The 116,328-nt window shown below is 38.8% G+C and overlaps 10 protein-coding genes across 13 annotated transcripts in view; 5 read left to right on the forward strand and 5 right to left on the reverse strand.

The window, feature by feature from the left end:
- slc7a9 (solute carrier family 7 member 9) overlaps nt 1-11,812 on the reverse strand; it is a 12,838-nt gene extending 1,026 nt beyond the window's left edge. Inside the window, exons 1-13 of one of the 2 annotated variants that reach the window (XM_034678858.1) lie at nt 11,679-11,812; nt 10,448-10,573; nt 8,969-9,116; nt 6,686-6,928; nt 4,745-4,870; nt 4,525-4,624; nt 3,848-3,892; nt 3,584-3,707; nt 3,228-3,331; nt 2,929-3,025; nt 1,344-1,493; nt 863-1,037; nt 1-748 (exon numbers count right to left, since the gene is read on the reverse strand). The exon at nt 1-748 is cut by the window's left edge and continues 1,026 nt beyond it. In XM_034678858.1, coding sequence (XP_034534749.1) covers nt 687-748; nt 863-1,037; nt 1,344-1,493; nt 2,929-3,025; nt 3,228-3,331; nt 3,584-3,707; nt 3,848-3,892; nt 4,525-4,624; nt 4,745-4,870; nt 6,686-6,928; nt 8,969-9,116; nt 10,448-10,564 — 1,491 coding nt within the window. In that variant the 5' untranslated portion in view covers nt 10,565-10,573; nt 11,679-11,812 and the 3' untranslated portion in view covers nt 1-686. The remainder of the gene's footprint in view (nt 749-862; nt 1,038-1,343; nt 1,494-2,928; nt 3,026-3,227; nt 3,332-3,583; nt 3,708-3,847; nt 3,893-4,524; nt 4,625-4,744; nt 4,871-6,685; nt 6,929-8,968; nt 9,117-10,447; nt 10,574-11,678) is intronic. The other variant, XM_034678852.1, reaches the window with a different exon arrangement.
- A 5,372-nt stretch (nt 11,813-17,184) lies between these two features.
- nudt19 (nudix (nucleoside diphosphate linked moiety X)-type motif 19) lies at nt 17,185-23,464 on the forward strand. Its single transcript, XM_034680980.1, has 3 exons — nt 17,185-18,066; nt 21,514-21,721; nt 22,391-23,464. Exons 1-3 carry the CDS (start codon nt 17,305-17,307, stop codon nt 22,606-22,608), a joined length of 1,188 nt encoding a protein of 395 aa, XP_034536871.1. The 5' UTR covers nt 17,185-17,304; the 3' UTR covers nt 22,609-23,464.
- Nucleotides 23,465-28,211: 4,747 nt separating this feature from the next.
- On the reverse strand, nt 28,212-30,567 carry LOC117810328 (regulator of G-protein signaling 9-binding protein). The gene has a single exon (XM_034680101.1). It carries the CDS (start codon nt 29,931-29,933, stop codon nt 29,193-29,195), a length of 741 nt encoding a protein of 246 aa, XP_034535992.1. The 5' UTR covers nt 29,934-30,567; the 3' UTR covers nt 28,212-29,192.
- Nucleotides 30,568-45,997: 15,430 nt separating this feature from the next.
- On the forward strand, nt 45,998-57,293 carry zdhhc7 (zinc finger DHHC-type palmitoyltransferase 7). Its single transcript, XM_034680102.1, has 8 exons — nt 45,998-46,175; nt 47,415-47,516; nt 50,956-51,306; nt 52,064-52,188; nt 52,361-52,457; nt 53,408-53,489; nt 54,142-54,272; nt 54,511-57,293. Exons 3-8 carry the CDS (start codon nt 50,962-50,964, stop codon nt 54,691-54,693), a joined length of 963 nt encoding a protein of 320 aa, XP_034535993.1. The 5' UTR covers nt 45,998-46,175; nt 47,415-47,516; nt 50,956-50,961; the 3' UTR covers nt 54,694-57,293.
- Nucleotides 57,294-60,195: 2,902 nt separating this feature from the next.
- On the forward strand, nt 60,196-68,452 carry terfa (telomeric repeat binding factor a). 2 transcript variants are annotated; one of them, XM_034680559.1, is made up of 13 exons: nt 60,196-60,400; nt 61,012-61,107; nt 62,370-62,500; nt 62,624-62,710; nt 63,323-63,463; nt 63,745-63,869; nt 65,461-65,922; nt 66,343-66,432; nt 66,887-66,997; nt 67,106-67,243; nt 67,597-67,679; nt 67,766-67,812; nt 68,116-68,452. In XM_034680559.1, the coding sequence occupies exons 1-13, from the start codon at nt 60,226-60,228 to the stop codon at nt 68,272-68,274; spliced, it is 1,845 nt and encodes a 614-aa protein (XP_034536450.1). In that variant the 5' UTR covers nt 60,196-60,225; the 3' UTR covers nt 68,275-68,452. The 2 variants fall into 2 exon arrangements, with proteins under 2 accessions (XP_034536450.1, XP_034536449.1); XM_034680558.1 differs by having other exon boundaries at nt 60,197-60,400; nt 67,763-67,812.
- Nucleotides 68,452-71,314, reverse strand: nip7 (NIP7 nucleolar pre-rRNA processing protein). Its single transcript, XM_034680560.1, has 5 exons — nt 71,146-71,314; nt 70,944-71,030; nt 69,744-69,882; nt 69,197-69,337; nt 68,452-68,939 (listed from the first exon to the last, which is right to left on the reverse strand). The coding sequence occupies exons 1-5, from the start codon at nt 71,199-71,201 to the stop codon at nt 68,820-68,822; spliced, it is 543 nt and encodes a 180-aa protein (XP_034536451.1). The 5' UTR covers nt 71,202-71,314; the 3' UTR covers nt 68,452-68,819.
- LOC117810639 (CDC42 small effector protein 2-like) lies at nt 71,249-78,905 on the forward strand. The gene is made up of 5 exons (XM_034680561.1): nt 71,249-71,409; nt 73,984-74,220; nt 74,814-74,912; nt 74,999-75,077; nt 76,542-78,905. The coding sequence occupies exons 2-4, from the start codon at nt 74,167-74,169 to the stop codon at nt 75,071-75,073; spliced, it is 228 nt and encodes a 75-aa protein (XP_034536452.1). The 5' UTR covers nt 71,249-71,409; nt 73,984-74,166; the 3' UTR covers nt 75,074-75,077; nt 76,542-78,905.
- Nucleotides 78,906-80,467: 1,562 nt separating this feature from the next.
- irf1a (interferon regulatory factor 1a) lies at nt 80,468-87,429 on the reverse strand. Of its 2 annotated transcripts, none has more exons than XM_034680570.1 (8): nt 87,148-87,429; nt 86,264-86,406; nt 86,072-86,171; nt 82,507-82,686; nt 82,267-82,428; nt 82,130-82,182; nt 81,608-81,698; nt 80,468-81,037 (listed from the first exon to the last, which is right to left on the reverse strand). In XM_034680570.1, the coding sequence occupies exons 2-8, from the start codon at nt 86,357-86,359 to the stop codon at nt 80,919-80,921; spliced, it is 801 nt and encodes a 266-aa protein (XP_034536461.1). In that variant the 5' UTR covers nt 86,360-86,406; nt 87,148-87,429; the 3' UTR covers nt 80,468-80,918. The 2 variants fall into 2 exon arrangements, with proteins under 2 accessions (XP_034536461.1, XP_034536460.1); XM_034680569.1 differs by having other exon boundaries at nt 86,842-87,429.
- A 3,134-nt stretch (nt 87,430-90,563) lies between these two features.
- LOC117810956 lies at nt 90,564-95,281 on the reverse strand. The gene is made up of 10 exons (XM_034680971.1): nt 95,123-95,281; nt 94,957-95,027; nt 94,758-94,866; nt 94,391-94,539; nt 94,146-94,288; nt 93,816-93,972; nt 92,672-92,765; nt 92,507-92,585; nt 91,898-91,968; nt 90,564-91,805 (listed from the first exon to the last, which is right to left on the reverse strand). Exons 1-10 carry the CDS (start codon nt 95,173-95,175, stop codon nt 90,881-90,883), a joined length of 1,851 nt encoding a protein of 616 aa, XP_034536862.1. The 5' UTR covers nt 95,176-95,281; the 3' UTR covers nt 90,564-90,880.
- A 2,195-nt stretch (nt 95,282-97,476) lies between these two features.
- On the forward strand, nt 97,477-101,981 carry ddias (DNA damage-induced apoptosis suppressor). The gene is made up of 5 exons (XM_034680757.1): nt 97,477-97,843; nt 98,881-99,042; nt 99,193-99,301; nt 99,604-99,911; nt 100,149-101,981. The coding sequence occupies exons 1-5, from the start codon at nt 97,722-97,724 to the stop codon at nt 101,848-101,850; spliced, it is 2,403 nt and encodes an 800-aa protein (XP_034536648.1). The 5' UTR covers nt 97,477-97,721; the 3' UTR covers nt 101,851-101,981.
- Nucleotides 101,982-116,328: the final 14,347 nt, after the last annotated feature.

Here is a 116,328-nt window from a genome sequence, read left to right on the forward strand (position 1 = left end):
AGACTAACAGTATATTTTTTAATGTGCAAATATCTGTACATAAGCACGTTTCAATGTTTCCGTTTACAACCTCAGGGGTAACATGATTAAAACATTTTCCATAATGTTATGCGTTATGTTTCTGCCAGCATATAACATGTTTACAATTTCCCTTTGCTCACATATAGATTCATGCATGTCTAAGTTCTTGGACACTTCATCCCTTGATCTTTGGACCAAATAACTTGCACATAAACTACAGAAGAAAAGTTTGAACATGTTTGCTTAATGCTTTTCATAACTTCTGTGATAATCATAAAAAAGTGATCTCTAAGTAAAATCCTGCCTAACATTCTGTTATTTTGAGTGATTAAGTTCTTGTTATGGAGAACACAGCATGAGATCATGCTCATTTGTGTGTCTTAATGCATCATTTTTATATAGACATTCTATTTACAGCAGCATTGCCTGTTTTTTTATTTTTACCTGTAACACTCACATAACACATTATTTCAATCTACTTCTGTACAAAGGTTCATGTAAACCTTTAAAAATATACAGTACAGCAGACAGAGGTGAGCCTATGATGTTTGGCTCTGATCCCCTCAGGGCACTACATTTCGGGCCCGCTGTTTCTAATATCAGGCTCGACATGTTTGACGCACGCATGCAGCAGAACTTGACCTGGTTGTCAGTGCTGTCCAATTTCACTCAGTTTTCTCTGGAGGAACTACTTCCATCAGCAGCTGAAGATGCATGGTGATGGGACCTGCAGGGGGTGGAGGTCAAAAGTTACATCAATAGTATTTAAGTCGGTTCACAGTAAGGTCAGCACAAGTTATTTTTTATATGCCTTGCAAGAAAAGCCATAAAGTGAACTTACTCATGAGTTTTTGTGCCCATTTGACTCGGAGATGGATGAGAGGGTAGTAGAGGAGAAGTCCGCTGAGGATGAAGACTGCACAGTAGAGGTACTCCAGTTCTGGCTTGTCAATGATCGGAGCCAGGACTAAGTAGCAGGAGACCAGGACCATGAAGCCTGCTATGACTATTGGTACCTTTGAGTGTGGGAACACACAATAACACAGGGTAAACTGTGGAGCAAAAGCTGTGCTCTGTGATCACAAACCCAAAAGAACATCCAATATTAGACAGTAGCATGGTGTTTATGTTCAAGATTCCTCACTTCAGTGCATTTATTTTCACTGTCATGGTCTTTATTGATTAATAACAGTTTGACCTCCTCAGAAAGACAACATTTGTCCATCATCTTTGTAGTCTGAACATGTGTAGTGATAGATTTAACGAAAGTAAAAACAACAATCACAATGCATCTCTTTGCAGCTCTAAGAAATGAGGGTTACCTTCACTGGTCTATGGAGATCCTTCTTGGTGTAACGCATGACAATGAGAGCGAGCGCTGACATTCCATAAAACCCCCATGTAGCAAAGCTGAAGTAGTTAATGAGGGTGTTAATGTCAGCTGGGATAATGTAGCAAATAGCCAAAATACCCTGAAACAGAGAGAAAACAAACAGAGGAATAGATTGACGTTGTGAATCATGAATCTGATTTTTGTAGCACTTTAAAATAGCTAAATATCATCAAATTATCATGTAAGCATCAGTTCATAATTTATACTTTTTAAGGAATTATTATAACTTCTTATATTAACTTAGACACACATTTAGGAATGTTTTATTTCTGCTTATTAGATTAATCAACTACTACTTGTTTTTTCACATTTCATAAATGATGGATTAACTGTTTATAAATCATCTATTACCATTTAAGAGTTGTCAGCGGTTCTTAAGATAATTTATAAAGTGTAAATAAATGATTTGCAAACTAGGTGTATCCTTATGCATCATTTACAGAGAGGATTATTCAAACATGTAGTGAGGTTAAGTGATAGATGCTATGCAATTTTCTTATTTTAATAGTAAGGATTGATCCAGGCAATTGTAAAGCTCTATTGTTGAGTATTTTGTGTGACCTTATTTAAGTGAGGACTAGATATGCCCTAAGAAACCTTTATAAATGACTTCATTTAAAATTAATAACAAATGTTTATGTAGTATATTAATTCACTTTCTAACCCTTACTTCATATTTGAATCATTATACGTGTTAATGATGCGTGGACGTACATGTTAAAAGTTTGTAGATTATTTACTCACACTATATTAATGATCTAATGAACCACTGATGATTCCTTAATAGCTGGTTTGTAACTGTAATAGATGAAGTTCTTAACAGTGTTTATAAATAACAAACAAAAAATAGACTGTATGAAATATGGATGTAGTAACCGTGACGTCACCAATATGTTCCTGAACGCTGTTTTGAAGCCAATTGGCGGCGGCAGCCACATTGGAAATGCGGAACTAAACCAGGCATAGTGTGACGTAAAGGGGTGGAGTTTTAGCCTCCTAGCCAACAGCTATGTGTTCCTGTCCGGGAGTCAAGTCAGTCATGTCCTTATTTGGGCAAAAACTTTTAATCTTAATATCTTCTGAACCGTCATGTTAGAAAAAATTCACCCCTCGTACAGTGTGTGACGATAGAGAAATTAGCTTCATTGGGCCAAGCCGTTTTTTGAACCAGGCTGTAAACATGTTTAATAATGCTGCAAAGATCATCTCTTCTGAATTGGTGTCTATGTGGTTTGCGGTGTTTCTGCAGCCAGCCTCAAGCAGATTCTCAATGAACTGCAGCTTATAACACTTCAGCATGGGCTTCCTAGTTTGAGACTGGAGGTTGCAGCCTGGGAACAATACTTAAGGATGAACGTATGCTTAGGTGCTGCTTTACTAATGTTCAACAGTGTGAAGTTATTACAGTGTTACTACGCCTGTTTCATTTTAAATCCTAATCATAGAACTCAAGTTTTGTTTCCAGCATCTTCAAACTAGCAACCAGTTCAAACATTTAAAATGCAAAGACTTACATTGAATATAAGAGCAGGCGATGGAGTATAATGCTTCAGACTAATGTAGGATAGGATTTTTACCATGTGACCCTCTCTACCAGACACATAGGCCAGTCTGTGGAAGAGAAACAGAAGCATTTGTTTTCTTTTGTTAGAGACAATGTACTGTACTCAACATGTTTCTTTCTTGTTATAATTTCCTGTTGTCTGTCAAGGCCTTTCTATCTAAAACACACGTGTCATACACATACCTACGCACAGAAACCCCCCAGCATAGTATTGTCTGTCATATCTGGTGTGACAGTTGTCTATTTTACCTGCCAGCAGTGAAACAGCTTCCATTGGCAGCTCCAAATGTTGAGAAGACCACAAAAAGAGGAACGATCCAGGACAGAGGGTAAAGAACTCTGTCTCCGAAAGTCTATGAACGACAAACAAGTGCTTCAGATGATACAAGTCAGTGGAGTTTCTCAATAGAAGCTGAATCTGAGGTTTCATAATTCTCTAGATTTCACTAAACATATCATACAAATGTGTGAGGACACGATGAGTCCCTTTCTGGCGTTTTTTTATTAGTGTATGTTTATCTTCACCTCAACACCTACGACAATGAATTTTAAAAATGTCTTTGCACTTGTTATCTGTTGCCATAGCAACCCTATGTACTTCTTACCACAGCAACAGCTGGAGACTGCAGTAGTTCAGTGGTGGTCATAACACTGAAGTAGGCAATGTTGACCAACACATAGCACACAGACACCAATGGGATCCCGATGATGATGGCCAGAGGCAAGTTCCTGAGATGAACAGAAAACACATTCAAGAGAAAAAAACATTGAATATTGTGATACAACCCACAAAATAAAAAACACGTTTGATTAAATTCAGATTGACTATGTTTTAAAATCAAAAGCAGAATAAGGCACCACTATCTCACCTGTACGGGTTTTTCAGCTCTTCTGTGATAAAGTTTAACTGGTTCCTAATAATCAAGAAAACAAGGGAATGGGAAAACAAGGTCATCTCTAAAAGCAGTACACAACCATGAAATAGGAAATACAGAGAATTCAATTTCTGTATTGAAGTGTATTTTTACTCTAAAGAGTCTTAACACTTGATCCCTCTCCTCTCTAGAGCGCTACATTGAAAAAAGCATGCTCAGTTTTTCTCCAAGTAAAAATGGTATCATTCACCATAGTCCCTCTTCCCCATTTCATCTCCATTCGTGGCATGTTATTGACAAACTCTATGTGTTATCTCTTAACCCCCTTGTTGACCTCTTTAGAGACTAGAGCCAGACACGTGTGCCCTCTCCTGTGATCATGACATCACTTTTAAATTAAAGTGTAATTGTTGGATGAGGTCACCTTGCAATGTCTCAGCAGAAATAATGACTGAAAGTGTAAATGTTGAATTGATCCCACACACATTATTTAAAAAAATAAATAAATTATGCAACAGTGGTCTGCCCGAAACACTTCTGAACTTAGAGGATGTGAAAGAAAGAGACCTCAAAGCTCCCAGCCTGTAAAGCACAGGAGACACACACCACTACTCATCAACCAACCTCCCATACAAGGCAAAGTGAAAGTCAAACTGAAGTTATGTTATTACCATCCATCATAAGCCCACAGTCCGTTATAAAAAGCAAGTCCAATTCCTCCAAAAGATGAAGTTGAGCCGTCAAAAGCGTTTGAAAAATTCTCTGTTCTTCCTGGAAAACAGCAAACACTTAATGAATATAAATTGTTATCATTCAAAGCTGTATCAAAGTACTGACATTGACAAACAGAACTGTACCTTTAAGACACTGATATTAAAGGGAGAGGCCCACCTTGTGCCAACATGACAATGCCAGCAACCACTATGACTAAAATGATGAAGAGCTTGGCTGCGGTGAAGAAGTTCTGCACATAGTTTGCCAGTTTAACACTCAGACAATTGACAGTGACGATCAACACTGAGGAAACACAAGAACTTGATCATTTTATACAGTACACATACAATTCATGAGCTTTTACTGCTTCAAAAATATAGACATTGTTAATACAATTCACAACTGCTTCCCCATCTCAAGTTAAATTATGGCACTGATATCATACATGTTTATACACCTATGACTTCAGTAGCCTGGGGTTTGGGGAAAACTAATGTCAAGCTCTATTCATTATACTATATCATACACTTTGACAGGTCAACTCATTTACTTTAAATTTCCATTGTGAGCTATCACTCTTCCTGTCTGAACATTAAAGTCAAAACTATTAGCCGATTACGACATATTTTTGCTATTTTTTAATCGAAATCTGCATTACATTTTTTTGCCACTAGGAGGAGTGGAGACATGCTGCAAACATAACAAACAATCATTTTTGGAGTTTTTTGGACTTTGTTTTTGGAGATAGTTTGTTGATATCTACACCCAATAGCAGTTACTTTAAAAGCTCTGCCTCATGTATTAATTGACAGGCACTACCAGGGAAAAGACTCGGGCTGTTTTCGAAATGGCCTACTACATACTACCTACGAATATAGTCAGCAGTAGGTACTGCCTACTACATACTGCGTTTGAATTTAGTATGTAATATGACTGTTCTGTTCGATCTGTGTTGCAGTACGCTGGGCCGAACGTCACTGGATTTCAACAACAACAACAACAAGCGCTGTGCAATGTGGGAAACAGTACACGAAGGAGACTGGTCCAAAGCACACTGTGAAATTATCCTGAATCAGTACGACATCCGGGGAGTTTTGGCATACTGCAGATTTTGCTGTTTTTCACATACTACATACTACATACTGAATTTTGGCCAAATCCGTACGTACTGCTAGTATAGTAGGTGGTTTCGAAAACAGCCTCTATCTCGCAATATGGCAATGTGGCTGCTTTCTTATTAGCCTGTAGGCTGATAAGGAGCCTATAAAGCTAAAAAGTTAGCCTTAGACAGAGGAAGATAATTCTATTCTTTACTCTGTTGCCCAGTTCCTCACTAGCCAGGAAGTAGACCAGAGAAGCTGCGGATCACTCCAGGTTCCTTTGTTTGCCACTTATAAAGCCAAGGCTGAGTATACCAACACTAGCTTTTCAACAAGCTTATTGAGCCAAAAGCTAGCACCCCTTTAGAAATTTGATGAATTTTAAATAAGAAGAGTATTTTATAGAATAGTATCCCCAAACTTTGAGGGGATGGTACAGTTTTTCTGTAGTGGGGTTGTATGAAGTACAGTATTTGTCAATCGTAAGTGTGTTTTCCAAATGGGTTCCAGGTTAGCTCGGCCCCAGAAACCACCTGGAGGAGTGGAATAGGAGCTAGCAGCTGCAGACAGGGTCAACTCTATTATACCACTGAGCAAGTTTTGCGAAACTCCTACCCGAACACTAATGTTGGTGTAAGTGTATGCTATATCTAGACAGTTTTCAGTGCTTTCCTTTGACGTCAGAAAGGCCATTTGTTGCACTACTCGACACATAGGTGTTCAATCGTAGCTACATTTTTCTGTCGGAAGTTGTACTTTCACATTTCAAGTGGTTGTTTCACTGCTAGTTTAAATAGGAATTCTAGCCATAAGCAGTCAACTAAAACCTTGAATCAGCTTGCCATTTTTGATATATTTTCACACACACAGATGGAAAGGAAGGAATTGAACAACCAGTCAAGTTTAATAGAGTTGTATTCAAGTAGTTAGACTCGTTATATTAGAGTACTTACAATCACACCCTATGTGTAACTTACTTTTTATTTATTAACGTACAAGAAGTTCATGTTCAACTTACATATGGCTGCTGCTGACAGACACTTAGTGACAAGTACAGGAGGAGTGCAGCCAGGGTAGAAAGGCGTGGAGGCGTATTCTGCAAAGCTCAGCGTGATGATGGCAAAGGCTGAGGGCTTCAGCACCATGACAGTGGTCCAGGAGAAGAGGTAGGCTGGAACGGAGCCATAAGCCGCCATTAAATATGAATACTCTGCACCTGATTTTGTGATCATGGTGCCAAGCTCAGCATAGCAGAGTGCTCCTGTGAAGTCACATTTACACACACACAGACACATGGGGGTAAGACAGAAAAAAAGAAGAGATGTGAAACAAACTCAGAGCTTTTTAGATAGTAATAGCATGCAGTAGAAAATACAAACTTTAGGTTTTAAAAAATATGACAAAAATTTTATGAGTCAAAGCTTCTAATTTTAAAATCTTGCATCCCTGCTGAGAACTTTGTCCCAAAGCAAAACAATATAGCCCCAACAACAGAGTGTTAGACCGAAGGTTATGAGAAAATTCATTAAGAAAATACACATTGTTGTTAGTTTTTATTGAAAAGGAAGTCAAGTAATTAAGAGGCAACATGATCATGAACTTTGGAGCTTAAAATAAACTTTTGAGAGTTTTTTTATTTTGAAGATGACGTAAAATTTTATGATTCACAAGGGTTGTAGGAGGGGGTCAAGTAAGCTCAGCCAGAGTATGGTGACCTGAAAACAATGCCTGACATGAAACATTGTTTACTTTTCATAAAACTTCAAGTCATTTCAGGACTATCCACTGCAGCATATCATTTTAATTACTCACAACTTTTTAGTGTGCTGCAGAGATTATGCTGCAGTTTTTACAACTTGCAAAATTTCCCTTTATCCATCCATCGTGTATGTAAATCAATGTTAACATGGAGAAAAATAACACTGTTCACATTAAAACACGCTTAGTAAATAGTTTAACTCCAATTGAATCACAGCAATCAGTCATTTTTTCTTGGTTGTTTAATGTGATGGTTTCTCTCTGTGCTCTGCAGTGGGATGCTTGCAGTGTTTAAACATGAACAGAGAGAACTAACAGCGTGATCTGTGCACATATATGAAATACATTAAGGCTAGAATAGGAATGATGTATCAACAAAATAGAAAACATGATAGGAAAACTTGTATTTTTGTCAAGTAACCAAGTAAATTATCCTTTAAGATGTCACTGAGGGTAGAAAACAAGATCTTTGCTTATTTTATGTCATCCACAAGAAACTGCTTCGATAATATTCTGGATGAGTCAGTTTTTCCAGTTATACAAAAAATTCTGTCTGTATGTTAGATAAAGGCCAAAGACCTTGTCTTGTGAGCCGGGGTGACTCAGATATGTCGCTGCTTGTTGTAGCAGGACACAACAGTGTGTCTGCGGTTTACTGGCTCCTCTAAGGCCTGGCATGTATTGTGGCCTTTTTCATTTGTAGCACAAAAACATGGCAGCAAAGGCCACCGGATTGTTCTCAAAGATACTAAACACAAGGTCTCAGTGCTAGAATTCACAAAGACCTTCTGAGTCTGAATTTTCGTATTAATTCTGATCTCTTCTGAAACAGCTGGGTCTCTGATCAAACATATTTTTTAATCAGGGCTTAAAGCTTTATATATTTATTGATTCATACATCTTAACAGCCTTGTTATCTTAAGTCTTAGCCCAATGGACTTCCTGCACAGTCATAAAGAAAGCAATTACAAAATACTGTGAAAAAGATCCAATGTATTAGTTGTGTTGTCATTGTAGTAAATGACTTCAACCCACAAATGTAGAAACTCTTAGTTTTTATGTTCACTGATCAAAATTAATAGAAGTAGAGGTACATTTATGAAACTGTTCTTTTCTTCATCTATTCTTTTCTTACTTTCCTTCCCACTAACAATACTTTGACCAATTTAACCCTTGGCTGCTCGCAGTGTGCTACACAGATCGTGTCAAACAATGAGTTTTTCAAACCAATTAATTATCTTTTCTTTGTACACACAACCCAAAAAACACACTTGTTTTTTTTTCTCTGTGTTGCCATTTTTTTGGTCTAATTTTCATATCTATGAGGAAGCAAATATTTGACCACTAATACAATAACAACAAAAACCTGTGTGTTGCATCATCAGACCTGCTATTACTTTTGTGTTCATGATGTATGATGTTACACGAGTGCTCCATGGATCCCTGACAAAGTGTCTATACAGAGGCATAATTAAATATGGAGACAGACGTCAATGGTCTCTGCTGATTTAAGTCTTGTATTGATTTGATTTGCCGCTCTCACCCAGAGTGGCCAACACTCCACAGGCCGCCCAGATGATGAGGCAGGGTCCAACAGCTCCAGAGTACAGCAGAACAGATTTTGGAGAAATGAAGATGCCCGAGCCAATCATTGTCCCCACAATCAGACAGATCCCACTGAGCAGACCAACCTGGGTGCAAGAAGGAGAAAAATAACAAGTGTTATTTTAATGCTCACCTCTGAACTTTGTAGAACGAGGTGTTCTGACGTATTATGTAACACTAGGAGCAAAGTTGTGCATCTAGTGAATCATTTCAACACCCACATAGATTGGCACAAACCTATGCAGGCTACAGAAATCCATGTTCACCAGAAGATACAATATGCTGGTGTTTGGTGATCCTTGAGTTTTCCTCTGTTTTCCCCAACATGACTTAATTTGACTTTGTCCAACATTTTTCCACAACCAAGTTTTTTCAATATACATATATTCTCAAGAGTCCCAGCGGTACATTAATTCTTCTTACTAACTCTCAGAATTCTGACACAATTTTACACCAGTACCATTTCCATTGTTAGCATAACATGTTGAGCAAGCGCGCAACCTCGGGTCTTAAATGTGAGTGAAGCCTATGCAGAAGTGCTAAAACTGCAGTTCATTGAGCGTCTGCTTGAGGCTGGCTGCAGAAACACTGGAAACCACATACACACCCATTCAAAAAGGACGATCTCGATTAATTTCTCTCTCAGCATACACTGAACAACGGGGTGATTTTTTTTTTTTTACTCCTTATTTTTGAAGATATTAAACTTAAAAGTTTTACCTAAATAAGGGCATGGCTGACATTATTAACAGGCAGGCATCCTAGCTCATACCTCTAGCCTTACTGAGCCTCTAGCATGGCTGATGACTTTGTCGTGTTTTATCTGAGAACACAAAATCTTATTGACCTCTATCATGTGATTTATTCCCATTTTTAAATTAGAAAGGATCCTCATAAGACAATAGATGTCGCCCCCCTTAAGCCTGCCATGGATTTGACCATGATAAGTCTCCTCTCAACTAACCTGATATGCAGCTGACAATGATTCTTTTATTGGTAAGTGCTAGTTATCAATTATTGGAAAGCATTAAGATGATAATCCTAGCTAATCCAGGGAAACTTCCAGTCCCTCTAAACTCCCTTAGAGGCTCAGGGGGCTTAGAGAGGCCCGGACACCACTGAGTGGATCAATGTGGCGTTAATAAGTAGAGACAGTGGTAGTGGTACCGCCTGGTACGCTGTTCCAAAAAGGTACAGATGCTGGGATCCCAACAGTGTGAACATCTAATGAGGGTTGTTCTCACACATTGCACAAGATCAGGCAAACAAGTACACACACACACACACACACACACACACACACACACACGCACACACACACACACACACACACACACACACACACACACACACACACACACACACACACACACACACACACACACACAACCATACACACACACTACCATACACACACATCTTTTTGAAGCACAGTAGCCTTGGCGGGCTTCTGGTCCTCCGTCTGACAGGCCATGATGTGGCCTGTGGAGCCATTCTGCGCCTCCTTCTTCTTCCTGATGCTGCCTTCGTCCATTTCAGGCTGCTGGTGAACAAATCAAAGAAAAGAAATAACTAATGCATGCTCACATTCATTTTTTTTTCATAAACATTTGATTTGACCCGACTTGCTTTAGGTTACATACCAGACAAAATCACGAGTTATCTAATGTAATCTTTGTTGCATCTATCAAAGGTCATAGCATCACACAAAACATGATAAGGTTTACAGGCGAGGAAACTCTGTAAACTGTTACCAGAGGTATAGTTCCCTCTGATCTAAACATGAGGCCAAAACAAGAACAATAACTCAGTGAGAACAGTTAATAGTTAATCCTGATTTTGGCTCTTAGTTTGACTTTGCCCAGTATTTCTTAAGAGATTTTAGATGGTGACTATGACACTATGGTCCTGTAGGAATTTGGGTGTAAAATTCAGCTTTTCACAACATAAAGTGTATTGTTAAGTCAAAAGACAATTCAGCAAATAACCCCAAACTGAACAAACCCTCAACATGACCCAAGCCATGTGAAGACAAAAAAAAAAGTACCTGATACTTTGATACCTTGTTAATCAAATTTTTTGTCAAAAAGTTTTTTCCTTTGAGTGTCCGTGCAGCAACGAATCTATCCACAACACGGTAAATCTTACAACCCCAACTTTTTGAAGAGATGCTGCAGAAGTGTGTGGAAAGACTGTCTCTCTTCTAAAAGAAGTTCAACTTCTTTATTCTTTCAGTGTGATTGTAACATAAGATGAGTACAATATTTTACAGGAATGCACCTTTAATAAACCGTTTAGTGTAAAAGCATTTCATTCAAATCGCTTCAAATTTAGCATGTAGCATAAATACTCCAAAGCACTTACTGTGCATCAATTGTATGGATGGAGGGATTGATGGATGAGTGTGTGAACCAAGCCAGGTTCATACACTAGTATGTGTTAGTACCTTACAAACTAAATCTGTATGGTGGTTAAGCTTTAAATAAAGAGCTGTCTGAGTGGAAAATTACCAGATTGCTTTAACATGTATATTTCTAAGTGTAAAATTACTATAACAGATTTCTGTCTTGATCAGTAAAAACATCAACTGATACATGAATAAAGAAATTTGGGGAAAAAAGGAAATTCTACAATAATGTTTCACTTACATGTGACTCTGACAAAAAACAACTCAGTGCTGCTCCATGTTCCTTGAATGGCGTTATTTTTCCAGCACAGGCGCAGTAATATGAAGCAACAGGAGATACTGAGCCAAGTTTAACGAGGGAAGGCAGGAATGTCTGATGCAAAGGAAAACATCGAGCTTGCAAGACTGAGCACACTCCTACAGGGGGAGGTCCCCGCTTCTGATTGGACATTTCAGACAGCACAGGAGGAAAGAAAGATGGGTGATGACATGAAAGAGGAGTGTGTCCAATAGTTCAGTGCAGAAGTTAATGAACGCCTTTGATCTGAGTTTATAAAGGAGAGGTCAAGTTTAATTGACTGTAAAAACAAAAATGTAAATGTAATCTCTACTTCATGTTATGTGCTATGTTATGTTATGTGCTATGTTGTGTTATGTTATGTTATGTTATGTTATGTCATGTCATGTCATGTTATGTTATGTTATGTTATGTCATGTCATGTTATGTCATGTCATGTCATGTCATGTCATTTTATGTTATGTTATGTTATGTTATGTTATGTTAATTTATGATAACTAGGTATGCACAACAATGTGTATATGGTGTTGGATGTAGACAGTAATAAGAGGTTATGTCTGAACTATAGGTAGCAATATAACTTGGAAACAAACTTCAGGGTGAAGATACAAAATACCCAGGATGTGGACTAGAAGAGGTATCACATAATTTTTCATACACAACATTAAGTTGCTTAACAAACTCAGGTTCACAGTCTGAACTTAGCAGGGTGCACTTTATTGAACTTAGCACTTTTCAGATGTTGCCATGCAATGCTCTGTTAATGAACTTTTAAATGGCTTTATTGAATAGTTATTATGTGCTGTCTTGTATTGTTGTTGATGTATTTGTAATGTAAGTGTAGTGTAAGTGTGAATTACACTAGAGACAATAAAGGTTTCATTCATTCATCCTTATGACTGAGGTTACAGTGTTTCTATTAGCTTTTAATTAATGAAAGTATTCTGCTGTATAGATCATTTCCTTTGCTGCTGATGGTAACATTCCTGTCATCCCATAAAGATGCCACAGAGGCTAACAGAGTTTGATGTCCCTGATCTGATCAAACTAACTGGATAGTATCAATTTACAACAGAAAACCTCTGAGATACTTTCTCCTTTCTGACCTTACCTAGCCTGACTGCCTTCACAATGCCTCTTTGATACGGATACATGACACCCCAGCGTGTGTGTGTGTGTGTGTGTGTGTGTGTGTGTGTGTGTGTGTGTGTGTGTGTGTGTGGTGGTGTGTAACATTCCCTTTCTATTCTGCCCCTCTCTCTCCTTTCCTTTCCTCAGTAGTTTGTCTCTGTCAGTGTATTAGGAAATTACTGAAATATGCAATGACAGAGCTATGATCATGCACTTTCATACACACACTGAAGATATAGTTGTTTGGATTCAGTTTTTTCCAGTAGATGACATGCAAGCTAAAAAGTTAGATGCTCCTCTCTGTGACCTCCTGTCAGGAGTATATCTGTTGGGAGTTATTCCAGTTATGAGAGACCTATGATGAAAGAGTTGTGTAGAGTTTTCTTGCACTAAAGCTATTCTTGAATATTAGTATTAAGATGTAAAAGTGAACAGAGGATGTTAGTTTCTCCATCAAAAAAGACAGTTTGATGTTCTGCTACCTGTTTCATTGTTCTTTGTTTCTAGATTTGATAAGACATCTAAGTGTGGTAAAAAAGTAAAGTATTGTCTGTGTTGGCCCCATTATCCCCCCCAGGTCTGCATGTGTTTAAGCTCCAGCTTAAGTTGCAGACTCTTATATCCTTTGAAATGAGAGGGGGTCGAACTAAATATGAGAGGAATTTGTACTCTTGTTTGGCCAAACGAAAGAAAGATGTACACTACAATGTGCAGATCGGGGGAGTGCTTTTTACAACACATGTAAGGGGACTGACTAGGATAGCTGTGTATAAAAGGCATACTTTGTGTCATTTTATTATTACCATTTAAAATCAAGGGCTGGAATAAGTCCATGACTATTAATTTACCACCTTGTCTTCATTCATCCGGTAGCTTTCGGGGCAATCCCTGAAATGCAAAGTACATGTTTCACTAAAACCTTTAAGAGAATTTGAACAATTTGTTGCATATAAAAGGACACAGCCTCAGCCAAGGGAGTCTGCTAACTCAAGATCAGTTTGAACTCAGTAACCCCAGGGACAAGAACTTCAGACCAGTAACAGAGTACAAATTTCAGACACATCTACTAAGGGATATAGGATCTAACAAATGCATTTATAGCAACAAATTCAGTTCTTGGTGATAGTGCTGCATTCAAACAAAGAGGAAGGAAATATTTACTGAAAATTCATATGATATTTTAATTGACCATATTTGTAGGAGTATAAACAGTCGAAACCAAGTTTCAAATACTACACAGAGGGGATTAAATATTTAAGATGCCTGAAGCTGACCAGCCTTAAAGTTGTGTGAAATAACAGGGAAAATATTCATAATTTGTATGGATTCATAGCATAGTGGATTGAATATTTTATAATGACAACATACAAAACATTTATGTAAAATATTGATTCGTCATCATATTTTAAAAAAAAGGGGACGTGATAAAATTGATTGTTTAGAATTACAAAAGGCACAAGCTCATACCAATACTTACTGTGCTAAAAAAAAACATAGTATGCACCCTACAAAAAATTTCACTATATTTGTTTGAAAAAAATATATATGATGTTATATCTTTGTTGAAATAAACCATTATTAAAAAATGTACACAGTTGTGATCTGGTCCATACACAACACAGTTACTTATAATAAAGCAAACCATAGTTGGTGTGATGACTGAACAATACTATTCAATTTCAACAATACATAATACAAGTATTTAGCAAAGATTTTAAATGAAAATCCTAAAAATAAAAGAGTTCACACTTAATACAAACCAATGCAAGTTATTTCTCTTTTAGCTCACAGGCTCTTGTATTTATTGGTCTCCTGATTTATTAAAAAAATCCATATAAAGCCTTTAGAAAGTAAAAGTGCAAGAGCTTAAGTTCAAATACGTCACTCAAACTTCTTCAATACAGTTGGTTGATGCGTACCTATGTGACTCCAGTAAAATTACATAGATTCAACAATAACATTCCTGACCTTTGTTTTTAAGTGTGTTCTCATAAAAGGAACATTCATAAATTGTATATGGGAATGTGACAAGATAAAGATTTTTTGGGGTGAAGTGATGTCTATTATTAACAAAATTCTGCCTGCTGTTATTTTAGGGGTTTATCCTCACAACCTTTCATGGAGAAAGGAATAATTTATATTTACTAGGTTTTGCATCCTGCTAGCAAAACGGCTGAGAGGACTGTTATGGAAAAAAACAGAAAAACCTTTAAGACTGTATTTATTAATGATTTACCACTTGTCTTAGAAAAAACCCATGTTGTTATGTATGCAGATGACTCAACAGTATATGCTGCTGCCTCATCAATAGGTGAACTAAACAAATTAACTAAACTAATTTTACAAGAGGAGCTGAAGATAGTGGTAGAATGGATAAAGAACAATAAATTGATACTTAATGTAGACAAAACAAAGTCAATTTTATTTGGTTCAAGGTATCAGTTAAAGTCTAAACCAACACTGAAATTAAATGTAAATAATACTCCCATTGAACAAGTGCAGGAGACAAAACTTCTGGGTATAACTTTGGATCATTATCCTGCATGGTCTAAACAAATTGATCATGTTGTGAACAAAATGGGAAGGCGTGTGTCAGCTGTGAGAAGGGCATGTACATCTTTGCCTCCAAGTATCATCAGACAAGTTCTGAATGCTCCAGTTCTGTCGCAGCTTGATAACTGTTTTATAATTTGGTGCCGTGTTTTAATTAAAGAATTTTAAAAAATTACAGATAGCGCAAAATAAAGTGGCCCGTTGTGCTTTGCAGTGCTCCTACAGGACTAATATTACTGACATGCATAACAGTCTTGGGTGGCTAACAGTGAGTCAGAGATCTACATATTCTTTGTTAAATTTTTTCAGAAGTATACTTGTGACACAGACACCAAAGTTATTGTATTAAACATTATGCTTTCAGTTTGCTCAACATAAGTATCAAACCAGATGTGCAACAGAAAAAGGTTCATTCTACCAAAGGTGAGAACAGGTATAATACAGAGAACAGTCCTGTACAGAGCCATGCTGAGATGGAACTCTTTGCCGGTGCATACAATTCAAGAAGTTAATAAAGATCTCTTCAAATTATTGTTGAAGAATCTTCTTCATGTCTCTAATAAAATATAATGAAATAAATACACCCAAGCAAATTGAATTGAACAACCAAACAGATATTGATAAAATTGGTTAACTTAGATGAGGGTAGAACTGCTTCTATGATAAGAGTGAAATAATTATAATTGTCTTCTTTAAACTTTTCTTGTATTTGATTTGATATGTCAAAACACATGATCATAGTAACATAAGTGATCATTCAGAGGATGTTTAGTGTTTATTAAATGTGAATGGGTACATTCGTATATGTGTGGATGTACATCATATTATCTTGTGCACAGTGAAAGTTAAAACATGAATTTACTTGTTACTATGGTTTTGTGTTGAAATTTGCCAAATTAATGACCAATTTGTTTCTCCTCTGAATTTTATTTTGTAATTTATTTTGAGGAGCTGTTTTTGTTTTTGTCTTGTTTTTGTTTTGTGGTTGTTTGTCTTGTTTTGCTGACTGTCTGTTAGTGTATTTGGGCATGGGTTAAACATATGGCAATATGCATGTCTTTGGAAAAAATAACATACATACTCAAAGGAAAACTGATACTGTATGAAAATTTAGTGGGGACCCTTCGTGCATTTTTTGGAACACAGTGATTTGTGCAATGTGCTTGTTAATTAGCTTAAAATTATGTGTGTGTGTGTGTGTGTGTGTGTGTGTGTGTATGTGTTTGTATGTATATAGACTTTTCTTAATTTGCTATTATTTTTTTTTATTTTACCAAGTCTTCTTTTTAACTATATCATGAAGTTTACGGGCTGCTTATCCCTCTTTATTTTTAAAAGATACACATATGGAATTTGCAGTTGTATGAACACATTATCTCTTTTTGGCCTTTATTTTTTTATTTTTTTGTTCCTCTCTTCTTTGCTCGTTTTTCTTACTTTTTTCATGTATACTCTGTCTTAAGTGAAGAGGTGTAGGGGGTAGAGTGTTTAAGGGAAAGTTGAAAGTTTTTTTGTGTGTGTTTTGCACTCAAAAATAAAAACAATAACAATATTGGGGGAAAAAGTGCAAGAGTTTAAAAAATATCCGGCGATAGTCTGGAGGAACCATAGACTGTATATATATATTTATTTGCAGTTAATTGTAGGACCCGCTTGTTTTTCCTGCAGCTCTGTAGGTTATTATCAGTTTATTGTTTATACAGTCTATGGTTATATCACTCAGCCTGTAGATGGCGATGGACGCTTAGACAGATGTGCTCGTGTCCTTCAAGTACTGCGTCACTTCCGCCAAAACAAATGTCGCGAGGCACCTCTGCCCAGTCAGTAACTTTTCTGAGGTGAAAATTTGGTGAAAATTTGAATAATATTGCTGTTTTTTGCACCAATGAACACATCGCTGAAGCACTGGAGGGAGGCGGCCACTCTAATACTGGCCGCCGGACACAGGCTTGGCCCGGGCACGTTACCGTCAAGGACGCAGCTGACCAGCGGTGCACTGCCTCACCTGCCGCACAAGTCCTGCTTCGACTACGACGTTTTACTGCTGAAGAGAAGCAGTAAAAGCGGATTCATGCCCAATGCGTACGTGTTTCCAGGTGGCATGGTGGACGCCTCGGACTTTTCAAGTGAATGGCTGGACGTTTTCAAATCCTTCAGAAACTTTCCTAATTTTGGTTTGAGGAGGGTCAAACAGTCCCCGGAGACCAGACCTCCAATCTTCGCCACAGACCGGCTGAAACTTGGCTCTCCTATACCAGGAGAGGTCGCCTTCCGGATCTGCGCCCTGAGGGAGACGTTCGAGGAGTCAGGTGTGCTCCTGGTCACGTCTAAACTGGAGGAGAAGAGTTTGCTAAAAAGCATTGAGGGAAGGAGTGACTCTGATAAAGTGATACACAACAAAGTGAGTGAGATGGACAGTGGTGAACTCACTAAATGGAGGGCTCTGGTCAACAAAAACCCCTCAAACTTCATCAGGATGTGCAAAGAACTGGAGGTGATCCCTAACATCTGGGCTTTGTATGAGTGGGGGAACTGGCTCACACCCACAGGACGACGTCCGTCTAGGTTTGACACAGTGTTCTTCATCTGCTGCCTGCAGGAGATCCCCCACACACTGCAGGATGAGAAAGAAATAGTGCACTTCAAGGTGAAGATCATATGTTCTTATTTCAAGCACACATTTATTTATTTATTTTTTTTGGCAAAACGCAAACTTTACAATACAGGTCAATTATTTCAAACGTTTTTTCACGTTTTAAACACAGTCATATGTATGCATATATATACTCATACAAAAAATAAAAATGAAGGATAATAATAATATACATACATGCATAAGCTGAAATTATATATATATATATATTGTATATGCATACATACACGTATACACACATACAAATAAAATGAATTAAAAGATAATAAGATTAAATGAAATAATTGTCTTTATGTACTTCTAATAAGTAAACAGGTAAATAGCTGAATAAAGCATCGAATATAACAATGATAATTAAATTAAGAGTAATAATAGTAATACAAATAAGAAAATACATGAATATTCAAAGTAATGATTAAAGAATCATGAAGAAAAAATAAAAATTCAAAATGAATATATAGTAATCTACTTAACACACACATCTAGTTTGAGTTTGAATTATCTAATGAATTTGTCAACTGCAATCAACTGAAGAAATAAAATAAGACGCTGAAGCACATGTTTATAAGCATCACATTTTCATCAGGGATGTTTTTAGAATTGAGTATCAAACAAATAAATTTTTGAGTGTACCGACAAAAAGTTAATGTTTTTATTTCTTTAATTTAAAATAAATACAATTTAGATTTAAAATCACTTTAGATTGTCCAGTTATTGAAAAAAATGTTATCACGATAAAAATGTTCATATCGGTCAATATTGATTATTATCACAATAAATATCAAACATTAATTAATTTAATTTAAAGGCAGATTTTTGCTCCTGAGTGAAAATTGAAGAAGCCAGACGGTTTGTTAGCTTGTATCTGCATTTAGTTTTCTGATAAGCTTCTTGAATATGTTTAGAGTATTGTTTTGAGTAATGCACTCCCCTGTAAGGTTACTACAATGTAGTGAATGCATCACGGTTATTCAGTGTTCAGTTGTCCTACGGTCGCGGTGGACATTTAGCACGTTAGAAATGCACAGCAGAATTCGCCTCCATGCTCTTCCTTTCCCCACATCCTGAAAGTAGATTTAATGAAGTGTATTAAGTTATAATCATAGACTGTAAATAAAAATGGACAGCGTTGCTTCGCCTCTTCCCGTTGTACGGATCTGAAGCCAAAAAATCGTGCTCCTGGGCGCAGCCATTGTGCAGCCAGAGCCTGTGAAGCCACTGTAACGAGCTCCGCCCTACAGCGTAACGTCACAAGACGCTGTGTGTCCTAGGAAGTTTCCCTCTACGGCGGCTGTGAATCAAAGCAAACCTGGAAGTAAAACCCCGTTCTTTAATCTCTAATAACTAACAAAAAATAAACTTTTCAGGAAAAAGAGGCCTTGAACACAAAACAGTCAAATACTAACTACATATCACCACAGCATATGGATGTGAGAAACATTCATACGACGTGTATTTATTTTTTAAAGTTTGACTGCTCCCTCATTCAAATGAATGGGGAGACGGATTTTTTGACCTAAACTGCAGCCAGCCACCAGGGGGCAGACGCTCCACTGAAAGCTTCACCACCAGGGGAGCATCCAGCTTGCTTGGTTATAGTTATCTCAGTCAGCACAGTGTCAGAGTAATGACTCTGCTTTGAGCTGGTAGGTTTTCAGTTTTCTTCAGTGTCGCCTTCGCTTGTTTCAGCTGTGTTTACATTCCGCTCCAAGCGTCTTTAAGCCTTACTACCTCTCACCCTGCGACATGATTGGCTGTTTTCTGATGTTTAATGTTCAGTACAAGCAGCAACCTCCGGTCTCAAACTATGAAGCCCATGCGGAAGTGTTATAAACTGCAATTCATCAAGAATCCGCTTGAGGCTGGCTGCAGAAACACCGGAAACCACATAGACACCAATTCAAAAAAGACGATCTTTACAGCAGAAATAAACATGTTTACAGCCTGGTTCAAAAAACGTCTTGGCTCTACATAGCTAATTTCTCTATCGGCACACACTGTACAGGGGGAGATTGGCTTCAAAACTGCGCTCAAGAACAGCTGGGTGACGTCACGGATACTACGTCCATTACTTATACACTCTATGGTTCGGCAGCCCTTCAAGTGTTTGGGGGTTGTAATTACAGGTTTAAATATATCACATTTTTATCAAAACATTTGTTATATTTTTGAGAAAAGTTATATCATGAAAATTATTGTTATGGAATGATAACCAAGCCCTAATTATAAGTGAACACAACAATGGCATCATTTGAGCTGAAAAATCTAAACAATCATTAATATGTTTTCTGAATTGTTTAGCTGAGAAACCTGTGAGGATAATCCTTGCTTTTAAGGGTTCAATAATATTTGATGAATATCTTCCATTATAACTTACCCTACTTATGACTCAATTTTCTTTATTCGTATTAAATTAAGGTGAGTTGAAACAGTTGATTCATGTTAAATATTAGGTTCCTCTAATAACCACTCCTCTCTGGTTCTCTCTCTCCTTTATAAGTCAATACTATAGCTTGCTGTATGTTACCGTTACCTGCAGAGAAAAGTAATGTGACTGGACTTGATGTATTTCAATTTGGAAGACATAAAGCTGTCATGTTGTTACTCGTACACACAGACGATACGATAAATAACTGATGTAGAAAAATGTAGATTGTTTTGCTGATAGTGAAGCAGAGGAACAAGACGGTCTGCATAACTTACATCTTCCTCAATGTAGTGTTGACTGATTATGCAAAGTGCCAGGCCCTGTTTACTTGAAAACATTTACTAAAGAAATGGAAAACATATGTTACATTTTGGCCGTTCATTTACACAGACACCGCATTTTGGGTGACTGACAACCAAGCGCCAACTTATGGTTGCGAGAATTGAAGCCAATGCGGAAGTGTTAAAAACTACAGTTCATCAAGTATCCGCTTGAGGCTGGCTCCGGTAGTACCGGAAACCACATACACACCCATTCAAAAAAGCCGATCTTTACAGCAGAAATAAACATGTTTACAGCCTGGCACAAAAAGATGAGTGTAGTCTAGATAGCTCATTTCTCGATCGGCACACACTTTAAAGGGGGTGAATTTTTTATTAACGCAGCAATCTCTGAGATATAAAGATTACGAGTTTTCCATTACAAGAGGCACAGCTGACTTGATTAACAGGCTGGAACACTGTAGCTGTTGGCTAGGAGGTTCAAAGCCTGCCTCTTTACCTCACACTAGCTCGACAGAAGTTAGGTTGGCTTCAGCATGTCCAATATGATCATTTTACAGTATGTAATGTAACACAGCTAAAGAACAACAGCACTCAAAAGTTGCTAAATGGTTCCTGTTTTTGTGTGTGTGTGTGTGTGTGTGTGTGTGTGTGTGTGTGTGTGTGTGTGTGTGTGTGTGTGTGTGTGTGTGTGTGTGTGTGTGTGTGTGTGTGTGTGTGTGTGTGTTCCAGTGGTCCACACCTTCAGAGGTCCTGCAGAGCTACCATGGACAGGATTTTTGGATCGCCCCCCCACAGTTCTACGAGCTCAGCCGCTTGTGCCGTCTACCTCTGCTGAACGACCTCCATGACTTTTCCAGCCGGCGTGGCACTGAGGGCATAGAGCACTGGCTGCCTGTGTTTTTCTCTAAAGATGGACGCTACATATCACTGATGCCAGGTGCTAACAACTTGTCCTCATATACATGAAGCTTTCCATTTTTGAATATATTTTAAATCCAAGTTTGGTGGAAAAATGAACATTTAATATTATATAATCAGAATTATATGATCATAATGTTTGTTTTCAGTGTATTCAGAGCCTTATGTATCTACTTTTATCTCTTCTGCTATCCCCTTACAGCTCCACTGTTGTCCAAACACAAATGAAAGCACACTACTTGCAGCCACAGTGCTGCACTGGGTGTCATAATTCAGTGTTACAGTGAACATAGTTATTGTAGTGTAGTTTAACCTTATTATAAACCATCACTTCAGATTAAATTGCTAAATATAGTCAACAAATGCTCTACTTAGCTCCTTCTGAATCAACGCTTTCTACAAGCGACACTGTCCAGCACTACACTATACATTTATATCTATAACCGGTTGTGTTAAGAGGAAGTGACTGCAGTAGAAGTGCTGCTACTGCAGTCATTTAGCTGTTTATTCTCACTGTATCTGGATGTTTCAGCTGATAGCACATCTGCTTCCCAGCACTTACACACGCTCTGTTCTGATTATAATATGATTGATGAAAGAGCGTCAGTGTGTGATGGATTAACCTCTTTTTTGTTTTTCATCTCTGTCTGCTTCTATCTCTGGCTTTCTTGGGCTCCACTCTTTCCAGGTGACAAAAGTTACCCATCAGACACTTCAGGAGAAGCTACGGTGGAAACAAGCGTGGATGTTGAGCTGGAGGAGGCTCACAACGCCACTGGTCTGCATCGAAGTGTGACCTCAGATCCATACACTATAAACATACAGATCACAATTACACCAAAGTACAAGCATCTGCTCCCTGTTACAGGGCAAGCTGCCTCTCATGACTCTAAAAGTCAGTTGTGACTCACTCTACGAGCTGTTAGAGCCCCATAACTCCTCTGTGCACATGTAGAGAACTCCAGAAGAACAGCACTCGCAGTAACAGCCTTAAGCACTGCTTGATCACGTCAGATGATACGTTTTTTTCACAGACATTTTGAATCGTGTTGAGAAAAACGATAGCCTGGCTCCTCCAAGTTTACCTAAGGTTGCAAAGCGTTGATGGTGATCCTTTTCAGCTCCTCAGGCCTGATCTTGTGATCGCAGCAATTCCATTTGTTTTACCTCATAACTTTTAGCTGTGACAGTGAGAAAGCATGCACCAATCAAATGCAATCACATTTCACATTACACACTATTTTTCTTTGTTGTCAAAGCACCTCATTAACTTGTTTTAAAAGTGATATTTGATCAAAGCAGCTAAATATTGATCAGTCACTGATTTTATCATTAACAATGGTGTTTGTACTGTGCCAATTACAGTAGCCTTCCTCTTGGCCTGACTGTATGAATGATTGTTAGGTCTTGGGTTTTTTTGTAAACATTTGTAATCCACAAACATTTTATGATTGAAGTGATTGCGGAGGGCTACTTTATTTTTTCGCTCACGCACTTGTTGCTATCTGAAGAGCGAGTAAAATCAAGCATGCCCATCTGACTTGAAGTGGTTGAGGCATTATTTGTTAGAGAGTAAGCGCCTAGTAATGTTTGATTAACGGAGCTCTTTCCTTGTATGATAAGCTGATTTCATCAGATGTGATCTTAATGTTGACATCGTGTGTTGTGTCAAACTGTTTTCATGAGGCCCGAAATGTCAAGGGACCCCACTCGTAAATGAAATAATTATTTTAATAAATGTTTTTTGTTCTGTCTTTAAGAACTTGCCTCCTAAATCTTGTTTTTAGATTTCAAGTTCTGCATATTTTTCAGCATTCACTCTGTAACCATAGTTACAGACTGCCTACCAAAAATATCAAAGTGGCTTGGAGGAAACACCCGCAGCTAATAGTAGTATATGTGTGTGTGTGTGTGTGTGTGTGTGTGTGTGTGTGTGTGTGTGTGTGTGTGTGTGTGTGTGTGTGTGTGTGTGTGTGTGTGTACAGTGTTATGGAGGTCCCACTCAATAGGAGTTCATATGTCAGTGATGGAGGCTCTGCAGGGTATCCACTCTGTCTCCTCTGGGTGTCTTCCTTGCTCACAGCGGTGCCCTTTAAGACAAATTGACAGCTCATAAGCAATAATCTCTGTCAAATGAGCTGTGACCTGTGTCTGCCATTTATAAATGCATTTATTATTAAATTGATCAATTTATTAATTATTGATAAGGTGTTGTTTTTTTTTCACTGATGCTGTTTCAAACTCATGTACAGAAGGGGATTCAAGGCTGTAGTGCATGTGTCAGCATCAAGTAAAACCATGCACATTAATTTTTGTTGAAATTTTCTCTAACTGCTAGCACATGGCATGCCCTCAAACCCCTAAATCTATCACTATTATATACTGAATTGAGGAGAGTTGGAGCTTAGGGACACGAGGCATCAGAATTAAGTTCAGTGTGACTTATATCTTACCTCAAGTTATAAAACTTGAACCCTTTACTTGACCAGAAGTGTGACTGTATTGTTTACACATAGAGAAATTATATAATCAGGAAAATGTTGAGCAATTCAATTACAAATTTCTTACATTCTAAAACATCAACCAAAACATAACTTTTTTATTTTTCAAACTATCAAAATAAACTGAAGCAAACCATCAACTATCCAGGGTTTATTGTTTATGAGGCAGTTATATGTTTTAAATATTGTTCTCTTTGTTTATGAATTATGTTGGCCATGATCATGATGATGGGAAGAACACCAAGTGCTCTCTTGGTTTCTTGTCTCTGCATGTTGTATTGTTTGTCTGTGACTTTTGAGACACTGAAGACAATATTCCACATAGAGGACTAATGAAGTTCTATTCTATCTCATCACATGTCTGGTTGGTGTAACAGGGAAGAGAGACTGAGTCCTCTTGTACTTACCCAATGAGATGGATTGAGGCAGACATGAAAGATTTCAACAAATCTTAAAGCTCCTGTGAGGAACTTTTGGTTTGTGTCAATTTGGCGCCCCCCTGTAGACAAAGTGGTAACCCATCTCTCTGCTGGTTTTGTACCACACATGTGAAGGTAATATTTTCTGATGGAAAATCTCATCCTGATGATTTTACCACTGTGTAGAAAATGTCAAAGTTGATTTGGCAACATGCAACAACTCACTCTGTATGATACCTATCCTGCAGTAGAGGTTTACACGCATCTGAAAAGACTATACTGAAATGATCAGTCTTGTCACTGATTCTTTTTTTTCTGCTTTTGCAGGTCACAAAGAGACATCAATAGAAGTTTCAGTCTGTTTCATGGCCAGCTCTTCACAGGAACTTTATTATCACATCAATACCACTCAAAACCAGGACTTTATTTACTTTATTTCTATGTGCAAAACTAGCAGTAAGAGGTTAAATAAGGAAAAGAGCTGAATAAAAAGCATCATTACATTCAAGAAAAATATAGTCAAAGTGTAAAGTGTGTAAACAGTGATTCAATCTTTTTATAACGTTGTTTGCTTTAGCCAGAAAAGCTCCCCTTTGGATCACTCTCACTTAACTGAGAGAGATGTACCAAACTAGAACAGGTCAGCACCCCTCAATCTCATTTTCATCTCTTCAACACATTTCATCTCACAGCGTGGGGGAGGAAGCTCAGGTTCGGTCGCTGGTTTAGCACTGCCCCCTCTATGTCCTCACACCACATCTCCTTCTGCCACAGAGTGCTACATGTGTAGGATGGTGATAGCTGAAAGGGGGTTGAGTTGAAATAACGCCGCTCAACCTTCTGTGCTGTTTTGCCATGTAGAGTCAGTTGAGGGGTTTCTATAGCAACCCACAGCCTTGGAAACCCACCATCTTTGTCCAGATGAGGTGATGATGCAGAGGTCTGTCTCTGCCAAGCCGTTTGCACTCCTCTCTGTCAACCAGTCTGCTTACTTGATTTGTTTCCAAGCGACGGAGAGAAGTGGATAAAAATGTTCTATGAAATGAAACACCTCCAGACAACTGCAGAGAAATTCTACTCACCTGTTAGGCATTGCTTTTTATACCTAATGAAGCAAATACTCTAAAACTTTCATGCTGTGGCTATTTTGAGAAGCAGCTTACATAACAAGACTGCAACAAAATCGTCCCTGCAGACCTAAAAAGGTCTCAAAGTTGCGTTAAAGGAGACTTCTGCACAAGCAGTCTTCCTCTCCTTGAAATGCAATAGACGAAAAAAGTACAGCATTTCAGGAGGCTTTATCTTGTCACTATTTAAATCTCCTCCCTTTTCTTGCCCATGTTTTATTGATTGGCTTTATACAGTTGGATCCCCGTATGACAATGTGAGTCTGTCGAAAATTTCAAGAGGTTCCAGACTCGCTGGGCGCAGAGCTGAGTGCCTGTGTGAGAGGACAACAACGACAAACAAGATGTCACAAAGCCTATTGTGAATCAGCTGTGAGCTTAGCATGCTGCTGATTTTCATGCATCAAAGTGATGCCAAAACATTACCCTGTCTCAGCAGCCTTTAAGAGTGTAGTTATCTTTCTCTTTTAATGATCTGTTAATGTCTCTCCAGAAGTTTAGAGACACAGAAAGCCTGAAGTGAGAGAAAAACAATGCAAAACAAGAAAAGACATTGAAGCAGTCAGATGAATGAACATTGACAGCCCCAAATGATGGCTGTTTTTGCCTGCGACTTGTAATTGTTTCACAGTTAGCAGGTTTTAAATCCAAGTGAAGGATATTTTTGTAGCATATAATCCCTTACTTCCACAAGGAGCTAGGCCCCTGTTTCAAAAAGGTAATCAATTTCGATCCCTTGTGACTACATGCTTCAAAAGCCTGCTTCTAAAGCTGAATGCTGAATGGTCTTTTTACCGCATACAATTATCAGAGGGATCTCCTTAAGACTGGAGGAGGAGATCACTGGAGTCAATTCAAAGCTCATTAGATGTGCAACTGTGGGTCTGCAAGCAATAACATACTTTATATTGGGAAAGCAGTGGAGCAATAACTCAGTAATAACTCTATATGTCCGTTATGACCATTAAGAGTAGCAGAAGATAATAGACATGGCTGCACTTTAGGTCACTCTGTTTGCTACACAAAATCAGCAGCAGCCAAGTGACCAACAGGCTTATGTCAAAGATAGAAATAGAGACACTTGGTAGCATCGTAGCATTGGTAATTAAACACTTCTCCTTAATAGGATTTGTTAGAAGCACTTTCCATGTATTTTCTTTCACAACTTTACTTTCTAAGCAAAGCTCATCCACCTTTATCTTCTTTAATGGGCCCTCGCTAGTTATTTCTCCTTTTGTCATTCCATACAAAAATGTAAAATAAACTAATTCACTAAAATGTGTGGTGTCTCAATTCTAGTTTTAAAATCAAATTAGAACTAATTGTTACTTCTACGAACAACAGTGGGATTGATCTAAATTGACAATTAAAGCTCCTGTGAGGGACTTTCAGTTTGTGTCAATCATGGCATCCCATGAGGACAAATTGTTCTTGGCTGATTTTGTCCTGCACGTGTTTCTCTCCTGCTCTTTTGTGACAGTCAAATATCATCAAGAATCTCTGCTGTGGAACATCTGGAAAAAAGCTGCATCAGCAGTGTGTCTTTACTCACTCAGTCTGACACCTATCCCCCGCGCCAGTGGTTTAACACATTAAAAATAACCACATCAAAATAGTCCCTCTTTTTGTTGATTGTCTGGTTTACTTTTTTGGGTCATAAAGAGCCAACAATAACAGTCATTTCATAACCAGCTAAAAACTCCTCACAGGAGCTTTAATGCACTATTAAGGAAGAAATTAAACAATTTAATTTTGACATTTTAACTCATTGTATTGGAACTTGTGGTTTTAATAATTTGTTTTTCTCTTCTTTAAGTTCTTTGTAAACAAATATATTTATTGTTCAATTACTGTTAAACCATGAACAAAATGTAAACATCTAGCGATAGAAATATCATAATTTCCCAAACCCTTTTGAAAACTTGGTATAAAAGGAAACATGTGATATTCAAAAGACCTTCAAATTCTTGAGTCTTATCTGATTAAAAAATACATTTTTAGCACATTGCACTCAGACGGATAATGTGTAAACTAGCAATTGTCAGCTCAGGGTTTTGGATTTTCCAGACCGAGTGCTTTAATATAATCTCAATAAGATTTCTGGCTTGAAACTAGTTCTCATCTCACCCTAAAGTGTATTAAAAAGTTCCCTGAGTCCATGTAAAGAGCTTGAGAGAGCATCAAACCCCCTCTCCACCAGCACCCACCTTTACAGAGGCTTTGGCTCTACTGTCAGGCTTCAGTTCACCTACATAGCCTTCTCTACCTGGAATACCTTCAAAGGCTCTTACATCTAAAACCATTAGGGATTTAAAGCATCTATGTTAGTCTGTTTTCCATTTTAAACCAAACACTATTTTAACACCAAGGCATTAAGATACTAATCCCCTGCTGAAAATACCTCTGTGTGCATCTGTTGCAGGCCTATATGAAGTGGGCTAATCTAACCTGATGGTTTTAACTCAAACATGTCACTCATAATACAAATATCACTCCTGTGCAAAATATAACTTTGTTTTTACTTCCTTGAAACTTCAAGCGCATCTCCAAGTGTTTTTGAAAGTTTTATTATATTAAATAGAATTATGTATATACACTATCTGACACAACAGTCTGTATGTACAAATAACCCTCTATATTCACATGTTGTGATGTTTACATTCAACACTGTTTGCAAGAAGAAACCCTGAAGTTAAAGGAGCATGAACAGGCTTACAGTGAACGGGTGCATTATTCAAAGACAGTGGGTGTCTCTCGGGTCCCAAAAGGCTTTCATGAAGCACATCGTGATTTAATGTAAAATAGTCAAGATGCAGGCTTACTACAACCTGGCTGTACAGATTAGTATTAAACTGTGCTAAAAGGAGTGTGGAACAGTGCAGATTTGATCACATCCAACCTGTGTGATGTGAGGAGCTTAGCTTTAACACTGCTTCTATTAGTGTCCATACTATATGAGCTCTATACTGCTCTGTCTACATGGTCCCACCACAGCTGACTTTGCTGGATTGGATTCATAAATTGAAAGCAACAATCAGCAGAACATCAAGGGGGGAATACTTAACAGTAGGCTACATTTACGCTTGAGCTTTTCCACTAATCCACTTGGATTACGTGTTGTTTATATCATCCTGATGGCCAGACACTGTCACGTAATTTCATGACTTATTTACCCCCCTTTACCAAAAAATTAACACAACCCATTGGCATCTCAAAATACTTCAATTTGTGCCCACGAGCGTCCACTCATGCTATATTCGTCTACATCTTATCTAGTGCAACTCTTCAACTTCCACCGAATACATTCACAAATCCAAGAAAGATTAGACCTTCGTGCGTAAATTGTTTTAACCTCTGTCTCCCTCTTTGTTGAGCTGCCTGCTCTCCTGGTTCCAGACAGCCGCGCAGCGTGTCCATCTGTGTGGGCTGCAGGTTCAGACAGTTCAGGACATATTGATGACCAGATATCCCAAAACCACAGCGACACCCACGATGACAAAGAACACGAACACGGCGCAGATCGACGCAAAGCCAGCATCCCTGCCTCCACCTGCTTCCTCATCTTTTGGCTCCTCTTCGCAGATTGAGATAACACCCACGGAGGAATTTCCTACACTCATGTTAGACTTGAGCTCCGCGCCCGCCTCCTGCTTCGCCTCCACGGCCCACGGCGCCACCTGCACCTTCATCTCCATCTCCTCCATCATCTGGCTCACCTGGGTGATCTCGGACTGCAGTTCCCGCAGGTCGGCCGTGTCGATGTTGCTGTCCGCCTCGTACTTCATGTTCTGCACGCTCATGGCACGGGCCGCCACGGAGGTAGTGCTGCCAGTCATTCCGGTCTGGATGAGGTGTCTGGTGGGCACCTTAAGGGGAAAATCCTGCCCTATCTCCAGGGACCGTTTCATGTCCACCTCCAGCAGCTCCATGCTGCTCGAGAACAGAACCCATAAGCGCTCATACTCGGCCCGGTCTTCTTTACTAGTACTTTTGTCTTTGAGCAGAGAGGTCAGTTTAGTCCTGTTGGCTACCGCAAGCTCCTGGGCCTTTTTACGGGTCCGCTTCAGCTCCTCGCGCAGGTTCTGCGAGTCCGAAGTGCTTCCCAATGCGATCACCAAATGCCTGTAGCAGGCTGTCACTTTGTTCAAAGCGTCCAACATTGTTTTGCACTCCTCTTTCCCCATGACTGATTAAAAAAAAGACCCGTTTCGTTGGCAAAAATACACAAAAGATAAAGAAAACAGGCTTGGAGATAAATGGCGATCTGTCAGTGACGGCGCGTTAGCCAGCTGTCCTCAGTTTAGTTTTCACAGGCGCACACCCCCAGCTCTACAAATCCCCTCAACGCTCTAGTCAGAGCAAATTCCTCTCTATCCATGCTCCTTCCTGTCTGCAAGCAGGCACCGAGAGCGGCTTAGAAATTAATGCGTCCATAAATGGCTTTGGGCTACCTTTACGCTTCTCCACTCGAGATCACACAGCACTGGAGCTCCTCTCCTGCAGGGTGGACGCAGAATGGATACGAGACATCCCAGCCTTCTCTGTTTTTGTTTTTTTTATAATTTGAGCATCCAGATTCAGCTACAAGTGTCACAACATCCGCCTATGGCTGTCTTTTGTGGAGAAAAAACTGCGCGTTTGTCATCCGCTGACGTTTGACGCGCGGCTGGGGAAAACTGTGATCTCAACAAGAGTAAAAAAAAAGAAGAGATTCAGAGCTTCCATGACATGGCGCCAAATGATCCATAGTGTTTTTGTTTGTTTATCTGTATAGGGTGCTGTCCACTTTAGCATCCAATCGATGGTGTTTAAATATGAGTAAGCGCCTTCTGTGGTCACATGTGCGCACTAAACAGATCCATGAAGGCAGGGAAACAAAGCAGCTCGGCTCTCATTGGTTCTGTCACACAGGCATCTGGTTTACATGCGTCCAACCATTGGCTTATCTATCCCCTATGGGCAGGACTGTCAGAAAGCACTGACCTAGACCTGCCTAAACCTACCAGTAGCCATTCAGGTGAGGAGAGAAGTGAAGCATTGGTGGACTGATGTGATATTCTATATTCATTTCTGTTTATAAGCATTAAAAACCCTATTGTAAGAGCATACTAGTGCCCCCCCCCCCCATGTGTTGGATTTTATTTATTTTTTTGTACATTTATAGTGATGTATACATTCATGACTTTCAGATAAGTGCAAAATTAACATTGCTGCATCCTTTGCAGTCACACTTGTCTGCACATTTAAGGCCAAGGAGGTTGCTGGTTGTTGAACATAGGCCATATGGAAGGCTCATGTGTTGTTTACCTAGTTAGCTCCTGCTGTGTCAAGAGACGAGAGGCATATATGGCTGTGTGGTGTTAGATCATGTGCTCTTTTTGCATCATTTAAGTGGATGGAGCCTAATGATGCATTGATGCACTGTAAAGTTAATGGACTGAAGGACAGAGGATGCCAGAAGAACTGAGACAGGTCTATCTGATTATATCTGCTGCTGTGACTTTGTGACTTATTTCCTCTATGGTTTGAAAGAAAAAAAATCTAAATTTTTGCCCAAAATGGTTGTGCTCTCTCAATTGAAAAACAAACAACCTAAATCCAATTAATTAATAGTAGGTATTTTCCTCTGAGGTCATGTTAAGGGTGTTATGCTCAGAATATATAGATTTTATAAAACTGAAGGGAACATGTATGTATTTATAACAACATATTTAATACTCTGAATGCTCTGCTGGGGCTGAATGCTAACAATACTATCAGTTACTAAGGAGATGCAATTGGTTTCTAGAAAGCAGTTTTGTCAGCTAGAAAGTGTTTTAATGCCAGCTTAAGCTGATTTCCGAAGGTAGCTAATAGGTTATGGAGTATGTTGTTTTCTTTTGTTCCAATCAGGAGATTATAGGAGATTTTACATGTTTTACAGTATGTACATTTCTCAGTGTGTGGTATGAATGAATGAATGTGCAGGTAGTGGTACAGTGGTGGTTCAGTCCTGAGGTGGTTGGTGAGTGTGTTTGTGTATATATGAGAGTGAAGTAGGGTGGGGCGTTGGGGGACAGAGTTCAGCAGAGAGACAGATGTGAGGAAGAAGCTGTTCCAGAACCTGGTGGCTTTGGTCCTGGGGCTCCTGTAGCGCCTCCCAGAGGGCAGGAGGGTAAACAGACCGTGAGCTGAGTGACAGGATTCTTTAGGGATGTTTCCAGCTCTCCTGAGACACTTCCTGTAGGTGTCTTGAAAAGCACAAAGTTAGGCTCCGGTGATGCATTGGGTGGTTTTCACCACCTTCTGAAACACCTTACAGTCCAAGACAGCAGTTCCTTTACCAAACTGTAATGCAGTTGGTTAGGATACTCTGGGACATGGTGCAGCGGTAGAAGTTCACCAGGTGGTTTTTCTTCAGAGTCCTCAGGAAAAAGAGACACTGGTGAGCCTTCTTGACCAAATAAGAGCAGTTGGTCGTCCAGGTGAGATCCTGTGAGATGTAGATCCCCAGAAATTTGAAGCTGGTCACACGCTCCACCGCTGCACCTAAGTATTGACTGATCTCGTATCAGCAGGCTGGTATGCAGGAAAAACAGTCAGAGTTGGATACAAAAGCTTCAGAGTCTTGTGCTCATTACTCAAAGATGCCTTGTAATGATACCCTGGATACCATCTGAAGTATGTTGTTATTTGGCAAACCAAAGACCCATTCTTTTGAGTTAAATACAAGAAAGTTTATATTGTAGCCTCATACTGCTGAAGTTAGACTCAACAGACACAGATTAACTGGCCCAGTGAGTGTAAATAATGCAGCGCATAGAAAAGACAGATTTGGCTATAAGTCGTTTATTGCAAACAGCTTACTATACTGAATAACCCAAAATTCACTGGTATTCCCTCAGATATCATCAGACAAGATATCATCGGACAAGATACATCAGACGATGGGATCTGATATTGTGAATGCACTTGTTTCTTTATCCCTCTATTTCATGACAAAATTTAAGTCATTAACATTACATTCCTCTGTTCTTTGTGTAAAGTAAATTGTCCTATGCTATATCCGTACTGCCTGCAGTCATGCCAGTTGTGTCTCACTAATAACAGATATCTAGACTGAGTCAGATGTTTTGTTAAGACCCTAACAAATGGATAAACCTTCCTTTGAATGTTTCCAAGGCAACCTCTCCCCTCTTTATAAACTCTTCAGTCATTATTTTTTACAAGGTATTCACTAACTGACATTGCAATAAAGTGCAGTCACTCTCATTGTCTCCCATGTTGTAGTTCAGTTGTAGTTCAGGGGCTCATTGTAAGAGCAGCGTGATGTTCGACTGAACTCATTTATTTATTATTTTATAACAAGGATGTCTCTGTTTCATGTTGTTTGAATTTATTGGCATCCAACTTTTTTGTCAAAAGCTCAACGATACATTTTAGTAATTTCAGTGTAATGTTCAATGTGTGGTTAAGGGTTAATGTAAAGTGAGCGGGTGGTTATTTAAAATGGAATTCCGACAGGGTGATTAAGACCCTGATGTAAAGCTGGGCTGCTGTTGGCTGGATTACAGGACAGGATCTTACTCCAATTTCCCCTATAGATGGTTGGGGTCCAGTATGCCCTCAGGCTGCTCTCACATGTATGCAGAGTATCTATCATTAATTTCCTATTCTCAAGACCAGCGAAACAAGAACCAATGTTTTTGTCACAGTATTAACAAACAGAGATCATATGTGCCAGACTCCTTCACACAGCTGTCCTTGGCATTACTTCTGCTGTTAGGAGTTAAACATCAGGCAGGTTTATATGACCACTATTGCTATTTCAATCAAAATCTTTCTGATTGAAAATTCTGTGTCATATTTTCACAAGGAGTATGATCTATTCTGTCCGGTGGCGCAGATTAAGGCGCCGATCACACCCTGAGAAATGTGACATCATAACAGAGCGGCTCATAGTGTAGCTTGCCAATGTGGCATCACAGCAGGAAGACATAGAGACATAGTACAGGAGATGAAGCTCAAGCGTCGGGATTAGTAGCTTTCCTCATCGTCTTGTTTTTGATAAAGCAGCATGAAACTCGGAGCAATGCAGGGGAGAAGGCGAAAAGCTGGCTGTTTATTGGAGAGATCATTGTTGCTTTGTTTACGACCATCAAGCGTCAAACAATGTTTAATTCCCCTTTTCATTCTCTGACCAGTTTTGCTTCAAAGTATATTTTTTGGATTAAAATATCAATCAGAAGTTTTATTCTGATTGAAGTATTTCTAAGACTCTTTTATTCCAAATCTAATCAGATTAGAAGTAATGTAAACTACTGTTATCATGGGGCTTGGACCAATCAGTCAAGTATCAAGTATTTAACACAGCTAGGTTCTAAAAGTAAGATGAATTAATGTCTTCAACCAAGTTAGTACAATCTTTCAATCCAGAATTTTGAAATGCGAAAACACGGTTCAAATCCACAACACAAACAAAATCTGTTTCCCAGTGGTTACCACAAACTTAGGAATTTATACCACTTCAATCTGTCCTTTATCACCTTTACACAGAATTGTTGTCTGTAGAGGCAGAATTACAGGATTACATAGTAAAACTGGCTCCACTGTCCGTCGCTCCACCTGCATTCCCATAATAAGATTGCTGATAAGCTGGTCTGTTACGTTAACGCGTTAGGGTGAGTCAGACATGCTGTGGTCTGATTGCTCTCAGAGAAAACACATCATAGAAAACTCAATGTGATTTCCCGCACACAGAGGCTCTCTGTGGTTTGCTGTTACATAGAGAAGAGTAACAAGATAAGAAGTAGGAGATACTGAGGAGACATGGTTAGCTACAATTACTCTGTTCTCTTTAATTGCTACCATTTTTTTTCTATCTCACTGTTCAGTGTTTCAGCTCTATTAAGTTTTCTTATCTTTATTCGTTTTTTTTTTAAATCATGAAATGTATACCTTGTTATTCCCATAAGGAAGAAATAAAATATCCAACTAGTGCAATGAAGAAACTATTTACCCCAAGTGGCAACCTCCAATGTTGAAATGTTAAACCAATGCAGGATAGCTAAAACCTGCAGCTCCTTGAGTGTCCACTTGAGGCTGGTTCCAAAAGTCCAGGTGACCTCAGGTAACCTTAGTAACAACCAAAAAGTCAGTTTTTACAGCAGCAATAAAAAATGTTATGGCCTGATACAAAAAGAGTTTAGGTCTGAATTACCCATTGCACTTTTCAAACATACTCTAATGGGGTGAATTTTTTTATAACTCACTTGTTTTGAAAGTTTTCTGTTTTTTTGTATGAGTATAAATAGAAGCATATCTAACTTGACCAAAAGGCAGAAACGTTATAACTAGGCAAAGCCTCAACTCTGCCTTTTTGCTTGGTCGAGATTGCATTTCCAATATGGCTACCACTATCATTGGGCTCCAAAACGCCACTCGATTCACCAATGGGTGAATGCACTTAGGCTATGCCCAGTTTATGATTAACCCTCACAAACTTCTCAGATGTATTGGGTTATATAAGTATACCATTATAAATGTATGGGTTACCAAAAAGGGTCGATGCCAGCAATTTCTAAACAAGCAAAGAGGATCTATCTCATGTCCAGACTTTCATATATATAGACCACACATTTTTAAAATATCTAAGTGGTGTACTGGGTGATCTACATGCACTTTATGTACGTTAACAAGTAACAACCCTCACTTGCAAATATTTAACAACCACGCAACAACTCTGTAACTGTCCGTAATGTACATACCTTAACAACACTGTAAAGGTGTCCTTGTGTGATGTCAAGATCCGCTTTAAAACAGGGTTCAAATTGATCCAATTAACACTGCTGTCAAAGCCTGGACTCCGACATAAAGTCATGTGTGTTCCAGTGTAACCTCTGGATAAAAACATTTTAGAATTTGACTTTTACAATAAATACGACAACATGATCTTTGGCTTTGGAACAATGCATTTTGTTTATGATCAAAGCTGTTCAACAACAACTAAAACTATGAACAAATTAGCAAAAGCATCATTAAAAACATAAAATAAAACAATTTTCAATGTCAACATTGAAAGAATTTTAATTAATACTTCTGTTAGAATTTGACTGTTAACACATACTTAAAAAGGGGGCAAAAGAGTGAATACAGGAGAGAAAACTCAAAACAAATCATTGTCTTGTTATGAATAACAAGACAATGATTGTACATACATTATTTTTCTTAATCAATTGGTGAATTTTAATGACTACATTCAATGTTAAAGAGTATCTATTCATAACATCTACTGTACGTCTTCAAAAACAACTACTAACAGCATTTAGTCTTCAAGCTAACATGAGCCAAATTCTAATCTGAATGGCACGGTGGAGGTTGTGTCAAAATGCCCTGTACTAAAAAAAGATATCCTAGATTAAAGAATATTACATGTGCATGTGACATCACTCACATGCACATTTTAAAAGCCTTTTCTACTAGCCTACACTGTCGTGACACAGAATATACGGCATGCTTATTACTGGCATCACTGAAAGCTGGAAATTAACAAGAAAACATGAGGAAAAATGCCCCTGGGTTCAAAGGGTTAAGATGAAGAGGAAACTAAAGGAAATAACTTGATATGTGGCAGCTGACATGATGCTGTAAAATGATCTACAAACTGTATAATCCAGATAAGCAGGTTCCTGAAGGTCCTCGGATTAGCAGTATAATACCCACTAATGTATCTTTTAATGGAGGCTTTGGCCTTCCTCGCGTGCATTTTCATCATATGGAATCAACGGTTTAGGCAGCAAATGGAGCCTGCTGGCATTTACTACACTTTGTGTGAGATAACGGTCAAAAGAGGGCAGACATAGAGCTGTTTCCCTAAGAGCACAATAATGCCTCGAGAAAGCACATTAAAAATCCTTAAATAATCTTTGCCGTCCTTATTGATAAATCCAGTAAAAAGCTCCTGCTCTGACCTCCCTTTGTCTCATATCTGCTGTCTGTATAAGAGTCAAGTCTTAGTTTCAACTAGTGCTGTCACAACAATGTGAATTTCTACAAAACATGTAAACAAGTTTTAATCTCCTTGTCCTGCAATGAGCGAAATATTGGATTTCGTTTCACAATCACAAGAGTCAGTTTTTGGAAAAACAACACATGCTGGATTTGGGTCTAACAGAAATTTGTTCAAATAATGCACCAAGCCACCTCAGTTGCAAACAGTTGCAGTTCCCCAAGTGGCCACATGAGGCTAACAATACAAGAGAATCAGTCTCCAGTAGGCCCCATCTTAATTTGCCTAACTTTTCAGCAGAATGAAACATGGTTACAGTCAGCTACAACTATTTTTTTGGTCTCTTTTGTTCAAATCTTTATTTATATCAATTTAACAGGAAATAGATTATTATGTAACTTATATGAAGCCTTAAAGTAGGTAAAAACGTAACCTCTTGTCTTAGGGTGCCGGTCCGACTCCAGACCGTGAGCATTTGCTTCATGTCTTCCCCCATTCTCCACTCCCCATGTTTCCTCTCTTCAGCTGTCCTATCAATAAAAGCAATATATATATATATATATAACTTATGACAAAAAAAAAAGTAACTTCTTTGGTGTGTTTGTGTCATTTGGCTAATTGTGGAATTATTTCATGCAGATACTGTATCAGATAGAATAGCTGGCTGAGTGACTTATAGTACAAACTCGTCTTCAATGCAGTCTGAGTCCAAATCCTTGTTGTTTTGTTCCAGTAGTATTTTATTTATTTGATTGAAGTGTTTAAACTAATCAGTATGTATCTATGTCCATGCTTACCATATTTTGCTTATTATCTTCACCCAATATGTCGTTAAACCATGTCTAGCTCTCATGCTGAGGACAAGACATTCAACAACCTGTCTTGGCTTCTTGTGTCACAAATATATTATTCTGTGGGGAATAATATTGTAAGTATGATGGTTATCCAACTCATCAACTGGCTAATAACTTACCCAATGGCTGTATACTGCATAGTTTGGACAACTTGGCTACCATGGTGTATACCAACCTCTCTATCCTCAGTTTGACCCTCTAGTCAGAATATGGTAACTGCTCACTCCAGGAAACTGGTGATCAAATGCCAAGGCTTCTGAGTATTGCAAACCATTATCCTTACCACCCAAAACTAACTTGCAGAGGCTTGGCTCCAGCTTGAGATTGACATTGAACATGGTTTTGGTTTCAATACAGTGAGGTAAGATTGGTGTGAAATTTGGTTGCTTCATCGCAACAACCCAAGCAACAATATTACTTTTACAATCTGAAAAACAAAAACAAAGAGCAAGCTCGTATGGGCTTGTGGGAAACTGTCCAGAAATGGTGTGAACTATTAAGTCAGTAGGCTAAATCGTCTGACTCTTAAGCTGTTGCACACCAATCAAGGGCCAAATCTGTGACGGGAAACTGTACCAGATAAATGACAGCAGATGATCCTTGAAATGTAGAGAGAGGGGCTTTTGGTGCTTTTGATAGAAGGCTTTTAGTCAGGGAGGACCTGCACCTTCTTACTGTTAGGCTTAAGTTACTGCCAACCACAGAGCATATGTGTGGTCAAAATATCATCTCTGGAAATCCTCTACAACATCCCCCTTTGACTCTACCAAAGTTGACATCTTACTTAGCGTTGGTCATGTCTGAGATGAATAGCTCTGAACAGGATTAGCACTCCGTGTAGACTTAATCTTACATGATTACGAAAATCGTACTTGATGTCTTGTTTTTAGTGTGGAGAAATCCTTTGAAGGCCAAAGATTACTTTGGTAGGCCTCAGATTTAAATTTGGAAGCACATCCCAGTTTGTTTTAAGTGGTTTAGGACAGCCAGGTTAGCAGAAAGCCAGGCAGATGAAAAGGGCTGTTTGTGGGAGTATGAGGAAAATTCAGTCAGTTAGAAAACTGAGTCTGAAAAGTGTGTGAGAGAGAGAGAGGGATACAGAGAGAGAGAGAGAGAGAGAGAGAGAGAGAGAGAGAGAGAGAGAGGGAGAGGGAGGAAGTCTGTCTTTGTTGAATTATTGATGGACTTCATCCACTATGTGGTCTCTTACACAGTGCAGCATGCAGCAGCGGGGTAAACCGTGAGTCACGCCTCAACTCCATGAAGGTCCAGACTTAGGCAGGTCTCCACTGAACCATGACTTATACACACACACGCACACACACACACACACACACACAAATGCTCCTTTCTTGACTTCATATGAAAAGGAGAGTAGAGCTTACCTTAAGAGCCCTCATACAAACTTTGTATCGATTCTAGCAAATGTGATGCAGCACTCAGGAGGGATGGTTTGTGTATGTGTGCGCATGTTTATGTGGGTGTGTGTGTGTGCATGTTTTTGTGTGTGAATGTGTGTGTGTGCATGCAAAGTAGATTACACATTAAATAAAAAGCCAATGCTTTCTACACCGATGTACAAGATGCAGTCACTATTATGATTTAAGTCTCTTGTCTCTGGTAGAAAGTGGGATGAGAGAGAGAGGGAGTCTGACCAGTCTCACATATCATATAAGGAGTATTTTCTGTTTAAAAGACATGTTGCTATACTGTATCTACCTATGTGCCAAGAATAGTGCAAAAACGAATGGGCTTTCTGACAGCAAAGTAAAGCACTGTGAAAAATTACCAAATAGAGCATACACTTACACCGAGAACAGTGCTTTAGTTGGAGTTTGTTAAAATTAGACCTTGTCTGTAGCAGTTAGCCTTGCTTCCCTTCCAGTTCACCAGACACTTTCTCAACAACCAAGCTGACCAGAAACCCCTGTGGCTAATACACTTATTATTGACAAGTATACCCACTACAAAACACTGAACTATCCCTTTAAATGACTGCTTGAATATCACTATGGAGTGATATTTCACCTTGTTTCCAAACAAATTTCAACACTGATACTCACTGGGTTGTTAGGAAAGCGCTCTAGACAGCTAGCTTAACTTGGCATGATAACTGGAAACAAGGTCAGAGAAGTAGCATGTCTCTTTCTGAAGGCAGCAGTGCCTTCCAGCACCTGTTAAGATACATAGTCTTGACAATTTAATACAGACAAAACCAACTGAGGAAGAAAAAAATGTCTACCAAGCAGCAACCTCCGGTCTAAAAATATGAGTCCAATGCAGAAGTGCTAAAAACTGCAGTTCATTGAGGATCCGCTTGAGGCTTGCTCCGGTAGTACTGGAAACCACATACACATTAATTCAAAAAAGACGATCTTTACAGCAGAAATAAATATGTTTACAGCCTGGTACAAAAGACGAGTGTAGTTTGGATAGTTCATGTCTCGATCGGCACACACTGTAGGGGGGTTGAATTTTTCTCTAACGTGGCAATTTCGAAGATATTTAGATTATGAGTCTTCCAAAGAGAGGCACAGCTGACTTGATTGACAGGCAGGAACACTGTAGCTATTGGCTAGGAGGCTCAAAGCCCGCCTCTTTACGTCACAATTGCTCAACAGCAGCAATATGGCTCCCGCCAATGATTGGCCTCAAAACAACGCTTTAGAAACAGATGGGTGATGTTACAGATACTCCATATTTTATACAGTCTATGGTATACACATATAAGTATTTAATGGATTCGAGATGTTGCGATGAAACTGGTGTTAAAAATTATTGTTGTTTTTTTAAACTAATTCGATTAGCTTGCAGGAGCCGGTAAGTTCAACTCATTAACATTTGACAGACCTATGTTGACATGTTTACAGTCTTTGTGCTAGGTTAAGCTAAGCTAAGCTAAATTAAGCTATCCAGATACTACCTGTAGCATTTGATTGACTACCTTTGATATATGTCTGTCAAAAAAAATCCAATTAACTGCCACAGTGACAAGGTCTGGTCATCAAGTCTACTCAATCCACTGAGTGTAGATTCTCTTTTCCAGAGGTTGTACTGAATGGGCTTGGACGCACATGGATGTCTTTTATTAACGAAGAGCGGAGTAAGGCTTTAATTTGCTACAGTAAATAGCACACTTTCTATGTTGACTTGACATGAGCTGAAAGGAGTGAGGGCACTTGCAGGGTCAGGGCTTAGTTCTAATCCTATCACATCAAGGAAAAGCCTGCAGAACCAAAGGGAGGTTTGTCTGAAGTGAAAGGTGAAAAGTTTAGGTGATAATGTCACCAGAAAATGCTACGAGGCATGCTGCTTACATGTAATGTTGCATCTTTATGTTGTTGTTTCTTAGTTTTCAGTAAAAAACAAAGAAAGAAAGTAAAGGATACTGCTCAGCATTTCCAGTTGATCTGTCAAAAGGTTACTTGTTTTTTTGGTTGACAGCTTTCACAGAAGCCTCCATGAAAACCATTATACCTGTCCCTGACAGCAGAAAATAGAACAGCACAGGGAAATTAGGAAACAATTAATGGATTAAAAGATATCCCTCAGCTGACTCTGGGAAGACACTCAACTCAAACACAACAACACTCTTAAGGAGCTTTCTTTAGCTAACAAGGGAGGTAAATTAGCAACAGTTTCCAGAATTTCAGACTCTTGAACGTCAATCTGTTTGTGGAAACTGCAACCAAACATACAAGGATAGCTGATGTACTGGATGGCGCATGGTCTTGGCCTTTGCCTGTTTCATTCTTGCCGTTTCAGAAAAGCCAACAGATTGCCTTTCTCAGAAAATCCCTTCTGAAAGGCTTCTAGCTTGGATTTGTGCCAGCGAGGCGAAAGGTGGATAGAGCAGAGATAAGCCTGCAGAGGGTTAGAGGCCATCCCTTAATGACCCTGGTCAGTGTCAATCTTCATGGCTCTGTGGAATGAGCCACACACCCAAATTTCAAGATTCTGACACTTCTTCTACAACTTATCTTCAGCCTGCTTTTTTATGTCATGTCTGGATGAGTTTGCATGCATACAGCTTTTTTTTTTTTTTTTTTTACAGCATGTACAGATAGCAGTAAGCAGTCACTCATTGAGGTCAATATGAATTAGCAGGGTTAGTCCTTTCAAGGCATCGGGTCATTGAGTTTGAACTCAATCAGATTTGGATCGCCTATTTACAAAGACTGCAATGGCTTTACAAACAGAGAGACTAAACTGCAACTCCAATCTGAAAACTTTTCTGTTAAAGTCAGCATTAACTTGATCATATTAATAGATTAATTTAAAAGGTCAATAAAATATGCCTATTTAATAGATTTATATGTCTTTTTACAGTTACCCAATGCTGACATGCATCTATTCATGTAATGTGCTCTTTTTTACTCTGACAAAGAGTTCCTTTAAGTTTTTTTTCCAGAGATCTCGACTCATTTTTCTCATATCTTCAGAAAATGAATCTCATTATCTCAAGGTAACAATGCTGGGGTTTGCTTGTGATAGTGGGGTAAGTAGGCTGATCACTGTAACATTGTGTTCACACCAGACGCAACTGGAATCTTTCTCACAAATGTATTACATGTAAAAAACAATGTAAAGGCACGAATGACAAGAATAGTGCAATGCAAATTGTGTGATTGGAGCACGTTAAACACACAAATTGCACAATTTTGCGACACATTCAAAACGCTACTGGCATCATTTGATAGAGTTGAAAAGTCGCCCGTAGGAGATGCCAAAATCAACCCAAATCAAAAGTACCTCATCGTAACTTTAATGTCAAAGTCATGCTGGTTTGGCCATCCTGTTATTGAGTGTGTTTGGGCCACAGATACGTTGACTGCTTAGCTGTAGTTTTGCTAAAAATGAAAATAAGACAGCATCCACTGACAAGCAGATGTGCTAATTATAGAAACATTGATCCTGAATTGTGTTATCCTGACTTGAACTCTTCCTTTGCTTGTGTATTCTTTCTCTCTCCTTCTCCAAATATATTTTTATCACTCCTCCTCTCTCCCTCTCTCTGGTGTAAGCAAAGAATCACATCCTTTTCGCCTCTTTCATCCCTGAAAGGGGTAGAGGACCAGTTACTGTTACATTAGACACTTCCTCCAAACCACTCTGCTCTCAACAACAGTTTGCTGCACTTTATTTAACTCCAAAAAGCCCACATGTCTACAAATGGCGGTGGTGGATGAGGTGAGGGGGGCTGCCAAAACTATAATGCACATGGGAACCCAAGGCCCCCTGCGGTAGATTTTATTTGTTGCGAGAGCACTTAGCATTCATTATTCAGTTGCATACAAGACTCCTGATTACATCAAGAGTTAAGATCAAATACCACTGCTTGTCTTAGTTGCTATTCACAGTCTCATATGCCTGTTGTGATACGTCCAGGTAAGCGTTGTTGTAATGTAATGTTTTAGGGGATGTTCATCAGTTTAGGGGAGCCTTTAAGAGGATGCCACAGCAGACAGCTTCCATGTAGCCATTTTGGCTGTTCTTTTAGCAGTCAGTCAGCTGCTTATCCAGCCATAATGGAGAGAGAGAGAGAGAGAGAGAGAGAGAGAGAGAGAGAGAGAGAGAGAGAGAGAGAGAGAGAGAGAGAGAGAGAGAGAGAGGCAGCTCTGGAAATGGAAATGGCTTCAGTCCCCAGCCTTTAAGCTGCTTTAGAGGATTGCTGGGTATTTTTTCTCTTCCTCACTATAAAGCAAACAGCTGATATTGGCTCTGAACCAGAACAGGAGAGGGCAGAGCAGAAGCCCTGAGCTTTCACTGCGCAGCTGCAGCCACAGGGCAGGGACGGGCCAAGCTGCTTTGTCCTGCCTTTGTAATTGACTCTTGGGAGCCACGTGACATGCAGAGACGGCTGCCAGGAAGCTCCTGCTGCTCCCTGCTGGGGACGTACTGCTACAAGTGGGCATCTGTCCCCCTCTGACCATGATGCACTCCAGTTAAATCAGCTGGCTTGATATTTCCTTTATAGTCAGGAGCAGGTGTGTTGACTTATCCAGACCAAGGCTGGGACAGTCAGTGTTGTTAAAATGCAGATTATTTTTAATATTCAGGCAACCCATAATTACTTTGTGATTACACAAAGTTTTTAAAGTTTAATCAACTGTTATTTGTGCGGAATGGGGAAATAATAAAATCCAGAAACCTAAAAAAAAGTGTCACAAACTGTACAATAAAAATATAGTATATGTGGTTTGATGGCCTCTGAAGATATGATGAATACTTTTCAGGAAGCTATTCAATGATTCAAGGGCAAAAACATTAGTTGATTGTAGATTACCGTGTGTATGTTTGTGTGTGTGTGTGTGTGTGTGTGTGTGTGTGTGTGTGTGTGTGTGTGGGTGTGTGTGTGTGTGTGTGTGTGTGTGTGTGTGTGTGTGTGTGTGTGTGTGTGTGTGTGAGTGCTCGTGTGTTTGACAAGTACGGACTCTTGACCTCACTAAAAGAACATAATGCATGTATGTATACAGTGAATACAGAACAAAGGTTATATTTATGGATGCATGTATGAATTTTTTCATACAAGGCCTATAGCTTTTAACAGTATTAGCCTTGCCTTTGCCAACTGTTTTAAAGGGCTTACACTGCTGCAGTAAGCAAGGCAGGTACAATTGAAACCAGAAGTTTACATACACTGTACAAAAAGACACATAATCTTTTTTTTTCTCTGGGCTTTCCCAAAATGTTTAAAGGCACAGTAATCTTAGTGTATCTAAACTTTTGACTTTGAAGAAAGTAAAACCTCTAATAAATGATCTCTCTCATTATTCTGACATTTAGCAAATAGAAATAATTTTGGTAGTCCTAACTGACCTAAAACAAGAATCGTTTAGTCTGGTTTGATGTCAAACAGTGAGAACAAAAAGATGATGTGTCTTTTTATACAGTGTATGTAAACTTTTGGTTTCAACTGTATATTTCTTAGGCACCATTGATACAGAGAGCCTTTCAAAGTGCTTTACAGAGTTAAATACAAAACATTATATAAAGGGCATTGAATTAAATCTAACATAGGGCAAAACAAGACATAAAATTCAAGTTTATTTAAATATATATTTAAAAATATACACTACCAGTTAAAAGTTTGGAAATACCTTCTCATTTAATGGTTTATATTTATGTTAATGATTTGAAACACTGTAGATTAATACTAAAGACATCAAAACTATGAAAGAACATATATGGAATTGTTTCATTAAGTAAAAATGTTAACAAACCAGAATATGTTTTATATTTTAGATTCTGTAAAGTAGCCACCTTTTTCCTTCATGACAGCTTTGCACACTCTTGGTATTATCCCAGTCTGCTTCATGAAGTGGTCTCCAGGAATGGTTTCTAATTGACATGAGCCTTGCCAAGAGTTCATTTGTAGAATGACTTACCTTCTTAATGTGTTTGAGACCATCAGTTGTGTTGTTCAGAGGTAGGATTAGTACACAGTGGATAGCCCTATTTGACTTCTGTTGTAATCCATATTATGGCAAAACCAGATTATTTCATAGTATTGATGTCTTCAGTGTTAAGATAAGATAAGATAAGATAAGATAAGATATTACTTTATTGATCCCCCGGGGGGGGAATTCAGTTGTTACAGCAACCCAGACATAAGTACAATCAAGAAAGAAGTTTCAATAAGTACAACATAAGTACAAAATAAAAATAAAACAAAAATAAAACAAAATAACATAACATAGAATAAAATAAAAAATAAAATAAAAATAAAAATAAGTAAAATAAAATAGATAAATAAAGCTAGAGTACAATTTAGATTTATACAATGTTACAAATGGAATTTAAATTAAATAGCAGTAATTACAGGCAGTATTAAAAAAATGTTTCAGTAGTGACAGGTTGACATGGTGTGATTATGGTTGGTAATGACAATTAAGCAATAAATAGAAAGAATATTTGTATGTAATATGACCATGGGTTGTAGTTAGAATAGTAATGTAATTTAACAAAATATAATATAGCAAGATATTTATATAAATCTAATCTACAACGTCGAAAATAATCAAAATAAATAAAAAACCATTGAATGAGAAGGTGTGCCCATACTTTTGACTGGTAGTGTATATATATTTATATATGTATATAAATATTAAATTGCTCAACAAAAAAAAACATAAAAATTGTAGGTATATGACAATATTTGATCAAAAATAAAATGATGAGACACATAAAAGATTATACATTGAAATGCAAAACACAGTGAGTATTTTAATGCTGTAAAGTCCCTTAAAGTTTACTGGGTCAATGTCATCCACAGCATGTAGCCAACAGCATCTACTAGTGGACAACACTGTTTATCCCAATTTAAAGGCGCACTTCCTTTAACGCACACGAGATGGCGCTGTTCAAGCAATGACTGCTTTCCCGAACACCTCCGAACGTCACCGAGTAAACCCGAAGCGGACCCCGGAAGCACTGTCGTTACTTACCAGCCGACCAGCCCGTTGTTAGAGCGATGTGTTGCCGCTGCAGCGGGCACGGCAACGCCGGAGCTGTATTGTGGCTCAAATGAGACCTTAACATGTATTAATAAGACTTGCCCGAGAATATATATAAGGATTATTGAGGTATGTAATTTAACATTTATCCGAGAGGCTCTGATTTAGCGCGTATCGTTCATACACAGTGTTAGCATGCTAGCTCATTTAGCTTCTGTTTGTGGCTAACCAGTTAGCAGCGTGATTTACCTTCAGCCTGGGTGATCAGTGTCAGGCTGAAGGAGAGCTGCTGTGCCCAGTGGTCACGGCTGTGTGGGGAAGAGTGTGGTCGTTTGTGTGTGTTTGACAGCGCTCAGTTTCAGTCACGACGTGATCTGCTGTCGTTGTTTGAATACGAGCTCTAATCTCAGTCACACCTCCTGAACTAATCTGCTGAGGAGAGTCTGTTTGAGCTCTGTTTGCTGAAAACCAAATACTGTTTTCAGCTTTAAGGTAATGCATCGATTTAAGTTACGGTCACCTCTTGGGTCTTTGTAACTGTAAATAGAATAGTTCTGTTGTGTATCAAAGTGGTGTTCTAACTCATTATAAGAATACACAGACGTTTTAAGATGTACAGTTTTGGATGTTTCAGTGTTTATCCTGTTGAATGTCAGTCAGTGTAACCACTGCTGTACCCTGGTGGGTGTGACAGTATATCTGCTACATTGAGAAGGAAGAATATTTGCGATTACTCAATAGACTACTGGTGGAAAATACTTGCAGTGCCAACACACTGCTATGAATGGACATCATGAAGGGTGTGTGTTTCCTGGGAGTGAAAAAAGGGGAAGAGTTAATTTACAAAAACAGTTAACTCACTTTTGAAAAACTAAAAAAATGTTTCAAAAAACTTTTTTTTTTCTGTTACTAGCTTTTGGTATTATGAATCAACTGAGGTTGGGTTGCTTTGACTAAGTCAAAATGACTTTACTTATCAGAGGTATCCTGAAAATGTAACTTGTATTAGGAATCTACATCAAAAAGAAATATGTTTTCTGAAAATGTATAAAAACGGAGTGGTCTGTTTTTGCCAATGAACTCTTCTAACTTGTGAACATCATACGGATTCACTCATCTTGGAGGGAAGCAATCATTTCACAAAGTGTGTTAGTAATGTGTCACAATGGATCATTGTATACATACAGCTGTCAGATCATCAGCTACACCTCTTCAAATCTATACACTAAAATGATCCCTTGCTATGTGAAGGTTGTTTGTAATGTTTTAGCAACTAAGTGTGATCATTTATATACAACACCACATACGTTTAATGTTTGTGTATAATCAAATAAATCAAAACTCATGTACATTTTTTGTCTTCCTCAGGTGTCGGCCTACCTGTCAGCCCACATATGTTCTTCATTCTGAACCCTGGTCCAGGAAATGCACAGCACAGCATGTTATTACTGTAAAGAGAGAACACATTAGGTAGGTTTCTCCATTGTTTTTTCTCAATTTGCATGTCTTTTTGTTTGACTGAGAACAATGTGTAACAAGAGCAAACAAGAGCTAACAGATCTAAACAGCTAAGTTCATGTCATGTTTATCTCTTGTGCAAAAACTGGAAGAGTTGCATTCCTCATTTTGACATTCAGGAGGTTTTTTACAAACAAACTGAGTCATTCACTGAGCTGTCAATAGCAGAGAGCAGTCACTTGAGAAGTCATTTGGGACCTAGTATTTAGACAAGCCTTCAAAACTGAATGTTTATATTCATTAATTTGAAGGTGTATATACAGCCTCAGGATGTGGCAATACCCAGACATGTTAACATATTACATGTTACATTTTGTCTCTTGATACAAAAATACCAGTTAAATGTTTGAGCTGGAGGCATTCTAGCCCTGTGGCACTTATAGAGGATCTTATTTGTTAGAGGCTATTACAGGTTGTTCAATTTTTACATCAAAATGTCCTTTTTTGTTATAATGGTTGTTAAACTTCTTTTGTTTTATAAAGGTGTGTGTCATTTTCATCCTGCTGTTTTCCGTACTAATAACAAACTGTTGCTGTGTGCTCAGGGAGGTTATGTGGTAAACTCCTGGTAGTAGCCAGGTGCTGTTGAATAATATAACAATACTGTCATAAGGGGTGAAGCCACAGAGGCTGTCTTGATACTAGCTTGTATACTAGGTTGAGTCAAGGAATAATTAAAAAAAGCCTTTAATAGTTCAGGGCATAAAGTTTAAAAACCAAAGCATTTAGGGAAACCAGTTTTGACCCTCACAGAGTCTTCATCGGGGCGTGATGACAAACAAACATTGCTTTCAAGACTTTTCGGTTTTAGCTCTTGTTTCATCTAACGGTCTCTGACATCGGTGAAGCCGGCCCAGGTTGCTGCGACTTAGTATCGTGGTGTGAGCAGAGGGACACTGAAGTGACTGCTGGTTGTGTATGACAAAAAGAAGAGAAGTAGAGCGATAAGGAGAGAGACAGTTGTGTGTTGTGCCCTCTGACTGGAAAGGGCAGACTGCTGGACTAGCCTCTGGTGGAGTTTTAATGGACACCCCCTTCATTGACCTCAGGAAAATCAATACGCCCTAAACTGGCCGGGAGCATTTTCTGCCCTCTTAAGAATGCTGCTGGTTGTTAAACAACAACACAGCATGCTGTCCAAGGCTAGTGATACGGGGTAAGGAGCTGTGTTTGGAAATAAATACACTTATTACAGGTCACATTGAAAGACGCATCTTATGGCAGGGTGTTGTGTAATCTCTATTTACAGATTCTGCATAAACATGTAGAATCTGTACCCGAGGGTCGGAGTTTTCAACATGGGAGGTGTTCTGGTTTCTGCTTGAAATACATTTGTAGTCTGAGTATTAACCAATCACGTTTCAGCAGGCTTTGGTGTATGCAAGAATAACAGATTGTGTGGAGATCAAAAGCAGGTGAAACACACGCCACTGCACCAACATCCCGGCTCCCATCAGCAGTAATCTGACGGAGATTTATTCATCTCTTTGAAGGGATATCTTATTGCAAGAGCAGCTACAAACTCCCCTTATTGAAGCAACACTGTGTTGCATCAGAGGTTAGATTTCCAGATAACCCTGAATGCATCAGTAATGTCAGCTCTGACCCACAGATTGTTTAACATTTAAGCGTTTTAAAAGTTGTTTTTGACCTCTTGTACACAGGCAAGAGTGAGCCACCATGCAGCCCCCTTCACAAACAATTCATCTGAATTCACTGTGTGGCCCGAACTTGACTCCTCTAACTCCAGTCTATTTGCTCTCGTCAGGGAGACATCTTTGCTGATTTTGTGCTTTCAGCACCGCAGCTCAAACCCCCCTTCTCCTTTGTTTTTTGTTTTTTTGTATTTCCATTTTGCAAGCAATTTAAAAGACACCCACTGACATGGAAAGTCGTTTGATGCAAGCAGAAACAAACAGCAGTGTGGTGTTTGGGAAAGTCGCCTGGTTGGCCAGTCAGCTGAAGACTGAACGCTGAGCTCTGCACCCGCTGTCTCACTGCAAATGTCTCATTCGGATGCTAGCAAAAGGAAGCAGTGGTTTCCTTTTAAAGCTTTGGGTGACACCAGCAACCCATCAAAAAATGCAACAAGTCAGCTCTGCTTGAATATTGACCAACTAGTGACTGGGAGAATGTAACAGCGTGCTAAAGTGAAGTCTTTATGAGGTTCTTTGGGCTAAGTCACTGAATGAAGGGCCTGTATGTATGTATGTATGTGTGGTGTGTTGTAAGCCACAGTCACAGCTGTGTACACGACACATCTGTAAAGCATGTGTATGAATCCTTTCCTGTTAGAGATGATAGACTCAAATTGTCAGATTTAAACCCCCCTGTTTTACTCTTAGATAGAACATCTTATACAGCTAAACACACTCGTATCTGCTGTTTCTGTAGCTGCCCAAATTTGATGGACATTTTGCAAAAATCTTAGAGATGTGGCGATTGCTGTTTTGCTGATCTTAAAAGGGAGGAATGTTTTCAGAATGGTGAGATCATTAATGAAAAAAAAAAAGCTGAATGAGCAAATGCACATTGTCGCACATATCCACCAGAATAAAACCAACTACATTGAGTATAAAGTGTTGCATGGTAGAAAGATGGCATCTTAAAAATTGCTGATTTTTTTTTTGTACGTGACACGGAGCCAAATAAGAGATTAAATGTTTGGCATGTTTTGCTTGTGTAATCTGCTCCCTGCTGCTTCTGAATAATCCAGCAAGAGTTAAGTTTCAACACCAAAAACATAATTAATCATCAGTATTTATAACCCCATCTGTTTACTTTGTCTCAAACGTGAGCCAGCTGAGGTTACTGTATGCAGATTATTATTAGCCTGCCGAGCAGCGGGATCAGTTTCCTTTAAGGGCAGAGCTTTCATTGATTTATCTTCAAGCAGCCGACATTGTCTCTGGGGCCGGCTCTGGCTGCTCTCCTCTGACCCTGATATGAACACAGCAGAAGGAGAGACTCCAGTGACTCATGGCTCTACAGCTGTAAGGCTCAAAGGGCTCATACTTTGTTTCTGTGACCTTCTTCCAGAGCCACAGCAGTCCAACATATTCCTACGATTGACAGAGTTAATTGGGAACTAGAGAAGGGTCCCGTCTGTTATGATTGAGCTGTCTTTTTTAAAGTGTAGTGTTCAGAGGGGTGTTTTATGCATTCTTCTGCAGTTTGCATATCAGAGTACTGTACCTTTTAAAAATCTTCTTATTCATTTTAAGTCATCTTTTTAAAGCTGCTTCTTTTCCCGTCTTTTAACTTCACCTACGTAACAACAACTGTTAAAACATTGTGAAGACAATCGTTATTTTGTATGTTGTAATTGTGAAACTAAGGCAGTATCCCCTGACTTTAACCTTGCCATGAATCCCCCCCTCTCTTTCTCAAGGGTAGTATGCAGTCTTCAAACCACCGACTGCGAGACATGGAGCAGCACCACCCGCTGCTGTCGGCAGGATCAGACGTGGAGTCGGGGAGCCTGGCAGCCGGAGTCATCGTGGGGAGTCCTCACGCCAGCCACGCAGGGGCGAATCGCCCAGTATGGTTCATCCAGGACAGCTGTGGGATGGTGTGTGCCGGCATCACCTGGTTCCTGGTGCTCTACGCTGAATTTGTGGTGAACTTTGTCATGCTGCTGCCCAGCAAGAACTTTTGGTACGCGCTGCTGAACGGGGCCGCCTTCAACTCTCTGGCTGTGCTAGCTTTGGCCTCACATCTGCGCACCATGATGACTGACCCGGTAAGGATGTGAAGGAGAGTCAGAGAGGGGAAGGTTGAAGGTATAGAGAAGGAAAGGAGGAACAGTAGGAGCGCGCCCCCCCCCCAGATAAAGCGTATACAGCGCTGTAAGAGGAGGACTGACGGTGGAGCTCCTCAAAGATGACACAACCATAAACCACATGGGTTTCCTATTATTGGTGTTACTTTCCTTAAATCTGAGCTCTCTTACTGACACTCTGAGATTACTCTCAGTGATTTAAGTCAAGTCAAACTTCAGGAGATGCAGGTCAAATATTATCAGTAGTGCTGCAATGTTGACTCACTCTTACTCTGAGAAACATGATGACTGATGACGGCGTCACTTGTGCTTACTAGCCCACAACATCCCAGCCTTCACAGCTGCTCCATTTAGAGGCCTAAAATAGAACACAGAACACGGCTGTGCTGTAATGTGTCAGAAATAGGGTTTGCTCTCAACTGTAAAGGTCTTGAATTATTTGAGGATTTCACTTTAAGTGGTGGTTACACCTGACTGTCATTCCCTCAGATAATGGCTACTTTGTCAGCTAACATACCACAGAGATTCCACAAGTTGAAATGAGGTGTATTGTATGAACATGTCTGGTTTGTTTTCAGCCCTTTGCGCGCTGCAAAGAAAAGTAAAAGCAGTTTTAGGTTCGAGACTCACAGCTTGAATTTCCCTTAGCCGTAATAGCCTTAGTGTTTCTTTATTAAAACATTTGTAAGAGACATCATTTATCCTCCATCCTCCCCAGGGTGCCGTTCCTAAGGGCAACGCGACAAAGGAGTACATGGAGAGCTTACAGCTGAAGCCTGGTGAGGTCATCTACAAGTGCCCGAAGTGCTGCAGCATCAAGCCTGAGAGGGCTCACCACTGCAGGTCAGTCCAGGTGTGGAGGCCAACTTGACACTGAACGAAGTCGTGACACGCTCCTTTACTCCACTTGTATCATCTGAACTGGCTTTTTAAAGCACATGCACTGTATGTTTATCTTGTGATAGCAGTAGAGTTGTACATGTTGTGCTTTGACATCCTCCTCCTCTGCCGGCAGCATTTGTAAAAGATGCATTCGCAAGATGGATCACCACTGTCCCTGGGTCAATAACTGTGTGGGAGAAAAGAACCAGAGGTTCTTTGTGCTGTTCACTGTAAGTATACACAAGTACTCATGCTGGAGCCGGTTTCATTTTTAACAAGGGTGTGGTGGATTAGAATTAATATTTACATACAGAATTTCTTTGATATCACTCAGTGTTCATGATGATAAACGACCAAAAAAGTTTACATTGGCTCATTTCCTTTGAAGGCACATGCGTCTTCACTCTCTGTTACTCTTAGTATTGGAAGAGTTTTCATTTCGAAGTTACTGAAGTTGCACGACTAGTATTTCACCCAGCTAATGTTCAAAGCTCATGCACATCGGACATTAACCTACATGGAATGCCTTCACATGGTTTATGACTCTTCTTCTACATGACATCAGCACTTTTTTATGGCTTCACATGCTGGCTGGAACTTTTTCATAATGCCGTAAACCTAAATCTGTCTTAAGGCTGTGAGCTACAAGGTCATTTGTATTTGAACAGTTTTGTCCTTCTTACAATTTTGCATTGATACAAAGGTGAATAGTTAAACACTAGGGATGGGCAATGATTATCGAATATTCAAATATTCAGTCACTTAGTAAAAATCGAAGAGTTACTGCGAATATTTTCTCATTTTAAAAGTAAAACTTTTCATCGTTTCCCAATGCCTGGTTGTAATACAGTATTCCTACCAGACGGTGGCTATAGAGTGTCTTAACAGAAGAAGAAGATTGCTAACTACAAAACTAACTATTTTGTTAGAATGATAACAAAAGAAGAAGAAAAAATTAGTGACAGTTGTGGTGATTTTATTCGAGTAATCGTCGAATAGATGCCAATGATTATCGAATAGTATTTTGACTTGAAATGTCCATCCCTATTAAACACATCGCTGTATTTCGTTCATTTTAAAGAAGATCTGAGAAGTAACCCTGTTGGAAGAGATTGGAATGGAATTTTGTCTCTCATTCATCATCTCTCTCTCTCCTCTCTTCTGGTCTTTTCCCCTGCAGATGTACATAGCCATGATTTCAGCCCACGCCCTGGCCCTCAGTGGCATGCACTTCTTCAGCTGTATAAAAGTCCAGTGGAATGGTAAGGTTGCAGTGTTTGACTCAAAAAGATGAGCACAGCAGGTCAGGGAGGTGTAGTTTGTGAATCAGAGATGCAGCTGTGTACAAAGAGAGTGAACATGCTTGAAAAGATAAAACAAAGATGCACAGAGTGGAAGAAAGGAAAGAGACTTCTCAAGAACAGCAGCTCCGCACAGGTCATTGAATTTGTGCAGCTCAGACACCACAGAGCTGTCATTGATCTGTTCCTGCTCCCTTGAGTGTCTCTCTGTAGAGATCAACTAGAAAAAAAATTAGAATACCTTATTCATAGAGTTTCAGTCCCTGCTGAACAAGATCATATTACGACTTAAGAAGGAAGGAAGGAAGGAAATATCTTCAACATATTTATTTCACATGCTAACAAGTATTCCAGGCTGCTGTGGTAGGAGAAAATTGTAGTGAAGTAAGCACAACAGCTGTTTCGTGGATTCAAACCTTTTTTGTGTGATTGACGGCTCGTAAAAATAGTTTGAGTGAGAAAGCATGCACGTGGTCTCATGCTAGGTCAGGTAAGGTTAGCCCTGCAGCATTAGTTATACAAATGATACGTCTTTTTTTTTTACGTAGCTGTTGTTTTATTTGACTTTTCACTTTGATGTTGAAAAATAAAAAATGTGCTTTTCGATTGCCAGAGTGCAGTGACTTCTCTCCGGGGGTATCCGTGCTACTGTTGATCTTCCTCTGTCTTGAAGCCATCCTCTTCCTCACTTTTACAGCAGTAATGTTTGGTACGCAGATCCACTCCATCTGCAATGATGAGACGGTGAGTATCCACTGCATCCTGCAGAGTTTTGTGTCTCTTAAGTTGTATGTCTGGCATGGGGAGTGAGTGTATGAAAAGTTCATGTAGAATAAGTAATGTATGCAGTCCTCATTGTCTGGCTTTGTCCCTGTACCTCTTCTTCTTTCCGGTTATTTGTATATCATAACAATTAGACAAAGCATACAGAAATTTGAAGAAGGACACTTTTGATGTACAGACTGTTTTGAATGTCTTGCAGGAAATTGAACGTCTCAAAAATGAGAAGCCAACATGGGAGCGTCGCATGAGATGGGACGGGATGAAATCAGTGTTCGGAGGTCCGCCCTCCCTGCTGTGGTGTAATCCATTCACCGGCCTGCGTCTTCGGCGCTTGTTGCTTTTGACCCACAGTCGTCGCAGTGGGTCTGAGTTTTCTGTCTGAGAGAAGGTTAGACCGGGGAAGCTAAAGAACACTTATCCGCCTCAAAAGCGAGATTCCTTGTTTTTTCAGGGAGCTGCTCTGAGCCTCTGCTCCCTGAGGCTGTTTTTTATCATTTGTGGATGACACAAAGACAGGCTGCTCCTGTGGGACCACAGTGCATCTCAACCACCACTCAAAGTTTGAAATATCACTCACACTTGCTGACAGAGATCCAACACCTGTGGTCTGCACGAGTACAACTTGAATATAGTTTTTAACATGAGCAGCTTTTAGGTTTCTGTGTGTGTTTTTAGATGACGCATGCAGTTTGTAACTGGAGTGAGCCTTTTATTCCTTGCGACACCCTCCAAGGTTGCTGTTTGAGTCCAACTCGTGCACCTTCAGTAGACGGCCGCTGCAGCTTGTTTTCTTTGCTGGACACATGAGATTCAAGATCAGCTTTTAAAGTCTTGATCCGGGATCGGCGACATATCTTTGATCATCACTGGACCCCAGACGAGTCGGGGTAAGTGAAACAGTTCTATTGGACTCAGACGAGGGATTCACAGTCAAGGACATGCACCACTTTCATGGCGCTAGAGGAGAAACTCTGGATATGGAGCACAGAGGGACATCAAAAATGGATCTGTGCTGCCTTGATTTGCATGGACAAGAGCTCTATTAGTCAGCATCTCCACCTGAAAACAAGGCGTTCACTATGTTTGAATGGATGAACAGGAAGCTGAACACATGCCTCATTCTTATTCAGTAGGACTGAGTGGCTTTTCATATCTGCTCATCTTTGTCTTGTTTGTCTCCTCAAGCTGAAATGGTAAATTCTATAGACTACTTGGGTCAGTGGAAATAAATATATTGTTTTTTTTATAACTGCCAAAGCCTCTTTATCTTTCATCGCAGTGACCACTCCTCAACAGTTGACCATGATGACTCACTGGAGATGAAAACTTTACTTTGGAATCTCTGTTAGGGAAAACAATCAGTTTTGTACTACCTGTTAAGTCTATGTCTGTAAATTTGTCATTCCTCCAATTCAGGTGGATCAACTTTGCCTGCTGAAAAGACTGAATGTCACTTAGTTTTAAGTTCATCGCACTCCTTAAGTGGAAAACTACAGACTACTTCTGTGTATAGTAGGAGTCCATGGAAAATTAAACCTCATAGCATTTAAACCCTTAGAAACAAACATAAACCCCCCGGAGAAGGAGCCGAGTCTCTGACATGGCGGTTTTGCATGCTACTCAGCCGAAATGTGGTGACACAAACTGAAAAGCAGAACTAAAAACATTAGCACAAGCTCCTTTGGATCATTGTGAGCTTATTCTGATCTTAAGGGTCCAGGCTCCATTGTGCAGCCTGTCTGCAGAGTTACAAAAGAGCTGCTTTGCTGGAAGAGGCTGAGGTACCGGGCTCATTATTCAAGCTTTAACACTGAGCAAAGTCAGGAGAAGCGCTGCGGATGCTTGAGAGGCCTTTCCTGCTTCACTCCAGAAATGTCAGACCTGTGACGTATAGCAGCAGATTCTTTTCCAGTGTTACTAGAACACTCCTCCATGCCTTCAAATTCATTCAGCCATATTTATGGAAGTGTTCTCTCGTTACATGACAACTTGTCTCTTATTCTGACATAATCAGCAGGCCTGTTTGCACTGGATGGATGTGGCTTTTTGAATCTGTAGTACAGGATTTAAAGTCGAGCCTGGCTGATAGATGGGTGTTATCAATGTTTTGTCAATTCTTGTCTCGTTTTATCATATTTTAGACAATGTACGGCTGTTTGTTCTCATCTGTGGTTGTCAGAAGAAGGAACTCAAACTCCACTGTTTACACTAAAGGGTCATATCTGATGCTTAAAAAAAACATGCTGTCATGAGAATGTAAAACACGTCTTTTTGGGGGGGACTACGGGACACAGCACTGAAACCGAAATAGTTGCAGTATTGTTTTTTAACGCCAGCCTCACGTGTCTGATTTTATTCTGCAGAATTGCATCATCTTTGCAACAATTGATTGCTATTGTTACTGTTTGGTGATTGGCAGGTTCTTACTCAGCCAATGTCATATCTCTTTCTCATTTCAGCAGTCCTTTGTTTTTAAATCTTAACATGTCTTCTAATTTATGGTGTGAGTTGTAAAGGGGCACATGTTGACGAAGCGTGCACACAGCATGTCCTTAAAATCTGTAAACAAGCTGTCTTTTGCATTCATACATGTGCAGGAAAGTAGAAGTTTTTTTCGGCAGTTTCACACACATGCTGCCATTATTAAAACCAGTTGGTGGTATTGGTGGCAAAAATACATCTAGAGCCAGTGAGAGGTCTCCATAAGACCAATAATTACAAAATGTGATTATAATAGACGTTAATGTGAAACAGGACGTGAGATAACAGTGGCAGTACTAATACACTGAAACACTAAACTTTTAGATGTAAATGTTGGAAGTAGCATAACACCTGTGCTGGTTTGGGCTAGTGTTTGACAGATGTTGCTGTGTTGAATGAATGTCAATATTCAATAGTGACCGGTGTTATTTGTGCAAAAACTTGGGCTTGGTTGATGTATACAAGTATTAAATAATAGGACATTCATGATTCATGACCCAACTCAGATGCTGTACTCATTAAGGCTTCAATTTGGATTTTTTACAGGGTATGTAGGTTGACATTCAGGCTCAGCAATAGAATCAAAGAATGAATTCAAAAAGCTATACCTGTTCTTGTATTTTCATCACTTTCTGTTGTGTGACCTAAGTTAATACAATGGCAAGGAGAGGATTGAATTAGAATCTGCCAGATTGTGTAAAACTTTCCTCCCACTTGTTAGAAGTTTGTGGAAACTGAAGCAGAAAATGAACTAGTAGGATAAAGAGCATTTTGTGATGTGTAGAAATGATCCTGGGCACTGTGAGGGTTTGATCACAGACTTTCCCTTCACATCTCAATGAACAGATAAGAAAGGTTTCCTACTCTCTGGAGAGAATTATTCTTCAAAGAGAAAGGCCATCAGATTTATAACAAAGTATAAAGGTTACTATTAACAGTATATAAATGGAATGTTTTATTCAAGTTTTTTTATTGTGTCATAATCTTATAATGTCTTATATCTTTAATGTCATTCTTTTACATAATAAACTTGATTAAATTATAACTTTATATTGTGGTTGATTTTCTGACACATTCTTACGGAGCCCCTGAAGTCCCCCAAATAAATATTTTGTATTTCGTGCGGACAAGATAAAAACATTTTTTGGGGGGGACTTCAGGGGCTCCGTACATTCTTATATCTATTGATGAAGCGTTGTTTGTTTTTTGTTGACCTGAAATGCTACAAAAAAAAGAAAAACCCGACATAAAACAATAAGCACAGATTTTGCAACCGAAAGTGAAGCAAACAAAATGCATTTTCTTCATAACAATCAGTTATATAGCCACTATTCTTTTTCAAATTCAGCATCCCTCCGTAAATAACAGTCATAAAGATGTGCAGTAACCTGATTGTAGATGGCAAATTTCATCCAACTAGGTTAACATTTTTACAAATACACCAGTTTTTAGAAATGTAGAGTGGTTTAAAACAGGGACGTCAAACTCATTTCAATTCTCGGGCCACATACTCCCCAAGTTGATCTGAAGTGGGCCGGACCAGTAAAATCATAACATAATAACCTATAAATAATGAAAACTCCAAATGTTTCCCTTTGTTTTAGTGCAAAAGGTACAAGTACATTCTGGAAATGTTCACACTTAACTTACAAAAACAGCTGTTGTATTTTTTTGTCATGATGAGTCTGATAGTGGGGCTGAATATGATATTCTTTAAGCACTGAAACCTGCTGCAAACACACTTAACACAGGTTTCCGATTCAGCTGACAGAGTGAAATGAAAAACAGATAGATTATAATAATAAACAAGGTAGGGATGTCGAAAGTTAATCGAGTATCGATTAATTTGTTAATTAGATGCTAATCGGATCATGAAGTGCTCTCAAATATCTTCATGAATTTCAACCGGACTATGCAAACAACAAGTATTCTTTTTCCTCACTTTAAAGAAAAAAGTCCCAGAGCGCCATTTAGGTGCGCTCTGTCAGCACTATGATTGTATGCAACCCCCAGAGGACAAATTTGAAATAGTAGGGCTGTTTTTACGGTGGCCCTGAAGGACAAAACAAATTTACAAAAGATAAAAGACTTTTACAAAGTTGGAGACAATTTTACAAACACCGGAACACTTTTACCGTTGAGTCTGATTCCTTTTAGCCTGACTCCGTTTAGCCTGAGGCTATGTGGTCTGAGGCCATTTCATTTGAATTCTGACACACGATGAAGGTTTTGCGGAGCTATGACGGAGCTTTTCTGGAGACATGATGCTTTTTCAGCTGAGGTCTGACACCTCTCTCTGAGACCTGAGGATGTCCTAATATGTAAACCACGTCCATCTCCGTTTGGTTTCTCTCCATCAAAACAAACTAAATGACCCCTCACTCCATCACTTACAGTATTTGGTACATTCCCTTTCTGTAAAAATGAAATGTTAATTTGTTTCAGAAATGGTAAATTGTAACATTGTATATATCTAAATTGTATTTTATCTTTATTTTATTCTATTTATTGTATTTTATTTTATCTTATTTTGTTTTTACTTATTGAAACTTCTTCTTGATTGTACTTATGTCTGGGTTGCTGTAACAACTCTTAAAAGTGTTCCGTTGTTTGTAAAATTGTCTCCAACTTTGTAAAAGTGTTTCATATTTTGTACATTTGTTTCCTTAAATGTAAATTTGTTTTGGCCTTGGTAAAAATGTTTTGCCGATCTAACTTTGTTTAATAAAATGCAAAAATGTTTTCCAAAATGTAAATTTGTCTCCAACTTTGTAAAAGTGTTTTATGTTTTGTAAATTGGTTTTGTCCTTCAGGGCCACCGTAGATTTTGGCCTGTGGGCCGTATGTTTGACACCGCTAATTTAAAATCAAGGACTAGTAATATCTGTGGATTGCTGAATGCCTACTCAAATATTTGATGCTGAGTTGGCAGTGATAGATGAAAAAAACAAAACTTTACGAAAATAAAACTTTCAAACATGGAATAATTCAAATAACTGTTAACAAATAAGTCATCTCTACTGTGAAATTCACAACAATATTTCCTTATTCATAAATTGGTGAGGTTCTTTTGACCCTGCATCAATTGATCCAGTGGGCGGCAGTATAAGTTTTTCCTGCTGTTTTCTCCGCTAGTGAACTCACCATAAGCATTTTGGGATTTCTATTCCCAAATTTTGTCCTGTCAGGCAGCGCGATTTCCAAAGCTTTGACTATAAGCCGGTTCCATTGCAGATCCTACATATCTATTAAACCTTATATTAGTTTGGACCTAATCATTGTATATGTACCTATATAGAAATGGTCTAAGATTCGGTGATTATTCGATGGCAATGACTCGCAGATGAAGTGCTGCCTGAAGACTAAGCAGAGGGCATAAAACCTCTCCCCTCAGCCTTTCCCCGCCTTCACTTGCTTATGGTCATCCTTACTCATGCTTCCGTTGGCTTGTGTAAATATGGCGGCAAATGAAACTGTAAACAGCCACCAAATTGAAGTTGAATCCATTGTAAACCGCTGGTTGTTGGACTATTATTATTGTTCCTTACTAGAGCTTTTTACAACGGACCAATACGATGACTTCTGTGGCATTAGAAGTGTAGTTGAAAGTAAGTAACAGACGAAGTTACCTCCTTGACTGTAGCCGAACAAACTCCAAGCTATGTTGGACTTTGTTTGTTTACTGTGTTACACAAAATAAAAAACACTGTCACTGTAACTGCATGGCACTTGTCCCAAAATAGTCTTATTGGCCTGTATAGTGTTGTGCTCAATGCTAGTCGTCGTCTACATACTAGATTAATCTCCTTTGAGTAGCTAGCTTGAGTTAGCCTTAGCTCCGTGTGCGCCTGCGTATACACAGTCCAAAAAGTTCCATAAATCATAAGACAAACTTACTAAAAATGCTAGCATTTCCTCTACAATTGCTCTCAAGTTTGTTAGGGTTCCCACATTAAATCATATTTTAATGTGACTGATTGATGTTACATGTGGATGTGCATGTCGTATCAGACATTTGATCTAATACATTTCATATATTTTGTAATTTCACGGCGTGGAAAACGAATATCAGGTCAAATCAGATTCACGTGTGGTGATAACATGGTCCCAGTTTGATAAGAAGGAATCGACCCCTGTTTAGTGGGTTTCTCATCATGTCTCTAATCATGCAAAACCTCTTTGACCTCTTTGTGAAGGCTAATTTGTTGTCTTCTCACAGGTGTGTTGGTCCGTCCTTTGCAGACCACAGAAATCATGCCAACAAAGGTCAGAGTTATGCAGTTTCTCTCAAGGATACATGAAGGTGAAAAACTGGGTAAGATAAACAAATTACCTTCCTTATCTGTCAAATGACCCAGTGCATTATTGGTTACTTCATTGAGCTTAATAGAGATGGGATTTATGGCTCTTTGAAGGGAACCGGATCTTGAGGAGCCGTTCTTTTCAAAGAGCCGTTCAAAAGACTGGCTCTTTGGCTCATTGTTATATGTATTTATTTGTTAGAAGTCAACCAGGGGTAACTCTTTTTTAAGGCAACAATCACTGGTAGCAATTATAAGATAAGATTTAGATTTATTTGTGTTGTTTTGTGTGCTTGTGTGTTGTAACCTATTTTGTGCTGCCGTCTTGGCCAGGTCACTCTTGAAAAAGAGGTTTTAAATCTCAATGAGTCCCTTACCTGGTTAAATAAAGAAAGAAAGATCAGGATAATTGAAACTTACACACCCCACCAATATATACTCTATTGGTGGGAATTATTCTGAAATATTGATTAAAATTTAATTTGGCATTGTAAACATTCCATAAGATGGTGCCATATCCCCATGCTTCGATAGTGAGATCACTGTTTTGAATTTCCCCTTACCTAAAAAAACGCTGTGGCACTGTAAAAACTACGCAGGCTACAGATAACTTCCATGCAAAACAAGTTTACTGTAACATTTTCCACACAAGAACGTTTTAACAATACAGAAAAAAATATGAAAAATAATGAATAAGAATAAATATAAAAAAAATATGAATGTAACTAGAATAAAAATTAGGACATTATAAAAATGTGAATGCAAAATTGTACTACCCCACCTGGTGTTTCTACACCTGAATTACTTTACAAACAAGAGCTCAGCTCCTTGACTCAAATCCACATCAAAACAATGTAAACAATAACAAAGTGTAGACAATAAGTGTGAACAAAAGACTCATGGGGCACGCAGGTGACACATGAAGGCAGCGTGGGCAGTCTGCATATAAAAACTGCTCCCAAATGAACGGCTCGCTATCGGTTCTCATCGTTCACTTAAAAGAGCCGCTCAAAAGACCGACTCATTCGCAAACGTCACATCTCTAGAGCTTAATCTGTATTACTATTTAGAATATTGGCCTGTAAATACTACATGTCATTGACACCTGTTCCAAAATGCAGATCTATTATTGATTAGGATTCTTCTAGTAGCAGCTGTGGATTAAAAGAGTGTTGTGCTACAACACAACTGTATATCCAAATTCCAAACTGTCACCAAATGTGTTTGGATTTCAGCGATAGTAGTGTACTGAGTGTGGATTTGTCTTTACCTGCAGAACTGTCATTTGAGAGTGATGAGTCAGTCACTCCTCTCGAATCAGCCTTAGCCATTCTGGAAATTATGAGCCAGGAAAACGCTACTTCACAGCAGGATTTCAAGAAGGTCAAGACTTCACTTAAAGAGATGGTAAGTGTTTTTAATTGCTATTTTTACTTATATTAACAGTGTATGTGCTAAACTAAAGAAACTTGATTTCACAAAGTGTCATCAGATTGGGTTTACCAGCTTGTTCTTTTTCTCTGTCTTTAGATTGTGGGGATTTTTATCAGAAACGAGGACTTTGACAGAGCAAAACAGGTGCTGACAAAACACTTTCCCAAACCGATGGTTGGAAAGGTGAGTCCTTCAACTGAAACAGCATGACCTCTTAGAAACTCCACACTTTCAATAAGCCTTCCCAACAGTCATCCACACATTCATTGATCACACTGTCAGTGCATTTCTATCAAAGAATTGTGCAGTCCATGGTCAATGAGAGGATTTGAAGAGTGCAGCACTTTCTTAAAGCTAATCTAGTGATCAAAGTAAACTGGCACTGTCACAACTGAACCTTTTGTAGATGGCATTTCATCATCTTTGAATGTGCAGCTTGTTCAGGGTTGGGAAATGTCATGAGTGAGGGGATTGTGAAAACAGCTGGGGTGTAAATCAGATCAGCAGAGCTTTTTAATTCTTTCAACAGCTTTGCGTAGTCACATCAGAATCTGTTCTTTGGATGTGGCTTCTATATCCTATCTGTAAAATAAGTCCAATCTAATCCACATCACTGACAGTCCTGTTGTAGAGATACTTTTCACAGTTATAGCTTGATCTCACATATTTAAGAAGATGATGCTGAACCAGAGCATTTTAGTAAATTCAAGTTTTGACTTTGTTTTAATGTTGATTGTGTGCTTTCTTTTTTTTTTTTATGTATTTCTTTCCCTGAATGTTTGATTTGTTTTGTAGAAAGCTATTTACACTGGCCTCATCAGACAGAAGAGCAAAGCACATGAAGTCATTGAGAAAATCGACTTCCAAAAGTTCAAAGAGGAGATGTTGGATTTTTGTAGGGAACTCTGCCCCCTCAGTGTTCCTTTTCTCCTAAAGGTATGTTACATTAAGAGTTTGTCTTATTGATAAGGCTTTTTAGAAAATTAGTAAATTGTAGACTTTAGATTTGACATTACATTTTTCCTCGGATGCTGATTTTCATCACTCAAGTTTTTAGAGCATATATCCCTTTTTTTTTACAGGAGTTATAAAACACATTAGCATGAGTTTAATATGTTGCCAGTAATCATTGTGACGTTTGTTCCTCCAGTCCACGTATACAACATTGATGATTCATTGGTTAATATCGTTTCATTTTTTGTGTATCTCTGTAACAGGCTGCAAATCGGCTCATTGATGAGAGGAAATTAAAGGAGGATGACAAGGCAGCAAGTGCTGCTGAGCAAGACGAAGCTGGTCCGTCCACTCATGTTCCAGTGAACATCATCCAGATTGTACCAGGGTAGGCTCTTGCTTCCTCTCAGATCATTTAAACTTAGCTCATTGGTCCCTTTTGAAATACAAATTTTGAGTATGTTGTCTGTTAAGAACAAAAGGTTCAAAATCTAACAATGTTGATGCAGATTGCATTTACATGTGGTCTGTTTTTGAAAAGTTGGCCTTCTCATATTTAAGGAAGTGTTGGAATAGAAACCCTAACTGCCGAATCTGATCCTGTTCAATCTGGGCCTAATTCCTTATTTGAGAAGACATGCATATTATGCATTAGCATGCTTTAAACACAGCCAGTAATAACTCCTGTTCTCTGCACTGACCTGTGACTCTTAATAATAATACTTAATAATAATAATACATTTTATTTATGGGCACCTTGCAGGACACTCAAGGTCACATTACAAATTTAACAATAACAAAACACCTAATATTAAAAAAAAGCACTCTATAAAACAAACAATATACAATATGAAAAGAACACAATGAATGGAAAGATAAAAATGCAATAAAAAGGTACATGGGAGGTGTTCACAGAGAATATGCAGTTCTACAAAGGTGGGTTTTGAGGCACGATTTGAAGCTTGAAAGAGAGTCTGAGTTACGGATGGTTAGTTGTAAGGAGTTCCAGAAACGGGGGGCTGCATGGCTGAATGCTCAAGATCCCACGGAGGTTAAGCGTGCATGGGGTACAGTGAGGAGCATGGAGGAAGAGAATCCGAGAGTGCGGTTAGGTGTGTATATTTGAAAGAGATCAGAGAGGTATGGAGATGATGGTGAGCTTTGAAAGTGAGCTGAAGGATCTTGAAGTCTGTATTTGACAGGCAGCCAGTGAATTTGTTGTAGGACAGCGGTGATGTGTTCGATGGAAGGGGTTCTGGTTATGATCCTTATGGTTATGAACTTATCTAACACAGATCAAAACAAAAGGAACACTGACCACTTAAATTACAATATTTTTAACTATAAGAACGTTTAGCCAACATGGTCCTGAAAAAAGTGCCTACCCCAGCTTTAAGTGATGAACAACATATTGCACACAGTATCTTTAATAAGGAAAAATGATTTAAACTAAAGTAGCAGAGTGAACATTTTACACTTAGAAAATGAATCAGAAATAACTAATCTGTGTATCCACAGAACACACAGCCTCTCTCTGCCTCTCTCTCAGTGGATTTAGTTTCTCCTGAGGTCATTGACCTATTTATAAATGAGGGCTATAGTATTGTAAAGCAGTATTTAATGTAAAAATTAAAAAAACAGCTACAATTGGGAAGGATAAGGGAAAAAACAACAGGTTCCCTAACTATTAGCTTTCCTTTAACCTCTGTGTGTTTTTAGCAGAGCTTTACACATTTAACTCCTGTCTTAAAATATGTATTACTTCGCTCACCATAGCTAAGCTCAGTGTTTGGTTTTAAATATATATCAGCACATAGTTCAGACTGGTGTGGTCAGTGTCACTTATTTTGGCCTCCATAGTGGTATGTTTTCAGTAGAATTATTCAGCATCCTTTTTTATTTTACTAACTGGCTTGCAACCTCTCTTATTCCTCATAACAGCTGTTCAGTTATCATTCTTGCTCCATCTTTTCTTCCAGCAAACAAACGATCATCCTGAAGACCAGTCTCGAGGCAGTCTACAAGGCCTTGTCGGCTTCAGATGAGAAAACCTTTACTCAGGCTGAGGAAGAAGTTGAAAGAGAGACACAGAAATCACTTTCCCTCCATCCCTCCCTCTCTCAAAAGAAGAGAACCAACCAAGACCCGGAGCAGACTCAGCTGTTCCAGAGAAACTCAGGCAGCCCCATGGAGGCTTCCCCAGCAGACCAGCCGCCTCAGGCCGACACTGCGCCACAAACTCAAGCAGGTTCACTCTCAAAGACACCTGAAGTGATAAGGAACAGACGTTTGCCTTACACCCTGGCACGGCTGGTGGTAGAGCCGGACAGCCAGGGGAGCATACTGAGCACGGCAGCTTCTCAGGACCCGCAGGCTGGATTAATGAGAGAAGAGCCGCAACCATCACAGCCAGTGACAGTCAGTAAAAAGAACTGTAAAAGGTACATATGTTTTCAGAAACATGACTTTTAACTGGATGTTGCTCCATCTCAATCATGCAGACTAGTTGTCCAACATTAGTAATAAGTAAAGATAATGTTTTTAGTGGTGTATAAAGATGCTGTCTGTCAGTATCGGTGTAATTTGGGAGTATCGTTGAACTTCTTTAACCCAAGGGCTGAAGACCTGTCTGATCATGCTGCAAGCTTGCAGGATTTCATAAAAGTACAGTGTAATAGAGTAATCAAACTTGCTTGTTAGTGAGGTCTAATAGCTCTTCAATATCACATGGGTTCAGCAAATATACCTCAAGCACCCGTCTTTGTATAGCACATTTCATTATTGGGTTTTATGAGGTTTTGTTTGTGGTCCTGTGTCTCTCAGTGAATATATAGCACTGACACAGATGTTTTCTCATGCAGAGCCTCGACTAGTTTGGCTGAGTCATCGTCTGACGATGAGAGGGACTTTCCTGGTGAATTCCACAACAAATTGACCAGATCACCAGCCAGGTGAAGTCACAATACAAAACACCATCCTTCAAAAACCCTGGTAGTTTCCACACTGAAGGAAACATTCTGTCTTTATTTGTTTGCCACCTAACACAACAACTGTTGCTGCTTATTTCATGCATACTTCTAAAGTGCCCGGTCAGTGATATTTAGATTTGAATAGTTTTCTTGAACATGTGCGATATCGAATACAGTTTTTGCTCTAGCCTACTTAAAAGCAGGGTTGATTTGGCCAATCAAAAGAATCTTTAAGAATGGTTTTAGTTGATTTGGATTTGCATTTCTTGAAGTTCACAGTGTCTGTATGGAAATGTAGTTAATTTGTCTTTAAAGTACACATTGTGAGGGTTTTACTTCCAAACATGGTTTTGAATTTGACAGTGACAAATGAATGTTAATTTGCTCAAACACCATTCCTGGCATTTCTTAACCGAGTCAAATCTCTCATCTTTAGGAACTCTAGAAACCCAAGACGGATCGTATCAAGCTCAGATGAAGATGCACAGGAGTCATCGTCACCCCACAGAACACCTCCCAAACAACAGATTAGGAACTCTTACAGCAAGCAAGTTCAAACACAGTCAATTAACCTGCTATTAGTTTGATGGTAATGTGTTTATGATTTCATGTTAAGAACTTGTAGTTATGGTAATTTATACCTTTTTTAACACAGGGATCAAGGGAACACAAGTGAGGTGTGCATCACAGACTCCTCATTGGACAGCTCACCCAATCTGTTCCCTCTTCATCGTGTCCCTCGAACAAGCTCCACCCCTCAGAGGAATGACAGCAGTCCTTCACATTCAAAATGGTCAGTGGCAATTACGACAGAAGCTTAAGCCAAGAAGGACTTAACTAACACAATGTGAAAAGAATACTTTTAAAACGTACAATGTCAACATGTTCAAAATTTTACAGAAATTGGGTCTGGAAGATTTTGATTAATGTACTCCTTCAAAATGACAATGTGGTCATGATTTTTCTTTCATCTTACACTCTATTTCATGTTTTTTTGTTGTGGTTCAATTAAAAAACCTACAAGCTCTAACACAAACCAAACTATATTCTACCCTGAGATGCTGCCTGTTGTTATTTTTCAGAGCTGTCCAATTAGTTTTTGTCTGAAGTGCCAAGCATTAAAACAAACTCTGCTCTCTTTCACAGGAAACAACTTTACAATAATGCCAAGGAGAGTAAGGATACGTGGAGTGACGAAGAGTCATATTTCAACGCCAGGAGGAAGAACAGTAATATTTGTTCTACTATATACTTGTTAATTCTGTGTGAATACACCAGTAGAGTATTTGTTCATTCATGTCTTTGTTTTCAGAAGGAATGCAGAATGAGAGCCCTCTTTCAAGCTCGGGTGCCAGGAAGAAGGCAAGTATTACAGGACTTTTTGTGTTTCTTATTTAAGACTGAAAAAAATTACATGACAATGGATTGAAACGCTTTGCATTATGGGAATGTAATGGAGAAAATGAGTAATTCAGAATTTAGAGAAAAAAAACTTGAATTTAACAACTTCATGTATTCAAAATGGTGAAACTATGATCCTCTACCGATGAAAACACTCTGCAGGTAGAATTCCCAATTACAGCAGCAACTAACTGACCACTTGTCTCGTTTGGCTTGTTGTTTCAGCAGCAGAGAGCAAACTTACCTCATGTTTCTGTTTTTCAGATGTGGACCGACATTGAGACACAGAAGTTGAAAGAAGGGGTCCAAAGATTTGGAGAGGGCAACTGGAGTAAGATTAAGGCCTACTACTCTTTCAAAGAGAGAACAAATGTGCAACTCAAGGATAGATGGAGAACAATGAAGAAGATCAATCTGGTTTAAGATGAAACCTCACAAATTTCTGTTGTACATTTTTTTTTTCTAAGTCTGACACTTAAGTTCCATGAATGTTTATAGTTGAGTTTGCAGACTTAGTTTTCCCCTTGATTGTAATAAAACAGCAATGGTGTCTGATGTATTTTTTACTGCAGCCTTATAAACAGTCTGAAACTAAACACAATCTATGACAATCTTGATTTATTTGAAAGACAACATACAAAATTATGCACAATGAAAACTATTCCCCTTCATTTTGAAGAGATTTGAGTCAAATTCGGAGTGAAGGCGGATCAGAAGTCCCGAGAACGAGTGAATCCTTCAGATGATTTGTGTCTCAAAGTGAGTCACTGGAGGGGATCACATTGCTGTCCCTAGACATGTCCCTTGTGACATCTGCAATTAACGTCATCAGATCAGGTTATGAAATCCAACCACCTAACAGTTATGTGGGATCAACTGCGGTTCCAGGTTTGTATTCTGTAAATGGAGCTGGACTTTACTTAGACAAAGAAAATGGGAATTCCACAGTCCAATCATTTGATGTATTTTTATGTTAAAGTGTCTTCATTCCTAATGAACTCTCCCACATCAGCCTGGTGGAACACTACGATGGACATGGGGTCCACACGCCGACACTCCTGAGTGTTCTTGGCTGCTACTCCAAAACCCTGAAAAACAAAAAGACATGACTGTTTTAGAAATCTTTAAGATGAACTTTGGGTGGCCGTTTGTCATGTGGTATAATAACTGTATGTTTCCATTCACCCAAGAAAGTTGCGAGGAAATGCAAATGAGGAAAACAATAAATTGTGTCGAATCAGTTCAACCCACATGCATCTCATGCTGTTTCAGTGGCTCTAACACTTAACAGTTCGCAATGTCCACAGCTATGTGAGCCATACAGCGTCACAAATACAAAACTTACCAAAGGGACATCAGACATGGAGTACACCACAACACCCTGGTACTGCTGAGTGTTTTCAGTGATCCTCCCAAGCCCAGATTTTAATACATGGTTCCCATAAAGGAAAGACTGCTCTGCTCCAGGTTTCACCCACACTTTGAACTGGACATAAAAGGAAATAAGACTTTCATTAATTGTGTGAGATATCACTTTTGAGACAGATCATGCTTTAATACAGAAAATACATGTAGGCATTTCGCAACAAGCATCAACATGGCATTAATCAATGTGACAGTTCATATATAGAGAGATGGTATCCTCATTGGGTCAGAACAAATATAATTATCAAATGCCAATTGACTGAACACTTCTCATAGACTAATTGTTACTATAATAAAGAACTGATCCCAATAAATTTTGTGTTGCCTACCAATCTACCTGCATCTTCACACTGCCTCCTTATCTCCAACCTCCAATAACAAGAAGAGCCCAGGAGACAGAGGCAGGGGTGCTAACAAAGTAAGATAAGATACAAATAATGGTAACAAGATGCATCATGTATAGTCACCTTTGCATAAGGCGCCAGGAAATCCAGAGCTGTGATGTGCAGCCGGAACTTAATTGTCTTTGTGAACTTTCCAAAACATGTCCCCACTGACACGAGCTTGTCCCGGGAAATGTTTGTGGTCAGCTTTAGGATTTTCTCGCTGTGGACAGAAAACGATGACGAATTACAATATTGACGTTAAAATACTGTCATCCTAAACCGTGTGGGCAGACCTGCCAACACTCCCGATTTAGACGGGAGTTGACCACTTTATAATCTATTCTCCTGCTGTACTCCTGAGTTGTTATTTATCCTGATCTCCCTATTTCATGTTGATATCAATTAAATGAGTGGTAAACATAGATGCACAGACACCAAGCAACAGGTAGCTGTGGGACACCGGTAGCTGAAGTGTTTCTTAGACAAATAGTTATGAGTTCACTACCTTCTGCACTGTTTAAAGACTTTATCCATCCCTCATTAAAGTGTGTTAGCCTTGTTCTTGTTAGTTAACTTAAGTTGTGATGTGCAATAACGCAGCATCCTCTTTAGAGTTCATAAGGAGAGTTTAGAGCTGTGTGAATCTGATGACAGTGAGAATGCAGACAGTGTCACTACCACAATATCACAGGTGAAGTTATTGAATCACTAAACTCTACCTGATAACCTCAGGTGGAGATGCAGAGGAAATCTCTTCCTTCTTTAAATAAAGAGCAGAAAGCAGCTGAGGATGCAGAGGTTACTGTAGGTCAGATAACATTTAGCTGTAGGTAATAAATATGATTTAAAGGACCCAGATAAATGACTTTAAAAAGCACAGAGATGTAGATTCATGGTACACAGACTCCTGCATTCAAAACTGTATTGAAATAATACTATAATGGTATTAACGTCAAAATATGGTGTCAACGCAAGCCACTCTACCTGGAATATGTGTTACTCCTCACTGCAGTGGCTCACTCTCCTCTCACTCTTCAACATGTTTATGAATTTTTTCATGTTAGTAAGATATGGATTTTTTAAAATTGTGTATGTTTTCATTGCTATATTTTACTGCAAACCTTGAAATTAAGAAACATTTAGTATCATCAAGTGTTTGACTTACATATCCGTTTATTAAATGTATTAATCTGCCGTTTTGGGTTGTATATGGACAGGGTCTCCATATTTTTCACAGTCCAATGTTGGCAGGTATGTGTGTGCTTTATCACCCAGTCTTACCTCATGTAGTACACGCGGTCGTTGTGTAGTCTGAAACAGTAAGTACCATCGGGTCGGTCCACCAGAAGCTTTATGTTTTCACCGATGCTGTTGTGGGAGAAGTTGCATGGGTCACACACACACTTGGCTTACGCGTATGCTAGCATCATTTGTATACTTTGAAACTTCAGAAGAGTAAATTGAATACAAATATATCACTTACTATTTTGAGAGCTTCTCAAACATTGTTTTCGTCTCTTCCTCTGTTAATGGCCGCATGTTTGGGTACTTAGATACAGCTTAAAACTGTGATAACCTGAATCTTCTGGTGGAAACGTGACAACGTGGTTCAACACGGAAATGCGTCGGTCTCTCTACCGGAAGCTATGTGACGTAACCAGCGAGCCCACTTCCGGGTGTTTTTTTTCGCATTCTTTAGCTTCAACCGATCGTACGTCTCTACTCCGGAAAAACCGGCTGCCATTTGGTAAGTTAATTCACTATAATTATTTTTACCCATCGAAATGTATCTTGGGTTTCGCTGTGTGAACGTTTATGCGATTTTATGTCAAATCTGTTGACCATTGAAGTCACAGTTTCGAGAACGGGCTCAGCTAGCCTCGTTAGCGAGCTGTCAGTGAGCTGAGAGCCAGCTAGTGAATGTTAGCTTCTGGGTTAGGCTAGCTCGTTGCAGGCATCCACCCCGCTCTGGAGGAGTGATTGAATCCAAATCAAGTGGAAAAGACTGGACGTAGTCAGCAACCATACTGGATTTACACCCAGCTTTCAGTATAGCTCGGACATGCCTTGAGGAGACAGGAGTGTTTGCCGCAGCGAAGTTGCATAACGTTAATTTGTTTGTAAATACGTGCGTGTAATCCGAGATCAGGGGCAGAGTAAGTAATCTTTTAAAGATTTCAACGATCATTAACATCAACACAAAGCACCGTGTTGCGCCGTTTATGTGAAGCTTGACAAACTGAGTCAGCTTTGGTAAGTGCACAGTAACACTTCAATGTCAGCGATGTGTAATGTCAGAGGTACAAGTTGGGAAATCACCTCTGTCAGCACACACTTTGCATTTGATAGATCATTTGATCCTCCTGTCACTTCCAGTTTCACTGCAATAATGTCTGGGAAAATAAGCCCTACCCGCTTCCCCTGATGCTGCTCGGTAATGTTATACAAAACCAATCTATATTTGAAGAGTTAATTTGCAAAAACAGTTGACTCACTTTGAAAAACTAAAGAAATGTTTCAAAAAACTATATTTTCTCTATTACTAGCTTTTGGTATTATCAATCAACTGAAGTTGGGTGGCTTTGACTGAGTCAAAATGACTATTAATCAGAGGTATCTTGAAAATGTAACTTTATTGGGAATCTATATCAAAAATAATTATGGCTTCTGAAAATGTATAAAAACGGAGTTATCTGTTTTTGCAAATGAACTCTTCATTTATATATAAATCTATTCTTGGACTTCTCCCTACATACTTGTGTGTACACATGTGTAGAAACCTCAGCTGATATGGTCTGTGCTCTCAGGACATCATGTGCTCTCAGGACATCATACAGATCCAGGTCCCGAGAGTCAGAACTGAACTGGGCAAAAAAGGCTTTACATTTTCAGCCCTGTTTACCTGGAATGATGTGCAGAAGGACTTGAAACTGACACATCTTGTAACTTTTGGGGAGTTCAAGTCAATCATAAAAGAAAGAGAAACAGGCTCAATTGGATCTTGTGATTGCACTGTGTAATCACGTAACCATGTGAAACTGTGACCGTATTTTATTTGTGTTGTTTTGTGTGCTTGTTGTGTGTTGTAACCGGTATTGTGCTGCCATGTTGTCCAGGTCACTCTTGAAAAAGCTCAATTTAATCCATCAATTCTCTAAATCTCTACACTTCTGCTCCTATTATCATGCACCTTCATAGTAACACATTGCTTTCTGACACCTTTCTGCCCTTGAGGTGTCATCATAAGTCACCAATATAAATCCCATACTCACAGAAGCATTTGTTTTACTGCCCATCATTTGGAATTTGAAAGAGTCATGCAACAAATCAGGCAATATAGTAACATTTGAGTTATTTTTACAGACAATGCGCTAGATTGTCTATCTTCATAGTCTTCTGAGCCCTGAATATGAATAATGCCTCTAGATTATTTCAGCCCCAGGGAAATATTAATTAAAATGATGACCTAATGGGAGCAGCATTTCCAATAATAGCATGGTGAACACTTAAACAAAGACTGATGGTGAACATGAGAGAGCTCTATCTTCCAATCAGATACCTCTACAAACACATCGACACGGGAGGTGAAGTTTGAAATATTACTTTAGAATAACCTTTAATTTTGTAACCTTGTTTCCTGCTGTCTTTGTCTGTTTTGCAATGTTGGGGGAAAAATGTTGAATTAATTTAGAGTAAATATATAAATATGATTTGACTTGGATACTGACCTTTGGCATAGTCTGTATATAAAGTCAAAGGTAGCAGCTCAGGGTCTTTTATTGTAACCCAAAGTACAAGCCAAGGTATGAACAGTCAGATCTCACTTTGAGACTTTTATAGAGGTACGCAATACACAACTTTTTTCATTTGTGCGGCATACTTCCTTAGATATCAGCTTTGAAGTTGTGCAATTTCCCAGGTTCCAAAAAAAAAAAGTGTGTTTAATGTGTGTAACAGTGTATACAGTTAATGTAAAAACATGACATTTTTCAATGATGGTGTTTGCTCACCAGTGTCCTTTGGGTGTGACCTCATTATCTGTGGGTGTTGCCAGAGGAGAAACCTACTTAAATGAAAGCAGTGGCACACTTAGCACAAAGCCAGCAACTAAATCAACAACATGATACCACTGTGTATTTCTAAATATTGATATTAGGTATTTAGAGAGAATTCATATTCTTGAAATAAAGGCAGTGTCAAAAGATGATGATAGATGTATGATCGCTTGATAAGAAACACTCAGTGTCAATTATAAATTTCATTTGTCATTTTATAGCCTGTGCCCAACTTATTTTTTGTCTTTAACTTCATGTGTTGACAGGGGCGTGCTTCCCTGTGCTGGGAGAGCAGTTCTCGTGCCAACAGTTAACCCAGGATAAACCAGCGGTCTGCGTCTGTCATCAGTTTCCTGTGTGTGTCTGTGGCTCTGAACAGGAAGACGGACGCAGAGAGACGTCTGAACTGAGAGAGAGGAAACTGCTGTGGCTTCTTCTTCAGCCTCAGAATGACTGAGTTCTGGGTTTGTTTTAGCTGCTGCATTGCAGAGCAGCCACAGCCTGTGAGTAATGACATTTATTTTGGAAAACTCATTGATAGGAATCGCCTTTTTAAATGTTGAAACAGGGTTGAAAACGGTTATAGAGAGAATATAGGTATACAAACAGAGCAGTATGCTCTATTTTGATGGAGTGTGCTGGTCCATATATGTTCTGTGTGTGTTTCACTGGTTTCTACAAAAACACTTTGGTTGTTTTAATGCTGACAAAATAATCATTACATCCTCTTTTGTTATAGATTTAAAAACGACAGGGCCTCAGGCTAACCACATCCTTCTATCTGACGTGACACTAATGTAGTTCCAATGAGGTTCATTATGGCAGAAAACAACCGGCTGTTGTGCTCACTTTAAGTCATCCAGGCTGACTGCATACAGATAAGATAAAGGAGTTGTGAAAGTTGACCTCTGTCTTAATTTTAGCTGCACAACACATGTTTTAAGAGATAAGCAGGGGAGTAAAGAGTAGGCTTTGTTTTGGCTTGTGTTCATCTCATTGTCAGTGTATGTGATCAGAAATATTAATGTCTGTATTTTGTGGGAAAGTGAGACTGGGGATCTAAACAAAAGTGTGTGTTTCTGGTTCTTGTTCACAGAAACGGCGGCGACGGATTGATCGCTCAATGATCGGCGAGCCTACAAACTTTGTTCACACAACACATGTAGGCTCGGGGGACATGGGCGGATTGGCATCGGTAGGGTCATGGTCCTCTTAACTGAATATGAATACAACAATGTATACACCTGAGTATATTCATAAACTTCACCTTGACTCTTGTAGGTGGACCTTGTCCAGGCCCAGATGAAATCTAAAGGGGGCTACGTGCATGGAGGGTCTGAAGGTTCTCAGTTGTAACAAGGTGAGCGATGCTTTTTCAACCATTCCCTCCTGGAACTGACTGCAGCATAATTTTTGTGACTAGTAACAAAAAATAACATGAGTGCTTTTGAGGGAAATGTTGGTAGACACATATAGTTTATTTTTTTTGAATGAAACATGCAAAACGTATCTTTTGCAACATTCTAGGTAAACACTGCTGCCTTCAAGAACATCCTCTTTAAAATTTAAAACGTTCTGCTTGACTTATCCCACTTAGTGTCACTGGCTAACTCCTCTCATGCAAGAGGATGAGCATAACACATGATGACAAACTATGTTTACGGCAGCAAGCCTGTATTAAATTGCTGTGAAAGAAAACTACTGAAATGCCACACAGTTCATGCAGTACATGTTCTTGTGTATGCTTTATATAGAGTCATGGTTTACGAGGGGATTTCAATCTTCCCTGTATGAAGTAATGAAAGGGTTTTTTCCTCTTTATCAGCTTGTTGTGATGATAAACACAACCTTTTCCCCTGTGACAGGGATGCAGCTGTCAGTCAAGTTAAATTTTTTTTCTAATATTGGTTCATATTTTCTTTTCAATCTGGACTTGTTGTTTAGGCAGTGGAATGGTGACATGTTCGCCTCAAGGAGCAACTTAACTGTTATTGGCACCTGGCTTCATTGGTGTTGCATTCTTCCCAAGCAGCAAAATATGAAGCCCATGCGGAAGTATTAAAAACTGCAGTTCATTGCTCATCCGCTTGTGGCTGGCTGCAGAAACACCGGAAACCACATACACAGCAATTCAAAAAAGACGATATTTGCAGCAGAAATAAATATGTTAACAGCCCGGTTCAAAAAGTGGCTTCGGTCTGAAGAGCTTATTTCTCTATTGCATCCATTGTATGGGGGGTGAATTTGTTTCTAACACGACAGTTCAGAAGATATTAAGATTAAGAGTTTTGCCCATTTAGGACATGACTGACTTGACTGACAGGCGGGAACACTCTAGATGTTGGCTAGGAGGCTCAGACTCCGCGTCTTTACCTCACACATGCAAGACAGCAGTTAGGTTGAGTTCAGCATTTCCAATATGGCTCTCGCCGATGATTGGCTTCAAAACAGCACTCAGGAACAGCTGGGAGACGTCACGGATCTGGCATCCATTATTCATACAGTCTATAATTCTTCCATATAGTTTTTATTTTTATCACCAATCACTCTATAATGCATAACATATTCAGCCCAACATTACTGAGCTAGTTTAGAATTAAATGACAGGAAATGGTAAACAAATCTGGGTCAGCGCTCTGAAAATCTGTTCACCTGAGCTCGGAAGCCTGAGCTCTAAAGCCTGAGCTATGAAGCCTGAGCTCTGAAGCCTCAGCTCTGCAGGCTGATTTTTGATGGTAAAATTGTGTTGCTAAGACATGACTCAGTCCCTGCTATCAGTGCTATTTGAAATTGTAACTTTTGCTCCCCTTTCTTCCCCTCACAGCCCCTTCACAGTCTTGTGGAAACTACTGTTGTTGATATGAGGAACCATTTTCAAAAAGCAGTGCTGTCTGTAATGGACAAAGGACCAAAAGATGAAACTACTGCTTTTCCATTATGTTGTACATATTTTTATTTTCCATTCCTTTTTTTTAATGAAAGCACTGCTTATCCATTTGCTGCCATACTGTTGCACTGTAAAGAGTAGCTGTTAGGAGTAGATAAGAGGGTTTAGAAAGCTAGTTATCTCAGCCATGTATGCTTGTGAGTATGCATGAGGAAAATAAGTTTCAAAATGATTTGCTGTTGTAGCCCATTTGGATGCCTGTATTTATTATCTGATTTGTAAAACGGACCTCATGGTGGCTGGGCCACGCTGGAGATTTTGGACATTCTGTTTCCTTCTTTATTCTCAGAGGTTTATCAAAGGACAGGTAGAGGTGTCGAGGTGAAGCGCGATGTGTTCATTGTTTTATTCTGAGAGATACTCATGATTCTCTGAGTTGCTTTCAGGGTTGATGATTGCTGTCTTGTTATAAACTTGAATGAGTAGCGTACACTGGACCATGCATTGTACACTCACACTTGCTTAGGAATTCTGCATTGATTTATTTCAACTGTTTTTTTTATACTCGTTTAGATCAAACCATATAGAATTTTAATAAACTATGAACTTTCTAATCTGCCTTCTGAAGTTATGTTCATTTTTTTTAACTAGCATCTTTTGGCAGCTTGATGCTGCAAATACTGAGCTTAGTCAATGCATAGTTTATTTTCTTTTTTACATGTAATTTTTTGTTCTTTTGTTTTGTTTTTCAAAGACTTGTACGCCAACATTAGACCCAAGAATTAAACTTGGAAGTAACCAAATCAGCACTGCAAACACTGCTGCACACGTGGGTCAGGTTTGATGCAGTATTCTCAAACCTGTAGTCTACCCTCTGTTGGTCCATCAAGTTCTTTTGGTTTACTGCTGTCCCATTTCCCTAACACATTGTAAATTACAGGCTGTGCCATGCCATCGTAGAGTATTTATCTTTGACATAAAATCATTTTTCACTTATTTGGCTGACACGCACAATTTTTGGCCGAGGTGGTTGTTTCCCTCTGGAGGTTGTGGTAGTCGTTTGATGTGTCTTTTAAAAAGTCAAACAAATGCCATTGAACGGCATTAAGATGTATGTGGCCCACCTTTTGTAGCAGTGTTTGTAGCTTTGTTGTAAAAGCATGTCTCTGTGTGATGTAATATTTTGTCAAAAGCTTTTTAGAGTACAAAGTGTATTAAACCCCATTCCTTTGGCCTTAGAAATGTAACAGTTTCTCCCAGTTTGTCGGCCTCTCATCCACCTTTTTCAAGGAAATCTAATTTCACTTAAACAGTGCAGCTCTTAATGCCTGATTACACAGACTGTCAGTTGTACTTGTGATCACATATTCTCACTTTTAATCGAATGGTACATTTTCATCCCTTTAGTATTTGTCACACGCAGTCCAAATTTCTGAACGCAGCTAAATTAGAAAATAGTGAAACCTTTATAGAATATATTCAGATAGATATGACATGCATGAGCCCTTCTTCATGAGATCTATGGTGATCATTTTTACAAATGTGTAGAGCCAACCAGCAGGCCTGGATCTACGAATACATGTGACTATTTGTTCTCATTGTACATCTTATGATTTACTTCTCCAAAAGCAGAAAGTGGATGTAAAATTAGGTGAGAAAACTGGTGTTAATAAGTGTGAATGTCATTCTCTTGACGATACATGAATGAAATCCTATCAAGCATTGTAAAATACCCAACAGCCACATTTGTAATATCTATTCATTTTGGTAAGTTCACACAGATTTAACCATGTGATTCATCAGGCTTTGATGTTGTCGGAGCTCATCTGTTCCTCTTTAAATGTTTCGGTAGTATTTTCTGTGTGAAAAGAGATCCACATACTGTATGTGTGGTTTTTTTTCACCAGCTCTGGGTTAAATGCTGTAGTACGTGCAGACATTAGCAGGATTGCCGTATATTATGTGACCAGCAGGCTGTGCTAGTGCACTGGTTGAATGTGACTTTAAAAAATGTTTCCTTCTCCTGACATAAGACTTATTTTATGATGAAAATGTAAATACAAAACATAAAAGTAATGGATCCATGCTTTATATGTATTTGGGATCATACATATTTTTGGTTACTTTTCTCTATAAGAGGACTGGGAAGGTGTTGGAGCAGTGTTCTGTTGTCTTTATTGTTTTTCTTTCTCAGGAACTGCCTGTTATGTAGTTCCCACTTTAAGGGAAGTTCATCTGTCTTTTTTTTCTGCATTTTTCGGAATAAAAAATAAGAAATAAATGTTCAATGTTGATGTTTGACCAACTGTGTGTTTCATGTCTTCACTTCAGGCCCAAACCTGTAAACTGTGGAGTTATAGAAGAGATGGTTGAAGTCCCTTGCCTTATTGGAAGTAAACTGAATTTTAAATGGTTCTGCCAGAAGCAAAGATTGAACCTAGAAGTTGTTAAGTAATTCCCTTTTCCTTTTGTAGCTAGTGTAGACACAGCTAGGACTATTGACAGTTTTGTAGAGCTAAATCTCAGCTGTACTGGGACCATTATAAAGAGAGATCTTGTAAATGGTCACCAGCAGTTATTTTTATTTACATTATAATTTAGTGGACTAAAAACGACAACAATAACCTCCTAAATTAGGTATAAAAAAGAAAGCAACACAACATGCTAGAATAAAATAACCTCAACATGTTACACTAACAGGTTTGATAGACTAAATAACTACTGGTAATGCTTGACAGGTTTAATTGTATCATTTGATACCCTATCTGTTTTTTATTACATATGTAGTTGTGCCAATCAGGAGCATTCCAGGTTTGTTTACATTATATATTGCTTAAAGGTGTGACACTTCAGCACTGGAGTAGAACTGGGACACTTAAAAAGAGCAGAGCCAATAAGTATTCATTAGCACATGTGTTTGTTCTGCTGTGACAAGTTCAAATATCTACAGTGAGTGGGGCTGAATAGTGCAACCACAAATCATGATAGATTATAAAGTATAACTGTTTTTATGTGGAATGGAGTGCCTTATTAAGAGTTTTAATTTCCTCATATACACCTATCAAACATAACATTGTGATCACTGACAGTATTTTTACATTGTCACCTTCCAGAAGGTGGGATATGTCAGGCAGAAAGTGAACATTTTGTCCTTCAGTTGATGTATTGGAAGCAGGACAAATGAGTGAGTGTAAGAAAACAAATCAGAACAGATACAGAACACAGTGCATAAGGGTTTTGTAGCTGCAGACCAGCCAGGGTGTCCATGCTGACCCCTATCCATCGCTGAAAGCTTCTACAACGGGCATGTGAGCATCAAAACTTGACAACAGAGCAAAGTATCTGCTGTTGACATTAAACACCACAACACACCTTCTGAGATCTACTTGAGACCTCCTCTCATCAGATCAGGGCCCAAAAAGCTCTGACCTGATCAAAGGAGGTCTATACAATATTAGGCAGGTGGTCATAATGTTATGGCTGATCTGTGTATATTAACCCTACATTGCCTCCACTGAGCTTTCCACAGCGTTCATTCAGCTCATCATATTTTAAAGGTTACATTAATGTATATTACATTTCTGTCAACTTAACCTGGAGGTGTAAGTTGTTGTCATCTTTTTTGCTTGACTACTCATCTGTACTTTGAACCCTTTTCAGGATTTGTACTGCTGGCAATACATTTAAAAAATATATTTAAAAAAATATAAATTCTTTTTCATTTTTATTTCTTTCCAAAAATGATACAAAATACACAATATAGTTACATCAACACACAAGTGATTATGTCAGAAGCTTTGGCTGCTGTGAAATAGTTTCAAATGTAGATTACTGAAAATATATAACAAAAACATAACCAAAAAGTTTTACTTGTACAATAATAATCCAAAAATGTAACCAATTGTTGCTTATAAAACTAAAGAAAATATATAAAGTTCATAAGTTTCTTATTCTGACAGATTGGTGTGACAGTAAAAACAGCTTAATACAATTTTTTTTTAAAGCAGTTGAAGTGAAATGAGATCTGTTTACTCTGTGGTGTGAGCTTGGTGTCATTTCAGGGAGTTTTAGGCTGAACCGTAATGAACCCAAGTGATGATGACAGAGGTAAAGCTTGGCTTGGAATAGGATCTTCATCTCAGCAAGCTCAGCAGAAAGGACAACTGACGGAGCAATAATCTTTGTCCTCTCATCTGTCTCCTGTTTCTCCTCTACAACAATCAGCTGAGTGAGACAGACAGCAGGGTGGAAAACAGCTGAAGGTTAGCAAGAAGGAAAAACAGCTTTAGTCAGAGGTGAGCTGTTTGTGAACAGCTACAGCATCAGTGATTGCTGATGTGTGGACCAGTCAGAGAGTTCCTTGATGTAGTTTGGACCAAACAGATCGCTGTAGCTGTCTGCATGCAGAGAATATGTGTAATCATCCCCAGCACCTGAAGAGCACAAAACAAGTAAACATACATGGGAAGAGAGAAGCAGATGGAAAGTTCTGTTAACCTGCTTTAATTTTATAGAAATTACATGAACATTCTCAAATATAAACTATATGTATCATAGACTGTATAAAACAGGTGGGCAACATCACAGCGCCTCATAAGTAAAGCCAAAATATTTGATTGGCCACAGTATAGGTGATAAACCATGCCTCCTCCGTGTGAATAGATAAGACCAGTCAGGTTTAAAACAAGAGTCATTTATGTTTCTATAACCATTAGTGTTTGCCCCAAGAATCTGTTATGCTGTGGTCTCCACTGACCCTAGGGATCTTTAACATTTTATCTGTTTTCATTCATACATCTGTTCAATGTAAGTTTTGCTTAGCGGAAGGGCAGGACATCCATACCATGGCCCTGGCAGCCAACCCTACTGGACAGACTCTGGCTACAGAAGGTGTCAGCACCTGTTACAGGATATTTTGGCTTCACTTTTGTACAAAGGGAAGAGGTGGACGTGAGTTGTCCATCTTTATACAATCAGTAGTTTTCACATTCATATTGACGTACCTGCCCAGTGGTCCCACAGTGAGTGTGTTCTCCATCCTTTCTGCTCCCCACTCTGGTTCCAGAGGTCAACGCTGCTTAAGTGGTCCATCAACTACAAAGAACCAAAACTAGTTAGGCAAATACAAAATCCAAACTGCATCTTAAGACTATTGAACTGGTTTAAAAGCACTTAAAGGTCCCATATAATTAAAAACACATTTTTTCTCTCCTAGACATAAATACTTGAGTCTTCCTGCAGACTGGCAAACCTGAGAAAGTTGAAGCAAAAAAGTCTTTATGCAGCCCACCTTCTGGATACATAGCTTCAATGTGGTGATTTAAATGCCTCATAATCATTGCATCCCTGCCCACAATGAAGTGAGATACAGTTGTGACATGTTGTACCAGCTAAAATACCATTATATGGGACCTTTAAATACAAATCAGGGAGCTTTTTCAGGAGATCATGCAATAATGGGCCAGAAATCCAAAACATCATTGCATTGAGTCAGTCATTCATTTGTAACAGTGAAAGCTTTGCACCTTAAAAACAGCTTCATTTTGTTCCTGGTCCTCTGGTTTGGCTTCCCACATCCCTGCACAATAACAACAACCATCATATAGGCCACAAATGCAACACTCATAACAACAACAACATGCATAAACAGCAATAGTCTCACCATGTAACTGGCTGTTGGCTAATACGTCTTCAGCAGGGGGCTCCACCGTCTGTGGTGTGTCTGGAACAGGTCTTGCTGTTGAGGGTTGCCAAGTGTGTGTGCTGTGTGTATCATCAGCTAAACATACTTGTTTTTCTCGGGGTCTGCTGAACAACTGCAGACCTATGAGAGAGGGGAGGACAGGACAGTTACATGAGGTCTGTCTAACAATGTATCAGAGTATGTTTGCTATCTGTTTACCTCTCCTGCGTCTGTGCGTGTGTGTGCCGGGCAGCATCCTGTACACTCTGTAAGCATTGCTGCCTCTCTTCCTGCTGTGCTCCTGCAGCTCACAGATGTCAGGTAGAGAATTCAAAGCACAGCGGAAATTGGCCTTCCATGTCTTTGGATCTGGCTTATCTTTGCTCGGGCGATACCGTCCTGCAATGAATAGGTGTACAGACAGAAATGGGATTTTTTGTTTTCATGCATACTAGGGGTAGGAACAACAGATTTACCATCCTATAAAAAACTACATCAGCCGTATTGTTCTTAGGTGTAGATTTCTTTTTTTCCCTCCTTAAATGTCACAGTAGCAGGGGATGCTGTTTTCTTGCCTTGTCCATCTACCTTAAATTCTATAATATAGATGCATGATCTATAATAAACACATGTCAAAAAGGTTAATAATAGAAGATCAGCATTGACCCAAGCTGAACTTTTCAGCCGTGAGGACGGGCTACAAAGTGCCACTTTAACCCTCTTGTTATGTTTGTTTCTCTGGAACAGCAATAATGTTCCTGAGTCAATTTGACCCGGGGCATATTCAATCACCCAAAAGTGTCAGAACCCCAAAAAATCCAAATAGACATTTTTTTAATCTAAATTTTAACTCCATTACTATCCATTTAAATCCAGATTTAGTCCATTGGTGTTCTTTAATTCTCACAGATCATGGTTCAATGAGGATAACTCACTATTTTTTTCATTAAAATTAATGTTAAAACTTTTTTAAATGTAAATTGTAAAGTCCTAAATATAAATACAATGGTTTTACATGACATCGATTTTTGTTTATTTTATTTTACATTTTGAATTTTTTATGAAGTGATGTTGATAAATTAACACGACTCCTCTTCTGTCACATGCTGCCCAGATTTTTATGCTGCATTTATCTGGTTTGGAAGACATATATTGCCTAGAAAAACTTTAAAAGGGTCAATTTGACCCGCAACATAACAGGAGGGTTAATAATTTAACTACTCTTGACCATCCAAACAATCTGAGGCCAAATTACTCCTTAATCAAATAGTATGATTATGTGATCAGAATTGCAGCCTTAATCCTGGAATCACTGAACCTTATAAAGATCAATTGCAGCAGACAAAGCAGAACAAGCAGAAAATGAGCACAGGTAGCTGCAGAAGTTTTATTTACGACAGCTATCACTGACTTTAAGAGGTTTCACAACATTGTGTCAAAGTCCATCTGAAATTAAGATACTTCATTTATAATTAAGTGAAATATACTGTGTACTTTTTGCCATCGTTATGTTGTTATTGTGTATTGTTTAATGGTGAGGTTACTTTTAGAATGAAATATTTCCTGTTTTTTAACATATTTAACAGTTGAAAGAGTTTTTTCTTGATGTTTTGAAGTCCTGTTGTACTTTGACAGAAATAGGATCCCCTTGAATATTTAGAGCGAGTGAACTGAAGCTTTCCCATGATGTGATGCAGCTACGGTCAAAAAGCATGACTTTCCCAAGACTCGTGATGTAACGGGGTTATAAATGTGTGTGTGTGTGTGTGTGTGTGTGTGTGTGTGTGTGTGTGTGTGTGTGTGTGTGTGTGTGTGCGTGTGCGTGTGCGTGTGCGTGTGCTCGCAAAAATGCATGTCAGTGTGTCTTATAGCCACTTTCATCAACTCAGAATAACAAAGCAAAAACATCTGCTAATGAAATTTCAAAACCAAAATAGTAAAGTCTAGGGAACTAGATTACATGAAGTGTATGTTTCATAATCTTTAGATTTTGACACATAGTAATAAAAAAGAAAATTCAATCATTTGATGCTTTTTGTTTTATCATTAAAGATCGTTCATCACTCCATAACCTAGAAATTGTCATCCTCCATGCATTCATCACTTCCAAGTCAAACTGTAAAAATAAAATAAATAACAGTAGAAAAATAAACTAGTTGTAATTAACTAGGCTTTAATATATGAAAATAATTATAGATCAAATGTACAACTTTATCCATGGTGAGTTTATGAAAATACGTATCTAAAACTTCTGCTGCTATGCAAAATAAATAAAGAGATAGATGAATAGATGAATAATTAAATAAATAAACAGATCAATGGATCAATAAATAAATAATATGTTACAGTAATGACTAGATAAATATACTAAATCATAAATAAATTAGTTAGTATGTAATATAAATCTGTAAACAACGAGGAATCAGCTGTTAACAGCGTCTACCCGGAAGGACAGGAGGTGTCTTAAGCAAACACAACCTCTCAAAACTCCAGTTAGTCTAAAACGCCGCTGCCAGACTCCTCACACACACCAAGAAAAGGGAACACATCACACCAATTAGCCTCTCTTCACTGATTGCCTGTGGGTTTTAGAATTGATTTTAAGATTTTAACTCTCACTTTTAAAGCAATAAATGGACTGGCCCCTGAGTACCTAAGAGAGTGTCTAAGGATGTATGTCACCAGCTGCTGCCTGAGATCCTCCGGCAGGTCCCTCTTGGAACTTCCAAGGGCAAAGTTAAAAACCAGAGGCGACCGGGCCTTTGCAGTCAGGGCCCCGTCACTCTGGAATGACCTGCCGGAGGAGATCAGGCAAGCCACATCCTTGTCCTCTATTAAATCTCTTTTAAAAACACACTTTTTTAAATGTGCTTTCACTTCTTAACTCATCACTGACTTTTTATTTTCTGCATGGCTTTTATTATTGTTTTTACTTAACTAATTTTAGCTCTCCTTACCTTTGTCAAGTGCTTTTGTGTTTTATGTCTTGCACTCTGTAAAGCACTTTGTAAATATGTTTTTAAAAGGTCCTATATAAATAAAATTATAAATATTATTATTATTATCGGTGACCTCACACAGATTAGATATGTCAAATACATCTTATGACTGTTGCGTGAAGATCAAGGAGGAGTCATTATATAGTTGGATAGATTGGCTTGAGATCCCAAAAGACTTTGTATCTGTTATAGGGACTATTTATACAGCCTGTAAATTTTGCATTCAGTTATGCTACCAACGGTTGCTGGGCAATTTTATAATCTGAGCTGCAGTGAGAATGTGGTAGATCTGGAAAAACATGGATTTAAAGACAACTTCATGGCTGCCTTTTACGTGGAACCCTTTTGCCTACCAGGAAACAGAAAATGCCATGGAGGGAAAAACATTGAAAAAAAACAATGTGGTGTAGGACCATTAAAACTCCTACCTTTATATCATTAAGAAAAATAAACACACTAGTGATTATTTGACTAAATAATGATTCTCTTATAAATAAAGCCACCAAATAAAACACATTTTGGGGGTAATTTTTCCTTCATGGACAAGACTCTTGCCAGATTTGAACTAGGGTCAACCAGAACATGCTGTATGTACCTCAACTGCTAGGAAAGCCAATGATAGTGAGAAATGTATGAAAAATAACAACTAAGTTCTTTAAAAAAGACAGTAATAAGTCAGTCACTTGTGACAGGGAAATATCTACTCTTTCTATAGACAAGCATCACTTTTTGTATATCACAACCAAAACATGTGACTTTATGTTCAATAATGTTCATTCTCCTACCAGTGTGCATGGCCCAGCTCCTGAAGAGTGTGGCATCCCGGTCAATACTCCAGCCATGGCGAGCAGCATGTTTCCACGGGATCTGAAAGATTCGTGCCGACTGTGGAATGAAACACAATGAACAATTGTTGCCAATGTGTTTGAATTAACATCCGTGTATATATGTGTGCATGAGAGACAGAAGGGATCTACCTGGTCCAGCCAGCAGACTCCTGGATACCGCCCAGACTGTATTTGCTCCTCCAGCCACGGCCTCAGCCTCAGCCTCTGCCGGCCCTGTTGTTGCATGCTGCAGTCCGAGCTTCAGGTGTGCACAAAGGTGTTCAGTAGGAATGCTTCACAGGAGAGGGAATACATTTCTCAGGAGTTTAGATTAAATCAGAGGATCCACCTCCACTGTACTCTTCCAATAGAAGACTTCACAGGTCATGATCATACTCCTCCTCTCTGCCTGAGTGGCTCCTCCAGTTACAGGAAATACTCTGGTGAAGGTTTTTAATTATTTTCCTGTTTTCTATACACACTGTTTGGACAGATTGTGGATTCGACAAGTTGAAACGTCTTCTTCACCAAAATCAAATATAGTTGTAAAAATAAATGAATGGTGAGTATATATTTAAAAGTGTGATGTATTTAGAGTCACCTGGAGTTTAAAAGTCAGTGCTTAAATATTTAGGTGAATTCCACCATAAGGGTGTCAATTTATGTTACACCACCAGGTGGAAGCAGAGGTAGACTGACACGATACCAGCTGCTTTTCATGTAGTTACCTGCCTTCTTCTGAACCTTGCTCCACAGATTATGTGGACGGGCACTTTTGTGAGTCTTTATAAGACATCCTCCTCAAAATCATAGTCTACCAACTTAAACTATGCTTTTCATGTTGTGCTTTGCTAAAGTAAGATATATTGATTTTAAAGCTGGGACATAATAATATCTAATGTCACAGACAATAGCACAAACAAACATTTCCCAACTGTATCCACCACAGATTTAAGTTATGTCTAACCGAGGTCCACAGGTAACAGCAAAGCAAAGCACCCAAAAAAATGTCAAAATTGATTTAAGAAACCCACATTCGGTATCACAGAGTCTGCAAACAATGTCATATTTGGAATGCCAGTTGTGGCTAGCTAGCACCACCAGCCTTTAGCGCTCCTTGCAGGCTAGTGTCCACATCCCAACGCTAGTTATATAGCGCTCCAATCAAGTGGTTATTACCAAGTTCAGAATCAGAATCAGCTTTATTGTTGTTGTACAAGTACAATGAAATTTCATCTGACTTCTCTCCGTTTAAATATAAGAATTTCACCAAGAATATATATATTTAAAAAAATGTCCATCAGAGATAAACAGCTTGGCCATAATTCTCCTGTCAGCCACCACCTCCACAGGGTCTAGAGGGGTATACTACGAAGCCGGATTTGCGGTTATCGAGGTAACTTCAGGGTTAACTCTGGATTTTCTGTACTACGAAGGTGGTTCACTCTTTAACCTGCTCCGGAGCAGGTTATGCTCAGGATCAGAGATCAGTTTGGAGAAAACTCCACCCACTGACTAATCAGATCACTCGATCACGGAGCTCTGTGAGCTGATCGCGAGGGGAGGGGGAGAAGAGACGGGCAGGACACTTTGTCTACCTGTAGGATTTTATATATAAAATACTGATGACAGTTATTGATTATCTTTCCTGACATCAAACTTAAACAGAGTCTGAAGTCAGATTATTCAGATGAAATCGTTTTAGGCTACTGTTGTAATTATACAACTGCGCGTATTACTTTGAATCATGTTCTCATTTGTATTAGTCCTTTAACCACAGCGCTCAGTTTGATACCGTCAGGACTGCAGCTGAAATATTACGTCTAAAACTTACACACACGACAAGATTCAATCAGAGAGAGAGAGAGAGATCACTGTCAGGGAATAAATAGAGTTATTATAGTCAGATATATCTAATGATCAATAAACAGAGTTATTATAGTCAGATATATCTAATGATGAATAAACAGAGTTATTATAGTCAGATATATCTAATGATCAATAAACAGTTATTATAGTCAGATATATCTAATGATCAATAAACAGAGTTATTATAGTCAGATATATCTAACGATCAATAAACAGAGTTATTATAGTCAGATATATCTAATGATCAATAAACAGAGTTATTATAGTCAGATATATCTAATGATGAATAAACAGAGTTATTATAGTCAGATATATCTAATGATCAATAAACAGTTATTATAGTCAGATATATCTAATGATGAATAAACAGAGTTATTATAGTCAGATATATCTAACGATCAATAAACAGAGTTATTATAGTCAGATATATCTAATGATCAATAAACAGAGTTATTATAGTCAGATATATCTAATGATCAATAAACAGAGTTATTATAGTCAGATATATCTAATGATCAATAAACAGAGTTATTATAGTCAGATATATCTAATGATGAATAAACAGAGTTATTATAGTCAGATATATCTAATGATCAATAAACAGAGTTATTATAGTCAGATATATCTAATGATCAATAAACAGAGTTATTATAGTCAGATATATCTAATGATGAATAAACAGTTATTATAGTCAGATATATCTAATGATGAATAAACAGTTATTATAGTCAGATATATCTAATGATCAATAAACAGAGTTATTATAGTCAGATATATCTAATGATCAATAAACAGAGTTATTATAGTCAGATATATCTAATGATGAATAAACAGTTATTATAGTCAGATATATCTAATGATGAATAAACAGTTATTATAGTCAGATATATCTAATGATCAATAAACAGAGTTATTATAGTCAGATATATCTAATGATGAATAAACAGAGTTATTATAGTCAGATATATCTAATGATCAATAAACAGAGCTATTATAGTCAGATATATCTAATGATCAATAAACAGAGTTATTATAGTCAGATATATCTAATGATGAATAAACAGTTATTATAGTCAGATATATCTAATGATCAATAAACAGAGTTATTATTGTCAGATCTGCACTAAGATGAGAAATAAGACGTCATTTGCGCATTCAAACTGTTTTTGTCTGATCCCTCAGTTCTTCCTTCATGTTTCAAACACAGCTGTGTTGAAGTTAATCTGGATTATGTGTTTAACTTGTTCATAGTTTTCTTATGTCAGTACAGTGTTTGAAATTCATTTCGATGTGCTGACGGCAGACTGTCCGTGTCTGTGATTGGTCACATGTTGCCTTCTCCGCTCCGTTCATGTGAACGCGCTCAGGGTAATTCTGGATTGACTCAACATGTTGATAACCAGCTTCGTGTGACAGATTAGCGCAATCTCCTTTGTCAAATTCAGTGAAGCTGGATCAGGAGAAGATATCTAGGATATGCTGAACTCCCTTCGTAGTATACCCCTCAAGTCTGAGCTGTCCTCCCTTCACCAGTTAGTTCAGTTTTGCTCTCCTGTATCCTGTCTGCCCACAGCAGGTGAAATCCTTCCAATGTGGCGTTCGTTCCACCTACATACAATGTTGTCTCCATTTTCTACATCAAAATACTGCCAAAACACAACGTGGGACAACATCCAACTGTCATCTGTGTTTTTTACACCCCAGTAGTGGAGCATTTTAGTGTTATAGTAGTAGCCATTTACTGTTGCTGTACATCCCCAGCTGGTGGCAGGGGGTAGTGCAACGGCTAACATCCAATAGACACAACATATGACCAGCATTTCAGGCTAATACAATACAAATACTGATAACTCTTGTGACCAACTAGTAATTCTGGTGCTGACTATTGAGTGACAGTGTTTAATTGTTAAGTCAACTATATGTGCACATCCCAAGTAATAACAATTCAGTTTAGATTAAATCAATTAAATTGTTTGTCGTGTGGGGGAAACAGTTTGAAACACTAAGCAGCAGCTTCTTGGTAGAAAATATAACCCAGGTTACTCCACAGGTCTAAACATGAGGAACATTAAATTAAAGTATTTTTAACACTGAAAAATGTTCTTTCATAATTTCTGTTTAATTTCGTTTTGTGTTCTTCACAGTAATTACCATACACTTTTATTGAAACAAGTTCCTTTGAGCTTTGTGGGACGTCAATAATTACAGCCTAGATCAAGCTGATGCATTTCCGTGGATGTGCATCAGCAGTTCCAGAGAAGAGAAATGAGGAAGTAATTGCATAACTCAGGATAGTAACAGCAGGTGATGACGCAGACGCAGTGTTTAGTTAGTTCTTGTGAACATTGCTTCACAAGGCTCAGTATTCATTGCCAAATTTGGCACAGACATGACTCTTCTTTTTCTGCTTGTCACGGTAGTCTTGGTAACTCAGATGGTTAAACATCATCTCAAACAGTGTGGTCTTCTCAGCATTTTACCGCACTTAAGAAATAACTGTTCTCTTTTTTTTTAAATATGAGATATATTGGCTGTTTGCAATTTTCTTTAATTATCTGTAGCACAAAACATTAAGACTGGAAGACTTGGAAGTATTTTAATGTCATTTTTGAGTCACTGAGGCAAACAAATATCTACAACAACTTAAAAAAAACCCAAATAAAATCACACACAACAAATACTTACATGCCCAAAATGTTTTACATTTCCATGACAATAGTGCAAACTTTTCTCATCATCATTAAGTTAAATGCAGAGGAAACTTGAGTCATGTTAAAAAATATGACCAACATTCACAGTGTCATCCTCTCCCTTCTTTCCATATCAAACATTACTCGACATATTTTTGAATTAAAAGTAACAAAAATGAAATATAAAATAGAGCAAAAAAAAAGTAGTCTACACACACTGATAGCCGCTGTCAGTGATTACTGGCACAGACTTGTTGGCAGAAATCAGAGCGAGAAAAGGTCTCGGGAGCTCAGAGAGACGCTGACCATTGTTAATGGGACATGGAACAACTTGGTTGAAGAGTGTTTGAGGCACCTCGATTAACAGATCTTCAAGATATTTACCCAAATGCTCCTCTTTCTCCTCACTCTTCTTCTCTGAAGGTGACATACCCAGCTGCTCCACTGCTCCACTCTGAAACGGCTGATAGTCAAAATCCACTGCAGGAAATCTGTGTGAGCCTGCAGGCATGGTGCTGAAGCATGGAGTGTCATCATATACAGCCACCTTCTCTGTGTTTCCACTTTCTAAGCTCTCACGTGCAGCCTCAACTTTAAGCACAAGATCACATGGCACAGTTGTGTTGGTGCGACTAGAGATGGATGACACGCTTGAATCTTCTGCTAATGAAAATCTCCCAGAATCTTGGTTGCATGGCTGATAGGACATGTCTGTGGGCATGGAAGATGAGACCTCTGCTGGTAAAGAGGTGAGTGGACATGCTGGTGTCTGTTGGTAGGTAGTGATCACAGTGACACCCTCACTAGGATGGTAGGCAGAGTCACAGAGCATTTTATGCAGCGTCTGGTCCTCAGAAATGTTTGTCATAATCTGAGCGGGTTGGTTGGGAAGGAGGATGGAGTATGTTTTATTGAGAAGTCCAACAGATCCTGAGCTTATGTCTATATCCATTTCATCCATGTTATGTGATGTAGGCATCATGCTGGCAATGGCTTTACTGACAGCTACCTGAACTTCTGCTATAATGTTGGCTGGTTCTGCGTTAGTGTAGCTGGGACAAGAGGAGCCGGTGCTGATTCCGCTGCTTTGCTGAAGGCTCCCACTGCTCGAGTCCTTCAGTGAATCATCGTACCTAATCATGGAGAGATAGGTTATTTCAAATGTCTCACCTTATTATTGTCATAAGGAAATCCTCAAGAAGAATAGTGAATTGTTGATGCTAACCACTGTTTGCCATCATCTAACAGAGGCTCAATACTGATTGGGGAGATGATGGGAGGCCCAGACTTCAAGACCTAAAACAAAGAGGAAAAAAAACAAGCTTCAGATCTGAAACTTCTCAGTCAAGATGATAAATTAAGACAGGCTCTTCTGTGATGGATTTTGCATTAACTATTTATCTGTGCAGGAAAATCAAAGAACTTCTTCATATTTCTCAAAGTTTCTGAAAAGGTTTAAATTATCAAGATAATGTCAGTCTTGGTTTGCTTGGTAAGACACATGATTACATGAGGCAACAACACATGCAGCTTCTGACTACAGCAAACAATCATTGAGAGGCTACTTTGTCAGAATAACAATACATGAGCATCAGGTGTATCAGTATGCATTGCTGGATTGGTAGACCCAACCACTAACAATGAAAAGTAATTATAGGGTGTAACGTCTCTGAATTTCCTATGCTGAAAAATGCGGAACATGAACAGAATGATTTTGTAAGAATCATAAGGTAATCTTACCGCTCTATGAAAAAAAGATTATGATGCAACAACTAAGGCTGCAAGATTTTGATTACAGGAGAACATTATCTGTATATCACAGTTGGTGCCTCACCTTGTGCTCACTTGCATGCACATCAAGTGGTTTTGGATATGGACACTTCGCAACTGGGTCCCACCACTTTGTTCTGAACCTAAAAAAGCAGAAATCAATGAACATAGTTGCAAACATGACAACAGAGACACAGGACAAATACCAACTTTTATCAACATGACTTACTTTACATAACAGCCATATATAGCTCCAGTGAGGAAGACTGCAGCTACACTGAGGCTGATGACGATAGCCAAGAACAGGGCATTGGACGACATAGCTGTGAGGAAATATGTGTGAAGTCAGTTTATTTTTAAACAGATAAAAAACAGAAGGAACATGGACTGCATCAAAAGCAAAACCCTATGTTTCCAACTGGCACAAATACAAAACACTTAAGACTGTTTTCTTGAAAGAGGACAGAATCCAGACACAACATAGTGAAATGTAGATCAGAGAGAGGTCCTCAGGGTACACATATGGGTGTGTCTGTAATAGTGGAGCAAGAGAGTAGAAGAGGAGAGTCCACTTTAGCTAACTGATCCATGAAGGCTTCATTAAACACTGTGCAGCATTTTAAAATACCCTGAAAGCACTTCTGCTTTTCTGTGCAATGATTATCTCATCATCTGATGCAACAATGTGGGGAAATGTTTCCTATTTATCTTAATGATTTGGTGTAGTATGAGACCTGAAGTGGAGGGCTGGTGACACGTTTGACAGGATATCAATTCCTGCCACAACACTTCATTGTACTCTGCAAAATACTGCCAGATAAAATGCAATTGTATCAGGATTTTAAAATGCAATTTTATCTGGCAAAACAATGTAAACAAGAACATGCAAGAGTGCATTCTTACTCAGTCTAGTAAAATATTTGTATCTGGAATGACGTGGCAGGTCTTGGCTCAGATTCAAGATTAAGAGCCGAAAAACTACTACAAATGTAACACATTCCCAAACCAGTCACAAGCTTTTCATTTTAGGACATATGTTGACTGATCTGACTTTTTAAGTTTCATGCCCTTGCAGGGAACATGGAATGCTGCGAGACCCAAAAAAATGAATACACAGCAGCACAAACATCACAGTCTGTGAACTCGATCAGCTTCCTGAAGCAACGCTTTCAAGGTCCAAGCGACAGCTGTGTTTTATGCACTTTAAACTGAAGCCTGTTCTTTGTCATCTTAAACTAGATGTTAAATAAAGAAAGATAATCTTAAATACATAGGCTGTAGTATATGTATCAACATAGAAATCTGTTACAAATCCAGTTTGAGTGCATCTGGAGAAGTAAAAAGTGACAAAAAGATTTAGAGGAAGCACTTACAGGTTGTGAATTCCCACTCTTCACTACTGTCACTGTACTTCTTACTATAGTGGGTGTGGGTTCTCATGCTGACCAGGTATGTTGTGCTTGGCTTTAAGTCTTGTAATAAATAGTAGTTCTTTCCATTACCTATACTTTGGTTGAGCATTTGAGACACCTGGGTGAAAGAAACAAGAATCTTATTAAAGGAGAGTTTGCCAATCATTTTATTTCACAGAAACCTGACTCATCCTGCATATACATAACATAACCTGACTAAAACACCCAGGTATATGTCTAAAACTTTAGCAAATGTTGTCTGTTACACAGAGTATATAACTCCTTTGATACCTTTGATGTGTCTCCTTTCTCACGGTAAGTCACTTCAGCAGTAAGGCTCCTAGTTATCATTTCCTGCGTGTTGGTCAACCACACAACTTCAAAGTTGCCGTTGCTTTCATCGACTGAAACGATTGTTGGAGTTTTTGGCTTTACTGTGGAAAAACAAACACATAAATGAAATCTTTCACTTTCACTGTTATCAGTCAAGTTCTGACATAAGAGGATGAACTCTCATTGAAAACCAGTCGACTCACTACTGCCTCCGACACTGATGGTTTTGGACTCCATTATTTTGCCTTCTTTCCAAACTTTTGCTGTATAACTATCCAATGCCATTAAAAACATCCCCACAGAGCAACAACATGTTCCACTGTCGCACTGCTTGAACATGCAATCCGTATCCCTACAGAACACAAGGAAAAAATAAATGAGTTAAACAAAACCAGACTGTGTATTTCTGGTTTCTCAGGCTGTCAGCTGATATTAATTTCATATATGATATACACAAATCAACTACATTTACAGAATAATGTTCAACGTCACAAACCTCAGCTTAAAAAAAACTTATTTTAACTTGTAAATCTACAGGCTCTGTAATGAAACATTAAAATAAAAGCTCACCATCTTGAGTCGCCATTGGACAGGGTCATATTGTATTCAGTGCAGTTTTCCCCTCCAAAGTGGCAAAACATAAAATCCTCAAAGTCGTTGGTGCAGTCAAGACTTTGGCCTGCTCGAGTCAAACAACATAGAGGAGATTCATTATGAATATGGTTTACTTCACATTGATTCAAAAGCTGTCTGTGTCTATTGTACTTACCAGAGAGTGCAAGTACAGCTGCAATATTTCCTAAAACAAGAATGCATAAAGTTTTCCTGACGCCAAATCCCCTGAAAGCAAACACAGAAGTAGATCAAGTAGGTTATAGGCGACTTTAATCAAATGTGGCGATTTAAATCCTAAAATATCCGGTAATGCTGATTACCTGTTCAGCCCCATGATGAAAGGAAGTATTCCTATTGTGTCCATCCAAAACATCAACCGAACTTATTCACGGCTCATTCCGTCTGACAGCGAAGAAGGAAGCGCGCTACGTGCGCTCAGTGTCGCACCCTTCCTGATCTGGGAAGCTCGGCCTCTCCATTTACTGGAAATGTTGCAAGAGCTCCTCTGAGGAAAGGCGGTTCAATCCCATTTCTTTTACGCAGACAGGAGGCGATGTTACTCTTTAACCAAAACGTTATAACAAGACATCCATCTATGTGGATTTGTTTTATTGTATAAAACTCTGTAGGGATGAATGTATTAATCCGAATAGGACAATTCGGGCTGAATATGTACATGACAGTGAAAACAAGAGCAAACAGACTGAAATACAGTTTATATCCAAAAGCAATAATTGCATAGCTAAATAATGCAAATATAAATTTGGGACTCTATAATAATTTGAATGTCTGAATGTTGAATGCTGTGTGCCTCTGTTTTTATTTATTTAGTATTAATATTTGTCTACTGTTTAGTGATTTTTATTCTTTAACTCAACTCAACTTATTTATATAGCACCTTTCATACATGAAAACATGCAGCCCAAAGTGCTTCACAGAATAACAGAGACAGAAAACAACAGCAATGGTAAAATTATAATAGGCATTATTCTAAATAAAATACTTAAAAATAAAAGAAAATCAACAGTAAAATTTGTGTCAGAAAGAAACCAAAAAAAAGTGCACTCTGGATGCCACTAAAATGTATAAAATGTAAAAAAAGAAAATGATAAAAAAAAAGTGCAATATGGATGCCTCTCAAATGTATAAAACATAGAAAAGTGCCCTCTCGATGCCACTAAAATGTATAAAATTTAAAAAGAAATTGCCCTCTGGATGCCCCTCAAATGTATAACTCCTATTTAAAAAAAGTGCTGTATGGATACCAATGTAGTTGCTCATGTTATGTTGTGTTAATTATGTACTATAATAAATAATACAGAAATAAATACATTATCAAAACATTATCAATTAACCATGGACACAATATTTATCGTTGCATACAGATTTTGAGAAAATGACATGCCCATACATTCTGACAAATTCACTTTCAAAGTAAGATAATATAATATAATATAATATAAGATAAGATAAGATAAGATAAGATAAGATAAGATAAGATGATAAGATAAGATATGGTCCAACATTCAACGGTTCAAAGGTTTTTATTGTCAATTTTCAATGTATATACGAGACATACAGGAAAAACGAGATGCTGTTTTTCTCTTCCAGCTTTTAAATATCTAAAATTTAAATATTAAATACAATAAAATATAATAAAATACAGTTCTATAAAAACATCCTATGTACACAGTGCAGGCAGTGCAGTGACAGTTTAAAAATGGACAATGAAAATGAAAATAGATAACAGTGCAAATGATATTAAGGTGCAGACAGTATTCGAGATAAAATGCAAATAATAATGTGCAAAAAGCAGCTGAGGTACAGTCCGTGTATATAGTGTGTGTGTGTGTGTGTGTGTGTGTGTGTGTGTGTGTGTGTGTGTGTGTGTGTGTGTGTGTGTGTGTGTGTGTGTGTGTGTGTGAGAAAGAGAGAGAGGAGAGAGAGAGAGAGAGAGAGAGAGACAGAGACAGAGAGAGAGACAGAGACAGAGACAGAGAGAGTGTGTGTGTGTTACAGTCCAGGGGGCAGAGGGGGGAGGTAGTGGGTGGTGTTCAGCATCCTGATAAGGTAAGATATTACTTTATTGATCCCAGGGGGAGGAATTCAGTTGTTGAAACAACCCAGACATTAGTACAATCAAGAAAAGGTTCCGATTAGTAAAATAAAATAAGTTAAAAAAAAATTGATAATTAAAGATAGAATACAATTTAGATATATACAATGTTACAAATGGATTTATAGTAGTAGTTACAGGCAGTATTAAAAATGCTTCAGTAGTAACATGTTGACATGGTGTGATTATGGTTTTAATGACAGATTAAGCAATAAATAAATACATAAATAAATAAATAAATAAATAAATAAATAATAAATAAATAAATATGGTATATAGTATGACCATGAGTTGTAGTAAACAATAATAATGTAATATAACATAATATAATATAGCAAGATAATTATATAATATAATGTGATAGTAAATAAAAAATATATTTAACTTAAATTATTTTTTTCTGTGTCATAACATTATTATTCCTTTATCTTTCTCACGTGAAACTCCATCAAAGTAGAGGCATGTGATATAATTCCCTGTTGGTACAGCTGTGAGAACTTTTCAACATTCTGTTGTACACCCGGTCCAGTAGGGGGCAGTAAACTGTCTTCATACTAGCCAATCAATCTCAATGAATCATAACAAAACGAAGAAGAGCTTGTTGGTTCGTCGGAGTTGTATTAAAGGAAACTTGAGCTGTTGAAATTGATCCTTGTAGTTTGAAGTTAAAAGACAATCTTTTCATCCTTGTTAATATTCTTTGTTGTTAAAAATAGAAGCTGCTGCAGTTCCGATGAAGTTAATATGAAGTATAAGAGGTTAAAGTTTAGCTAGCTAGCTCCTGCTAGCTGAGTAGTTGACTGATGTCTGTTCGATCATCTCTGGTGGAGTGCGTAGTTCTTTTTCTGCAAGATGCCTGTGTCTTTTATCCATATTGCAAAGGTTGTTTCTCCAGGATTCAAGTTGAACACCTGGACCCGACAAGGTAAAAACCAGTGGTGGACAGTAACAGAATAAATGTATCTGAGTACAGTACTTAAGTACATTTATTGAGTATCTGTACTTTACTTGAGTATTATTACTTTTACTCCACTACAGTTAGAAGACAATTATTGTACTTTTTAATCCACTACATTTCTATTAGTGCTCTACTTACTCACTACTTTAGCTTTAAAGTCAGCTCATGAATTTCTTTCTCTTTTCTGAAATCTGATCCCTAAGACAGTAAAATGTGTTCAGATAGTTCATTCAGAGGTGGTAATGATGGCTATAATTCACCACCTGAGCACCCATGGTCATATCTTCAGCTCGTGTTAGAGGTTGTTTTAAATGAAGAATGCTTTTTGAAATGTTCTCCCTGTTTCCCACTCTGCCCAAACAAACAAACATTCACTGTCCATCCTGAGAAAGTGTGTTGAGCTACATAACATTTGTTTCATTCCAGATGAACATTTCAAACTAAGTTGTCTGTGCTTGGAGTAACTTAGTCGCTGTTTTTATTCCACAGTATAGTTTTTAGAGGTTTCAAGCAATGGTTTCTAAATAAACATAATGTAACCGAATGTACTCCTATGTATTCTTGACTGCACTCATGCTTTGTGAAAATACAATGTTTTGAGATTTTTAAAGAAGTACTTTGAATACTTGAGTATTTTTAAAAGGAAGTTCTTCAGTTCTTTAACTCAAGTAATAACCTGACAGAGCAACTTTCACTTGTATTGGAGTAATATTTGACCAGGAGGATCTATGCTTTGACTTAAGTAATGAAGCTGTGTGCTTTGTCCACCACAGGTAAAAACGCAAACTGCAGACCAAAATTTTAAAAAACTGTTACGAGTAACCCAGAATGAGTAGCATAACTTTATTTTGTGTCACCAAGTGCATCATAAAGAGGGAGTAACCAATTATTACTTATTTGTTCAGCACTTCATATTATCATTTTGAGATCACTGAGCTGGACTGACTCCCTGAAGCTCCTCCTAGATATAAACATTAGTGTCCCTCTCTGCTTATCCATTACAGATGCAGCTGCTCCAAGTGTGGTTACATTTGCCTGAGGGAAAATGTTGATCACAGATATCGTCTCTCCCTGAGGGTGACCCGGGACAAGTGCATATTTGGAGTCACAGTATTTGGGACATGCTTGAATCCATTCTTTGGCATTCATGCAACAGGTTTACAGAGGTAAGTTTCCCAAAGGCTTGTGGTGGAAATACTCAAAGTTAGCTTCTTGTCACCATTGCTTAGATCTTCACATTTAGAAAGGTCAAGCTTCTCCTATAGTTAGTGATGGTTTATGTTTTGAAAATATCTGTTCTGTCTGTAATGCTTTAGGTTGGTTGAGAATACAGATGAACCAGGTGAAGAATCGAGCAGATCCACATTGTTGGCGAAGGCTGTCCAGGATTGTTTCATCGGCAGACATGTCATCTTTGGTATAAAGGTACATCTACACATGAGCATCAGATATCTTAACCAGTCATTATTTGCCTACAGTATATACTGATGTTGTCTGTAGTTTAAATATGTTATTTGGAAGAGAGAGAGAGATATTGACAGATAGATGTATTTTGTTGGCATGAAACTGGGAGATCATTATGTTACTGCAGTATATTATCCTATGAGGATCAAGCAAACCCAATACACGTCTTCTGTGCTTCAAAAATGTCCAGTGTATGTCTTTTCGTGTCATTTTTATTGCAGATCTGGCTCTCAAACACCCCTGGTCTTTCTTGTGTCCTTCAGGTAACTGAAAAAGAGCCTAAGCCTTGGCTAGGAAGGCCTGATGGCTCCAGCAGCAAAGACACAGTCCAATTAATCGCCACCCAGATGATTCTTCCCAAAGCTTTAAGCCTGGGAGGCTGCACAGTGGTCAGTTATTATCGGAGTCTTCTTCAGAAAGCTGCAGAATACGAGCTGGGATCTGCTGAGCAAAGGAAACCTTCTGGACCCCTAGAAACACCACTACTGTTGCTCCCTTATCATTCCACTGCCAGCAGCATCGACAATGCTTCACTCTGTACCTCAGGTCTTCTAAGTCAATCACTGCAAAGGTAATGAGACTGAGACGTCAAAGATTATTACTGCTCACCTACTCATAACTCTCAGAACATGTTATTTGGGGCGTGTTATCTTTTTATCTCCAATTTATGTCAGTGTTTGTTTAGAGTTACAGTGTTTAAATTGTTTAGCAGTCATTTCCCTACAACATTTACTTTGTAAAATCTGTCATTTTTGCTGTAAATCTCCTATATTCTTGTAACATTTCTTCTGTTTTGTCTGGATCCTAGATCCCAATACCAAGACTGCACCCTTACTCCTACCCCTCCATGGCAGCAATCACTGGGGCTTGTGACTTCATCAGCAGAGCAAGAGGAAGGCTGCAGCACCTTGGACAGTAAAGAGGAGAAGAGGTTCAAAAACAAAACACCAAATCATGTGCAGAGAGAGAACCCGGGGTACCACAAAGTTGTTGAGGAGAGAAGACAGTCATCACCTCCTCCTTCACAGTGCAACTCTGTCAATAGTCCTTTGTTTGCCAAGTTCTCAGACTCATCTATTGATAAAGTCGTTGGAAAGACCCCCATCCTAGACACTCGGTTTAGTCCCTCCTCACCTACAAGACATTTAACAAATTCATTTTTGTCAGACTCATTAGCTTGGGAGGATTTGCCTTTCTCTGAGAGTCTTACAGAGTTTTTGGGGGAGGAAAATCAGAAAGAAACAAGACACAACCTGGAAGTCAGATCACAAAGCAAGAACTCATCAGGTGAATCGTGTGTATCTCAAAAATATACACAGATAACAGACAGCTTCTCACAAACATTAGTGGGCATCATAGATACACCGGCACCAAATATAGTTGACAGACATGATTTATCTGAGCAGGTATGTAGAGCACATACGGTCGGAGGTTTACACAACTTTCAAGCCAGGACATTGTTACCTCAGGAGGATGAGAATGCTCATTCTGTTTCTTTTGACAACGAAGAAGAGGAACAGCTTGAAGACGACTCTTATAATTGTTCTGCGGACCTTTTCAGTAGCTCACCAATGATCAACATGAGCACAAACGCACACACACAAACTGTTGTAACGTCCACAGAAGCTTCTCCGCTGCTTTCTATGCCAAGAAAACAGCACATGAGTGGAGGAGGGTTGAATGTTTCACATACAACACCATACAAACAGAATCTAAGAAGTAATAGATGCATTAACGAAGACTACTTCATTCTGCCAGGCACACAAGATTTTGACTTCATCCCTCCTTCTCAGTCGACCCCCATTGTAAAAGTATCTGCAGTGACAGGATCACGTGCCAAAAAAAGAACATCAGCATTTGGTGAGTCGCAAACTCCCTGTCCAGACTTTTGTCCTTACAAAAATCTGCATGTATTGGATGGTAAAAAAACACCCAAAAGCCCCTCTTCTTCTTGTAAATCAAAAAGCGTCAGTGCCAATCAGCTGCCCCAGTGTGGCAGAGAGTCTACCAAAGAAAATTTGTTGTGTAGTACGACATTCAGCAGACGCAGATTAATCTCAAAGGGGAGATTTTGGAAGCATAAAAAACATCTGCTGGCTCAAGAGTCCCCGAGGGTCCCGAGAGGGGCTCTGAACTCAGGATCACCAAGGACACTCAATGACACATTTGACTCAAGTTGTTATGATGTGACTGTGTGTGATACTGAAGACAGCAATGCACTTTTTGTTCCTCCTACTCCTGCTGCAAAATTACCTCTGAGTGTGAGGCTACGAACGCAAAGTCAGACCGAGAACAGCAGCAGTATATCGGACTGGACTGAAGAGCAGCAGGAAGAAGGAGTGAGTTGTAAACATCCTGTGACATCATCACAGAGAGGCGTGATACAAACAAGCAACTCTGACAGTGAAACTTGTGAGAAAGAGATGCTTGATGGATCCAATTGTTACTTCCCTGATGGTGAGAATGAGGCATGCGATTGGTCTAGAGATCTGTTCTCCGACTCAGTCTGAGAGGTTCTGCTGCAAATGGACGTAAGAATGTATCAAAGGAATTAAAACTTTTGTCATGTATGTTATGTTGGCAACCCAAATTATGATGTCTATCTTTATTTTAAAGAGTAAAACTACTGCTTTTACTACCAGAAGTACTGTATTTTGTGCTCAGACTCTGTGCTAAACAACTGAAAATGATTTATTTATTTATTTGTATACATTTATTTAACCAGGAAAACCACATTGAGATTAAGAATCTCTTTTACAAGTGTGTCCTGGCCAAGATCGGCAGCAGCACATTCCAACTAAGTTACAGACAAACAACGCAGCATTCTAAAACATTACAACATATCATGGGCGTCAGGATAAAAGCCATCAGTCAAAGCATCTACAAGTTGATGCATCTTCCTCCATGCCTTCAATCTGCTTTTAAAAACATTTAAAGCTCACTCAAACCCAGGCTCTCCTGAAGCAAGTTTCAGGCTGCAGGAGCAGTGTATCTAAAACTCTCTTTACCCATTTCTAGACGCACTCTGGGGAACGAAAGCAAAAACAAGTTTTGTGACTGGGTCACAGAGCGGAGACTGTAGCTTCCAGTATTTTTTAAATGAATAAAATCACATAAATATGAGGGAAGCAAGTTAAGAATAATCTTGTAAACAAGGACATGCCAGTGATTTAGTCTACTGGAAGACAATGCAGTCCAGCTAACTGGGGCATACAGGGAGTAGTGATGGGTAAGGGATTTAAAACTTGTAATGAACCTCGGAGATATGGGGTGCCGTTTGTAAAGTTGTGCACACCGAAAATAACAACAACAATTCTCCACATTTAGCTCCAAAACGTCATAACAATGTAGAGGGAATTTTTAAAAGTCACCTTTTTTATCACATTTAGAGGAATATTTGTGATGTTCCTCACATTTAATTTTGTGGTGAAAAATATAGTAAGTTAAATCCAAATGCTAAATATAAATCTAAATGTTAAATATAAATAATAATGTTTAAGATAAATATAAATCTAAATGGTAAATCTAAATCTAAATGTTAATTATAAATATATATGTTAAATATAAATATAAATGGTAAATGTTGCTCTGCGATCCTAAACATTTAGTTGATAAGCAAATTCACACTGCTGCATATCAGCTAAATATTTAGGATCTCAGAGCAACATTTAACATTTATAGTTAACACTTAGATTTATATTTAACATTTAGATTTAGATTTAGCATTTTGATTTAGATTTAGCATTTTGATTTAACAATGATTTCAACTTAAAGCTGCTGTGAGGAACTTTTAGCTTGTATCGATTATGGCGCCCCCTTGTTGACAAAGTGATACCTCTTATCTCTTGTCCTGTACAGTCATGGCCAAAAGTTTTGAGAATGACACAACTATTAATTTTCACAAAGTCTGCTGTTTCAGTTTTTATAATGGCAATTTGCATATACTCCAGAATGTTATGAGGAGTGATCAGCTCAACTGCAATTAATTGCAAAGTCCCTCTTTGCCTTGAAAATGAACGTTATCACCAAAAACACATTTCCACTGCATTTCAGCCCTGCCACAAAAGGACCAGCTAACATCATTTCAATGACACACAGGTGTCACACACATTAACACAGGTGTGGGTGTTGATGAGGACAAGGCTGGCGATCAATCTGTCATGATTGAGTGACTGGACACTTTAAAAGGAAGTTGGTGCATGACACCATTGTTCCTCATCTGTTAGCCATGGTTACCTGCAAGGAAACACGTGCAGCCATCATTGCATTGCACAAAAAGGGCCTAACAGGGAAGTTTATAGCAGCGAGTAAGATTGCACCTCAGTCAACAGTCTATCGAATTATCAAGAACTTCAAGGAGAGAGGTTCAATTGTTGCCAAACAGGCTCCAGGGCGCCCAAGAAAGTCCAGCAAGCGCCAGGACCGTCTCCTGAAGGTGTTACAGCTGTGGGATCGGGCCACCACCAGTGCAGAGCTTGCTCAGGAATGGCAGCAGGCAGGTGTGAGTACATCTGCACGCACAGTGAGGCAAAGACTTTTGGAGGAAGGCCTGGTGTCAAGGAGGGCAGCAAAGAAGCCACTTCTCTCCAGTAAAAACATCAGGGACAGACTGATATTCTGCAGAAGGTACAGGGACTGGACTGCTGAGGACTGGGGTAAAGTCATTTTCTCTGATGAATCCCCTTTCCCATTGTTTTGGGCATCTGGAGGAAGGCTTGTTCGGAGAAGACGAGGTGAGCGCTACCATCAGTCCTGTCTCTTGCAAACAGTGAAGCATCCTGAGACCATTCATGTGTGGGGTTGCTTTTCGGTCAAGGGAGTGGGCTCTCTCACAATCTTGCCTAAAAACACAGCCATGAATAAAGAATGGTACCAGAACGTCCTCCGAGAGCAACTTCTCCCAACCATCCAAGGGCAGTTTGGTGATGAAGAATGCCTTTTCTAGCATGATGGAGCACCTTGCCATAAAGCAAAAGTCATAACAAAATGGCTCGGGGAACAAAACATTAAGATTTTGGGCCCTTGGCCAGGAAACTCCCCAGATCTTAATCCCATTGAGAACTTGTGGTCAATCCTCAAGAGGCGGGTGGACAATCAAAAACCCACAAATTCTGACAAACTCCAAGCATTGATTATGCAAGAATGGACTGCCATCAGTCAGGATTTGGTCCAGAAGTTGATTGACAGCATGCCAGGGAGAATTGCAGAGGTCTTGAAAAAGAAGGGTCAACACTGCAAATATTGACTTATTGCATGAATTCTGTGTAATTCTCAATAAAAGCTTTTGATACTTATGAAATGCTTCTAATTGTATTTCATTATACCATAGAAACATCTGACAAAAACACCTAAAAACCCTGAAGCAGCAGACTTTGTGAAAATGTAATATTTGTGTCATTCTCAAAACTTTTGGCCATGACTGTACATGCAAAATAAGTGTCTTCAGACAATAACCTCATCCTGTTGTCTTTGAACATTTAGATTTATGTGATTATTTGCAATGAAAACAGCCAAAAAAGGCTGTTTCGAAAGCGAGATGTCAATCATCTGTTCTGACACCTACCCCCTCAGAGCAGTTTCAGGCATGAAAATGACAACAGAGAAAGTATCAGTGTTGTTGTGGATGGTCTCGTTTGCTTTTCAGGGTCATAAAGAGGCATCAGTATCAGTTTCAGTCTGTTTCTCAGCCAGTTAAAAACTCCTCATAGTGCCTTTAATATATTTTTCACAAGAAAATTAAATCCGAAGAAGATCACAAATATTCCTCTAAATGTGATAAAAAAAGTGACTTTTCAAAATTCACTCTACATTTTTATGACCTTTTGGAGCTAAATGTGGAGAAATGTTGTGGTTGTTTTCAGTGTGCACAACTTTATAAACGGCGCCCCATACGGAGCTCTATGAAAAACAGTATTAAGTGAGTGAAGGCACACAGTATATTTAAGTCAGGACAGAAACAGGAGACTTTTCGTCTTGTGCTTTTCTGTAAATTGAGGGCGAAGCAGCCTCTTGATCACACAGTACTGAACAAAATAAGGTCAAGCTCTATTCACAGTATTCTCTTGTAAACATTAGCCTGAGTGGATATGCTTTCTGCAGTATGTGACCTTACCAGGTCAGGGATGGTGTCCTTAAGCTTGAGGAAGACCTTCTTTGGGTGTAAATGTTCCTACCATATCACAGGTAGGGTAAGTCTTTATTAATATATCTATTTATGAAATGATACTACAAGGATAATGTATAGTGAGCGGATGGTTATGTAAATTAGAATCCCGACAGGATGAGCAGGGGTCTTGCAAAACTGCCCTTTCACTATACATGTACCTGCTTACTACCTGACCACCAACCAAAGACAGAAACAAGTTAACACAGAATATTGATTTAAGAAAATGTAGATTTAAAAATTATGTATACAGTTAAAAAAAACCCAGACCCTCTGGATCCACAATCAGTAATAATTCCAAGGCAACAGATTTGTATTGGCCTCTTTATGATACAAATTAATATTAAATTGAACATTTTAGTTTCTTGGTCAAGTATGTTGACACTTCTCTCCTCATCCAGTTCTCCTTGGAGCTTTGCAGGTTAGACATACGTGGTGAAAATGTAATAACTTTTAAAGTTCTTGCTATTGCCACTACTTATTTACTTTGTTGCGTCTGGGTGATGCACTCACCAGCTTTGCTCTAATAACCTGAATTGCAGGACAGATTCTTGCTCCACTTTTCACTCTGAGGGATGGTCAGGGCCCAGTAGCTCCTCATGCTCCTCTTAGATCTGCACCCTTTAAAGGTGACATATCACGCTTTTTTCATCAATATATATTGGTCTAAGATGTCCCCAAAACATGTCTTTAAAGTTTATGTTAAAAAAAACACTTTGAAATCAGATTTTGGTCTGCCTGAAAATCCCTCTTCTTCAGCAGTCCTCAGAACACTCTGTTTTCTCTCTGACCACGCCCCCTCAGGAAGTGGATGTGCCCTTGGCTCTCCGGCACTTTGATCTAATGTTTACATGTTGGCTGAATATACACGGCTGCTCAGAGATCACGTTACTTCAACCCTCTGAATCTGATCCAGAATCTGATCCTGACAGAGAGGCTCCTGCAGCAGAACCTTTCTGAACGATTGGTCACAGATTCTGTGTTTCTTATTGTTTTATTTATCAGTATGTAGACGTGTGTCTTGGTACACAGCTACCAACATGTAGCTATGTGGCTATGCTAACTAGCGCTAGCACTTATCCATGATACATAAAAATCATCCACTAGATCTTCAAATCTGCAGACGTGGGGAGTAAAACCGACCTTTGTATTTATAAATACAGCCTACAACTAGCATGCCTCCCTCGTAAGCTCCTTGTTAGCACACGTGTGCAGGGAATGAAAAACAGAGGAGGAGTTGAGTTGTATTTTATACAGTCTATGGGCTGAATAAGCTCTGAGCTCTGACTCGTGACAGACCGGATATTGTTGTTACGTAACAAAAACACGGAAGTCTGAAACGGCTCGTTTTAGACACATTTACAGAAAGGTGTAGAAATCAAAACAGGGGCAGAATGGATTTTTTTAATTCTCGGGGGGTTCATAGACATGCCAGGGACACATATTTCAGGTAAAGAACCATTAAAAAGTCCATTTTGCATGATATGTCACCTTTAACTGTAAGTACTCCCGTCTCTCATGACCAACATAAGATGTTTTTTGCTAGGATGTTTACCAATGAACAATCATGATGTAAACTTGTGGGGGTTTTTCCACAGTGTCAACAGGCAAAGTGTAAATGTAACTGATAACCTCAAACCCAACAAGAAACTGTCACTCTTGAGCACTGCCTGGTACTTCAGTTGGCAGCAGAGTCCGGAAGCTTCTTGCGCTGCTACTGTGCAGCTTTGCAGGGGTGTCAATACAGGGATGAGTGTACACAGTGTCGTGCCCATGAGCTGAGAATAGCAGCCACTAGATATTATGACTACAATGTTCTGGAAGTGTGAGTTCAGGAGAGCAAGACGAAGAGGATGTTACATGATTAAAATAGATCTGAGACAAGAAGTTAACAGCTGGAGCTTTGTACTGTATGTGTGGCAGAAGCAGATTGGTACAGTATGTTGTCAGCTGCGTAAGGTATGATGTTAGTGTCAGGATGTAAGGGCACACTATTTGGTTGATGCTCTTATTACACGGGGCACATGTAAATAAAACCATTTGAATCAGAGAGCAGGTCCTTTTTTATTTTTGCACTTTCAGCGGGTCTTAATTGTGACTTAACTGATGTCTTGTCTGTTTTACTTGGTGAATTTGCACTAATTTAGATGCTGAAATGCTGGGTGCACCGTTGCTGAATTTGAGGGATCCCATGGCTTTTCCTCTACAGTCACCAGCAAGATGACATTTGTAGATCAAAGGGAAACTTTGATACAACATTTGTTCAGATGCCATTGGGGCTGTAGATCATACGCCACTTTTACCTCTGCCAAAATATTACAAACTCAGGCGTTAAAGCATCCATTGGTACACTAAAAAAACACCTAAATATGATGTACTAAACATTGCATTTCTATGTGAAGTGTCCCTGCAGTGCTTCTGTCAGCAATAACATCATGTTAAATCCCCGCTCTGTATGTACACATGTGAAAAGAGGGACCCTGTACCTTATTGGGAATGTACAGTAGTATAGCTCATAAGTTATGGCAGTAATCAGTAGCTTCAGACTGAGTGCAATGCCATCGTTTTGATATTTGGTGAGTGTGCCAGAGAATTTCTGGCCTCAGTTGCCTCAAAAATAAAAATAGTAAATATAACCTTGGGTGTCAGTATACATATGCCCAAGTCAGCTCACACACTTTTGAAATTCAAAGCACAGTCTTCTGCAGCTCCTTTTATTTGACATGATTTCAACATAAGCTCTGGCCAGTTGGTGGTGTTTGAGGATGATACTCATTTGTTAAAGAAATACTTAAATTATCAGTACATTCACTTTTCTGACTTCTTGATTTGATCTCAATAACTTAGGTGTGTTTCCAACTTTTTCATTAAAATACCTGTTTATCTTTGTGACTGACCCTCTGAGCTCATCTGTGCTAAAAGTCAGATTCCCTTTACTTGTAACCCCTCTAGTGAAATGTCACTTAAGTGGATTTGACATTCAAGTGGATCATTCTAATAACTGAACTCACAGCCACTGTTCACGTTATAAATACTGCTGTTCCTTGACATTCAGCACAGAGCTTTGCTTACTGAGCTGGATAGTATCTGTAGGAAATATGGCATAAGAACTAAGTGAATTACGCAAAATAGCTTTGCAATAAAACTGAAGCCATCACTTCGAAGCCTATCAGGTGGACTGAAAGGGAACGCATCACCAGTTGATCAATACATCATGCGTAGTTCCAGAGATAGACACAATCCATCACAAATACAGAATACAAAATAATACAAGACCCCAAATTAGAAGACTATGGTCTCTAATCCAACTCTCAGACTGAGATACAAGGCGGTTAGTGGTTAGTTAATCAAGCACTTCATAGTGTATGAGAAAATTTAGGCATTACTAGTCCTATTTAATGAATCCAAGTTTAAGGTTAATGCAGTTACATAAGTGTAAAAATAATTCCTATAGCAGAAAGATTATGACACAAACAATACTCAAACTTGAAAACAAATTAAATGAAGACCAAAGAATCCTGACTGTTCATTCCTTCAGTCACCTGACCTTAGCCTAATTTTACATTTCTGGGGTCGCGAGTGTGCATGCTGTTATTTAAGTAAAATAAAAATATATAAATACAAATTACATAAGGATTTTGTAATATATTAAAATCTATAAGATTCAACTTTTACCTCAAATTATTTAGCTATTATGAACTGTGATAAAGTGAATAGTCCAAACAACTGAATATTATTTTAAGTACATTTGATCAAGTGTATAAACCTGGATCAATTACCACAGTTTGATGTTAATATCTAACTACACTAAATTAGTTTCCTCCCTTAATATGTTTTATGAACATGGGAACATTACTTGACGTGTATCCTACAGTCACAGCTGAGTGCTAAGGGAGACCCTCTCACCTTTGCATGATGCCAGTACAGTACGTGAGCTATGTCAGCAGACACTCAGTGAATTGAACTACTATAAGCCACTGTCTTTCCAGCACATGCTCCTTTGTGTCTGTCAATATGAGTGTCATTTGTACTTACGTTATTGCATCATTTCATCATGACTGAGAATTATTCATTAGTTTTTTGTTGTTTTTTGATATAACAATAAATAAGGAGAGAGAAAGTAGAATGCCTTAATGGTTTCTAGCAAGAAATCAATTCAAAGTTGTAAATATGTGGCAAACTCTTTGGCCAACCAGGATACTAGATTTTGTTTATTTTGTCAAGTTAATTAATTTATACTTAATTCTGGCAACTTGTGCCCAAATGACACACTGACAAAGCTATAAAGACACTGTAGTTAGTAAATGACACTACAAGACAGGGAAACAATTGTGGATGATATTGTAAACACAGACACATTACCCAATAATAAAATATATAAATAAATGTTATTATTTGATGTCATTAAAAAAAAAAAAAACTGAAGCTCTAATTTAATATATTAGTATTTTCCAGTATTTTGAATAACTAGTTAACCCCCCAAAAATGACTTATATTTTGTAGACAGAATTTTAATACAATGATACACACACTTTTTTATGATTGTGCTTTATATATATTTATTTATAAATATGTATTTTTTTTAACATAGTTATAAAGTTATATTGTTGTAGAGTTATTGAGCATGACATATAGTTCTTAAGTTTGTTTTTATTTGTACTACAGTTCCTCTAAGTCCCAAGACTCACTTGACATGTTCAATGTGTTGGTGTGTGTTGCAGGAGTGTTTCCATTGCACAGTTTCCAGTGCAAATGTACCGCTGTGAGCCGCTGTAACATTAGAGTGTTGCAGAGATTAAGAGGCGTGACAAGCACATGGTGTGTGAGGGTGGAGAAATGGCTCAGTATGGAGTTGTCAACAAAGCGTCAGAGAGGAGGTGGCTCTTAGTCAGCACACAGGGGAAGCTTCACATTGTAGAGTTTACGCACATAGACATTGTTAGATACATCATAATACATTTTTTGTGTATGTACATTGCTTGTGTGAACCTCTGTCGTAGGCTCACAGATGGCAAACTAGACCAAATAATGCTTTAATAATAGCTGCAGTTTGACCCATGTACAGCATTCATTTTTAAACATGCAGTTCAAGCACACTGCATTTTGATACTGACCTTTGACCCAAGACCTCCAAGACAGAAAAAGGTGCTTCTCAAGAGAATTCAGACTTAATGTTCTAAATATGAATGACACTGATTATTCAAATTTTTTTATTAAGACTAAATTCCATTTATGGCATATTTATGTATTTCAAAAAATAAACTTCCACATGACCATCCTTTTGAAAAATGAATGCAAATATCAGCTCTATTTGCTTTATTTCTGCAGTCCCGTGGTTGATCCTCTGTAGGCTGGTCTCAGTCCCCACTCCAAAACGGGCCATGGAAAGTCTGACGTTGGATGCCAGCGCTCCTTATAAGCACCTGTCCTTTCGCGTCACTCCAAGCTCCCAATATGAAAAGTGTGTGATTGTTTTCCACACGAGACAGTGTGCGTAGATAGTAGACTGGGACTATATAGCCTTCATTGAGGTCCTTTTCTCTACTGACTACTAGAAAGACGTGCTGGGAGACTTCACAGTGAACCACACAGGATTTATTTGAGTTCATTGCTTCTCTTCAAAGACAGAATAGAGGTAAGGAAGTATTTATTTCTATCATGTGCATGTTCAAGCAGTCTGTCTGCTGCTAGGAGTTTGCTTCCTTGATATGTTGGAATAATCAGTTACAGTAAGATAGTCTAATAAATTGTAGCTTCATATTGTTCTGTTTGTATTATATTACTCACCAATCATAATAAATGAACTATCTCACTTCAGTGCTAACTGGTGAGCCTTTCAATTAATTTTTCTACATGATTCAAAGTATTTGTAAAAGATAGGGCTGCTTGTGCTTGCACGAGACAGCTAATGTCGGAAGTAGCACTTTTTTTTACACCTGATCTAAACACCTGTGGTGCAGATACACACTGTTAATAAGGAAACTAAAAACATTGAAATCTTTTTGCCACCAACAAGCTAAGAAAGCGTCTGTCTTACTTTTCTGTTTGAATCAGCTTTTCAAGTGCCAATAATTGCTATTAACTTAGTTCTTCATTCTTCAGATGGAAGCCTGTGTCCAAAACATCAGCAGCCATGCAGTTCGACTGATGACAAGTCTGAACCTCCAAAGAGAACAAGCTCAGTTCTGTGACTGCGTGGTCATACAGAGACTGAACCCTGGCCAGGTCTTTCCTGCCCACAGGTGAACAACATCAAACAGGAAAAAACACACCAAGTAACCACTTGCAAAATGTTCCAAATCTTGTTTTTATCCCAAGTTTGATGTCTTAACATTTCTACCAGTAATATGAAGCTTCTTTCTTTTACCCCAGGTGTGTCCTCTCTGCTTCAAGTCCAGTGTTGGCATCTATCTTGTCCACAACTAGTGCCCTGGTGGAACTTCAGGATCCATGTCTGTCTGGCTCTGTACTGGCAATGCTTTTGGATTACATTTACACTGGATCTATGCAATACACGCATAGCAGGGAGCAGTATTATAATCTGCTCACTGCTGCCACCTACCTGCAGATGGATCAGCTACAGGAAACTCTAAAGGCTTGGCAGCAGACGGAGGTGGATGCTGCAGATAATACAGATGATTCCACTGGAGCAGAACATCAAGCCAACAAACACATTAGGGATGCGGACAGCACAAGCTGTAACAGCTTTAGGAAACATCTACCATTGCTCCGCACTTACAGTGTAAAGTCATCACAGGGTGAAGAACTTTCATATGCAGCTAATCTGGGTGCGAGTAATGAAATAGACCCATACAGAAATAGTGATGAAAATGGTGCTAACTTCTGTGGCTTCAAAGATAACAGCCCTTTAAGAAATGTGAGCACCAGTTGTTGTGCACCTGGAAACGCTGCAAGTACTATAAATACAGGCAACTGCACACAGGTAACTTACCTTACACCTCAGGATTTGATTGAAAAAATCCCCTGCATCATTGAAACCCATGGGGTGTCTCCAATTAACGAAGACTTGCTAAAGGATCAGCCCTGTTCATCTGGCACTGTTAAACAACAGACATATCAGGGGGGCACAGAGGAGGAGCTGGTGAGGAGAGTACAGGACAGGAGAGGATTGTACTCTGCTTTCACTGCACAGGTACAAGAAGAAGAGATGAGCGTAGAGGAAAACATGAAGCAACTGAGTTTAGCAGAGAGAAGTAAAGTAGAAGCGGGCTCCACCATTAAGGACAATGTTTCCCGCTCACAGTGCACCTCTTCATCCTCTTCCTTATCGACTCATCCATGCTGTGGTGCAGTTTCTGTCATCTGTCACAGCAGTAAAGCACCTATGCCTGAGCTGATGGAACTGTCTGCAAAGCTTTATTGCCCCTCAGTATTCAAGGCTTCAGGAAGTTCCTGGTCTCCATCAGGATGCACAGTCAATGACAGCATTGTTGAAGGAATAACCATTGCCCACAATGATTGTCATGGGGCTAGAAACCAGGAGTTCAGTCACAAATCCAACAGCGACATTGCGGATTGTGAACGTAGTGGTAATGCATCGTGCCACATTTTTAATCAAAGTGACCACAACGCTCTGAATCAGTCAAAAGTTCTTGCAGACAATGTGCTGCCACAGAACAGACATTGCAGTAATCTTATCAGAGGATTAAAGACTAAAACTGATCTCACTTTTGAGGATTCCCCCTCAAAATATCAGCGTCGTGATTGTTCCGACAGCCTCAATGTCTTGACAAAGTCCATTCACTCACATGATCTTAAAACCAAGGTTCCACTTCCTTCACGGAACCGAGACACAGGCAGTGACTCTCACTGTGAATACTTGTGCCTCCAGGGAGAAGTGAAAGAGGAACATACTTACTCAAAAAGATTTCCGACCGATGTGCAAAGACAGGTCACCAACTGTGACCTCTACAGACAAGACACTGATTGGTGCCGAAATGTGAAGAGAGCTGAGACAAGCACACAAGATTATTCGGTCGACAAAGACACAGTTATGACAGAACAAAAAAACTGTGTTGACATATGTCCATCTGTCCCCACCACACCAGAAGCAAGTTTGGGGAACACTGCTGATAACCTCTCTGTCTTTGAACGCTGCACATCTTCGGAACTTGACAACACTTCTGACCATACATCATCAAGTGTTGTGTGGCAGTCATACCATGGGCATCTTCATTACCACTGCATGCCCAAGGAGGACACTTACATAACTCACAGAGACTCAGATCATAAACACTCCAACCCTGAGTGTTCTGACCAGCCCAGTGATGAAGAGGAAGTCAGAACATATCAAGATCAAGGAATTCTAACGCAGCACTTCGCCAGACAAACAACAGAAAGGGTTGTGCTGCTGGACATTAGCGCAAAACCGGCTGAGTTGCTTGTGACCTACAAACACAGATCTGAGGGGGGAGAGGATCGGGTTGCATATGACCACAAGGGCAGTGAGAATAATGATGAAGTGCAATGGGAGGAAGCAACACCTGCAGCTGTGGTTGATGAGAGAAAATGTACAGCTACAACAAAACTTGAGGCTGAGTGTGTTGAAGGGGCTACGACTGAATTTTTGGTTGGAGAAGCAAATGTTGCAGTGAGAGAATCCGTAAAGGAAGACAGAAGCAGTCCAGGTGCTGAGTTTCTATATAAAGCAAGGGCTGCTGAGGTTGGGACCCATACCTCAACTTTTACAGTCTGTTCACAACCCACTGATTCAGAATTTGTTCAAGGCCCTATGGCATCTACCTTGTCTGACTTCATACCTTTTACCCCTTCAGCCATCATAACAACAAATAAATCAGCACCTCTGTCAACTCCTGCTCACCAAACTTTCAAGTGCTATCTGTGTGATCGTTCCTTCAGTCAGCGAGGCTCTCTCAATAGACATGTGCGGAGCCACCTTGGTGTTCGACCCTTCCCATGCCCCAACTGCCCTATGACCTTTTCACGGCAGTACCGTGTCACAGAGCATATGCGTGTTCACCAGCGTTGTTCCCTTGGGACTGACTTTAAAAAGTCTTCTGCTTCTCCAACATGAGACACTGCCGAGGCCACAAAGCTGAAGTCTATTGTGCAGTCACTGACTGACGGTTTCTCATTTGGAAGGACATATGGAGGGAAGTTTCTTCCAAATGTTGCAAGGGAGACAAGAACGGCTTTTTGAGCTACGTTTTGGAACACGTACTTGTGTTTGCGCTCCAGATGCCAGCAACTCTGACCCCACTACAGTACCCACCTCCTTTGTTGATGAACACAGCAAAGGATATAGCAGCTTTGAGCAAGAGGATCTGCTATAGATCTAAAACAGATTAAAAATATATATATATAAATATATATGATACATGCTTACTGCATGTGTTAATAAGCAGCTGTCTGAAAGCTCACCAAATCAGCACAGAAGATGATCATTGGTTCATTCTGAAGTCAAACATTTTTATGCTTCTCCAAAGTCAACAGTCTGTCCCTTATGTATGAAGACAGTTGTTTTTGTTCTTTATTTTAACCTGGATTATAGTTGTCAGTAAAAGGTGCAGTCTGTAGAAATGAGAATATTTAACAATATTGCTCGTCCCTCCTGTCTGTGTAGCGACAAATGGCTACGTTTACATGAGACTTTTAACTCCTCTTTAATTCAGAATTAAAATTAAATCCTCTTTAAAAAGATAAAAAATGACCTTGTAAACACTTAATTCCGAATGAAAATGACCATTCTGAATTAAACTTAAATAAAGTAAGTAAGTAAGTAAGTGTCTGGTTTATTCTGATTTTAAATCCGAATTGAATAATTCCTCGATCATGTATACGTTCATTCCGCTTTAAATTAATTCCGGTCGTTCTGCGCATGCTTGTTCCCTTGTCCTGTCTCGATGACGCACATATTCCGTGCTGGCGGGCACATATTTCAGGCTGAGGTAAAGCAGCTATTGCACTAACCAGCTTTGATTCGCCAAAGTATGGTCTTCAGCCTCCCTTCTCCGGTCCTCTATTTCTCTTCTCCTCCTCAGCAAACGAAAGTGAAGCAGTATGTTTGTGTCGAGCTGCTTATTCAAAACTATAATCAAAATCAAAGTGAAAATTGTACTTATTGTTTGGTCTTCCATGTTGTAACCGAAAATGAAAGAAGCAGGAACTGGAGTCTATTTTCTTCCGGTAAATACGTCACGCCCGCCCCTGTCCAACCAGAACCCTTCCCAACCCCCAGACCTTAAGCGGAATTGAATAAAGACGATTAAACGTGTTTTCCCTGTAAAACTCAATTCGGAATTACTATTTCCATGTAAACACGAAGGAGAATACTTTAATTCAGAATTATTTAATTCAGAATTATTCATTCGGAATTTAAAAACATCATGTAACCGTGGAGGAATAGAAGTTCCTATGAGGCATGCTAAGTATGTTGCTTCATTTGTCAAGTTTTACAATTAAAACGTGATTCTATGCAAAGTTTTTTGCATACAACAACTGATCTCTTCTTCTTCTTCAGCCACCCTGGAATGGGAACCACTCCTTATGTAAATATAAAAGGCTTGTTCTAAGTTAACAAAGTAAAAAGATTTTCATATTCAGGTGATTGTATACTGATTTAAACAAACTTATGAATATTATATGCCATTTCTACCAAGTGTGCTCAACTAAACGCCACTAAATTATACACACTGCACCTTAAATTGACTGTGAATCCATTGCATTCAGTTCTCTGTACCACCTGTCCTCATTTATTTATCAGTCTGAGGTTTCTTTTGGACGGTTTATATGCTACAGTAACAGTCACTAAGTTCTTGTTGAACAGTTGCTTGTCATGTGTTTT

The sequence above is a fragment of the Notolabrus celidotus genome, chromosome 3, assembly GCF_009762535.1.
Source record: "Notolabrus celidotus isolate fNotCel1 chromosome 3, fNotCel1.pri, whole genome shotgun sequence".
Lineage (NCBI taxonomy): Eukaryota > Metazoa > Chordata > Actinopteri > Labriformes > Labridae > Notolabrus > Notolabrus celidotus.

Excerpts from the sequence above, each read along its gene's own strand:
- nudt19 (XM_034680980.1), top strand. The coding sequence starts at position 17,305 with ATGAACACATCGCTGAAGCACTGGAGGGAGGCGGCCACTCTAATACTG. Across the intron at positions 18,067-21,513 it reads AAGAAATAGTGCACTTCAAG|TGGTCCACACCTTCAGAGGT; the intron begins GTGAAGATCATA and ends TGTGTGTTCCAG. Across the intron at positions 21,722-22,390 it reads CTACATATCACTGATGCCAG|GTGACAAAAGTTACCCATCA; the intron begins GTGCTAACAACT and ends CACTCTTTCCAG.
- LOC117810328 (XM_034680101.1), bottom strand. The coding sequence starts at position 29,933 with ATGGGGAAAGAGGAGTGCAAAACAATGTTGGACGCTTTGAACAAAGTG.
- zdhhc7 (XM_034680102.1), top strand. The coding sequence starts at position 50,962 with ATGCAGTCTTCAAACCACCGACTGCGAGACATGGAGCAGCACCACCCG. Across the intron at positions 51,307-52,063 it reads GCACCATGATGACTGACCCG|GGTGCCGTTCCTAAGGGCAA; the intron begins GTAAGGATGTGA and ends CATCCTCCCCAG. Across the intron at positions 52,189-52,360 it reads GAGAGGGCTCACCACTGCAG|CATTTGTAAAAGATGCATTC; the intron begins GTCAGTCCAGGT and ends CTCTGCCGGCAG.
- terfa (XM_034680558.1), top strand. The coding sequence starts at position 60,226 with ATGCTTCCGTTGGCTTGTGTAAATATGGCGGCAAATGAAACTGTAAAC. Across the intron at positions 66,998-67,105 it reads ATTAGGAACTCTTACAGCAA|GGATCAAGGGAACACAAGTG; the intron begins GCAAGTTCAAAC and ends TTTTTAACACAG. Across the intron at positions 67,244-67,596 it reads AGTCCTTCACATTCAAAATG|GAAACAACTTTACAATAATG; the intron begins GTCAGTGGCAAT and ends TCTCTTTCACAG.
- nip7 (XM_034680560.1), bottom strand. The coding sequence starts at position 71,201 with ATGCGGCCATTAACAGAGGAAGAGACGAAAACAATGTTTGAGAAGCTC. Across the intron at positions 71,031-71,145 it reads TTTGAGAAGCTCTCAAAATA|CATCGGTGAAAACATAAAGC; the intron begins GTAAGTGATATA and ends CTCCCACAACAG. Across the intron at positions 69,338-69,743 it reads TCCTGGCGCCTTATGCAAAG|TTCAAAGTGTGGGTGAAACC; the intron begins GTGACTATACAT and ends TTTTATGTCCAG.
- LOC117810639 (XM_034680561.1), top strand. The coding sequence starts at position 74,167 with ATGACTGAGTTCTGGGTTTGTTTTAGCTGCTGCATTGCAGAGCAGCCA. Across the intron at positions 74,221-74,813 it reads TTGCAGAGCAGCCACAGCCT|AAACGGCGGCGACGGATTGA; the intron begins GTGAGTAATGAC and ends TCTTGTTCACAG. Across the intron at positions 74,913-74,998 it reads ACATGGGCGGATTGGCATCG|GTGGACCTTGTCCAGGCCCA; the intron begins GTAGGGTCATGG and ends TGACTCTTGTAG.
- irf1a (XM_034680570.1), bottom strand. The coding sequence starts at position 86,359 with ATGCAACAACAGGGCCGGCAGAGGCTGAGGCTGAGGCCGTGGCTGGAG. Across the intron at positions 82,687-86,071 it reads GAGCTGGGCCATGCACACTG|GACGGTATCGCCCGAGCAAA; the intron begins GTAGGAGAATGA and ends TATTCATTGCAG. Across the intron at positions 81,038-81,607 it reads ACTGTGGGACCACTGGGCAG|GTGCTGGGGATGATTACACA; the intron begins GTACGTCAATAT and ends TGTGCTCTTCAG.
- LOC117810956 (XM_034680971.1), bottom strand. The coding sequence starts at position 95,175 with ATGTTTTGGATGGACACAATAGGAATACTTCCTTTCATCATGGGGCTG. Across the intron at positions 93,973-94,145 it reads AGAAAGGAGACACATCAAAG|GTGTCTCAAATGCTCAACCA; the intron begins GTATCAAAGGAG and ends TCTTTCACCCAG. Across the intron at positions 92,766-93,815 it reads AGAGTGGGAATTCACAACCT|CTATGTCGTCCAATGCCCTG; the intron begins GTAAGTGCTTCC and ends ATTTCCTCACAG.
- ddias (XM_034680757.1), top strand. The coding sequence starts at position 97,722 with ATGTCTGTTCGATCATCTCTGGTGGAGTGCGTAGTTCTTTTTCTGCAA. Across the intron at positions 99,043-99,192 it reads CATGCAACAGGTTTACAGAG|GTTGGTTGAGAATACAGATG; the intron begins GTAAGTTTCCCA and ends GTAATGCTTTAG. Across the intron at positions 99,302-99,603 it reads ATGTCATCTTTGGTATAAAG|GTAACTGAAAAAGAGCCTAA; the intron begins GTACATCTACAC and ends TGTGTCCTTCAG.